At 37.1% G+C, this 144,179-nt stretch overlaps 1 protein-coding gene and 1 long non-coding RNA gene across 5 annotated transcripts; both read right to left on the reverse strand.

The window, feature by feature from the left end:
* Window positions 1-14,622: 14,622 nt before the first annotated feature.
* Window positions 14,623-41,330, reverse strand: LOC116742630. Its single transcript, XR_004346524.1, has 4 exons — window positions 41,190-41,330; window positions 33,404-33,471; window positions 31,726-31,848; window positions 14,623-14,840 (listed from the first exon to the last, which is right to left on the reverse strand). It is a non-coding gene; the product is annotated as an uncharacterized LOC116742630 (long non-coding RNA).
* Window positions 41,331-60,746: 19,416 nt separating this feature from the next.
* Window positions 60,747-76,687, reverse strand: PEX2 (peroxisomal biogenesis factor 2). Of its 4 annotated transcripts, XM_032610368.1 has the most exons (5): window positions 76,553-76,657; window positions 74,229-74,259; window positions 65,832-65,989; window positions 62,404-62,496; window positions 60,747-62,243 (listed from the first exon to the last, which is right to left on the reverse strand). In XM_032610368.1, the coding sequence occupies exons 4-5, from the start codon at window positions 62,477-62,479 to the stop codon at window positions 61,309-61,311; spliced, it is 1,011 nt and encodes a 336-aa protein (XP_032466259.1). In that variant the 5' UTR covers window positions 62,480-62,496; window positions 65,832-65,989; window positions 74,229-74,259; window positions 76,553-76,657; the 3' UTR covers window positions 60,747-61,308. The 4 variants fall into 4 exon arrangements, with proteins under 4 accessions (XP_032466259.1, XP_032466258.1, XP_032466257.1 ...); XM_032610367.1 differs by lacking the exon at window positions 65,832-65,989 and having other exon boundaries at window positions 76,553-76,663; XM_032610366.1 differs by lacking the exon at window positions 74,229-74,259.
* Between the last annotated feature and the right edge of the window lie 67,492 nt (window positions 76,688-144,179).

A 144,179-nucleotide genomic window follows, 5' to 3' on the forward strand; every position in this document is an offset into this window, starting at 1 on the left:
TTGCATATTAAATGTGGATGAAGATATGGTCCCTGTCCTCAAGGAGCATAATATCCAACTGAAGAAAGATGCTGGCCTGCAACTATTAAACAATATTTTCCATGTAACTAGATACACATTATAGTGCTCTGGCTATTCCATGAACCCAACTGTTGACTAAAATACAACGTTCAGGATTGTCATCAGCTTGCTAAGGAGACTCACACCTGAGTTTCATAGAATGCTTGCTATTTTGGAGGGCCAGGCAAATCACTACAAATGTTTGGAGTAAATCAAAATGACATTTACTTTTATATATAATCTTTTTTTTTTTTTTTTTTTGTGGTACGAGGGCCTCTAACTGTTGTGGCCTCTCCCGTTGCGGAGCACAGGCTCCGGACGTGCAGGCTCAGCGGCCATGGCTCACGGGCCCAGCCACTCCACAGCATGTGGGATCCTCCCGGACCGGGGCATGAACCCGTGTCCCCTGCATCAGCAGGCGGACTCTCAACCACTGCGCCACCAGGGAAGCCCTATATATAATCTTTATCTAGAACTTCTTCTCGAAGTCTGCTCTTTTCTAGTCCATGAGCATATTATTCTCTAGACAAGCATTTTTCAACTATAGCTTATGGTTTATTACTAGGTCAGGAAATTTATTTAGGGGCCATGACCATCATTTTAAAAACATGAAATAGAATAGACAATGTCATAGACTGTATACCTAATTTAAAAAATGAGTTTATGAAAATTGTTTTCTGCACATGTACAGGGTCACAGTGTAAAATGTATTTCTTACTATGACTTGTAATCAAAAAGCATTTGAGGAACAATGCATCTAGTCAGCACCCAGAGAACTGAACAGATATTCTTAGTAAGACTATAGAAAAGCTTGATGTTTGCAACATGTTTTCCCATTGAAGAGAATCACGTTATGTTGTGGTAATACTTTATTTGCTAAGTTTAAAATTAACCATGGAGAACAAAACATCAGTCATGTTACTGATAAAACTCTACTGAAGACCTGGCTTAGATGGATGGCCACATCAGGAAGTGGGCTTCCTAATGCTTCACATCAGAAGTGTTGGAGTTACATGTCACCCAATTGTATGCAGAATTAGATAACTACAGACCTCACTGGGATCAAGCTCCCATAAATCTACCTCATGATGGACTCTCTGCACCAGAGAATCCAAGGTGCTAAGATCAGAAGGCCACTCTCAGGAAATCTTAAAGTGTGACTCACAGGGAAGCCACAAAAAATAATTCCAGCCTCAACCAAGTAGGTAATTCTCAAAAGAATCCCCAGAAGCCATGGGAAACCACCACAGTCGTCTTGAGCTTCCCCACCTGTAATGGCTTGTCCTCCACTTCACATGAATGCCTCTCACTGTCCAAAGTTAAGGGTCTAAAGATCACCCTGGCACTAGTCCTACACCCATGAAAATTTGAAACACAAGCAAATTTCCAGGCCTTTGAAGCCTTATGCAAATAAAACATTTTTCCTAGAAACCAGTACTTGATAAATATCTAGACCTTGTGACAGTTACCAGGAGAAACTCCTGGTGACTTAGTTGCCAATAATTCCAGTACTATGTGGCATTATGGCTTGTTAACATGAAATCAGTTGTGAGCACTCTCCTATTCTGAGCAGAATACAGATATTTATTATATTGTAGGGTGATGTGTAACAGAGAACAAATTTGACTCCATATTGGATCTGTTCCTTTTGTTCTAACCTTTGTGTTCTGTTGCCTGTGCTTAGTCATGCAGGCTCTGCACCTTTTGTAAAAGAATGTTGCCTATAGCCTGAAATATACAGGATAGCACATTTCTCAAGGCTCTGACCTTTAAAGGTGTAACACTTATCTATTAAAAAGTTGCAGAAAAGAAAATAGCATTTGTCTTGTTGGAAGTTTATAGGAGCATTGTGACCAGACTTACATGGACAGCTGCAAGAACAAAGGATTCCGGCACTGAGAAGTTTGCAACAACTAGCCATACCCCCTCCCTTTTAGTGTAAAAGATTCCTGAATTCTAACTTGGGTAAGATGGTTCTTTGGGACACTAGTCCTCAGTCTTCTCAGTCTGCTGGCATTCCGAATAAAGTCACTATTCCTTGCCCCAACATCTTGTTTCTCAATGTATTGGCCTGTCATGTGGCAAGCAGTACAAGTTTGGACTCCATAACAGATGCACCTATGCAAAGTCTCCTCTCTCAGAGAGCAGCTTTTGCAATATCACTCCCTTGTTGCAAAATTTAGAAATTTCCCAAGTCTTCTTTGAGTCACTTTTCCTTTCTGATCATAGTTAAAACCTTATTGTGCACTACCTTTCGATCTCTTTGCATTCCGCACCCCAGAGCTGAGTATACCACCGCTTCTGTCTAACCACACAGTCTCCATTCTATTTTTTAAAGATATTTTTAAGAGAGTTTTAGGTATACAATCAAGTTGAGAGGAAAGTACAGAGATTTCCCGTATACACCCTGTCCTCACACATTCATAGCCTCCCCATTATCAACATCACTCACTAGAATGGTACATTTTTTTTTTTTTTAACCAACAATGATCCTACATTGACACATCAGAATCATCCAAAGTCCACAGTTCCCCTTAGGATTCACTCTTGGTGTTATACATTCTATGGGTTTGGACAAAAGTATAATGACATATGTCCATCATTAAATATCATAGAAAGTATTTTCACTGCCCTATCCATTCTATCTTTATGAGCTAGCATTTCTTACTGCTGCTGATAATGGAACTAAGGCCCATGAATTCTGCCTTCTAGATTTCATTAGTTTTGCTTCACCTGAAGAATCACGTCCAGCAGATTGCTGAACTGTTGGAGTTTTGAGCATCTGTGCCCCTCAAGGCCCAGTCAAGCCCAGTACTTTTGCCATGCTTCCTTCCCTAGAACCTGAATTTTCCTGAGCTCTTTATCCCATCAGGTCTTGAATAACTCAGGAGCTTTAATGTCAACAAAAATGTTTTCTTCTGCCATAACATTTTTTGGGGAGCAGTGGAACATGTCTCTTGTGTTCTCTTTATCCTCATCCTCATTTTAGGGAGACTCAGTTGTGTTTTTACAATTAACTTACATTGCCCCTTTCTTTCTCTTACACATAAAAAGCTCACTCTGTTTGCTGGATCTTCCAATCTTCTTTTTAGATATTTATTTTTCTAACATTCTCTTCTCGGTTTAGCCTGGATCCATAACTACCTGCATACCTATCCTTTATGAAGCGTGAATTCAATGAACTGAGAGTCTTCCAAAAGTATATATCTTTCAGGCAAATGTGTCTGCTTCCTCCACCCCATCGCCACATTGAAAAATCCTACTTGGGAAGCATTCTCTCATCAGATGACCATCGAACTTAGCACTGAACTTCAATATAAGACATAGTAAATTATAGTGCTCAAGAGTCCAGATTCTGGAGCTAAATGACATGAGTTTGAATTTAAGCTATTTTATTTCTTAGCTATATATATCCTTGAGCAAATCCTTTAAGTTACTTTGCCTCAGTTTTCTTATATGTAAAATGGGATCATTAACATTCCCTCCCTTATGAGATTATTATAAATATTAAATAAACTCATAGGTAAATTTCTGAGATTAGTTCATGATACATAGCAGGAGGTATTATGTGTTATCTTCCCTGAAACTTCTCTTATTCATATATTTCCCAGGCATTTTACCTCAAGAGAGAGGTGATCACTGGTGCACCTACTAATTCCTTAAACATGATTCTCTAGTCCTTTCTTCTGATAAATATCTAATTTTTATAAAGTTGCTAGTTGACATTTGATTCAAGACTTAGGGAGCAACTATTGGTGGTTTTAAGGGTATGCTTCTCCCTGGTTTTCTGGATCCAGGCTCCTTCTGAGAAAATCATTCCAGTGAGCTTCTGGAGATCTTGCTGCCCTTCCTCTGGTTGTTTACTTTGAACCCCAATCACCCTTTCTGATCAAGTAACAACTAGAATACTCTTGCCTAATCCTATCTATAAGGACACTAAACCTGGGTGTATCACCTCTCCCCTTACTTATTTGTCCAGACTGACATCCAAGGTATTGTTTTTCTGCTTATTTTGGTCTACCCTCTTCTGTAAGAACTTAACCTTGCTCCTAAGAAAATCTCTGTCTTCCTCTTAACCAAATGTTCTTTATTTCTCTTTCATTTTCCCAAAGATCATGTTTTGATAGTTTTTAAAATCCAATCCAATTCTTCTTTGTTACCAGAACAAACCCGGTTCTTGAAGACAGAGTGTTCCTAGCACAGACTTTTCTATTTGCCTTCTTAACTTTTGGGTTTGAATAAATTTCATTAGGTGGCTTCTCTACCTCAAGCAAAGATAGTCTATCCCTTACTTAATAAGGGTTCCTCTACTGGGGGCTATTCATTGATGTAATCACTATCCCTCTGAGTCTGAACATAGTTACCTGAAGACAATGGGTTGGGCAGAGCTCTTTTGAGACAAACCATGTGATGCAAGGTGTGAGCCTTCCACACTTCACCCCTTGACAACTGAAATGCAGATCAGGAAAGACTATACCTGGTATGAAGCTCTGTTGCTCAAGCAGAACTTAACTGCTCTGAAATCTAAAGCCCTAACTTGAAGGCCTTGTTGGGAAAAAAAAAAAAAAATACAATAAGGCTAAAATCTTTCCATACAACCTGTGCCTAAAGAGCCCGCACAGTGATATATTACAGAAATCATCTCTTTTTCTATGATATTCTAATCCTTTTCTGGGTCTCATCTGCAATACAAGGCCAAGCTATCCCTGTGTAATTTGTGGGCAGTAGCAACGACATGTACATGAAAGACTGATGGCCAGCTTGCTGGGGTCTGTCCCAGCTAATAACCAGTTGCCCCACTGGAGAAACAACACAGATATGCTGCCTCAAAAATACCAGGATACAATTCTGGAAGACCTGGATCTACAAAACACTAAATAAATAAGTCTCCCAGCTGCACCATCAGAAGCAAAGATCACAATGTTTCATTTTGGTACCTAAATATCAGTCCTTGTATCCTTCTTTCAAAGTTAATAGACTATGCATCACTCCTTTGGTCTCTTGAAACACTCAGATAATAACACTCTGTAGTCATAGGAAACAGATGAAGATCAAAATATTTCTTACTGATAAAAGCTAAGCTGGAGGCTATGGCCTCAGTATACATTTTCCTAATTCTTCACTCCATAATTACACCCAGCCATATGGTCACAGTGAGCTGGGCCACCACAAGACACCCCTGTATGAGCCTTCTGACCATGAAGCTTAGCACCCAGAGGATAGAGATCAGAACATAGACTTTCCATAGGCAGGCAACTTCAAAAAGAGAACCTGGAATTATTGCCTGTTCTTCTTCTAAGTTGCTGGTCAGAAAATCTCATGAGAAGGCATAAGTCAGTGAGGGAGTGGGACCGACCACGTGCATGAGTCTACATGAGATGTTCCCTCATGGGGACATGAGGCGAGGCTAACACTTCAGATTTGGATTTTAAATAATTGTCTTAATATTAAAAGACCAGGAGTCTGGCTGGATAGGGAATTGTTCACCAAATCCCAAAGACTTTTCTAATATTCTGCTCCAGTAATTAAATGTAAATAATGTAGTGAAAGGCAGGTTAACCATTTATTTTACACTGCAATGTTTCTAGGCTGGACAATAAATCACATTAACCATCTAGGGCTAATGCTGATTAATTTTTTCTTGCCCACCTGTAAGACTTTATAAACTAGAGTTTTTTTTTTTTTTTTTTTTTTGTGTGTTACGCGGGCCTCTCACTGTCGTGGCCTCTCCCGTTGCGGAGCACAGGCTCCCGACGCGCAGGCCCAGCGGCCATGGCTCACGGGCCCAGCCGCTCCGCGGCACGTGGGATCCTCCCAGACCGGGGCACGAACCCACGTCCTCTGCATCGGCAGGCGGACTCCCAACCACTGCGCCACCAGGGAAGCCCAACTAGAGTGTTTTTAATTCAAGTTAGAAAACAGATTCATAGGACTTTTCCAAAATAGCTTTTCCAGAATATTTTAGTAAGAGTTCAACTCATATGTTAACATATTTTAAATGTTTTTGAAAGTGCTCTGAAAACTGTAAGATGTTGCATAAAATATGATGTTGTTTTCGGTAAGTTTAGAGTTTTACATGGTGTTTTTTTCTAATAAACCATATCTATTTCTAAACGTGGATGAATTTTTGTGTCTCATCTACTGAACTGTTCACTGTCCTGGTCAGAGATTGAACCTGATTAGTTGATGGGATACACTTTCTAAAAATTCTTAGAACACAAATGGGAACCTCTGCTTTTTTGAAATAATTAAGAAACATCAATAATCCCAACTACCTAATGCAATTACTATTGTCATTTTTTGAACTTTCCCTTTAGACTCTCCCTCTATTATGTCATTTCTCAATAAAACAAATTAGTCTTAGGTACTTTTCATCTAAAAGTATTTATTTCTCAGCTGTAACCATTATAAAATCTGTGTTAGAGTTGTATACAAGCCAATTCCAAAATATCTTCCACTTACTCATGGCTGGTAGGATCACATATGACTGGTGCTTCTCTTTTTCTATGGAGAAATTTCTCTTTGTTCAGGCTGTCACGTGAATTACTTGGGCTCCTTGGGGACTGTTAGATGCTGGTGGTGATTAATGGGAAGTTAAAGCCCGTCCCATGACACCTCTTTCATCTTCTTCATGGGAGAGTGTTTGAAAAAGTACATAAACATCCCTACCAAGTAGGAGTCACTCCCAACAATACCATTATCTGACATTGAACCTTACAATTTATAAACTTAGCTCAAAACATTATGTGTAATTTCATTTGTGCCATAAAATTATTCTTGAATAAATAAAAATGACTTTAACTTGAAGATTTCCTTTAAGTGAAATTTTGGGTAAATAGAATGCATCCAAATTCTCTTAATCATCTTTATGTGCCCAGATCAGATTACTTTTTCCTGGGGCCTTCATTATAAGACAAGTCACAAACAAGGTGATCTTGTTAAAAGAGACTGGGGTCTGCTCACAGGCACATGTACATTCAAAATGAAAATATCTAAAATAAAACTTCTGGGTTCCCTGCTGTTATCAGAGGAATCTCAGAGGTATCTGTAAGCCAAATAATAATGAGGGGGGAGCAGTGAGAGTGAGAGAGGGAGAGAATAACAAAAACAGTTTTCTACTTTTACAAGGTTAGCAGGTGCTAATCACTCAAGTCCCCAGGAAGCCCTCTTTTCCCTCCACAAGAGTTTGCAAAATAGCTTTTGTGTACATTTTACCCCTTCTACTGTAACCCTGCATCACTCTCACTTTTCTGTGAAGTGATTGACTGATGCTGCCATGCTGGTCTACCTCACCCACTGTTGGAATCAGTGATCATTCTGGTCCTGTTGGCAGGCCCAGGACAGGACCGTGCTATGACAGGTATAATATAGAAATAATGTAGACCCTAGTGTAAATAATTAAAGTTGTATTTTGAGCACAGTTTACCAGTGACATCATTTATCAATATCACTAGAATTCTTCAATGAAATTACAGCTTTATATGTAGAATTTAGATGTCTACCATTCACGGCAGTATATGAAGGATGTTTCTATGAAACATAGGTACTAGATTCATTAACATCAAGGGGCAGGTCTTTTTATGGGGCGAGGTATAGTTGATTTACAATGTTGTGTTAATCTCTGCTGTACAGCAAAGTGAGTCAGTTAGACATACATATACATATTTTTTTATATTCTTTTCCATTATGGTTTATCACAAGATATTAAATATAGTTCCCTGTGCAATACAGTCAGATCTTGTTGTTTATCCATTCTCTATATAAAAGGTTGTGTCTGCTAATCCCAAACTCCCAGTACATCCCTCCCCCACTCCCTTTTCCCCTTGGCAACCACAAGTCTGTTCTATATGTCTGTGAGTCTGTTTCTGTTTCATAGATAAATTTATTTGTGTCATATTTTAGATTCCACATGTAAGTGATATCATATGGTATTTGTCTTTCTCTTTCTGACTTAGTTTGATAATCTCTAATTCCACCCATGTTGTTGCAAATGGAATTATTTTGTTCCTTTTTATGGCTGAGTCGTATTCCATTGTATATATATATATATATATATGTATGTATATATCACATCTTCTTTATCCATTCATCTGTAGATGGACATTTAGGTTGTTTTCATATCTTGGCTATTGTGAATAGTGCTGCTATGAACATAGGGATACATGTATCTTTTTGAATTATAGTTTTGTCCAGATATATGCCCAGGAGTGGGATTGCTGGATCATATGGCAACTCTATTTTTAGTATTTTGAGGGACCTTCATACTGTTTTCCATAGTGGCTGCACCAACTTACATTCTCAAGGGGCAGGTCTTGATTCAAACAACTGAGCCTCTATTCTCTTCTCCTTCTGCGAAACTGAACCCATTCACGGATTACTTTCTAGACTCAATGAATATAACCCTAGTTGTATTGTGCCTTTTGGAGAGAAGTTCAGAGAACAAAAATCAAGGTTAAAAATGTGAAGAGGCCAACTGTTGGGCAAGTATAAATTAGTGAATAGAGAAACAAACTGACGTCAGTTTCCATATATCAGGAGCTCTTACTTGTCTCAGTTTAAATAAACATGATGTGTTTTTAATTTAAAAAAATGTAAATTTGGGGGGAAAATGTCAAAGGAAATCTTTGCTTTCTCTTAACTGATATTTTAATGTAAGTAAATTATAAAATGTAATATAAATAATTCCAGAATATAGCTATTTCAAAATGGTCTTGATATCATGTCTTATAAGAAAAAAAAAAAGAAAAAGAGGTGTGAAAACAACTCTTCCAAATAGAGTTGAGGGATAGAGTATATGCTTGTCAGTTTTTTTTTTTTTTTTTTTTTTTTGCTTGTCAGTTTTTAACCACGGTTTATAAATCTGAGATGCCCATCCATAGATTACCTCAGTAGAAACTGATCTTAGAAAAATGCAAAAGTCATCCACACTCTTTTAATCTATATTCTTTTCTCTTCATTTATTCCTTTGTCTCTTGATTCCCAATAAAAGAGTACCCTAGACCTATCTCATGCAGGGAAAAACAACATATGTTTATAAAGAGTTAATAGAACAAATTAAATTGCTATAACATATACTACCGTCTCAAACTTTCTGGAGGATTATTTAACATCAAAAACTTTAAAAGTATGCCCCTACTTTACTTCTCAGAAATTCTACTTCTAGAGATCTATCTTAAAGTTGAGATGCATTAAATGTTGGTCACTGCAGTATTCTTTATAAAAAACAAAAATTGGGAACAATGTAAATGTCCGACAAATCAAACCCATCAATGTAAATTTGTTGTCCTGGATGATTGTTCCAAAAATGTAGAAAAACATGTAATGACATAAGGAAATTTTTGTAATATATTGTGATGAGAAGCAGATTAAAAACAGTTTGTACAGTATGATCTTATCTCAGTCTGTTTGGGCTGCTATAACAAAATACCATAGATTGGGTGACTAACACAACAAACATTTATTTCTCACAGTTCTGGAGGCTGGAAAATTCAAGATCAAGGCACCAGCAGATTCAGTGTCTGATGAGGAGCTCTTTACTTGTTCATAAACAAGCTGTCTTCTCCCTGTACCCTCGCATGTCAGAAGGATGAAAGTGCTCTCTGGGGTCTTTTTTGTAAGGGCACAAATTTCATTCATAACATCTCCACCCTCATGACTAATCACTTCCCAAAGGCCCATCTCCAAATATTATCATACTGAGAATTAGATTTCAACATATGACTTTGGGGAGAAAATTCAATTTTGCAAAAGAAACTATATGCTTAATATAAAATTTTATATTCATGGAAAGAACTTCAGAAAAAATTGTCTTTAAGTTTAGAGATTATAAGTAATTATATAATAACAATAGTAATTTCGTGAACAGTGTTCTCTGTACCAGGCACTCTTCTAAGTGCTTTACATGCACTGTTTAATTTAATTTAATTCTCACAACAACCAGAAAGATGGGCAATATTGTCCCACTTAGAAGATGAAGAAACTGAAGCCCACAGAAATTAAGAGGTCAGACTGACAACGACAGACACAGGCTTGAGCCCTGGCAGTCTAAGCAGAGAACACATTTTAAATTACTATACTATAACAACATCCCAATTTTTATTCATTTATGTTTTATATCTTTGTCCAAATTTTCTAGAGTAAACATGCATTATTTTATAACCAGGAAACATATCTAATAAATATTGTTTTAAAATCATGTTAGGCATTGTAAGGAAAAAGAAAAAAACTCCTAAGTGTAGAATAATATTTCTATTTCAAGAAATAGATCTTCTGAAACTAAATTGATGGATTAGAGTCTCCTTTAATTTGCTTTTGGGATGCAATAAAACCATGTAACTGATGAAATAACAAATGACAACATTTCTGCCTTACTAATCACCTTTTTTTAAATATAGATGATCAACCTATCCAAGAAACATGATATTTCCATAATATGACTGTGTCTGTGCTTGCTTCCAATTTTCCCCCTTCATTTCTCCTTTCTAAACAAGTGTAAACAGCTCACGTAGACATATGACAACTTGTTCTCCTTATAAGTAAAGAGAGAACAGAGTACAGAAAATGATACCATTGTGGAATTAAGCGTATCATCCTTCTTTCAAAAGGAATTGATCACAATTTGCTTTGTTGGAACGATCTGTCCCTTGTTACCAATTTATATTGCTCTGTGGGACTGTGTTAGAAAAACATTATTATTATTAGCAGTAGTGATACTTGGCAGCCATTCAGCACATTTCATCAAAGACTCTAAGAGCTTAGCCATCCATCAAACTTGCCTTGGTGTGCTCCTGGGAGGAGGTGGTATTATTTCTGTTTGGAACAGAGGTTAAGTGACTTGCCCAAGGCCTTGAAGCTAGCGAGATTCAGAGTTGGGAATTAAACCCTGGAGACTTGACATCCAGCATCCCACTCTCCTTCCTGGAACACATTCCCTCTGCCTGTCTGAAAGATGTAGGGATAAATAAAGCATCTAATAGAAAAATGGCCTGCCCCAGCATGTGTTCTTTTGTTCAAGCTCTTCTGCCATTAAATTGAAAAAGCACAAGTACTTTCATTCAGAACGTGAGCTGGTACCTTTCAGTTTTGGCACTTGTTTCATTCATTCCTTCACCGAATATTTATTTAGCACTACCACACGTTAGACAACAATTTAGTTTTTGTGAGCAACACATTCATGACCTGCAGGGAGTTTTCAGTCTAGTAGGAAATAAAGACGAACAGATCATTGTAATAATGAGTGATGTTGGTTAGTGTTTATTACTGTATCATAGTCCACACTTGAAATGTAGATCCTTCCTCTTTTGCTGTATATTATAGATTGTAACGAGGCAACATCTGTGTCACAGCAATTTAAAGCCATATGTAGTATATACACGTGTGTAAAGCATATTTGGTTCTTTGATTTTAAGTAAAGTATAAATAGATGATAATAATTCATTATCATTTTTTAGACGTTGGTAGCGAATAGCTACTAAGACACGTTAGAGTTAGAACATGACTCCTGAGAGGCAAAATTCTTTTTTGGTATTTCCTTTTGCTGTAATAAAAAAAATTACCAGATTTAAAAATCTGTTGTTGGATTTGAGTTAAACACTTCCTCTCAGAAGAAGCAGTTGCATGTAGCATTCCTGATGACTAATCCATATATTTTTATTGTAGCCTCCTAAGTGTCTGACACTGAGCTATATGCAGTGACATGTACAAGAGGCTGAGAATCAGGCCCTGCCCTTCAGATGCTTATATTTATAAAGGGGTGAGTTTATAGATTAGGTAGAATTCTATGTTTCAAAATTTGTCACTTAACTTTTAAATTCTCTTTAAAGAAACAAAATTCCACTAAATCCTAAGAATGAGGAGTTTCCATGTTCCTATCTGTAGCAACCATCTTTTTCCTACTACCTACAACCAACTGGAATGTTTGAATAGTAAGGAGTTGTACACAGAAGCAGAAACTCCCAAGTTAAAGTTTCAAAACTATGGTGGTATTTCATTTACTCTCTCCAAGCCGTTATTTCTGCCACAGTAAAATGAATATAGTAAAAATAACTGTTTAACATATCTCTGATGTTTGAAGGATCAAATGGGATCTTACAGGTAAAAACTCACTGGTAAATTGTGAATATTATAAAAAGTAAGTAATTATAATCTCCTTTGGTGAAATAAAACAGTTGGAATACATATAGTCCCTTCGGGGAGGACATTCCTTGCTTGATATGTATAATAATAATAGTAATAATAACATAATTCTTATCATTTTACCCATATCTAAACAGATGAGGGCAGCAGCACCCTGTAAACTCAATGTTATTTCTTAAAAAAAATTGCTTTAAAAGTCAAACTATGAGTACCTTGTGTCTAAATGCAAAAGCTACACATATACTGATTTATAGAACATGAAAATCTCAGTCACAGTAGAATATCTATTCATGATAAAGATGCTCAGCAAACTGGAAATAGAATATAACTTCCTTAATCTGAAAAGACCTCTACAAAAAATGTACAGCTAACATACTTAATGTTTTCTCCCTAAAATTAGGAATGAGATAAGGATGTTCCTTCCCATCATTTAGATTAGACATTGTAGTAGAGTCCTGGCCAATGCAATAAAGTAAGAAAAAAATGTTAAAAATCTGAAAAGGATAAATGTTAACTATCTATATTTGAAGATGGCATAATTTCCTATGTAGAATATCATAAGGAATCTATACACACACAGACACAGACACACACAACTAATAGAATTAATCAGATACAAGGTCAATTTATAAAAATCATATTATTCCTATACATTAGCAACAGTAAAACAAAAATTAGAAAATTAAAAAAAAAAACTTACTACTTAGAATCTAAACCAATTAGCATTTATGAATAAATTTTAGATTTCTATACTAAAAGAAACAAAATATTGCTGAGGAAAATGAAAGGGTATCCAAATAAATAGAAAGATACATCATGTTCATAGCATAGAAAACTCAATACCATTAAGATGTCCATTCTTCCCAAATAGATAAATAAATTCAAAAGTCTCTGTCAAAATTGCATCAGACCTTTTAGTAGGAATTAGGAAACTGTGTCTAAAGTTGTGTGGAAATGCAGAAGACCTAGAATAGTCAAAAGAATTTTGACAACAAAGTTGGATTACTCATATTTCTTGAATTCAAAGTTTACATTAAAGCTACAATAATCAAGACTGTAATATTTGCATAAAGACAAAGACATTCATAAAACAATTAAATAAAAGAATCTCAAGATAGTCAAGTCAGCTTATATAGTTGATAAATTATGACAAAGGTGCTCACTTCAAAGAGAAAAGCACAGACTTAAAAGAAAGGTATTGGAACAATTGATTATCCATATGGAAGAAAATGAACTTTGATCTTTGTCTTGTATCTTATGCCAAAATTAATTAGAAATGGATCATAGTTAAACATAAAACTATATGACTTACAGAAAGAAACATGGGAGAAAATCTTTGCAACTTTGAGATTGGCAAAGGTTTCTTTTGTGCTAACCACAAAAGAAAAGGGAAAAACATGATAAATTGGACTTCATCAAAATAAAAACTTGTACTCTTCAAAATAGTGTGTGTGTGACTATTTTTTGATTGGTTGGTGGTGAGGTAACAGGGCAATGCTCCAAGAATCTTGTGCTCAGCCTGAAGTTACCATCCTCCACCTGGGTAGGGCTTTTATTTCCTGTTGAAGAACTCAAAGATATATTGTTATTACATATCCCTTGATGAGGAACTGGGACTCTGCTTTATCACGGCACTATTGTTTCTTGATTGCTCCTCCTTTGTTTCTGCATTCCCTCACTTCCCAATTAGTAACTGTTTGAACTGGCCCTTTGGAACTCAAGGAAGGTCTAGGAGGCCGAAGCTTTTTTCCTACAAACAAGAAACAGGGACACAGAAAGTCTTCTGCACCCAGGAGGGCCCCACAGGGTCCTGTTCGATTTCACAATGAAATGTCCTCATTTGTACTGTCTTTAGCTGTTCCCGCTTTCACAGGTCACTGATGAATTGCCTTTATTTCTGACTGTGAGACTTCCTCTGCTATTACTCCCAGCTGTAGCCCCTCACTCTTCCCCTGGTATAAAAAACTCAGCATGACAACCTGTAGGCTTTACCATCTTCAAGATATTCTTTGGCTACATTGGAATTATTCTAATTCTCTTCCATAATACTAAGGCCTGGTCAATTATGCCAGGCTATTTTGAGTTCATATGCATAGACCTGTAGTAGCTAGATGGGTCAATAGGTAATCTACCTGAGGTAGGTGTGTAATGGAGACTGTCATGACCTACAGAACACCTTGCTTGTTGGAAGATGGTACCATTATTCCACTGCAGTGGATTGCTTCTGTGCGCAAAATGTGGACCAATGTTCACAGATCTTCTGGGTTTTCAAGAAAGTGGAAATAAGGTTTTATGTGAAATTTCCCAACAGTAGGCCATATGTAGCCTGTGGACAGCTATATTAGTTTTCATTTGTGGTTTTAACAAATTATCACAAACTCAGTTGCTTAAAACAATACAAATTTATTATCTTACAGTTCAGTAGGTCAGCAGTCTGACATGGATCTTTCTGGACAAAAATCAATGTGCTAGCAGGCTGTGTTCCTTTCTTAAGGCTCTTGGGAAAATGTTCTTTCCTTGCTTTTTTCAGCTTCTAGGAGTCACCCACATTCCTTGGCTCATGGGCCCCTTCCTCTATCTTCAAAGCCAGCAATGTCATGTTTCTCTGGCCCATTCTCTGTTGTCACAGGCCTCTCTGACCACAGCTGTGAAAAGTTAACCACTTTTAAGGACTTGTGTGATTAGAACAGACCCATGTCCAGGATAATCTCCCCATTTCAAGCCCTTTAACTTTAATCACACCTGGAAATTCCCTTTTGCCGTGTAAGTTAACATAACAGATTCCAGGGATCAGGATTATGGATACCTTTAGGGAGTCTTTATTCTACCTATAAATGGGCCAGTTGTAACCTCTGGCCTAGATATTCTATGAAGTCATCTCTAGTCTAGGATTCTTTCTACTCCCTAGTAAAGGGCTATGGGCCTCTTCTGCTTTCTGTGTCCTGGATTTACCAAGGTGCTGTCAAACCTGTCCAAGGGAAGGTTTATGGGATTCCCCCAGACCTTCTCAGAAACATGCAGGTGCTCAGGGAAGGTCCTTGCTGCCTTTCTTTTGTACCAGGACAAGATCTGGTCTCAGGGAGTAGAGGGAAAGTTTTACTCTGGCCTCATCTAAGTGTGGTAAATGCTTAGCAACCTCAGGGCTAGGCTTTTGAAAGTTTGTTTCAAAACCAGTTTGTTTTTGCCTTGAGGCTCTGAGAGCTAAAGGGCAGCAGTGGTTTGGCTGTCCTAAAGAAAGGAAGATCATCAGGTTACAGGAAATACTGCGGAGAGGGACTAGTTAAAATTCTACTATTTTATAAATTAGTTTTATTTTGCCTGTATTTTCTTAAGTGAGAGATCTGTGTGTGCTCAAGCAGACCACACTTAACTATTGCCTATGAGATTGAAAAAAAGAACAATTAGCAAGTAGTGCTTTAAATTTCCATTATTTCCAAGCAACTTAATGCCCACCGACAGACGAATGGATAAAGATGTGGTACATATATACAATGGAATATTACTCATCACAAAAAGGAACAAAATTGGGTCATTTTTAGAGCTGTGGATGGACCTAGAGACTGTCATACAGAGTGAAGTAAGTCAGAAAGAGAAAAACAAATATTGTAGATTAACGCATATATGTGGAATCTAGAAAAATGGTACGGATGAACCAGTTTGCAAGGCAGAAATAGATAGACAGATGTAGAGAGCAAACGTATGGACACCAAGGGGGGAAAGTTGGGGGGGGGGATGGTGGTGGGATGAATTAGGAGATTGGGATTGACATATTTACACTAATATGTATAAAATAGGTAACTAATACTGTACTGTATAAAAATAATAAATAAAATAAAATAAAATAAAGTTCCATTATTTCAATTGAAAAAGTTGTAGTTGACATCCAGTTTTCCGTTCTGCCTTGAATAAAATGTTTAATGATATGAGCATTTCAATAATATGTGAAATTTATTTTCCCATAACTTATGCTATTATGTTAAGCTTACAATCTTATATAGACTAATAATTTCATCACCTTCACTCCATAAAATAAGAAGATTTTAAATAACTTAGTAATATAACTTCTATATTTCCCTTTAAAATTTGAAGATCTATTTGCTGGACTTTCTAATTTCCAGTTGGCTGAAAGTCAATCTGACTACAACCACTACTTTTAGGATAGTTAGTGATTAGAAAAGAAGATTCATCATTTTATTTCAAATGCAGTTACCTATGAGTATATGAAAAAGCATTCAATGTTATTAATAATCAAAAGATGCAAATTAGAATACAGGACATTTTTTCACTTGATAGAGAGTTTTCAAAAGATAATGAAATCTGTATTGTCAATTTTGTAAAACAAATTAGGAAATTATTTTGGATGTCATTATGACAATAAATGTTATAAAATTTTAAAAAGTATGTATTGGTTAGAGTTTCAAGTAGTTTCCAAAACACATAATAGCTCCAACACAGTGCAGGTTTATTTCTTGTACATGGTGCAGTGTTGGAACAGTAAACATGTGAGCAGAGACCCTCTCTACAGTCACTGGGACACCCAAGCTAACAGAAGTTCCACCACCTTTAATATGTGACTTCCAACCTTGTCCTGGGGATCGTTGTCATTCCAAACAACCGAAAAGGGAAGAGAGTATGGAGAAGTATGCATAAGCGGTTTATATGGGTCATTATTGCACTATCATTGGTTGAACCTCAGACTCATGGTCACATTAAGAGCAATGGAAGGAGGGAAAGGCAGTCTGGCTGCATCTAGGAGGAAGAGGAGACCATGGATTCTGATGAATAAATCAAATTCTCTGCTACCGTATGGATTATATTTGATCCAGCATTTCTACATTTATCCTAAGAAAATGTAAGGTTTGTACCCAAAGATTGAGCTACAAAAATGTTTATTAAAGCAATGTTTATGATGTTGAACAATCGGATACTATTTGAATGTTCAGAAATAATTTGTTACTGATTCAAAATACATGATGATGTGTGTATATATATCCATATATAGGAGAAAAATAACTGACTATGGTACAAGAACAACTATAGTAACAAATGATGCTCTAGATAAATATTTATTCACTCAGAAAAATATGTATGGTATATCATTAATTTTAAAGTGCTGATTATGAATAGTATGTAGAGTTTGAACAATTTTCATCATAACAGCATATACTGATGGGTGGAAAATATCCTGGAATGATATTGACCAAAGCTATCATAGTAGTTACATCTAGATTGTGGGGTCATAGGTGTTTTGATTTCCTTTCCTTTGTGTATTTGTTTCTTTTTTTCTAATTTCCCTAAAATTACCTTATATTTATTTTGTGGGGTTTTTTAAAATAAAAATTACAGTCAACTGTATTGCACCTCTTGCAATACAAAAGTTATCTCTTTCTATGGGTTATTTAAATCATTACTTAGATTTCTTTTGGAGAGTTACATAGACCACTTGAACCTGAGAATTCTATTTGTAGCTGGATACCTGTTCCCAGTCACTCTGCATTTGAGCACTACCTTGAACTATATAAATAACTCTTCCATGTGGCAGGGGCTACATCCTCAAGATTATCTTTTTGTACAGTGGATTAAAGTACTTAAAAGTTCTTTTCAGTTGGGCTAACTTGCTCATAGCATCCAAAACAGAGTGTGTCTGCTGTAAGTAGCTGAAATGATTAGAAATCTCTCAGATTATCACCCATCCTTTGTTTTTCAATGCAGTATTGTACAACATAGTATGTCAAAAACCAAGGACACACTGGGAATGCTGTTCATGAAAGAATGAGACACTTCACTGTGACTGCTTGCTCCCAGGTACTCACAAGCTTTCTTTAATCTGGAACATAGCTAATTTTATAGTAAATTCTCAGCTAAATGCTTGTTGGCTCATTATTGAAGTGTCCCAGCATTTAATTTTGATTGTCTGTAAGCGAGGTGGTTTGTCAAGAAGTCTCATTTGGTAAATCAGAGCAGAGTCCTTACTTAATTTTCTCAATTGCTTCCTTAGATAAACTGCTCTACAGTACAAATATATATTTATAACTGAAAATATTAGGAATTTAAGAATCATAAGCATAGGATAGCAATAGGCACAGCAGCTTAAATAGCCATTGAGGATCAATTAGTATTAAATCATTTCCTATCTGAAAAGAACAGTTCTCTGCTGAGTTATAAAGATCAGTAAGATGGGGTTTTGAGGAGGTGGTGTTCTTGGTAAATCTATGGGGCTTCAGGTTGCCCTCTGCACAAGGGCTCATGGCTAAGGGGCCGAGCGGGGCTGAAATCCAGACTTCATCAGCTTCTCCAAGCTATATGCATCTTTGTGTGAGGCTGTGTCTATCTCGGCACTTGAAGGAGATTAGCACAAACGCTCTATTTTGTCTCTGCTGTCCCAGCCATTATTTAAGTCTGAAGCTGTAATACACCTTATTAAGCTTCTTTTACAGTTAGAATCAAAACTCTTTTTTTATTACAGTACTGAAAGTTAAGATTAACATGAACCACTTATTGACTTAACCAGGGTCTTTCTTCCTTCCTTCCTCCCTTCCTTCTTTCTTTCCTTCCTCCCTTCCTTCCTTCCTTCCTTCCTTCCTTCCTTCCTTCCTTCCTTCCTCCCTTCCTTCCTTCTTTCCTCCCTTCCCCATCTTCTTATTATATGCCAGGCATTACATTAGACTTCAGAGATTAAAAAATGAACATCAGAGACCCTGCCTTCAAGGAATTTACAATCTGGTGGTGGCATCATTTGAAAAAATGACAATTACCAGATAGTGGAAGTGTGGGCAAGGCTCGCTCATGAAAAATTGCCATGACCTCAGCTTGCTTCACAATGTCTAGGTGATCAGTAAAGTTCTCTGGGTCAAGCACAGGGCATGATCCTCGCTGAGTTGTAAGGTTTTTGGAGCACAGTTGTTAGTAAGAAAACCCCCAGGTTTAAACATTCTCTAAATAATGTCCCCAGCCCCCTTCTCAGCCCTTTACCCTCAAGATTCTCACCTCTGTTTTATTTAGCTTGAAATTCAGCCAGTCAGCTTTCATGTGAGTCCTTAGCTCAGCCAGGCACTGAGTAAGCTCTAAAGCTACACTGTCAGAATAGATGAAAAGAAGATGTAGTACAGAGTATCAACAGTGTACTGATGATATTCCAATATTTGCATTAAGTAACCATAAATATTTTTCATCAGATTTCAAAAACTCCCTGTGCCCAACCCAATTTTCTCAGGAATACCCAAAGAAATTTGGTAGAGGTATTTTATAGAGTCAGTGGGAGAAGATGGATTGATCTCAGCTGGAAAGAAGAGTTTAAATAAAAACGATGAGCTAACACAGGTCATGTGTTTCTGGGGCATTTTTTTGTAGGTGTATATGATTCTATAAAACTGAATTTGACTAAGCCTTTGCATAGTGACTTCTAAAAACTGATATTCTTTTTTTGTGCAAAATAGAAAGAATAGCCTTTTTTCTCCCTTAGACATGAGTATAACAAGTAAAACAGAATGTCAAAATATTCTAGTTAAAATGCACAATGTCAGAGATTCAGCTTCATTGCTATTATGTTCGCAGCAGCATGGTACCTAAGAACAATGGAACTGGAGTGAACTCTTCCAGGCCCAGTCTGCTTTATTTGAGCCCAGCACTTTCCTTTGCACTAATTTCCCTGATTGACAGCAATATTGGCAGTAGGAAGGAATTTATGGGTATCATTAATGACAAGCAGTGGAAGCTTTTAGGTTTTTTTTTTTTAAGAAGGATTATGCCTTTAGAACTAATATGGTACGAGGACCTTTAATGAGATGGGGTTCATAGAACCTAAAATGAAAATCTAACATGTACCATTATATGTGTAGGTAGAGGCAGTTTTATAACTTTCTGAAGTTGGAGGGTGGCATTTTATCAACTGGGAGCGTGACAAAGATGAAAGGCCATCATGAGGATTTATTTTATTTTATTTTTTTTGTGGTACGCTGGCCTCACTGTTGTGGCCTCTCCCATTGTGGAGCACAGGCTCCGGATGCGCAGGCTCAGCGGCCATGGCTCACGGGCCTAGCAGCTCTGCAGCATGTGGGATCTCACGGACCGGGACACGAACCCGTGTCCCCTGCGTCGGCAGATGGACTCTCAACCACTGCGCCACCAGGGAAGCCCACCATCATGAGGATTTCTTGCTCACCCTTCATCTGTGATTGGTTACTCAGCCAAAGCTCTCCTTGATGTCTGTGGTTCTGGGTCTGTGTTTAAAACCTGCACTCAATCAGATGCTTGGCAAATGAGATTGCTTTTAGAAACTAGACAGAAATGATGTGCTTAAATTCCAGGAGATGACATTAATGTTACCATAAATGGAAAATCAAATTGTCATCGTCTTAGAGGAGTAGAGAAGAAAAAAAATCTATTTATACCAAACACATCATAAAATTAAGTTACGTCACACGAAGTATGAACTACTTGAGTCCCGAGAGAAAACCATTAAATATAGGCATATACAAAGACAGTTTTGACTATAAAAGAAATGAAATAAACTCAGGATCTGATTGGGCCATTACACTAAGGAAGAGTTGCTAAATAGACCCCCTATAATGGGAGGCTGCACATTTCTGAGATACCAAGGACATTTTAACTGCAGAAAATTTGGTGATAAAGGGAAAGAATAAGGGGATGGGAGGGAAGTTTCCAGAAACACCTCACTAAGCACCATTTCCCATTTCCCAAGTTCAATTCTGATTACTTCTGCCATTTTAGAAGGCTCAAAGCCTGAAAATTTGACAAGGAAATAGACCAAAAAATTGAACCCACATGTAAACTATTTACAGGTTTGCTAGCCCAGAGAAATGGGATGGGAAACAAACAGCAGGAACAGCAGATTCGAAATTGGCTATAAATTTCAAATAAGAAGTGTTAAGTTTCACATTGGGCATGGTATACCAGAATAAGCTTGCTTTAGAATTTATATATATATATATATATATATATTTGAAAGAAGAACACCTTTCATTAGTTCTCTCAGCTTGTTGAAAAGAAATTGCAGCAGAGAATTGATACCCATGGAAAAGACCTATTACTGGGGAAAAGCATTATTTATATTTCCTGCTTTATTACCATAAGTGCTTAAACTTAGCAGCTCTGCTGAAGTAAAAAGGGTTATGTTCCAAATGTACAAGTGGGGTCAGGTGTGTAGAACTCAAACACTGACTCTTTCTTTAGCCTCAGGCAGGTCCTTTAGTCTCTGTCGCTCAATTTCATCTTTCTACATAGCTCAGTGGAAACTACACAGCCTCCCTCAACAAAATTGCCAATAGCCTAGGGATGTTCATGCCATCTTCAGGGATCATCTGATACGGGGGGACAAAGCCAATGACTGTACACTGCCCAAAGTGATCAGGCAGTGCTTTAGGTGCTAGTCTTAACCCTAGGGATATTGTCTTATTGGCCTTGGGCGTTTTGCACTCTATACTCTTGTGTGCTTGTGGAGGCAAGTTTTGACATGGTATAGCGGTTCCCCACTGAGTTACTATCAAATGTTTGAAGTTCTTTCTACATGTAAATATGCCCTGAAATTCAGCTGAGACAGTTACATTTTATTCATATTTTCACCCATTGAAGTATGTTTTGAGAATAAACACTGTGGTGGATAAGGCACTTGATAATGGGATTAAAAAGGAAAATATATTGCCCAGTTTTCAAGGAGGTGAGGAGGAAACAGATGTAGAAATAAACATCACCATGTAACGTGATCAGAGCTAGCAGGGGTCATATGAAGAGGAATAACAACAGGAGTAACAGATTTGATCTCAGGATGTTGAAGGAAGCTGCACAGATATTTGAACTGGGTTTTGAAGAATGAGGTAGAATTCACTGTATGGGAGCTATATGATGGATGTTCTTATACAAGGTTAAAGGCAGAGCAAAGTACCAGAGGAATGGAAAACATAGTGTGTTTAGAATAGTTTTTAATGTGAAATGGGGAGTGATAAAAGATGAGATCAGAAAGGTAGGATGTGTCCTGAACTTAAATAGGCTTTGAATGCAATTCTATTGCAGGGTCTCAACCTGTTAGCTCATCATGGAATCAATTCAGTGGCTTCCCTTCCCAAGACTTCTCCCTTGCATTTATATCATTTCCTCTGAAACATAATTTTATACCTTTCTTCTGGATCATATCTCAACACATATACATGTACTAACATTTACTCTCTTCAAATAAAAATTCTTAATGCTAGGTTTTATCCTCCTCATCTCTCTGTGCTACTGTCTATAACTGACTATAGCTAAACTTACCTTCACAGATAGTTCTCAAACGTATTATTTACTTCTTTAATAAATACTTCAGTCTTCACTAGCTATGATGGTTAATTTTGTGCCAATTTGACTAAGCCACAGGGTGTTCAGATACTTGGTCAAACATTATTCTGAGTGTGTCCAAGAGGGTTTCTGGATGAGATTAACATTTGAATGGATACACTGGGTGAAGCAGATTGCCCTTCCCTAAGGTGGGTGGGCCTCATCTAATCAGTTGAAGGACTGAATAGAACAAAAAGGCTGACCCTCCTGCTCATAAGAGATAATTCCTCCTGCCTGACTGCCTTTGAACTGAGACATCAGCTTTTTCCTGCCTTCAGATTTTAACTGAAACATTAGTCCTTCCTGGGTTTCAAGACAGCTGGCCTTGAGACACTAGAACTACACCATGGGCTCCCCTGGGTTCCAACTTGCCAATTCATCCTGAAAACCTTGGGAATTGTCACCCTTTTTGATCATGTGAACAAATTTCTTATAATAAATCTCTCTTATATAAACATTAAATATAAATATTAATATATAACTTATTGGTTCTGTTTCTCTGTATGTGTCTAATACATCAGCTAACACTCTGATTCTCAGTTTCCTTATCTTTATAATGAAGATAATAATATTATCTACCATTGGGTCTATTATGAGGAAATGGTACTACTAATATCTATGTGTGTAATATATGTGTGGAAATATTTATTTGGTGGAAATAAACATTACATAATTGGAAGCTATTATTATTAAAAAAAGTTTCTGCCTACACTACTGTTTGGACTTCTCTGTTCACACTCTGTCATTACATCAGACATCTCTTGTGATGGGCCTCATATTTCTGGATCATCTTTCTTTCTCCAGTTATTTTTGAGCAAACAGTTTAGCACATGTGTGACTCAGCAGCACCACGTCTTACCTATACCAAATACTTCTCTCTTTTTATTAGCTTTATTGAGCTATAATTGACATACATAAACTGAACTTGTTTACAGTGCATGATTTGGTAAATTTCAACACATGAATACTTCTATAAAGCCACAACCACAGTCAAAATAATGAACATATTCATCACCTCCAAAATTCCTCACTGCCCTTCAATTCTCCCCTCCTGCATCTCCCTGCCACCCTTCTCCAGGCTATGATTGACCTGCTTTTTACCACTACAAATTAACTGGAATTTTCTAGAATTTTATATAGGTGAAATCAAATTGTAGTATTTGTATCTTTCTTCTTTCTCTGAGCATACTGTTTTTGAGGTTCATCTATGTTGTTGTAGGCATCATTAGAACATTCCTTTTTATTGCTGATTAGCATTTCATTGAATGGTTATATGACAAGTTGTTATATTATCTACTGATAATCATTTGGATTTTTTCCAATTTGAGGCTATTAAAGCTGCTATAAATATTCATGTTCAAGTCTTTTATGGAAATATGCTTTTATTTATCTTGGGTAAATACCTTGGAGTTAAATGGCTGTATCATATGGTAGATATAGAATTAACTTTTTAAGACCCTGCCAAACTGTTTTTGACCAGGAGTGAATGAGAGTTTCAGTTGACCCATATACCTGCCAACACTTGGTATGGTGAGTCGTTTTAATTTTAGGCATGTCAATAGGTGTGTGGTAGTAGTTTACTGAGATTTTAATTACACTTCTCTAATTATTAATGATATTGAGCATTTTTTATGTGCTTATTTGCCATCCATATAATTTCTTTGGTGATGAGTATGCTCAAATCTTTTGCCCATTTTCTAATTGTGTCTTTTTATTTTCTTACTGAATTTTAACTTCTTTATATATTATAATACAAGTCCTTTATAAGATAAATGATATGCAAATATGTTCTCCCAGTCTATGGCTTAACTTTTCATTCTCTTAACAATGTCTTTTTGAGGAGAAGATGATTTAATTTTGATGAAGTCAATTAATCAATTTTTACTTTTTGTAAATCATCTTCCTGGTGTGATAGCTAGGAAATTATTTCCTAACCCCAACTCACTTACAAATCATTTAGGTTATCTCCTGTATTTCCTTCTAGAATGTTTATAGATTTTGAATTTACAGTTGAGTATGTGATCCATTTTGAGTTAATCTTTGTATATGGTGTGAGGTATGAATTGAAGTTCTTTTTTCTTGCTTTCTTTTCCTCTTTTTAAATATAAGATATCCATTGTTCCAGCATACTATGAATGGAATATTTTTGTCTCCCCCATCCAAATTCATATATCAAAGCCTAATCTTCATTGTGATAATCTATGGGGGGCGGGGACTTCGGGAAGTAATTAGGTTTGGATGAGGTCATGGACATGCAGCCCACATGATGGGATGGGATTGAAGCCCTTATAAGGAGATGAAGAGCACACCCTTTCTACCGTGTGAGACTACAAAAAGAAGTCAAATGTCCACAGCTCAGGGAAAGGCTCTCAGCAGAACCCGACCAAGCTGGCACTATAATCTTAGAATTCCAGTCTCCAGAACTGTGAGAAATATGGACCTGGGAATCAAAGAGTGGAATTGCAGAATATACATTTTGCCCCCTGTAATCTTGGTTTCTGTAGGATTCAAAATCCTGGATCTTGGGTAAGTGGAAAACATGCTACCACAGAGAACACAGGAAGGATTCTACTGAACTTGAAGAGACTGCTACCAACTGGTCAGTTCAGCCTTGCTATGTGAATGAGTCAGCAGACAAAGAAAGGAGTTACTATGTTGGTGGGAATAACTGATTACCATTAGAACCTAGGATTGCTAACACATAATGAAGACAGAAGAGAACATATGTAAAATCCAGGGAACTCACAGGAGTATTTCTTATTACTTCCATGATCAGTAATACCTCTAAATGGGCAAATCCAGCAACCACAGCCAAACAGATGCAAAGCAATTAAAGACCCAGACCCTTTAGGGATGAAGGTCTGAGTCACTACTAAAGCAAACAGCCTAGTCTTGATGAAGGGCTGACCAAAGGTAAGGGGAATATAGAATAGGTGGGAGAGAAAGCTGTTGATAAATATAAATCACAGCCTCAGTCCCAGGTGCGGCAGTGGGAACTACAGCTTGCTCAACTAACCCTTCAGCATTGTCTTTTGTAGAAATTAAAGTCAACCATTATCTTGAAGGTCCTGAATGATGCAAGGAACAGATATCAGACTTTCTTATTCCCCATCTTACATTTTTTATGTTCACTTTTAATTCCAATTATTGTTAGCAACCAGATTTTTGCAAGCATAATCTAGCAATACCTCTTCTCTGCTGTACCTTGTATCTCTATTTTTCTGTTCTGACACTTCTTTGATTATACTGAGTGCAGCATATCTCAATAGTGGAGTTTGTAAACACCTGGAAGTATGAAGAATGGACACCCCATGAATGACCTTTGTCTCATGACCTTTGATCAAAGATTACAAAGAATGATCTTTGTGTCCCATAGGCAGTCAGTTCTAAGGCATGTTCTATAGCTTCTCAGAAGATTCTAGGACAATTGAGTCTCCAGTGATGATGAGGTTAATGTATGCTTGTATTGACTTTCCTTCCTTCTCTGCTTCACTCTTCCCATTCCTCCACTCCTAGTTCCTGGGATCATGTCCTAAAATAAACTACTTTAACTGTAACCTTTGTTTCAGACTCTGCTTTCTGGTTTGTTATACAAGCTCAAACAGTTGTCATTGGCATCCATGTTCCAATGGTCATTTCTCTGTCCTTATTCCACCTGTCAGAAACATTAGACTAGAGCTGACCACTCACTCTTTCTTTTGTAACACATTTTACTCTTTTCGTTTCTATGATGGACATGACCTGGTTTTTCTCCTACATCAGTGGCTTCATCTTATTAGTCTACCTCATTGCTGCTAAATTTTATGTTGCATCTATAAATGTTGGAGTGTTTCAGAGTTTGATCCTTGGACCTTTTTCAGTCCACTTTCTTTCCTTAAGACATCTTATCTAGTTCCCTGACTGTCACTGAGATGTCAATAAATCCCAGTTTTGTATCTCTAATCATGATCTCTACACTGGCCTCTAGACTTTGATACATATGCAAATACATATTTGATTTCTTCCCTTGGATATCTAACAGGCTTCTCAAAATTATCTTGTACAGAGCTGATCCCTAAAACTGTTTCTGATTCAATCTTCTCAATCAGCCATCTATTGCTCAAGACTAGGAGTCATTCACCTCTTTCATTTATATTCCAAGTCTTATCCATAAACAAGTCCCATCAATTCTATCTTCAATATATACCATTTTTCCATCCACTTCTGTCTATGATCATTGCCTAATCCGTCATGACCATATTTCACCTGAACCACTGTAATAGCCTTCTTTCTACTTGGCTTTCCAACTCCTATTCTTGATCCTTAGAATTCAATCTCTGCACAGTAGAGGGAATGATCCCTTAAATTCATTAGTTAGAACACGTTGTTTCCAGGCTGCAGGTTCTCTGCTGCACTTAGAATAAATCTAATGACTTAACATCACCTTCAAGATTCTTGGCTGCTGTCTGACTTCATCATTTACTGTGCTCCACCTATCATTATGCTTCAGTAACACTGGCCTTGTGTCTATGAATTTACCAAGTGTATTCTTGCCTGAGGGCATCTTTACTCTCTGTTCCCTCTGCGTAGGACAAGCTGCCATAATATCTTTGCGGAGCTTGCTCCTTCTTGTTATTTATCTCAACTCAAATATCACCTCTTCGGAGAGGTCTTCACGTTTAGCCAAATACCCCACTCTCATGTGCACTCACTCTATATCATATTTCCCTATTTTATTTTTTATATATGTGTCATTACCCAAAATGACCATGCTCATTTATTCATTTAATTGTTTATTGTCTTTTACTCCCTTGGGAGTGGAAGCTCCCATGAGCACTTACACTCTCTAACACTCTTCCCGGTACCTATGTGGAGTTTAATAAACACATATTGAATTAACAACAACAAAAAAAAGATTTCACTTCACAACAAGATTTCACTTTTTAAAAAGTCTTAAAACTATGAATCTTACTCTGCCTTATTGCTAAATATTGACTCTTTGCACTTCTGTCAATTTTACATAATCTCACCTGCAGTTTTTTTATTTAGCAATTCCTCCATAATTCCTAAATAATGGGAATTTGTTGCAGTGATTAAAAGGGGTATGTGTACATAGCTATTCCTTATTTGCTGTCCTTATTCACAAATATGGTTCTTTTGGCCCATCATGTATAGAAAATAAACTGAAATAGTGTAATGTAGTCAGATAAATACAAATTGAAGTTAGAAGGTCAACCTTTGGTATCAGTTAATTCACTTGTAATACATTATAAAATGGGACTTGTTCTGCTTCTCTGTCAACTAAAGTCTCCAAAGGAATAAAGCAATAGAGGAAAATATCCTGACATTGCAAAAATGTCATTTGACCCCTCTATGCAAGATTTTCAAAGGTCCCCCCCCAAACCCAGTTTTATGGTCTTCAGCCCACTCACTCAAGGGAATAAAATGCCTGAGTTTAAAGATACAAATGTCTTTGGAGAAAGCTGTTGCAATTTTTGGCGCTTTCCTTGCCCTCCCTCTGGGAGAGGATTGGGTGTTACTTTCCCTTCATTTAAGCCATGAGAGAGGTGTTTCAAGCAGACCATCTAGAGAACCTTCTCAAGAATCCTGGAACTTGGGTGGCATGGTTGACTAGTATCTATAAGATGGTCTTGGTGGCGGAAAGAGTGATGACAACACTGGGAGTTGTATGTGTTTCCCCTGGATTGAAGAAGGGCCCAGTGGAAGAGAACAGGCCCAAAGCTTGTTTTAAAAGAAGTCTTAGAGAGCTTGCTGAGAAATGTGAGACACCCCAGCAGCAAGAAGCCTGTGTATACCACAGAGTGCAGAAGCTGAGGAGTGTATTGTATGTATCAAGCTGGGGGAGAGGCACCACCCAATGTCAAATGAGCCACTGTGAGACATTCTCCATAGTAATGATTCCTGGAGAATCAATAAAAGGAAGATTCAGCCTGAAATAACTGTAGTTAAAAATTTACTTCATGTGAGAGACTGAATACTTTCACCCTAAGATTGAGAACAAGTCAAAGATGTGTGCTATCACCACATCTATTCAACTTTGTACTGGAAGTCCTAGCCAGTGCAATGAGGCAAGAAAAATAAATAAAATATAACTTTAAAAGCATTATGCTAAGTGAAAGGAGCCAGACACTAAAGGCTGGATGCTGTATAAAAAAGGTGAAACTAGAGGAACAGTTATCAGATCAGTTGCAGGGGATGTGAGTATGGGAGAGATTAGATTAGGAAGTGGCAAAAGTGAACTTTTTGGGGTGATGGAAAATTTCTATGTCCTGATGTTGTGGTAGTTACATGACTGTATGTGGTTGTGAACTTTTCTTAAGAAATTAAATAAATCTCACTTAAAAAGTTAGTTGTGCCAAGAGCTGTAATAGAGATATAGAAAATGGGTGGGGAAAACATAGACAAGGGAAATATAATCTTCAGTAGGGTGGTGGAATGCTTTGAGATAAATACATGGTCTACATTTATCATCCCACATGACACTGATTATCAAGTGGCCAAGTACTAAGAAATCTGAACTTCTAAGTCTGAATGGAATATTGGATTATGTTATACAAAAGCATCATTGCACCCGTGTTCCTGCCAGTTGAATATATGCTCCCTGAAGGCAGAGATTTGGTCTCATTTATGATATTATCCCTTGTGCTTAGCACAATGTTTGGAAATTCACTGGCACCATAAATTCTTCTTGACTGACAGACTGAGCATCTTGTGGGAAATCACTTTTAAGTCCCCAGATACCAATCAGAAGATTACTCTTCTCAAAATGTAGAAGAGTAGAATTTAAAACATTTTGCCTATTTCCAACACCAAAATGTTTACTGTTCTTCAATTATATTCACCCAGTCTCCCCCAGAGGCAGATCCACACATTTTCTCCTGGAAGCACGTTGGTCTCCCAAGCCTGGATAAGTACCCATCAGGTATGTTCTTCCTAATTTGGTGCTTATTACATTGTATGAACACATATTTATCTTCCCCTCTACCCGGATTATAGTCTATGTGACCAGGATCCAAGTCTGTATTATTCATCTTTGTATCGCAGAACTGAATACCAAGTCTCACTCATACTGAATACGCTATAAATATGCATTGAAAAAAAAATGAAGAGTTACAAACTTTAATTTTCCTTACATCAACAATTAAGTGAAAGGGCTAAGAAAACAGAATTTTAGTAGAGCTAAAAACATGTATCCTGCTTAAGAATTTCCTTAATCAGCACCCACTAGTGTCTGAACCTATTTTTATTTTTGTACCAGTTAAGTACAAAGTTAAGTAAGGAATAAGGCCAGATGGAGAATACAATATATTCTTGTGGATTTGTTTTAACCTCCCACTAGGAAACTAATAAGCTGAAGCAGGGACAGTGGTAGTAAGGAAAGAATAAAATATCCTCTGAACAATGGCTCTACTTAAATATTTCCTTAATAAATGCCACAGCATTTGGGAATTCATTAAAGGGAAGAACACTCTTTTCTATATGTTACCTGCAGCTTCAGCAAGAGGAGAGATAATTAAGAGATTCTTTGAACGGAGCCCAACTTTCTCAGCAGCAGACTAATAGCTATGATTTTCCTAAAAAGGACTTTCCTAATAACCTATAAACTTTCCTAATCCCTGATTCATGCCTGTTTTCTGTCTATGAATAAAAATAGAATAGTTCTGGAACCCAACCCGAAAGCGCTTAAAATTTAGAATCTCCTTTAAAAGAGAAGACAGATTGGCTCATAAGTATCTTCCCTTGCTGAATATTTTCCTTCTTGTCCCCTATTTCTCACCTTTTGCAGGGCTCCAATTACAGATAGCAATTTTTAGCAGTACACATTCATAATATTTACCTTAAAATTTGGATGCATTCTAAAGAAGTTGATTAATTTAGTTAAAAATTTTGATTGTGGTGGTGGTTGCACTACTCTGCTTATTTACCAAATGTCATCAAAATGATGACTGAAAGAGGTGAATTTTGTTTTACGTAGGTTATATTTTTGTTATATCTCAATCAACTGTGAAAGAATTGTTTTGGGATTTTGCTATAAAATGTGTAGAGTGCAGAATTGAAATCTAGGGTTATCTTACACAGATGTAGGTGTAGGTAGATGATAGATGATAGATATATAGCTAGAGATAGATAAACCTTTTGTTGTTTTCTCCATAGAAATGTTTATTTCTGGATATCCTGTATTTTACTTATTATTTTATATTTCTTTTCCATTTATTTATTAGGAGCTAAATTTCAGCAGTGAAGACTTTTTTTTTTATCAAGGAACTTAGATTGTAGTTGTCATAGGTATATAAGAAAGCTATTGAGTTCATTACATGACCAATTTAATGAAGTCACTTATTAGTTCCAATGATTTTTCAGGTGGTTCTCTTGAGTTTTTTTCCATGTGGGTAAATCACATCATTTGAAGACTTAAAAAATTGTTTCTCTCTTTTCCAGTATTATAAGACGTCATTTCATTTTTGATTGCATTACTTAGCATTTCCAGAAAGATGTTAAGTACTAACAGTGAACTGAATACCTTTGCCCCATTCTTAACTCTAAATGAAATTACTTCCTATTCCAACATTAAGCATGACAGTTAGTTAAGATACCATACATATTTATATCAAGTTAAGAAATTATTCTCCTATTCCTTTTTTGCTAAGAGTTTTCTTAAAAGGAGTATTATTAAAATTTATCAATTGCCTTTAGATCATCTATCAAAATGATCTTTGATTTTGCTCCTTTGACCTATTAGGAGAATTAATTGTATTGATTCTTAATATTAAATTATACTTGGACTCTCTTTTTCACATACTGCTGGGTTTATTTGCTATTATTTCATTTAGGATGTGCATCTATCTTCAGAAGAGAAATGTTCTTTTTTGTCACTATCTTTTGTTAGATTGTGTTAATAGGGTAATTTCACTGTTATGTTATAAATTGAGAATTTTCCACTTTTTTCTCTTCTATGGAACAGATAAAAGCAATGAGATTTACCATTTTCTTGGAAGTTTTGAATAATTTGTCTATAAAAGAGTGAATCATGTACCTTTTGAAGAAAATTCTTTTACAGAATTTTACATTTCATGTTTATTGATCGACTAGATTTTTTTCTCCTTGACTCAGTTTTGGAAATTTATCATCTCCATGAACATCATAAATTTCATCAAGATATTCAAAATTATATGATATTCCCATATATGTAAAAAATCTTACCTACAACTTTGGTTATATCATCTCTTTTTTCATAATGTTTCATCTGTTTCCTCTCAATCTTGTTCATTCTCTGTGTGTGTGTCTCTCTCATCGTCACGGCTTGTCAGATGTTTTTCTCTTTGCCTTTGAAAAAAGGAAAAAAAGACAAGCTCTTGGAGTTATTAATTTTATTTTTTTTGTTTTCTGTTTCATTTCTACTCAGATCTGTAAAGTTATATTTCCCTCCAAATATGTTTCTATGTGGTCTAGGATTTGTAGCAAAGGCTGTTAGTTGCCTACCCAATATTCAAGCTCATCTTTTTAGCTAAATAAGAGAATCCTGATATTAATTTGGGTAGCAATACATGTTGTCTGAAAACTACATTTTTCAGTCTCCTTTGAAGTTAGGTGTGACCAGGTTCCTAAAACCTGCCTGGCCAATGAAATGTAAATGGAAGGTAGTGGGTGGTACTTTCAGACAGGCTTTTTAAGGGAGTTGACTTTGCTGTCCCTAATTTCTCTTGCTGGAAAGTGGATGTTATGGTCAGAGATCCAGTAGCCACCTTGTCACTTTGAGAATGAAATCAGTGTTCAAAAGATTGTAAAGCAGAGGGATAGCAGAAGGAGCTTGAGTCTTTAGTATCATGTGAGACTCCCAAACCAGCCTTGGAATGCTTACCTCTGGAATTTTTTCAAATGAAGGAGAAATAAACTCACCACTATCATCCTGTTCTCACCATAATCTATTCTCAACATAAGAGCCATGCTTACTCCTTTAAAGGGAAAATCAGATTATGGTCCTCCCTTTATCCTAGACATTATTATTTGTCTTGAATTCTATGTTGTTGATTATTGATATTGGCTTTCTTGGTTTGTTTGATACCTTAGTTAGTAATATCTTTGACTATGCCTTAATTGTTAGCGTTCTTCTGTCATTTAGTTTTAGGTACAACTTGTAAATTTATTATAAAATTTAACCTTTTGTTTCAATTCACTCTTCAATAATAGTGACTTTAACTGAATACTTATTATGTGCATTGTGCCATGTATTGTGGAAAGTACTGTTTTATTAATACTTATAATGATCTTACGTGATATTTTGTTCAATATTTTTCTTATCTTTTGCTTTGCTCAAGTTGTCCTTTAATCTCGGTAATGAGATTCATCTCCTGAGGGCCTGGACTAATAGAGATAGTCAGAGATTCTCTAGAATAACAGGATTAGTCCTTTTTAGACCAGAATAGCTTGAAACAATAACACTGTTGTCAAGATGTTTACTATTTCAAGTAAGAAAAACCAATGAGCCATTCAAGTCTTGTAAAGTGAAGTATAAGCAAACTGTGAGTGGAAGCCTCAAATTATTGTCTAATATGTGAACCAGAGATTTAAGGTCAATAAACACTAACTATTAAAATCTGTCTTTTTCTGCAATAGATGTGCCACAGATAATGAAACTAGTGTAGCTCCTAGATTTTTCCCTTTTTTAAAACTTCTTGTAATTAAAGGCTAGTCTCACACTGACTCAGTGAGTCCCTAGCCAAAATGTTAAAATGTCGGGCCATGAGTTCCCTGGCTCCACATTTAAGGACCTGAAAACATGAGAAAAAAAGTACATAAAAGACATAAAGAGCAGATAGAACAGATTCTTGGAGATTGAATTTTTTAAATCCTATGTTTTTGTGAATAGGCACTTACTCACCAGACATAGGTGATTATCAATTTCTGCCAGGAATGTGGTAATAAATGCTGACTTCACTTGTCACTGATCTGTTTTGGGGACAGAGAACTGTTAACATTGAAAGCGAATGCACACCATTTACATTCTTACATAAATCTAATCAAGAATTACCAAGGAGAAGAAAAGTTTCAGTCCCACTCAAAAAACATATATAATGTTACTCTCAATCTTTTTCATCAACAGAATATTTTGCAAAGCATTATGTCATTTTGCTTTAGAGATTTCAAATAGGTATCTTCTTTTGCATATAATTTTGCTATTGGAAGAAGGAGTAAGAAAAAATTATAAATAGAGGAGAAAACTTACATTGAGATCAGTGTTTAAAAATTGTGAAAGGAAATTAAGGTGACAAGAGAATATTTTAAGTAGATGTTATTAATTTCAAAGTGGTGTATTACCTTAGATTTAGCTTGACATGTAGTTAGTGACCCCACAGTTAGAAAATTCCTATTTATCTGAAAAAATGACAGAATGGAAAGTGTACAAACTAACCTATTTAATCTTAAAACCAATTTGTTATTGAAAATGTTAGAAACGATCACCTTTCAGACTTATTTTGGAATGGAATTGACCTAGAATGAAGTTTATGACTTTTGGAAAATTAATCTTGCTAGATTTTCTTTATGTTTTTAGCTTATGATGGTCTCAGATTTTGGTGACAGTCACATTAAAAAAATCATTACAGAAGTCTGCTTTTTGCTTATAAACGGAACAAAGAGAAAGATATTACTATGACCTTAATTCTCTTATGAATAGGATGAAACATATTATAACTTTTCTTTTGGAAATAATTATCCTAAACCATAGCCCAAGAAGTTTTAAATTAAGTTTAAAAGCATTAAATGAATACAAATAACTCCAGATTTAAAAGACAACGTTTTTCCACAGGAAGAAAATAATGGCTGTCAAAGAGTCACCAACATTCAATTCAAGGATCATCTCATAAATACAGTGTCCCAAGATGCTGGGGGACTTATAAATATAAATAAGACATGTTCTCTATCTTCAAGGAACTTTCAGTGGAGGTGACATGCAGAGCCAAAACATGTATAAATCAAGGCAGAAAAAAATTCCCAGACTCCTTTGCAGCGACATCCCCTTCCATGCGAGCTCCCTCCCCTGCACATACAAACTCACACTTTAAAGGTTTTTCTCTGTTGATGTTCTTCAAGGATGGGGTCTTTGGCTCTTATCCCCTCTAATGTTCTATATTTTCTAAGAAGTTTCTAGGCCAATGAGCCTCAAATATACAGCAACACAGACTTCTTGGATCTCAAGTGAACCTTAAACACACAAGTTTCCCCAAAGTGAAAGGATCTTCTCCCCAAGAACTGATTTTCTTCCAGTGTTCCCTGTCTTGGTGGATGGCACCACCACTCATTATACACAACCCTGAAACACTGCCATCCCCCTCTCTCTCACTCTCCATTTCAAACCATCACTAAGTCTAGATGATTTTATGATCTCAGTATTTCTCAAATCTGTACACTTCTCTTTACCACCACTGACATTCCCATCACCCAAGCCACCAGTTCATACCTGAACTACTGCAATAGTCTTGTAACTGGATACTCTGCAGCCACTTTTGTTATCCTCAGATAATTTCCCTGCTACAACCAGAAGGTTCTTTACAAAACCATGTCACACACTTAAAACTCAGAGGTTTTCTGTTTCTCTTAGAATAAAGACAAAATCTGGACACTTCCTATCACAACAGATATTCTTACCTCATTCAGCCCTTGCTTTATGTCTTCCAAGTATCTCTGACTTTCTTTCATTTTTTTTGAATAAGCCAAAGTCACTCCCACCATGAAGATTTTGCATTCTCAGCTCCCTCTACCTTTTCCCCTTTTCATCTAGTTGACTCCTATTAGTCCTTGAAATCTCAGTTTACCTGTCAATTCCTCAGAAAAGCTTATCCCAACTACCCAGGAAAGCCCTAGCTATACATTCTCAAAAAACACTTTTTTTTTCTTGCAGAGCTCTTTTCCTAGTTCAAAACAGTTTATCCTTATATCTTAGGGCCATTATTTAATTAATAGCTGTCTTCTCCAGTAGTCTAAGCTTTGTGAGGTCAAAAACTCTTATAGGACAGAGCAGAGTGCCAAGTTCATAGTAAGTTCTCAATAAACATTGTTGAATGAATGGATGGATGGAGGAATGAAAGAAAAGATGGATAGATGAGCAGAGGAATTATCAAGGCAAATTAAAAGTAAAGGGAGAATTTATTTAATTCTCAAAGTAAGGTAGGATAGGTTTCTTGAGGTCATAGCTTTTGAGCTGAACCTCATAGACTAAGAAAACGGGGAAAGTTCTTCTAGGTTAACGGGAGAAGAGTTTTTTTTAAAGTAAGAAGATATAGAAGTTTTTAGATATTGCTGGCATGGTAAGTTAGCAAATGTGGCCAGAGTAGGAATTTTTGAGGCATTATATATACAAAGGGCATATAATGATGTAGTAAGAATCTTATTTGGTAGACAGTGAGACACCAGTGAAGATTTGGAGGAGGAGTGCATCATATTTAACCTGTTGAAAGATAAGTTGAATTTAAAAGATGGACTAGAGAGTCAAGAGATTGGAAAGAGAAATACTAGTTGAGAGGCTACTCGTGAAAGAGAACAGAGGTCTCAGCTTGGACTGTGGAAGTAGTGTTGGAAAGGAGAAAAGGGCTAGATGTATTTCAGAGAATGAACCAATAGTATCAATAGTACTGGGTGACCATTCAAATGAGAGGAGGAAGAAGGTGATGAGATTCAAGATGCTTTGATTTCTCTGCCCATAGGCCCATGAGAGGAGGACCAGAATTAGAAAGAATAACGTTGGTGAAATAAGTTCAGACTAGAAAAAAAAATTGTATAAACCAGTATAATATCATTATAAAGATTATTGTCAGATAATAATTGCAGTCCTACCCTTGGACCCTGGAGAGGAGACCTTGCCCAAGGACCCACAATTTAGAGGGCTCTACCCTGGTCCTGGTCTGGATATGTTTCTCTGTGGGATGAGGAATCCACAGATCTAAGAGGGATGTGCCCTGGAGTCCACTACTCATTGCTGAATCAGCTCTGGGTTCCTGAGACCCTAGAAACCATGTCCAAATGGCCCCCAATCCACTTCTGGAATAGGTGCAGTCTTCCTCATTAGGTCCATCTTCCGATGTGCTCCCTCAGGCTCAAGAGATGCTCAAAGTATAGCTGTCTGTAAGTGTATGGATGCAGCCTGCACCTGAGGTATGGGGTTCTCATGAGAGAACCCCTATACATGAGGCCCCACATGGTATTGGATAGAGCCAGGCAGTGGAGAAAAAGAGAGAGGGCAGGACTGGAATGGTTCTCACCTTTAGTTATGTTCTTGGGAGGAATTCCCAGAACTCTGAAAGAAGTTTAAATTTGAACCTGGCCTTTCAGGTTTTTATGGAGGCATATTTGCCAGAGTAGAAGAATCAACTATATTGAACTGTTAAAATATCAGACATCCAAAATGTCTATACTGTTGGTGGGAATGTAAATTGGTACAGCCACTATTTTAAAAAACTAAAAATAGAGCTACCATATGATCCAGCAATCCCACTCCTGGGCATATATCCAGAGCAAAACATGGTTCAAAAGTGTACATGCACCCCAATGTTCATTGCAGCACTGTTTACAATAGCCAAGACATGGAAGCATCCTAAATGTCCATCAACAGATGAATGGATAAAGAAGATGTGGTACATATATACAATGGAATATTACTCAGCCGTTACAAAGACTAAAATAATGCCATTTGCAGCACTATGGATGGACATGGAGATTATCATACTAAGTGAATTAAGTCAGACAAAGACAAATATCGTATGATATTGCTTAGATGCAGAATCTTAAAAAAAATGATACAAATGAACTTATTTACAAAACAGAAACAGACTTACAGAATGAACTTATGGTTACTAGGGGGAAGGGTTGGGGGGGAGGATAGATTGGGAGTTTTGGGGACTAACATGCACACACTGCTATATTTAAAATAGATAACCAACAAGAACCTACTGTAATAAATAAATAAATATCAGTCATCTGTTAAGATATCAGGCTTGGTGATATAGACTCAAGAGCCATCAGCATCACTGACACCACGGATATGGAGGAAGCCGCCTCTGGACCAAGTGCAGGCTCAGAAGTCATTATGAAGGGTTGGATGTGGGATAGGCAGAAAGAACAGAGCCAGTGAATGAGATTTAGATGGAGCAGTCCTAAATGTAGAAGGCTGCTCAGATGAGCAAGCAGTCAGAAAGGTAGACATTCATGAAAGCCAAGGGGGAATTTCAAAAATAGCAGGATTATTAATAGTATCTTTTTATAGATAGGTCAAGTTGGATGAGAACTGAAAAGTGACCAATAGATTCTAAATGACCTTTTAAATAATTGTTGCAATGATATTTTATGGGCAGTAATAAGATCCTAAGGGATTAAGAAGGAAATGAGATGTGAGAAAAAAAAGGGTCATAAGTAATGAACATTTTCTTGAAAAATTTAGTAGTGAAGGGAATAAAAGAGAAGAATGGGGAAGTTTTTATTAGGATAGGAGACAATCAGACTTGTAACCAATGGTGTAGAAGCCATGGAAGGTGCAAGGGAGGGTAGGTAATTGATGGAACAAGCATAGCACACTTGGGAAGTAGCAGTGTTCATAAAGTGGGTTAAAGTGGGTATCGGAGTTAATCTAAAAATTAGTGGCTGCCATTATAAGTAAGTTTGGAAAGGAATAAGTGATAGCAACTGAGAGAGTTTGCACCTGGTGGTCTTCCTTTTTTCTGTGATGTACAGAACACATTAGAGTGCTGTTATGTGGGCAGTTTAAAAAGAGCAGAAAACTCTTGAAGTAATCACTGTTGGAAAAAGAATAGTAAGTTGACTAATTCAATGAATTAGTGAGCAGCGTTGGACTAGTAAAGGCTGCTCTATACACTTGTCACCAAATAAAGCAGTTTTGGTCGTGTCTCTCCTTGACAGCTTCATTTAGAAAGTCAGGGAATTCAAAAATAGAAAGTGGATTTTAGGTTTTCCATGTTTATTTATTCAACTATCTAATATTTATGGTTTTGCCTAATTAGCAGATTTAGACAAGCATGGAACCTATATTTGGGGAACTAACTGCACAGTGGAATTAGAATAAGGTAAGTAGTCAATAAAATTTTGAATACTTGTGAATGAATAGTTGAACCTTTTCTTGGGGATCTGACTGGGTAGGAAGGAAAGTGAAACCAGATTGTAAACTCTGAGATCAGGAACAACTGGAATGTTTTTCTGTAAAATCTGCATTGAATAGGTTTTAAATAAACCCTTGATCAAGAAATGAATGAATGAATTTGGTCTTACAAAAATTAATGAGTCGGACATAAATGAATGGTTATAGAGTAGAGAGAAGTTAGACCTGGAAGTCTGGATGAAATTAAAGAGTAGATTTAATGGTAGTGCAAGATTGACAGTGAAAAGCTCAAAATAAGGATCAGAGGGAAAATTTAGAGTTTGGCATTTAGGGACTAAAGAATTCCAAATAATGGAAGTGCTATCATGTGGCTCTGTTAAAACTAAATGAGGGTAAAATGTGTTGGATTTGGTCCAGGAACTGTGATATTTGAGTATTGGGTGGTTGTTCTTAACCAATGAGGTAAGGCAGGTCTCGAGGAAATCTGGTGCAGGTTTCAAGAATGCTGAACATGAAGGGGAGCTTCCTGAAGTTAAGAAAAATCCTGGTAAAAAAAAATAGTAGAGTCATATAGGCAAAAAAAGTAGGAAGGGAAATTAAACGAGGGTGGACACACAAAGATGAGGTGGCAGTGAGAAAGGAAAGGAGGTGGATCTTGATGGTATCTCCTGGTTCTGAAATATTATAAATTTAGGACAATGATCCACTTTCATTTAAGAGAGTTACCGGGAAAGCTAGTTCATCTGAAGAAATCCAGTTCTCCACTGCAGTGGAGGTGCCATGAGAGACAAAATAATGGCCCTCGTATGTTCTCATTTTTATCCCCAAACTTGTGAATATATTACCCTACAAGGCAAAAGGGATTTTACAGAAGTGATTGAGCGTAAGGATTTTAAGACAGAAAAATTATTCTAGGTTATCTCTGTGCAGTCAATCTAATCACATGTAGCCTTAAAAGTTGAGAACCTCTTCTGGCTTTAGTGAGTGAGAGGTGGCAGTGTGAGAACGATCCTGACACTTTGCTGCTGGTTCAGGGAGGTAAGAGACCACGGGTAAGCATTGGAGAGAGGTTTTCTCTAGGAGCTAATGGGTCCCCCCTGCTGACAGCAAGGAAACAGAGATCTTGAAATTGAGCAGGACCCTCTGGAGCTCCTGGGCGCAAAAGCCTTTCTGTGTCCCCCGTTTCTTTTCTTTTTTTTTTTTTTTTTTTTGAGATTCCAGGTTTGTTGCTATGAATTCTTTTTTTTAACATCTTTATTGGAGTATAAAGAAATAGGCTTCATTCAGCATCCATGACCCTCCCTGAGTTCCAAAGAGCAGGTTCAAACAGTTGCTAATCAGGGAAGGGAGGGGGTGCAGAGACTGGGGAAGAGCAGTCAAGAAACAATAGTGCAGCCTTGGAGCAGGGTCCTGGTTCTCCCTCAAGGGATATGCATAACAATATCTTTGAGCTGTTTTGCAGATACTGAAATTCCTACCAGGTGGAGAGGTGAACTGTATGCTGCCCACAAGCAAGTAGACCCCAGACCGATTGGAACCAGAAGGTTGATGATGCCAACTCCCACTTACCTCAGCACCAAACGAATGTCCATGAGCTGATCATGCCCTCCTCTTTGAAACATTACTATAAAACTCCTCACTACCACCTCCAGGTGGGGACACAGTTTTGAGGGCATTACCTCTGTGGTACCCTTTGCCTGGCAAAGCAATAAAGCTATTCTTTTCTATTTCACCCAAGACTCTGCCTCTGAGATTCAATTCTGTACCTGTATTCTGAGGCTGAATTTTGGCATCCATATCAGTTCTACAACTGCATAGAGTCATCCCTTGGTATCCCTAGGGGATTGGTTCCAGCACTTTGATTTTGCCCTGGTGAGACCTGTCCTGGACTTCTGATCTATAGAACTGTGAGATAATAGACTTATGTATGTTGTTTAGGCCACTAAGTTTGTGATCATTTGTTACAACAACAATTAAAAAAAAAACAAAAACAAATTCAGGGGCCATTATCGAAATAGGGATTTTATAGTAATTTTCTGACAAAAAAGTGGGGATTTTAGAGAAAACATATAAAATATTTAGGAGGATATTGATAAAGACTTCTCAGGTTTCCAAAAATGCACGGATAATTTATTTTTCAAAGGTCACACTCTTTCACAAAATTACACAGGGGTGAAGGATCTCATATTGCATGCTTTAAAATAGAAATTATGTAATAAAATATGAAATGTCAGTTTGACAATTAGTCCTAAAACTGTTTTTATAAGCTAAAATGAATAATATTTTATATCAAAAACCCACCACAAATCACTACTTTTTGTAATTAAAGAAAAACATTTTTTTTTAATGGGATGAATATCCATTGCAGAATATACAGTTTGTTCCCTATAATCTTAGGCTCTGTAGGATTGACAAAATTAAAATGATTGACCTCTTGGCTACAATTTAAATTCTAGAAAGGGTCTAGAAAAGGCTTGGTCTTAGCCCTGGAGCTTAGTCCAGCTCATATGGCAGTCTTGAAAATTGCACAAGAAAAAGAAAGAAAGAAAGAAAAAAAACCTACCTCTTTGTACCTTTTATGATTTCATAGTAAAGATAATTTTCAATCCATCTTGTTTCCATTCTAGTCCTATATGCCCCACTGGTCTGGGAAAAGTTTTCCTGACAGAGGGATGAAAACAAAAGGGAATTTGCCTACATTTTGCTGATGTGCAGGCAAGATCTTTCCCAGAATTTCCTTTTGGCAAAAGCAGATCTTTCAATTTACATAAAAGTGACTGTGTTTTTCCTTTTACTTCTACCCTTTTGATTTACATTCTTCCTTATTGACTCACTTCTTCCTGGCATGTTAAAAATCACTCCTCAAATTCTAGAATGACTAAGAGTACTTTCTGGCTCTTCTTCAGGCAATGCTTCTTCATGACCACACTCTCTAATTCCAGCCGTTTCACCCCCATGACTGGCCTGAAGAATGGGGCTCAATCTGGGGAGGTCCCTGTGCACCTCTTCTCTCTGCAAGTGGGGGAAGTAAAAACATATTTATGACACAAGACCCTGTATGGTATTTTAGTGCCTAAAATATTTTAAAATAGTATTATTTTTATTAAAAAAAGCAAATGTATTAAATTTTTGGTATACAAGATAGTAAAATGTCAATTTTTAGGAACAATGAATAAGGAAGTTTTGAAGAAGACTTAGAAACAAAATAAATTCAGTAATTTTTTTTGTTTTTTAAACTGATAAAGGAAAGCAGAAATTAATAATAAAAGGATCATAGGTTTAGGAACTAGGTAGAGCCACCTTTGATGTGAACTCAAATTTTGTAACATATTAACTCTGTGACCTTGGACTTAATAATATTTAACCTTTCTGAGGTTCAGGTTTATGTCTTCTGTTGTTCCCATCTGTAAATGGGGATGGTGACACCTACTCCATTCAAGGCAGTTGTTGTAAGGATTCAAACACACTAATTCCTAACACATTGCCATACTGTATGCTTGTTGAGGGTGGGAATAGTGTCTTCTCATTTTGTTTTTCCCATGCTAAAGACAGTAGCCATCTGGTAGACACACAAAAGATGTACATTGAATGGCTGAACAAGGGCAGCAATGTGAATAATCCAGAATAACAGATCATTGGAATGAATGTATTCCTAGTGGGGAAACTTACCTGTGGCTTTCCAAGGAATGAGATTTACATGATTCATGGATAGCCAATATTTGCAATTAGATTGCATTCCATGGGAACATATAGGTTGAACAGAAATCTACCCAAGACTTTGCTGAGCAATTAAGGGACAACTGGCCTGGGACTAAAAACCCTTACAAAAATAAATAGAAGTCAATAACAATGCCAGTCCCTTTATATGCATTCTTTTCTTTTTTTAAGCACTAGAATCAATGGATTTAGGCCGTCATCCATTTACTATCATGCTACATTGGGAGCTTATCTTGCACCATGGAACTCTTCTTTTGGAATATCCAAAGACAGGGAGTATATTTGGTAGGGCAGTTTGGTAGTTTGAGGATTTTGATTTTTTTTCTCTATGAAATCCCTGATCCCAGAGTCTGGAGAAACCTAAAAGCTAGAACTGAGCAAAGATTAATTGGAATGGTGGCTTCAATTTATTCTGTCTCGTTCCCACTGTTCTTACAACAGGTTATTAACTTATTTGGAACTCTGTAGTGAGAACATCTTTGAGCTAAAACTTGGGATCATTTTTAAGAAATAAAGATGGTAACTAAGAGTAGGAAAAATGACATTACCAGTGATCAGGAAAATACTTATCTTGAAAATAATATTATAGATTATTACTAGTATTATTTTTAATGTACTTTTTACAGTCAATATGTCTTGCATTCAACCCAAAATGACTCATAAATATTTTAAGGCCATATGGTTTGAGGAGAGTCAATCAAATTTAAACAAAACACTTGTTTTAAAATGGCATATTTAAATGTTCAGCTAAAAGAATGAGCTTCCTTTAGCCTTAGAATAGCATCATGCTTTATTTAGTGAAACCAGTTGCACCAGGGAGTGAATATGAATCACCCTTAATTTCATTAGTCTATTTATATTACTGCTCATTATCTGAATCATCAAAATATGATGATGATCAGGCTTTTGCTTTTAAGGAGCGTGATTTTTCTTCTTCTTTATTTTGCAATAGTTCAAGAAATTCATATTGTATCTTACTTGTGAGTGCCTACTATGAGTGGGAAAAGTAATTAAAGACTTGTGATGGCGAAAAATTTCTTAACCTGATGGCATAAACCCCATGGATTTAAGTGATTTAAAGGACTTAGCTTGTTATTTTGTAGCGGTAAATATGATGAAGAAGAGAATTGGATTATAGTTTTTAACAGAAAACAAAATAAACTTGTTTATATCTAATTAAATTGATTCATTAGCTATGTTATAATAACTAACACACTAAGGAAGGCATTGTTAAATAATTAAATACAGAGGCAGTCAGTGTTACAATATTGCATTGTTTTAATCAAAGTGTCAGCTCCAATAATGTAGATGGCCCTGGGTTGTGGACCTAGGACAAATAAAGCTGAAAGGATTTAAGCGGCAGAGATGTTGGAAAAGCAGAGAAGTAAATAATAAAGAGACGGTTCAGTGCTCAGGGCTGAGCTAGTGTTCTGGTACCAGGTGCAAAAATTTGGCAAGATAGGAGGAAAGGGAAGAGCGGAGGCTTATAACTTTTATTATTAAAATAAAAATTTCCTTGGAGATCAACATCCATTGGTTGAAATCTTAGTTCCACAGATTGCTTACAGCCTGACCTCAGGGTCATATCAGAGCTAGTTTTCTCATTTGCAAAAGGAGATAACGCTTGCCTCTGATGGTGGTTTCCAGTGTTCCCACCATTAGGTGTTATCTTTGGACTGATCTCTCTTCTCCAGGAATTTACATTTGAGTAGATGAGAGAATGTGTACTCAAGTAACGACAGTAGAGTGTGATGGATACAGTCTGCAAAGTCCTCAAATGACAGAAAGATTGCTTGGACAGGTGAGAGCAACCTGCACAGAGAAGGAGACATTTAATGCTATATATCATTACTGATTATTCATGGTCAGCACTTGTCTTAGTCTGCTTGGGCTGCCACAATAAAACACCATCACTGGGTGGCTTAAACAACAGAAATTTATTTTCCTACAGTTCTGGAGGCTAGAAGTTCGAGATCAGGGTGCCAGCATGGTCAGGTTCTGGTGAAAGCTTCTCTTTCTGGCAGACCCACTGCCTTCTCCCTGCGTGTTCATGTGGTCTTGGTCGTGCTGAAAGCGAGAACGGTCCGCCATCTCTTCCTCTTCTTATAGGGTCACCAGACCTATAGGATTGGGGTCCCACCCTTATGACCTCATTTAACCTTAATTTCTTCCTAAAATCTCTGTCTCCAAATACGGTCACATTGGAGGTTAGGGCATCAGCATATGAATTGGGCTGGGGGTGGGTGCTGGAGAACACAATTCAATCCACAGCAGTATGTAGTTAGAGGCAGGTGCCAAGGCTGTAAAGACTAAGGGATGATGGATACAGAATCTACACAGAGAGGCTGTGCAAAAGGAATTCACAGACAGGTTGTCTAATCCACTAGCAATTCTTCACCAGAGTTGAAGTTCTTCACAATAAGGTAACAGTTTTTCTCAGATTAGGACATTTTGCATATTTGTAACTTTTTAGGGCAAAAAGCAGTCTCTAATGTCAGGCTTCTGGTGCAGCTCAGTGGGAGCACATGATTGAAGAAATGATGCTGATATAGAAAGAGATGATGGAGAAAGGGGAAGAACCACTGTCCCCTCCATCTTTGATTCTTACATGGGGCCGGATACGCTAACAGATGTTCAATACATGTCAGTTTAATTAACTTAGTAGGAAAATCCAAATACATAAAAACCAACTTGTGTTTTTGACCCAGTGATAACAGAAAGTGCCTTCTTTTCAGAAAAAGAAAAGAAAATTGTTGCCTAATATTCCAGGAAAGGTGAGGTATTTGTTAAAATATCTGAAGTACAATGCTTATTCTACAGAAGCTCATCCTTGCTGAACTCAGTGAAGAGTGGGTGTAAATAGAGTGGGTGTAAATGTCCTTTCCACTGTCTCTTCTGTGTGCACAGGAGGACTGCATTGTGCCCCACTCCTTCAAGTTTGATTGGGATCACGTGACCCAGGGCTGGCCCATGGGATGTGGGCAGCTGTGAGGCAAGCTGCTTCCAGGCCTGGAATTTAAATATTCCTTGTGTGGCCATCAACCTCTCTCTTCAGTGTTGGTTACACCCTGACTTGGAGAGCACATGATGTACATTGTGAAGCTGTTAGATAGAGGAGGCTCAACTAACCTGAACTGGCTTTATACCAGTGAGAAGGAAATGTTTTATTGTGTTAAAGCCACTTAGATATCAAATATAGGTTAGCTTATCCTGACTAATACACTACCCTTCCCATGTGTGAGGAAATGTGTTTTCTGTTCTGCTTAGTTCTATTTTATGTTAGTTTTCAAAAACGCTGGTCCCATCGTTTTGGGTCCTGATATGTAGTTTGAAAAACACTCCTTTAAAGAATACTAGCATTCAGATAAGGCAATGTGATGCTCATCATTAAAACAAGTGGGTTGAATCACATTCTTAAAGACTTTGGCCCTATGGTTCAGACTGATCACAGTTAGATGGTTTCATTGTCTTCTTAGGTAGCTAAAATCCTACCCCAGTCTTCTCATCGATTGCTAACGATGGGAACCAACTCTAGAGCCGTGCATTTTCCAAAATGAGGCAAATACCATTAAAACATCATAAATGTTAATTACACACTGCATAGAAAGGACAAAGGAAATAAGATATGAATTTTGAAATGATTTTGTGTTTTTTTTTTCTTCTTGATCTGTGATGGCTCAGACTGCCTTCTTGGGTTTCATTTTCAATCACCATCTTCAATCTAGGATTCCCAAACTTTTACTCATATCTATGGCTTCCTGGAGTAGTCTGCCTGTGGGACATCCCCAGGAGTTGCTACAAGTCCAACTGCTCTTCCTCCTGGAGGCTTAAATCCTCTGGGATAAATGTGAAGCCAGTTAGGTGTTGACTTTTTAATTTACTCCAATAATTAAGCTCTAAGAAAAGTTGCCCATTCACTGGGGAGCTAAACCTTTTCTCCCTGTGCTCATGGCATCCCCAACCATGAAACTGTTCCATGAAACTTTGAAACTGTTCTCCAACAGAAGAATGTTGTCAGGGTAGCACCCTCACCCCCTTTTGTTTGTTTTTGTTTCTTTGTTTAAAGTAATATGTTGGTCAAGCAAGACAGTAGTGGGCTTGGAGACAGCAGATCTCTGTCACTTCTGAAAAATGTAGGAAGTCTGGACACCCTGGTGTATCCTAGGCTTAGATATGACTCAGCTCACCCTCCTATCTGTGGGTTTCAAATGATTTTAAACCCTAAGGAGATTTTTTGGTCTATCCTATCTCTACTTGAACTGTTAGGAAAGTTTGATGACAAGGAGCCAAGTAAGATTTCTGCTCTTAAGAACCTTTATTTAATTTTTTTTTTCATTAGACCATCTTAATATTCCAACATAACAAACATATGCGGAGCAAATTTAAAATAGATTCTGACCTAACTTCTTCACAGGTTAAAATCCTCTGATGTTACTTAGTTTGGTGGGAAAATGGTTAGTAAATGTTTTTGCCAACATAGTTAAAAGCACGTGGTCACAGCCTTATGTGAAGATTCCACATTCTGTGGATTTGTAGACTACAAATAGAAATGTAAGAAAGTACGTAAAAATCACGAAGTGCTAGATAACAAGCAAAGGTACAAATAATTAATACTCAACTATGATGTTGCCATTTACAACAAGACAGAGTCTACTGAGAGTAAAAGTGATACATGTATGTTGGACATTTAAAAACAGAAAGACAGAAATTATGGTAAAATTTAAAGTGCCATTCTGAGAGGACTTATTTTAGTTACCATAAATTAATCCCTACTACTAGTTCCTTTATGGATTATGAACAGTGATTATTGTTTAAGGTCACTGATAACTGGGATGAACTAGAAGTAAAGATAATTAGGTTATTATAGCCATGATGGCTGTTGACATTTGGGAAGAAGTAGAAAGCACCAGTTATAAAGCAGTGGGAATCATCTGAAGCACACAGCCATAGATGTCCATGATATTTCCATTATGGAGAGCCAATTGGGGACCGAAAGATTTCAAAGATTTTGAAACCTCTGCCAAATGAATTAGATATTCTTCCATTTACATAAATAGAAAACCATCAAAAAAGGTGATAAAGCAGTATAAGGCCCTATTAATTTGAAATTTAGATAGCAAGCCTCATGGTAAAATATTGGATGGCTGGACTAGAGGCTGTAAGTCAGAGGTAGCAACCTAAACTTAGGCAGGAAAAGTAGAAATGGAGAGTCATGAGTAGAAAGGATATATAAGGGAATGCAAATGTAGAAGTACCAGGACTAGGTGACCAACTGAGTGTGAAAGTGAAGGAGAAGTGGAAATTAAGAAACGAGCCCAAGATACATTTCATGGTGACTGGGTAGATGGTGATACAATTAAAAGAACATAGTAAACAGATATACACTACTATATATAAAATAGGGAAACAACTAGGACCTACTGTATAGCACAGGGAACTCTACTCAATACTCTGTAATAACCTATAATAGAAAAGAATCTGAAAAAGTATGTATATATATACTTATATATAGATATATATAAAACTTTGAATCACTTTGCTGTACACATGAAACACTGTAAATCAACTATACTTCAATTAGTAAAAGAAAGAACATAGTAAAGAAGTGGGTTTGGGGATAATGATGATCAGTTCAGTTTTGAACCAGTTGAGTTAAAATTTCAGGTTAAACCAAATTTACGACGGTCTTTGAAAACCAGGTCAAAGAATTCAACTTTGATATAGTAATTAGACAAGCTCTATTGAAGACCTAAATTGTGGAATAATAAAAATGGTATTAAAGTATACTTTATTGTATATCCAGATACAAGTTTTAAGAAAAAATAGATTAAGAAAAATCCATCTTTGAGAAGCTGCTGATGTAGGCATGGTGATAGCAATAGAAGAATTTAGGAAAGAACCACAGAGGGGAGATTTGACATCATGTCATGTAAGGAACACAGATTCCCTGACATATACAACATCGGTGCCTGAATAAGGTCACTTCTCCAGATAAAGTAAGTCCTGCAGGTGGAAAGTTTGGCAAGGGTACTTAATGGGGGGGGGGGGTGCCTTCATGAAAATTATAAAAGACATCCTCTCCTGTGGTTGCCTACAGCCCCATGTTGGAGCTCAACACCTAGGATGGAGAGTGTGGCCTGAATTTCAGCTCCCACTCACCCTTTTGACCTAACTTCCCTTTGCAGTGTGGGTGTTGTGCCAGAGGGAGGGTAAGCCTAGATAAGAGAAAAGGAAGGGAGCCATGTTTTGTTTTTACTTTAAGTAGATAAAAGACTCTCTTGGGGAAGGAAGATTAGACTTTTTCAAAGGGCTTTACTGGGCAGAATTATGACCAGCACATAACTATTTCAAAATGGCAGGTAAATATTTTAAGTAACTAAAACTGCTCAAAAGCATGACTGACTTTCTTGGGAGACAGTGAACTCAGTCATTGGAAGTAATAAAATGGACTCTGGATTCTTAATTGATAAATATTTTACAGAGGAATTCTTCAAGAAAATTCTTTCAAGCCTGTGATTTGATGATTACTTGAGTGTTATGACCAATAAATCTGTGACCACAGAGGGGAGCTGACTGGCTGGAATGGAGGAGACAGAACTTGGGTTGTAAGAAGAATATTTTCTCAAATACAAAGATTTGGGGAAAAAAAATAGAAGAGCCCCCTCCCTGCTCCCACTTACCTTTTAATATTTACATAGCTGTATAATGTTTGCTCAGTTGACTATGATTTAACAGAGCAGCTTTGTCCTAAAAGTCCTACTTGGATTGATAGATTATTCTAGTAGAAGTTGATATGGATGAAATCTTGATTTGACTTTGGCCAAATTATGTGTCTGCATCCCCCAGATTTTCTAATGTAGGTAATTGGATAGCTAGTGTTTGTTGGCTTCTGTTTCTGCATTCAATTGCTTTGAATTGGTATACTTCACACCTAGGACATCCACTTTATTTCAAAAGGGGGGTCTTCAGTAAGACCCAGCTGTAAATAAGTATACAGGTATCAAGTATCTGTATTTAACTGAAGTAAGAAAGTAAGAATAATAAATATCAAAAACCTTGTTTTCATTGAATATTAATTGACCAATTTAAGGAAAAGAAACTTATTTTTGAAAAAAATTGTAAGCTTATAAAAATCAAGTTTTTTTTCAGACTTCAGCAGTGAAGAAAGTTGAAAGAAAATGGAGAAAGGAAAACAGCTCACTAAGAAGGAAGAAGAGGAACCTGAACCAGCAGGTTAGTTTCACAGTTCATATTGCTTCTGTCTTTTCAAAGGATAAATAGAAGGTCAGGAAGATAAAAATCCAATTTTCTGGTTCAGGGGGTTCCTGCACATCTCGGAACATAGTCTACCTTCCAATTCACAGCTCTCATTGGAGATTAGAAACAGGTTCTAACAGATCAGTGGACCTAAGAGTTAATAGCTTTAGTAAAGTAGAACATTGGGTCTACCAATTATGTAAACCAATACCTACCTATAATGACAGCAGTGTAATCAGAATTGTCAGAAATGGAGGAAAATAAACTTTTAAAAGATCAGAGGTATTCAGCGAAACAAATAACTTATCACTTTAAAAAATGGATTCTCATTTAATTTATGGGAAATCTGTTCATCAAGATGAAAATAATTAGCAGCAGCAGCAACCACCACCCAGTGCCTTTAAAAAAAAAAATCAGTTGCTGTCAGCTTGATCTAACCAGCTAGCAAACTAAAATATTATTTCAATTTAAGTAGCTTTACTAAGTGACCAGAAATGTGCATCTTTATGATAAACCAACTATTATTGGATTTAGCATACTATCATTGCTACTTAATTGAAAGTAATTTATGTCAAAGTGGAGAAGAAAATTTAAATAATATTTATTCTTATGTGGCAATCTTTCATAGTCTATTGCCATTTGGCAGGAGCATAGTCTAAAACCAGGTTCGGTATTGTAAGGTACTATTGTATCAGTTATCTATTGCTGCATAACAAATTACCATTTGAAGATGGGGGCCTTGTTTGCTAGTTCCCATTGCTGCAAATGTTTGAGGTATCAAAAGGGAGCTGACTCTTTAAGTACTCATTGCATCAGACCATTGCTGTGCTCTCTGTAAAGACCAGAAGAAGGCCTCTCTCTCCACTCTGACCAGGTTTTGTCCTTCAGGCCCCAGAGCAACATTGTTTATGTCTGTGCCTGACAAGGATCTTCCAAAGGACACTTCCTTTATTTTCCGTTGGCAGCCCCTCCATCACAGGGTGTGTTGGTTAATTTTATTTGTCAACTTGGCTGGCACCATGGTTTCCAGATATTTGGTCAAACATTACCCTGGTGTTTCTATGAAGCTGTTTTGGATGAGATTAACATTTGAATTGGCAAACTCTTGAGTAAAGCAGACTGCCCTTCCTAATGTGGGTGGGCCTCATCCGGTCCGTTGAAGGCCTGAATAGAACTAAAAGATCAGCCTACCCAGAGCAAGACAGAATTCTTCAGCCTGCTGGCCTTCAAATCAGAACAGCAGCATTGGCTACCCTGGGTCAACAGCATGCCTGTGTACTCTGCAGGTTTTGAATTTTCTACCCTCTATGACTGTGAAAGCCAATTCTTTATAATAAATCTCTTCATATATATATAAATACATATTTATGTCTATATCCATATTTATGTATACACATCCTATTTGGTCTGTTTCTCTGCATAACCTTGACTAATACATGGGTCATATTTATTTAATGTGGGTGGGCAGGACACTGTGCCATTCTCTCCTTCCTGTCTTGGCACCAGAGTATAAATCCTCTCCCTCCTCTTCTTGGTCTTAGTCAAAACTCCTCAAGTGACTTGATATGCACATCTCTAAAGTTTATTCCATTTTGGACTGCTTTCCTAGGATAGATTCTGAGAAGTGGAATTCTTGGGTCAAAAAGCTATGAGTTATTTAAGGCTCTTCATTCATACTGGCAAATTGCTTTCCTCAAATATATCATTATTTGGGACTTCATCAATAATGAATAGTCACATCTGTATAGCATATTGTTATTCTAATTAGCATTTCTTTGATTGCTGGCCAAGATGAACATATTTTTATGTTTTTTAGCCATTATTATTTCCTTTTATGAGAATTGTCTTTTCATGTCTTTTTATTCATTCTTTTAAGGATGAGGATCAAGGACATTAACCCTTTATTTCATATAATTTGAAAATATTTTTCTCATTTTGTTGCTTGCCTTTACATTTTTGTGAATTTCTTTTCTTTTTGTAAAAGAAATATATATTTATTGTAGAAAATTTGGAAAATATAGAAAATCACATAGAAGGAGGTAAAAATTACTCCAATTCCCCTGGAGATAGCTATTACCAATATTTTTCTACAAATTCTTCTAGTCTTTTGTTGTGAATATAGATAAATATATATACATAAATATTTCATTTTTAGGAAAATATAATATTTCACATTTTGCATGTAAGATTTTCAGTTTTTACTCTAGAATATATAGTGAACACCTTGCCATGTTATTAAATATTCTTTTATAGCATGATTTATTTGACCTATTTCCTGTTGGAAATTTTTGGTTGTCAGCAATTTTTACCATAGTAAATAGGAATGAATGTCCTGGTAAATAAATCTCTCCAACTATCAGTAGTATTAACTAATAGAATTACAATTTCTTGTGAAAAAGGAGACATATTTTAAAAGCTTCTGATACATATAACCAATCTTTTCTCTGAAACAATTTATATTCTTATAGTAATATAAGAAAATGCTCATTTCTCTATATCCTAACAATACTTGGCATGACTATTAAAAATAGCACCACTAGAAAATGACTTTGATAATACGTAGGGTAAAATGAGCATCTCTGATATTTTACCTTTCCCTTGACATCCATTCTTCTATTCATTCCACTAATAATTAGTGAGTCCCACCACAGACCAGGCACAATGCTGACTTCTAAGAAAACAGTAATACCCACTCCTCTTCCTGAATCATTATCTTCATGTACTTTTCCTCTCAAGTATCTAAGTATCTCAAGGATACATTGTATCTCCCCTATTTCTCAATTATGGTGCAGTTACTCAAATAGGACATTCTGACCAGTGTCTGCTCTATTTTGGCCAGTACTCTATAGGATAGTTCCATCTGAGTAACTTTTTTTTTTTTTTTGATACATTCCTGATTTTTGTTGAAATCCATGTAATACAGGAGGTATGGACAAACCAGTTGAACAGTGAGCCTCTGGGAGAAATTGTGAAATAAAATTGAAAAGCAATTTCGTATTACAGAAAGAGGATAGATTTTGAGTAAGAAAGATCTTAGTTTTCACACCTGCACTGTAACTTTGGACAAATTACTTAGTTGCCTCTTTTGTGAAGTGTGGCTTGTATAACACTTTTCTCATTGAATACAAAATTCTCGAAAAGTAGCCACAAAGCAGAGCTAAGAATTTTTGGTATGTTTCGACCAAACTTTGTTGCTTGGGCTGCCTCATTTCAGTAGTCTTATCTCTAGCTTTGCTGCCCTGTGTCTTCTGAGGAATCCTTAGCCTTCCCTGCTGGCACTGGAAGGTGTGGATCTCCACTTGAGGTTATTAACATGTGCTTTCTTCTCTAGACAATGCCTTATGTTATGAACCTACCTTCGCCCTGCTCAAGCGCAAACCCCTGCTCTGACTGGACCCTGCTTTCCCCAGTGATTGTTTTCAAGGAAACCTATGAGCTCCTTGTGGACAGAAATCATGTCCTGTGTTTTCTCTGTATTTTCATCCTCAGTGCTTACCTTGCACAATGTCTGGCACTCTGCAGGTGCTTGATGATTATCTATTCAACGACTATGCATCTGAACTTGGATGCTAAAGGCTCATGTGTTAAATCCCAGGAGTAATTTTATTTTTCTCTTTTGAATGCCTTTCGTTTGTTTCACCTGAAGATATCCTACATACTTATCAAGACTGAACCCTCCCTCGGAGGCCCTCCACAGGTCCCCGATGAAATAAATTACTCACTTCTCCATGCTCTGAAGCACTTTGTCTATTTACTCTCTTCATCTTCTCGTTTGGTAGACTCTGATCTCCTATTTATCTTTGGATTTCTAGTGCTCAGTCGACAGAAGAAAGAGTTCAATAATTGTTTGTCTGAGTTGGATGGAGAGGAAGGCTATGTTTAATTGTTCCTATGACTTCCAATTTCAGGTTGTATAAAGGAGAAGCCCATTTAAAACGCACTTGAAGGACAGTAAGTAAAAAGAGGCAATGTGCAATAATCGGGGAGCACAGGGGGTGGGGAGATAAACTAGGTTTGATTGGTGGTTCTGTAGTTTATGGGTGGATGTATAGAGACCAACCTTCCCCTTTGTCTGGCTCCCTCTGGTCTCTGCCTGGTGCCAGCAGAAAAGCCACTAGAAGTGGCAGCACATTCCATATAATTTAGCAAATTAGAAATCATGCTCTAACTTTAGAGACATCCATTGATGCTAGAATTCCAGGCACCATGGCAGACTCATGGAAGATATTTATACTTTTCAAAACACACTTGGAAGCCCCTGCATGGAACTGTCCTGCTGAGACAAGTCCATGGGCCTTCCTTATGTAACTCATTAAAGGAAATATGTGGGTAACCAGAGCTGCAGTTGGAAGGCAGAGGGGTAAATAAGCACCAGCTTCAGAATCGAATTGGTTATCTTGAAAATCTGTCACTTCACCCTTGCAATACCTCATAACTTTGGTTATTAGTAAATTTAATTATCATGCTTTTGATTCAACTTCTCAATCCAAAGATTGAGGTGTTTTTAAAAAGACTGGACTTTAATTTCCTAAGTTTTTAAGGAGATATTTAACCCTTTCTCTGTCAGCATTTCTGAGAAATGTTCGTTTATCATATATGGCCTTAGACCATCACGGAATCTGCAGGCATTTTTTTCCCTCTTAACTCCTTATTTTATACCTGAATGCCCATTTTCCATTGATCAACTTTTTGAAACACCGGACAAAACTAAACTCAAGTATTGGTGGAGACAGTTTTCCCAAGAATCTCTGTCGGGAGCTCCATTTTTCACGGAAAGCCTCTTACACTCCTCCTTCACTGTGGGGCTGAAAAGAGAAAGTAAACATTATGGAGGAAAAAGGATTTAGTCTTGGAAAAGTTTTGTTTCTCTCAGTATTTCTAGTTTGACCTTGGGAAAAAGGAGTATATGTTATTGTTTGCAGACATCAAGTAATCTGTGGGTTTTGAATTTTCTACCAGTTATCTATCCACGTGTGGAAGCAACATACGTGGGAAAGGAAAGAATAGGAGACTGATTACTTAATTTTTTTAAAAATAAAACTGATGAGACAGACAGCAAATGATATTCAATCCTATTAAAGAGACTAAGCACAGACCTTAAAAAAAGAAAAAAAATCCTTACATTCCTTGCATTGGGATTGTGTGATATGGTTCCACAATTCAGGGAGATTGGAAATTACAGAACATCTGCAATGAAATTGGTTTTCTGTGGAAAACTGATGAATCACTTACTGCCAATGACTAGAAGAAAAAGCACTTGTTTATGCCCTTATGTAATGAATTTTTATGAGGTGAAGTTTGCTGCTTATAAAAAATACACTTTAAGCTGCTGTAGATGTAAAATAATAGAATTCAGAATTCAGAGCAATGCATTACTTCAAAGACAGTCACTAGCAAAATATTATCTGCTTACAAAACACCAAAACAGGGCTATTACTTCTATAATGGAATTAAAAAAAAAATCTCATCTACCCAGTTGTATTCTAGAAGAAAAAGTATTTAAAGAGACATAGCTGAAATTGACAGCTCCAAAATTGCATGTATTTTCAAAGAAATGTTATTAATTCTCTTATTGTGCTCCTGAATTCCAACTGTTTTCCCCTCAAAGCAAGAATACCACAGAACATTTTAAATTAAAAATGGCACTCCTAAGACTCACCACAAAGACAAACTGGGGGTGCTGGCCTCTCTATGGTGTTACAGAAATGCATGTAGAAATCTTCTCACAATAATACCATTAGTTGTTCTGCTTGATGTTTGTTAAAGGGTTCATGATCAAACCCCAAACTCTCCTGCCTTCTTCAAACACTTACTGAGCACTTGTATTGTGCCGGTCATTGTTTTCGGCTGCAGTGTCACAAAACAATGAGCAAGATACAGTCTCTATCCTCACTGAGCTCACAGTCTATTTTGCCATTTAAGAAAGAGAGTCATCCAATTGAAACTGAGGAACATTCTGGTAGCTTTGAGAAGGGGCACTAAGAAATACTGCACACAATACTGGATGGGGGTCCTTACTCTCAAAGAATTTATTTGCCCTTTGTACTTGGTCTGGAGCTAAGCATTTTTAAAGCAAATGACCATACTTTTCATGAGTGGAAAACAATCGTGGTGTTTTATAATTTTTGCTGATTAAAAAGGCACTCTTAAAAATTGTTGGCGATTTGAGAGAACAGAGGCTGCCAGGAGAGGATGGCATTTCCTGAGTGCTTAGGGAATATGTTTACCAGGGAGCCGTCCCTGACACCTCACAGGATGGTAAAGTCTCTGGCTCCACTAATTCAGAACTGTGACTAGATAAAGTCTCAGCTGAAGTTCAAGCTTGCATTATGTCTTATTGGCAACCAAACCATAAAAATATCTCAGAAATGTCAGCATTTCTGTGTCCACATCTGGAAGGAATACAAACTCCTGGGTCAGAACCTGCGTCTTGACTCTTAGTTGAGGACATATGGTCATCTTACAGGCTTAGGTGAATTGATAATATAAAGTATTTATGTCAATTGTTTTGATCTGGTGTGCTAGTTCTAGATATTTTAAAGTAACTAAACTACATTCATTTACAAATACTGTACATGCATTTGTAAGTACCATACAAATACTTTTGGAAAAGGGAGTGGGAACTCTACCTTTTTGTTGCCTACATATTTCTAAGTGCTTGAAAAAAATGTATATGCTATATGGAGTGAGAGATTTAATATGTAATTTATAAATGCATTAAATAATTCAGACTCTTTTAAGAGTTGTGGGTGGTTGGCCATAAAAAGGGCAGACTATTTATTGTAATGCAAGAATAGCTACTCTAAGGTTTTTAGGATCTTGTATCTCCTAAATTCATATAGTTAAAGGACTTGTTTACTAGCTGTACAGATGTTTACCTTTGAATTGAACTGAAAAAAATTGGTCAGATTTTAAAGAAATAAGTAACTTGTTTTGGTGTAATTAAGTATTGCATGCTCACTGTAGAAAACTGGGGAATACAGAAAAAGTATAAAGAAAAAATCAAAATTGAATTATTTATTGTAAGTATATGTGCCTGTTTATCTCACAGTTGAGATCATATTGTACTTAATAACCTACTTCTTTCTTCATTTTAGTATTATATTGTAAGCACGTTCTCATGTAATTAAATGTATATTTTTGCATAAATTTTTTCCATGGTATTTAAAACATTGTGTTAATTAAATAGCTCTACCATTTATTTCCCTTTTGTTGAACATTTGTGTTGTTTCACATCTTTATTATGAATAGTGCTATACTGAACATCATTTCAATAAATCTATATCTAAAATCTTATCGTTTCCCTGAAATAGATTCTTAAGGTCAATGGATATAAACATGTCCACATGTCCACATCCATCTGATTTTAAAATCAGCTTTACTTCCATAGATTTATGTTTTATTGGTTCTGGGATTTCAGCAGGAACCAAACCTGTTAATGAGAAGTTACTTTACTGCTAATGAGAAGGAAAGAGAACTACCCATTTAATACTGTACTCCCTGGCCTCAGAAGTGAGTTGGTTTAACCTCATTTGACTTGTTTTAATCGCCAGAATAACAACTCAAGGCAGGAAGGATTCCATGAAGGCCCTTGTATAAAATTGTATTTACTTTTTTTTTTTAAATGACATTTTAAAAACCATACACTTTTTCTTGAAAACATCGAGAGAAAATAAGACCAGTTAAATATCGAGAGAAAATTACGACCTGGAAACATAAAGGCCTATTCTGTCTTGTTACATAATGTACATACTCTTTGAAGGAAAAAAAAAAAACATATACGAGAAATACTTGCCAAATTACTTGTGGTGATGAGTACAAATATACACTACACACTAATTTTGGCTGCAGAGAACCCTGGAACATCAGTCCTATAGACAATATGGCCTATTGGTTTGGCTAAAACGTCTGTTTGGAATTGTTCTGTTGCTGAAAACATCTTTTCTTAATAGAGTAACACCACTTACTGAGTGCTGTTAGGAAAAACAGCTTCCAAAGGAATCAAGGTTTTGCCTTTGAGTGCCAACACATTTTGAAGGCTTCCTCAAATACAGCAATGTTAATGTCACTGCCTCTTTAACCAAATGATACAGATTGTAAAGTACTTTTATTGATGATCCTAGGTCATTTTTTTAAGCCACAATTACTATTCAGTTATTCTTCAGAGTCCATGTGTCCCTACTTTAAATGTTACCAGATTAGGGTTTTTAAATTCTTTTTTTCCATTGATACCAAGTTTTCTATTATTTCTTGTTACTATAAACATGCTTGCTTTTTACCAGTGTTCTCTATCTCTCGTCTGTTATTTTTCATCTGTTGGTGAAAGTTCATTAGAAATCTATTCAAAATAAAGCAGCCCCTAATGGGAACTCAAAGAACTACGCCATGGGTAGAGCTTTGGTGCATGAAATCTATGAAAATCGGTTTGAATTTCTCAAGGCTTTGCTGGCCTTGGCCATTTCAGATAGTGATGCCAGTAATGTACCAGAAACCTAAAAGAAATCATAAGAATCGTGGCTTGTATCTACTGATTATTTGCTGTAGCCTTTGAACTGGTTTTCTTGCTCTCATAACTCTTCACACATTATCATTGTGATCCTTTAAAAGAATGTAAGTTTGATGTCATTTCTTTGTTTAAAACTTTCCGGTGGTTTCCTCATCCTTAGAATAAATTCGGGTATCTTTTCACCCTGGCCTGAAGGGCTGGCCCCAGATCCCCTTATCTCACTGCCTCATTTCCCACCTCTCTTGCTCGCTCTGATTTCTTGCTGTTCTTTGAACAGGTGATGGTCGCTCACCTGAGACCTTGGGCACTTGCCATTTTCTTATCCTCGCACCCCTTCTCTGCTTGGCTCTCTCCCTCTTTTCATTCAGATCTCTTCAAATTTCAGCTCCTCAGAGAGGATTTCCAGGAGCATGTAATTCAATACAGCGTCCCTTGTCACTCTCCATTCCCTTAGCCTGTTTTATTTCCTTCAGAGTACTTCTCACATCTGAAATGATCTTACAACATGTGTTTATTGTCTATCACCCCTCCAAGAATGTAAACCCCATGAAAGCCAGGGGTTTTGTTTTATTCATGAACACATCTCTGAGTACAGAAGAAGAATGCCTGTAGGGGCTCAAGAGATAATTTTTGAAAGACTGATATGTTATTTAATTCCCATTACAGTCCTAAGAGGTTGACATTACTGAATGCCCATTTCATAGGTTGAGCAAGTTGAAACTCAGAGAAGTTAAATAAACCTGTCCATACCCCACAGCCGCTGAGTACTGAAGGTGGGGGAGCTGGGAACAGGGGAGTGGGTCATGCCTTGTGTTCGCTTGGAGGGATGTATTTTAGATACGATCACTGAAGCCACTTGGATACACTAAATAAACAAGTAGCAAACCTGACCTGAGAACAAGTTGCATGGGAGAGAAAAGAAAAATGTTAGTGTGGAAGTTCTTATTTTCTCAAAGGGGGACACTCAGGGATGAACGTTAATGTAGCTAAATGCGACCCAGTTGTCATGAACTTTGGGCCCTGAGGCCGCTGGGGGGTGGGAACAGAAGCACCAGGGTTCAGGTAAGTCTCCTGGCAGCCACAGGGCAGCAGGGACTAGATAGTCTGAGGCTGTCACAGCAGCTTGGCCAACAGGCCTGCGTCTCTGAGGGGAGGTGAAGCTCCCTGAGGCAGCACTAAGTGTACACCCACTGATGAGAAGGTGAATGCCAGCTGCCCTTAATGTGCTCTGTGCCAAATATCCTTAAAAGCAGGGAAAACAAAAGAAGGGAAACTATAAAGAAAAAAGACAGAGAGATGGGAGCGGTTGTGATACCCACTGGGGTAGCCACTGGCTCCTCCTTTGAGGATGCCCCTGTGGCCTCACTGTGGTGAGTCAGGTCCGCAGGCTGCCTCAGCCCTCAGTTCCTTCAGGGTCCGCCCTGGGTGCAGAGCTGCCAGGCCTGAGGTCGGGCCCTCCCCTGAGCGGCCACATCCAGTGTCTGAGAGGTGGAGGTCAAAGGCCTGACTACTCTGGCCCCGCCTAGGACATCCTGAAAGACAAAAAGCTCCAGAGATCTCCTCAGGGTTGGCCGAGGCTGGCAGGCCTGGCTTATAGTTGTTTCCTCTGCTATTCCTGCTTCTTCACCATTTCCTTTCACAGGCGTGGATCCCTAATCACTATCTTGTATTGATACTTCTAACCCTTTTCGACATCTGTTTCTGCAGAACCCAACCTGTGATGTCAGGTTTCATCACTGGCTAACAAGATGTCTCTTGGTACACTGGAACCCAGAGGCAGCCTCTGGCTATCCAATGATGAGCAGAACAGCCACAGTCTCTGACCTCATGGGGGGTTATCAATTAGTGGCGGTGGCAGATGTTAAATGAAAAAAGAAAAAAAAATTGTACTAAGTGCCATTAGGGTCTGTAGAGAAGAAGAAAACCCTATAATATTGACAACCGTTAGTTAGCGTAGGTGTATTGTGTTTTCATGTTAAAATTATGACAATGTGGGCACCTACTCAGAATTCGCTATCAAAATAACACCATAACAAAATTGTTGGTAGAACAAAATCTTGTTAACTTTACTTCATCCTTTCAAATCTGCAGTCTCAGACGACCATTTACTTATAATGTCCTTATCAAAGTAGATCACTGGTAAAATAAAGACTCCAGGATATAGAAGGCAAAGGGAGATTCCAGTTGGGATCTAGTGCTTTCCCCTTTCTGGTGGCCACCATTCTCCTAAGAACACCTGTGGTGAACTGCTTCCTGTCCTGCTTTAGGTGCATGGGGTGTTCGTGAGGGTATGTCACCCACATTTGAATGATCAGGAGCAGTATTTCTCCATCCTGGTTTAGGAATGTGCACATAATCTCAGGCTGACCAATAACTGTGAGCTCCTGGACTTTGCCAGAACTATTAGGCAAGAAGCTCTCAGGCCAGTGGGATCAGAAAGCTGGTAAAACGGGTCTTGAGCTTCTGGTGGCCGTCGTTTGGCCGGAGAATGAAGCTGACTGAATCCTTTAAAAGCTGGCTTCAGAGAAATACTTAAAATTACAATTGACACATCAGATCTGAAAGTTTAAAACAACAGGTCTTACTATTGTCATTTTATGATGTTATGGTGTCATTTCTGAAAATAAATGCCCACTCATCTCAGAGTCACCACAATCTTTTATTTTTAGAGTCCAACCTCTTTTCAGGAAGTAGTAGAATGAAGGAGCATTCTTAGTGGTCATTTGATAAAAACTATCCATTATTCTTTTTTTTTTTTTTTTTTTTTGCGGGCCTCTCACTGTTGTGGCCTCTCCCGTTGTGAAGCACAGGCTCCGGACACGCAGGCTCAGCGGCCACATCTCACGGGCCTGGCCGCTCCACGGCACGTGGGATCCTCCCGGACCGGGGCATGAACCCGCGTCCCCTGCATCGGCAGGCAGACTCCCAACCACTGTGCCACCAGGGAAGCCCTATCCATTATTCTTGACATTAAAAATTAAATGCAATGATTAAAAGAAAATAATGTTACCATTTATATCATATGTTTAGAATTATGTGGTTTCCAGTGTGAGCAGAATTTAGTTGTGCCTGGAAAGGAACAGAGGGCAGTGGCTGAGAAGCGCATGTCCTCATAAGACATACCTAAATAGTATCCTTAGGATGATTCATGCTAAGGATTTAGACAAAATACAGTTCTCCTCAGAGGAAACAATTTTAGCTTCTAAAGGGCATTCACTTCTGTCATCTCGATTCCTGATTTCAGTGGTTGCAGGCTGTGGACCTCTGTGCCGCACTTAGGACAAGCAAAGGACGCATCATATAAGAAGCTACTCTTCACACAGTAGTAACAGAAAACATGCTCGCAGCCTATGGTGTGAGGCATGGTGGGCCACTCCCCACACAGAGAACACTGTCTGCCGCTGGTGGCCAGCGTGCTGTCACTGCTTGGAGCTCTGGTCAGAGGGATACACCATGAAGAGAGCTTGGCTTTCAACTTCTGGATACTGACAAGTGGTAAGAGGAAAATCAGAAACTCGGCAAAGCTGTGCCAGAGGAGTTCTCTATTCATATACTCAAAGCCTACTTCCCGGACATTTTGGGGCCTGCAAAACACAGAACGGATGCCCAGCAGACGCTCGGTCAAAGTTGCGAACTTGCCCCTTTGAAGGAAAATCAAGAAATTAATCAACCTGCCCAGCTTCAAAAGTCCAACCACGAGATTCATGCACTGCTTGGCTTTCCTGAAGGATGCTACGTGACGGTTTGGAAACAAATCATAGCATCGTTCTTCTAACCACTTCCCACCGATTGTACAGACGGCATACCACAGCTTTTGATTTTTGCTCAGTGGCTGGTATCTCAGGTTTGGGGAAAAATCGTTCTTGTACTGAATATTCAAAACTGACTGTCCCACGGTGGCATTTTTAGAGTAGATGGTGAATCTCCATAAGAAAAGCCACAAGAATGCTTTCACCTCTGGTTCAAAGCGGGCTAACAGCCCTGGCTTAAATCCATGAAAGCACTGAGTAAACTGGGACCAAACGAGTTGCTCCAGGGCCTTGTTTAGTTCAAGTGCATCCAACTGGCTTATTCTTAGCACTCTGTTTGTCCGCTTCATATTCTCATCTCTGGAAGCCATGCCTTCTCTAAAGGTCTCTAGGAAAAAGTACAATTAGAAACCATCATCAAACAGTTGCAATCTTGTACTATCTTCTCGACTTACACTTGGAAAACTGTGACACACAAATGACACAGGACACAGAGGAGATGGGCTTTCAGTAGCATCAAAACAGCACAGTAAACAGTCACTTCTTACTTGGAACTTCTTCCTCTTTCTTCTCTCTCTCTCCTCCCTCTCTTCTTTCCTTTCTTCTCCTATCTTTTCTTTCCATTCTTTTTTCTGGCCCTCCTAATCAAAGGAATAACAAGTTTTAGCACGTTGCATCTTTTTTCCACAAACTTTCCCCTAGGTAGTCCTCCTGGGTCAGATATTTTAAAGGGAGATGATAAAATCCTGAGGCTAACAGTGATGAGGCTGAATAATAACATGACCTATTAAATACACGAACTTTATAAATACAATGAACTACGTGGAACGTTGCAATGGATGGTAAGTCAAGACCTCAGTTTAATTTCCAGCACTTCTACTGACTCTGAAGGAATATTTTCAACAAGTCATTTAATGTGTCTCAAGAACATTTTACATTTGTAAAGGAAGTTAGGAGAAAACAAAATTAACCAGTAAGTATTTATTATTCTAGCACACACTCATAGAAAATAAATAGTAGCACAAAGCAACATGAATGCAGCAATGTCATTATTAAGGTGCACATACAATTTTCTAAGAAAAAGAAACTATGATGTAAAAATAGACACTGAGATCATTTCATAAAAACACTAAGGAAACGAATAGGTGCTATAGGGATAAAAATCTTTTAAAATGAAATAGAAACAAGCTGATTAATGGTTAGCTGGGCATGACTGACTCATTCAAAATGCATTTATTAAATGCCTATTTTGTGCAAATCAATGAGATTAAATCACCCAGCAGCTACTGTTGTTAAGGAGTTTAGAGATTCTACATTTTACTTTAGGTATTTTACATTTTATTAATGAACTGGAAGATCCAATATATGACAAGAAATCTCTTTAAATTTAGTTTCTAAAACAGGCCCTCAACACACAGAGCTGGATCATGATCTCTGGGCCATCAAAAGGCCTTTGCAAGGCCCGAGGCACTAAGGGAACACTGAGCTACAGATGGAGGCAGGGATCCCGGTGAAGTTCACTGTCACCAACTGTGCAGCAATTGTGACCTTGGTCAAGTCATTTCACCATGCCTCTGCTTTGGTTTCTTCACTTACAAAACTAAGGACCGGAGACAAAATGACCTCTAAAGTTCTTTCAAATTCTATTATATTTTTTTACAAAATTATACAAAAATAAACAAAAATGACTACTAAATAATAGGTGGTTTAGTGCTGTTTTCTTCTCAAACCAGATCCATGACAGGAATGCTTCTCACTGATAAATAGGGTGGGTGATCTCAACTTTTTCCCCCTTCCTGCAGCTCCCTCAAGGCTTGACTTGGCAGCCTATAAGCTACAACAGTGGGGATTCTGGCTGCAAGTTCTGTGCAATCCTTGCCTCACACTAGCCAGGAGCTACAGGAAAGAAACAAGGGGATTAGGACAGAGCGCCCTTTCTTCTCTGTTTTTCTAATCCATTCACGACTCTATCCCCTCCCAGCCTTTTCCTCATTCTGGCTGCTCTCAGCTCCCCGCTGGATGACATCTAATTGGTCTATCTTACCTTTTGCGTCCTTCAGTGCATTTCCCACACGGCAATCCTTCTAAAACACAAGCCTCCCTAAACCTACCCCCAGGCTGCTTTCCTTCCTAATGCTTCAACCTCTAGTCACAAAGTGGCCCCCTCTTGTTCGCTAGTGGACATTTGCTGTCTGTTCCCGTCACCTGGAACAGTCTGTTCCCATTCTTTAACTGAAAAACTCACATGAGACTAAGTTTTTAAGTACTAGCTTAGGGACCACTTCTTTCTGAGCCTCCAAATATGAGTTACCTGCCTCTCTAGCTGTTCCTTTAGCACCCTGTCCTTCCTCTTTCTTGGCCTTTATGTATTTACTGTTCGTAAACTACTTTTTTTTTTTTTTTTTTCTGTACGTGGGCCTCTCACTGTTGTGGCCTCTCCCGTTGCAGAGCACAGGCTCCGGACACGCAGGCTCAGCGGCCATTGGCTCACGGGCCCAGCCGCTCCGTGGCATGTGGGATCTTCCCGGACCGGGGCATGAACCCGTGTCCCCTGCATCGGCAGGCGGACTCTCAACCACTGTACCACCAGGGAAGCCCCGTAAACTACTTTTTAACTGTCTATTTCCTCCGCTAGAAGATAAGCCCTGTTGCGAAGATTCAGTCTTGTCACAGCTGAATCTTAGCAACTAGCGCAGTGCCTGATACACAGACCGCCTCCTGCAAGTACTAGATGAGTGGAGTAGTGAACACAAAAGTCTAGGGTGGGTGAAGGGTAGAAAATACAAATTCCCATCCAAAAACCTTTAAAACTATTTCAAGTTACCATATCCAGACTGTTGATTACTACTTCTTTCAACATGTTTCTTGTGCATCTGCTGTTTCCCAATGAATGTGTCAGAGCCAGTGATAAAATGGGAGAACAGACACAGTCTCAACCCTTGCAGAGATTATAATCTAGTGAGTGGGAGGAGGGGGAAAGGAAGAGGGTGCTGCACAAAATAACACTCAGGCAATTACAATAAGGTGTGATAGGTGATGTGCAAGGGGAACTTCAGAACATTTTGCTTGCAACTAGACCTCAGAAGGTCCAAGAAGGCTTCAGGGGGGAGGCAAGATCTCTGCAGCTACCTGAAGGATCAGCAGTGTCAGTCAGATACAAGAAGGTAAGAAAACCACTCCAACAGAGGCAACGCTAGGTGCCAAGGACAGGAGGGGTCAGGACAAAAGATCAGGCTGGAAAGGAAAGCAAAAGACGGAAGCTAAAGGCTCTAAAAGCCGGGTTGAGAAGGCTGCATTTTATCAAGAAGGTAATGGGGGAGCCACTGAATGGCTGTAAGCAAAGAACTAATCATTGCATTTTGGACAGCTTGTTCTGGCCACATGGAGAATGGATCAGAGGCTGAAAGACTGGAGGCAGAGAGACCAATTAAGATGACTGTTAACATGATTTAGTGAGAAACTAATGATGGTCTAAATTAGAAAGGTATCAATGGGGATGGAAAAGCAGGTAGCTTTGAAAGCTTGGAGGTGGAAGAATGGACATGACTTAGTGACAAGTAAGCCAAGAATAACTGACTTGAGTAATGAAGTGGATGGTAGTCCAATTCTCTGAAATAGGTAACACATGCAGAGATATAGATTTGAAGGGAAAGATAATAAATCTGTGTAGTTTTAGAGATCTGAGGCTCCTGTGAGACAGCTAAGTGAAAAAGCTCAGTAGGCAGTTATGGGGATATGACAGAGAAAATCTGGGTGGAGATTTTGAGTGTGAGCCCCCTCTCATGGGACCAATCTATTTTAAATTTACTTGATCTATTTAAATGCTACGATCAGGAAGGCAGTGGTCTAAAGATAGGTAGATCTTGCCCATTTACAGCACATTCGACTTTCTTTGCAACAACATCATCTTATTCTCATGGTTTCCTACTCCAGCTACTGTGGCATTTCATGGGTTACGTTCACTGCTAACACAAACCTTTGGCCTTTCAATCTTTCTCTGCTGGGGTCTTCGCATCACACTCCTGTAGTCTCTCGCTGTGCTTCTAGTCTAGCGCTCTTCAAACCTCGGCACTCATCATGCGGAGGCCTTGTTAGATTGCGTCCCTCAGTTCCAGATTTTCTGATTCAGTAGGCCTGGAGTGGGAGCCAAGAATTTGCATTTCTAGCAAGTTCCCAGGTGATGTTGCAAATTACTGGGCTAGTCCATTTCCAAGCTGAATTCATAATTTTGTGGTCATATCTATCACCCATACAGCTCAATGCTGCATGCTGGTCTTCCCACTCATTTCTGCTTGGTTTTCATTCCTAGATCTACAAAGGTTCTTACAAATCTTCACTGATTCAGGCTTTCTCTTTCTGCTATTAAGTAGTCCTTGTGAGACTGAGACCATTCACAGATTCCACAATTTCTATGAACATCAATACATCCTAGCCCTGCCAGATGCCTGGGATGCAAAGATAAAGTCTTGTCCCGGCTCTCACTTTAAAGACTCCCACCAAGGTCTGCACAAGGGAAGCAGGCAAGGTGATGGACAAGTCAGGCATTAGCAAAGGTAGATGGTATTGCAAAGTTCTCAAAGACACTCCATAAATCTTAAAACTATCTCAATAGAAAAGAATCCCAAAATTTATGTAAAAAATCATCAGTGATTATTTTTCTCACTTTCTTCTGCAGTTTACAAATCTTCTCTAATTAACATAACATTTATGTAATTAAGAAAAGAAAAAAACTAAAACATTATTTGAAAAACCTCATAAGCAAACCAAACTCTATAAAGTTATTTATTCTTATTTACCAAATCATGTCTTTTTTACCTCATTATAGCCCCTGGGATAAAGTACAAACTTCTTAGACCTAACCTAGCTCAATTCTGTCTCCATCTCTGTAACCATATAACCCATTATTCACCAAAGAACTTTTAATTGCAGACTATCCTTCGGTCCTGCCTTTGTACCTTTTCTCATGTACCTAAAACACTTACCTTCCCCAGCAACCCCTCCTACCGCCCTCAACCATCTGCCCTTCACATTCCAACCCAGTTACAACATTTTCCACGAAACCTTCATAATTACCTCCAACTCCCATTGTCAGCATTTTTAACTCTGACAACAATTGTCCGTGTCACATGCTCGAGCCCTCAACTCTTTGTACTGTGATTTCAGTAGTGTGAATACATCTTCTCTCCCTAACTTGACCATAAACTAGTTAAGGGAAAGTGCCTCATACTTGCTTCTCAAAGTGCTTGCCACCCACAAAGTGACTTTGATACCTAACTCAGTTTTACTCATGCAAAATTCTATAAATCCTTCAGGATAGGTGGGAATACGGTATATGCAACTCTTCAACTGTGACAGTATCAACAACTCGGCATCTTCCCCAGGTTTCGTATTCTGTGGTTAGCAAGATAGGGGAAACTCTCTTATTTGTAAAAGTACTCCTGAAAAAGCTCGGATCATACTGGACATCGATATCAAGTCCAACACTACCAGTCCCCTCCCCTCACCCCTTCCCTGCCCCCAACTTAAACTGGATGGATTGCTATTCTTCTCAGTTGAGGGTCAGATGAGAAGGATGGCTTGTGTTAGAGCACCAGTTGTGCCAATTTATGTATCTTCAGATATTAGAGTCACAATCAGTTCTTAGTAATCTTACAGAATTTACCACAAAGACAGACACACAGTAGTTGCTTAGTAAAGATTTGCTGATCTCATATGCAGTGGAATGAGTAGTTTGGTAGTGAATCTGTACTGACTGAACATTGCTGAGAGCATCTAGATGAACTGGAGGTTGAGGGGACCTATCTCTTCTCAGGTCCCTTACTTGTATGTAGGGAGAAACTGCTCAGAGAGAGTGGCTTCTCAGAGGAATCATCTATTTCAACTCCCTCATTTCTGGAGGAATCATACTGACGGACATTTAGTAAAGACAGGAATTTTTAATGGCTGCCAGAAAAGAAAACTTAACACACTCTCTAACCAATCCAATATTTAACAATCCTTATTATCAAAAAATTATTTCTTATCCCTTCTGTTACAGTTTAACTTTTTTTTTTTTTTTTCTTTCCTTTTCTTCGCCCCAGGCCTGGCCTCGGGGTAGATTAAAAACAGCTGGGCTCGATCTCCTCCCTACAAAAGACTCTTTACTAGAGCAGAAGACTATTATTAACTACTCTTCGGCCTTTGCTCTTGCAGATAAATAATTTGTTTCTCTGTTTTTTTTGTTTTAGATTTTAGTTTCCAACATTTTAGTCATTTTTGTGACTTCTTTTAGTTGTAAACATAGAACAGACACTGTCCATTATGCACCATAGTTTGTTAAAGTAGAATAGCCTTCCTATTGCTCTATATTCTTCTCTGGCAACTGTGACAGAGTAGAAAGACCAGATTTAAAATCAGATGGACTTGGACTCAAGTTCCAGCTTGGACATTTAGTTGCTATGTAATCTTAAAAAAGTCATTAGCATCAGATTCTTCTAGAAGTTGGAAATGAACCACTACCTGACAATGTTGGTAAGATTAAAGCAGATAATGTTATGAAAGTGGTTTGGAAATGGGAAAGCAGTATTGTTATTGTACTATATGGCTACTTGGGTTAGGGATGAGCATAAGAAGAAAAAGACTCGGCGGATTTTACCAAATCTCATTTCAAAAGACTGAAATCTTCATTATTACTCACCTAATACCTCAGTCGACCTGTGGTAAAAGAATTTTTTTTTTCCCCCAGGAAATACTGACTACACCATTAAAACATAATTGGGGCAGTTACACAGTGAACATGATGGCACCTTGATGTGGGCATGTGTGGCGGCCGGATGGGAAGGGGAGAGACATGGTCCAGTGGAACTCATCACACCCTTTACTTGCATCTTATCTGAGAGGAGATGTTGGGGTGGGAATCCTGAGAGAACGGGGGGTGGGTGCCAGCATGACCTGCTCTCTGGGCTGTTTCACCCGCATCCACGTGGCTGTGCCTGTTGATCCAGAAGCAGAGAAACCTCCAGAATGCACACCGATAGCACCTGACTCTACGGTGCTTCGCTGAACAGGGCCTGATACAGGCAGTCCAAGACGGGCATCCAACCTTGGTTCCTCACCAACACACTCCATTCAGTTCCTCCCCGCCCTGCTGCCTTCTGGCAGGTCAGTTATTCTAGAATACTGGCTTTAGAGAACGGCAGTGCTCAAGAGTAGAAGAAACTGATGAAATCGAAATAACTAGAAGTTCCATTCATCTGATTATAGAACTTCTTCCTTCCACTGTCATACAATAATATTTGCCCATAATGGGTGTAGAGCACAGAAAAATGCCATAAGTGCCTTAAAATCACATAAAGTTATTCTCAGTCTAATGTAAGAAGTTGGTGTTTCAGTGAATTCGAATTCTCTGACAAATGGCTACTCAATTTAACCAATATTTATGGAGTGCCGACAAAATGCTGGGCATTCTCCTAGGTACCAGGGATTCGGTCCAAATAGTTAAGTCTCAGTTAACTTCTTTTTAGTCAAGCATTTCTAAAGAAATAGGATGCTATGGTAATCAAGACTAGCCATTGATCTCTGAAGCAAAGAATGGATCTCAAAACAGGAAAACACTATAAAGGGTCACAAAACTCCCCGGGGCAGAAAAGAGAAAAATTGCATATAATGTTGTGCAAACTCCAGAAATATGCAAGCACTGACACTGGCCATGGTCTATCTGGGAAACACAGGGATGGGTTCCAACAAGAGCTGCGTCCTTCATTATTTAATTCCCATCAACGTCTTTGCACTTGTTAGGAAATAAAGAAAAAAGTCGCCTGCTGTGACCAGAGCTTAAGGGCTTGGCAGGAGAGACTGGCTGAAGAGTCAACACCCTGCAAAAAGACCCTGTTTTAAGGAAATTGCATTGATTTTGTAGCCATGAGTAATCACTGAAGAGAAGAGACATAACAGGATATAGATTTTAAAAGATTAATCTGATGGTGGAGTTCAAGAAGTTGAAGAAAAGGAAAACTGCAATTCTGGAAGACCAGTTACAGGACTTCTTTTTTTTTTTTTTCTTTCTTTTTGTGCGGTACACGGGCCTCTCACTGTTGTGGCCCCTCCCGTTGCGGAGCACAGGCTCAGCGGCCATGGCTCACGGGCCCAGCCACTCCGCAGCATGTGGGATCTTCCCAGACCGGGGCACAAACCCGTGTTCCCTGCATCGGCAGGCGGACTCTCAACCACTGCGCCACCAGGGAAGCCCCAGTTACAGGACTTCTGCAATCTTTCAAGGGCCTTAACTAAGGTGCTTATTAATAACTTTCTGAACAAGTCATAGTAATTTAACTTGCTTCACTGACAACTATGAAAATAAAAAAGATTACAGTGTCCTCACATTTTTGAATCAAAAATCCCCAACTCTTCTGGTAAACCAATGCTTTCCTGACTCTGTTATATTGATCGCTAACCACACCCAACTATTGGTCAGTCTACTTCTACCTTCACGAGTTTAAGTATTAAAAATCCCATATTATTGGTTCTTGTAGGTTAGCATCTAATTTCACAAAAGTAGGCTCAAACTTGACTAGTTAAAAAAAATACAAGCTAATCTTTTTTCAAAAAAGTTGGGATTGTTTTGAATTGAAACAAACACCATCAGATTTAATTCAAATTGATTTTTCCAGAAGGGCAAAATCAGGTGATGCTTTTCCCTACTCTGCCGTGAAATCTCATTCTTTTAATACACAATCCTATCAACCTCTTCCTCCCCACTCCCCATTTCCCAAACTATACTAAGTTAAGATTCTAAAAAGTTAACCCAGGGGGAAACATGTATGGCCATGCAAAGAGACTTATACAATAATTAATTAGAAGCATAATTGGCACTAAATAAATTAGTGTTTAGTGAAGGATACTGCTATGTTAAGGACATGTGAAAAAGAGGCTTAAGGCAAAAATCAAGACCAGATAAAAAGTATAGCACCTATGAGGGTTAGTGTCATTAACTTGTCACATAAATATGTTTAAAACAAAATGATCTAGCACTAAAAACTATTAAAAAGGTCTCCTGCTGGTATTTTATCACGAGACAGGTCACACTGCTTTTCTTTCACAGAGAAAAAAACAACTGAAAATTCATTTACTAAGAGCAGCGATATATAACCTTACCCCTTAAATAACTCAGGCTTTCTTTTTAAGCTTTTCATTCCCCAAATAAAACTCTGTCATCTATATTGCATTCCAAAACCAAAACAAATGACTGTATCTCACTAAAGAGGGAAGCAGCATTTTTCAGGATGTATTCCAGAGCTTTTATTGAGTATAGTACAAATTATGAATGAATATATTTTATTTTAAAATATGCTATTGACAGAAATCTATCAATAATAATGTGGGTATTGTCAAGGGCTTGTCAATATTAATGTAATTATGATTAAGGGGATAACATGGATTTTTTACCTATAATACCAAGTAACATCTCCTACATTACTGCTATCAATATACACATTATTATTGACCTGTTCCGAGATGCTCAGTACTAGATGTATTACCATTAGGCATGTTTGTCAATGCATACTGCCGACAAAAATTTTACACTTAAATTTACAGTCCTGTAAACTTTGTCAGCAGAAACATGTGATTCCCACGTAATCGCTAAGGTTTCAAATCCATCCATATGCACCCCCGCTCCCTGCCAGACTATCCTTTTCTAGATCCACAATAATCAACTAATTTTTAGTATAACAATGTTGCTACCACACTATCCTAAAGGTTCTAGTAATCAAAATGGATGAGACCATTTTTGCCTTTTAGGTTTTAAAAAAAAAATTTAATCAGCATTTCATATTAGGAGGTTATATGAAAAAAGTTCTATAACCCGAGATCTTAAGCTTTGAACCTATACCCTACTATTTTATTTCCTTTGTGTAGTCAGATAGATTTACTGTCCATTGTATTGAAATCAATACTAATAAATGGGACATGCATCAAAGAGAGATTTAACAGGACACTGATTCCCAGAACACATTTCAAACATGAGCAAAAGAGAAAAAGCTATGGCTGGGACCCATTAGAACACAGTGACCTCTGGCACTGTGAACAGGCCTAGAAATCAACAACTGTAAGTTCAAATCCCACTTCTGCCACAGGCTTGCTAAGTGACTTGTCACTGCTCTTTTGTTCCTCTCTTTCATCAAATATGAACTAAGTCTCAATAGTTTACAGATACCTGATGATACAAATCCCAATTGTTCTCATTTGGATACAGACAAGACATGCAGAATTTGAAAATTCCCTTATGGACATTAGATCTCTGAATTACTCTTAACTTAAATGCAATCCTCATCAATTTCCAAATAGAATTTTTCTTTTTGGGGGTGCTAGTGGGTACGCAACAAAATGTCTTTAAAATACATCTGGAAGGATAAAGTTCCAAATAGTATATATACATTTCTCAAAAAGACGAACAATGGTAAGTAACTTGCCCTAGCAGAGGGGAAATATTCTTTTTATTTGGAGAGAGTTGGGAATTCAACTCAAAGACTACAATCTTCAAGACTATAATTAGTCTTACACAATTGAGCACCTTACCTATTTCACTTACGGTTATTTACTCAAGTATCTACAAATAACACAAAATACTTTTTTTTAAACCTGAGAACAGAATTGCCCATTACTTCGGCCTCACTTCACAAATACATTTTTAAGAAGACAGCACGGCACTCATCATCTTTTCTTTCAGAAAGTTGATACTTCTGAGTCTTTGAGAAAGAAAGCACATTGTGGAAATAAAGAGCAGATGTCTGAGTGAACGTGGGGGAGGGGAGTTAAACTGCTTCTGATTAGTTCTGTATTCTAGCCCAGGTTTACCAACAGGCTGTGTGACTCTGGGCAAGTCATTTTACCACACTCTCTAGAATCCTTATAGGATTTTAGGAAACCTTGGAAGAGGAAGAGAAAAAAATAAAAGAACAGTCATTTCCAACTGCAGAAATGGTTCATGTCGAACATGAGTTTGGAAAAAGCTAGAGAAAGTGGAGAAATCAGAATGGTGGTACCCATGAGACAGATTCAATCCTCATGGAAAAAAGTAGCGAAGCCTGATGGAAGAGAAACCCAACCAATCTGTGAGTTTACAATTGCAGTAAACCTGTACCACTTACTTTCTGGTTATGAAGTGCTAATAAGCAACGACCACAGCTAAGTATCCTTTGCAAAATTAAATATTAAATAATTTAATCCTTACAATATTATGAAAGAGGTTCTTTCAGTATTTGTGTTTTAAATCAAGGAAACTGAGGCACAGAGAGATGAGCTGGCTTGTATGAAAATCACACAGGCAGAAGTGGTGGGGCCATGCTCTGTACCAGCATCCTCTATGGACAAGGTGATGAGGGACCTAAAAGATGAACATAAACACTTCAGTATGGCACTGCAGGACATGCAGATGGGGCTATTTTAAGTGGCTAAGTACTTAAGAGATGAAGATTGCAGGCATGAACTACAGCAAAAACTGCAATCCAAGGATGAACAAACAGCAACTACATGAAACTTACGGAGCAAATAGATCTTTAAGTACTCTATAAATCTGGAAAAAAACCTGAGGATATAATTGCCTAAGAAGAGAATTCTAACTGACTTTAAGATTATTGGAACACAGGTTTAATTGCACATTTTATGGCACTTGAGAGAATGTGAGAAGAGCCATGAAGGAACAGAGGTATTAGCAATGGAAAAGGAGGAAATACCATGGGATACATACTATGTATGAGGCACTAGACATTTTCTTTACAGTTCTTTATCTCATTTAATCCTCATAACATGCTAAATATTAAGCCCATTTTAAGAAGTAAAAAATTAAGACAAGACTGACAACCTGTTTAAGGTCAAGCTGGCACTTAGTAAATCTCTGGTAAACACTAGAGAAATGGTGGAACACACAAAAGGAAGTTAGTAGTATGAGTATTTGGTAAGCCTGGATCAAATTCAATCCCACAGAGCTCGAAACAGAATTTTTCCCTCATGACCTTTCCGAACACCAGCCTGCCAGTCAAGCTCTCAGGACCGTAGACAGGAAGAAATTCAAGGAATCTGGTAAAGCTGCCCGAGTTGCCTGGGATGCACCTCATCTACTTTCCCTGTCTTTCCGTGTGGTCAGAGAACCATTCAAAGAGACTCAATATCAAATCTGAACCAAAGGAATATGGGGGTGAAAAAAGGAGGTGCAAACATTCATTTAACTATTATGAACATACACCATACACAAGGTAGAGGCAATGCCAACTCACCTGCCTGACACTGGAAAGGAATGGGTATACATAATCAAAACAGAATTACTCCAGAGCTCTTGGTTTTCATGTTTTTATAATAAGAAGAAAGAAAAGAAAACTGGGATGAAATTTTATCTCACCTTATTGACAGGCAGGTAAGAAGGAAGAGCTCTGGAAAATAAAATGAAACAAGATAAAAAGCAATGTAGAAAAGGGCATTTTGATTTCAAGGTGGGAAAAGGTTGGGAATTTAACAGTCCACGATGGGAAGTACAGAGGGTGCTAGAAATCCTCTTCCTTGCTTCCACGTCCACATCCAGAAATCACAGCGATGGCACTTGCAGTGCCAGGATTACAGATGTGGGGCAAGTGCGGGCAGTTTGGGGCTTTCCTCCTGAGGTTTCTTCCACCTTCCAAAGGAACTGAGGAGGAACATGGAATGTTTAGAAACTGCTGTCATTTCACAGTGAAGAGAAAAAAGGGAACGTCCAATTTGCTTCTAGGTTGTCCAACCCAGATAATCAAGGGAGGGAAAAAAAAAAAAAAGAGGCGGTGATTCAGAGCAGAACTTTCGTCCAGAAATAAAGATTGTGCATACTGCATACCTTTTCCTGTGCTAGAGGGACTGGAGCATGGTGGAGTGCAAGAGGCAAAGAAACTTAAAATATACTTGATGCTGTGAGGAAAGCATGAGGCCAGGACTTGGAAATTTACTAGTAACGTGACGTTAGGTGAGACTGCTAACATCTTTATGGTTCAGCTACCAAAAATCGAAAATGGAAAACATCTGCCTCCCCTATTGCAAAGACTACTATGAGCTTCAAATATAAGCAAAAATTTTATGGCTAAAATTTTAAAAAGTAGGGGGAAAAGAGAAAAGGAAGTACGACTCTGATCAAAAAGAAAGACACTTAAAATTTGTATCTATTAAATAAGGTTGAATATAGACAGGTTTGTGGATTTTGGTAATGAATTAACTGTGAACATATACACTTTATTGCTTAAAAAACTATAATAATCAAAGGAATGCACCTTGAATACAAATGAAAAATTAACCAAAGAAACAAAATTTTAATGCTAGAAGGAAACAGATCGTCTAGTCTAAAATATGAATTTAATCTTCCTAACGGGATCCCAGTTTTTCAAGCAGAACAGAAAAAATAGCTGTTCTTGTAAAATACTGCTGAGGGTCTGCTTGTTTCATCTCTCCTCTGCATGGCTCCAGTAAATTTCTACAGAAGTCCTCCTACAGAACAGTTTTAAAACCACAGATTGAGGTGCTACTCCTAATTTCTAAAAATGAGGAGAATAAGGCTAAGAGGTAGACCTGGTCAGGAGTTGAACTCAATTCTCTTGATTTAGTCTAGCATGTTCTCTACTATGTCCTGTTACTTCTATTTTCTTTCCTTTTTTTTTTTTTTTCCTAAGGAAAAAAATAAGCGGTTCTCCTTTTAACTTGTAAATAATTCCTAATTCCACTCTCTCTTTTCTTCCAAATCTCTTTATAGCCCCAAACCATTCAACTCTAATCTTCCTGGGTACAAGTAATGGATAATATGGGCAAGATCAGGGAGAAGATAAAGTGAAAAAGGAAGAGTCAGCCATCCCAAGATTATCCTGTTCAGGCTTAACTAAAGGTAACTCATCATGGGAAGGTATTTAGACGACAAACTGTGGTGTGGATGGAACCTCAGCCTCCCTGTAATTGCTTGAAACTGTCCAGGTATATAGTATTCCAGGGACATCATAGAATACAGACGTGTTGTGAACGGTCAACAACTTGGTCTGATTCTGTGAACAGCCCTTTCACTAAATGTAGTATTTTTGGAAAATGGGACCTAAAGAAATAAGTAAACAAAAAATGAGTTTTAATTTAAGGCCTCAGAAGAACAATGATTTTTACATTCTATCTCTTATCAGAAATCAACGTTAAACATAACACGCTCACCGCAAGCAATTTTCTAAGAAAATTCTCAGTAACTTTTTCTACCCAAGAAAATTAAAACTGCTTTTGAGTTCATAGTCTTTCAGAAATGTTGGAAACTTAAGCATACTCAACATTTTTGGTACCAAACATAACATTTTACATGAACCATCAGATATTAAAGTTTTGACCCTGAATAATTCTTAAGCCGTTCGTAACAGTTAAATCTCACCACCGCCAAGTGCGGGGAAAAGATTTCCAAGTGTGTGTCTAGAAAGTCACTTCGCAGAATGCAAAGGAGCTCAAGTCTAGCTGTGTTTCTTTTTTTCTTTTTAATGGTGCGATCCTAAGACTATTTTTAGGAGTTTACGTTTGTCCCACTGCCTTTCCCCAAATCAGATTGTGACTGCCTCTTCCAGGAAGACAATACAACAGGGAAACAAGTAAAAGGCGACAATTACAAGGTCGTGAAACTCCACGCCCTCCCAGCTGTAAGCAAGACCTCAGGTCCGCACTCCGGCTCTCTCGGGCGACACTGACCTTAGGAGTCTGCGAAACGCCCCGCTCCAAGTAACTGTTCCTGAAACATTCTTTGGGAGGCTTGGCTTTTCCTAGCAGAACCTGGGCTCTCCAAGCTTCCGGAACTCACGGGTTTACGTAGTGACGCAGCACCCGGAAGTGCCTGAAAAAAAGGGGAAACTAAACCAACGAGAGCCACGCTTTAGCGCGCCGCGGAACAGCGAATGTTCATGTGCCGAAGGCCGAAGGGCCGAAGAGCCGAAGAGCCGAAGAGCCGAAGGGCCGAAGAGAACACCCGCGCGCGATGATTGGTCGGCTGGCAGTGGAGGAAATCCGTATCTGATTGGCAGGAGAGTGGCGAACGCGGGGGGGGCCGCGCGTGGAGAGGCCTCGGTGTCAGGGGTCGCTGGGAAGCAGAGGCTCTCGAAAGCAAGGCTTTCCCTGCCCTCGGGCGCCGGCAGCTGGCCTCCGGACAAGCGCCGCCGAGTGGCGGCGGGGCGCCTCCGCGTCTCGGGGGCTCTTCGCTTGCCCCGGGTGGAGGGCCCACCGTGGGATAGCTCCATTGGGAAGGGAGCCTCCGGCTAGCGCGGCAGCATCTGAGCTGGGGCAGTTTTGCGGCGCGGCGCTGCCTTAGGGGTAGGGGTGGGGGCGGGGGCGGGGCTTGTTGGCCTCTGCAGGCTCTGGGAGGCAGGTGGTCCCGTCTAGTCGGCCATCCACCCTGCAAAATCGCGCCTCGGGAGGCCCTACCGGGCGAGCTGGACGCGCTCGCAGCATTGGGGGCCGTGAGCTCCCGGCCGCAGGCTCGGTGTGAATCACCCCAGAGCTCTTAGAAACACCGACAGCCAGGTCGCCCAGTTCTGGGGAAATGAGGGGGGATTTCTAAGGATTGGGGCCCGACGGAAGGTATTTTTTGAGCGTTCACCAGGCAATTATGTGTAGCCGGCGTTGAGAATCGCCACTGCCTACTCGTGGATGGCACTGTCGGGCTGGTTTGAATGAAGTCAGGTGCGTAAAGTTTCCTGCACACAGTGGGTCTTAAAAACGTTTGAGCTCCTGTCTCCTCTGGCCCCGCCTTCTCGCCAGGAGCAATCAGTCCTACAATAGCTGTATTGATAGACATTGGAGAGCTCATCCTGTAGAAGCGGTGATGCAAGAAAGCTTTGGGGTTTTTTGTTTTGTTTTGTTTTGTTTTAATTATCCCGTGGAACACTTGTTATTCAGAAGATAAGATAAAAGAACATTTCTCAGTGAAGTCTAATACTGTTCAAATTCATTTTTACCTGAAAGATACACAGTTAACACCACAGATAGCTGGAATTTTCTTGTCTTCCATACATTAAGGAGTTCTCAGGTCAGGCCTAGGAGAATGATGGTGATGGTTTCTCCAAATAATGAAATTCCCACTATAGGAACCAAGAGTACAAGTGATACAGAGTAGGAGCTCCAAGCTGAAAGGGTGTGTAGTTCCCTTAGGTACAGAAGGAGAGGTTTCTGCAGAGCTCGAGTCGGCCAGCTAGTAGCCACTAGCCACCTGAAGTGTGGGTAGGCCAGATTGAGATCTGCTCTAAGTGTAAAATGCACACTGGATTACTAAGATAAGGTATAAAAAGCAAAGAATGGGAACTGTTCATTTGTTATATTGGTTACATATCAACATGAGAATGTTTTGGAAATTTTAAAATTACATATGTGGCTCCCGTTACACTTATGTTGGATAGGGCTGTTCTAGCTCTTTGAAGAAGACCAAGTCTTTTATGTAGCAGTTGTGAAGGAAGGCAACCATATTGTACTTCTCAGGTGGACCTACATCTGTACTGTGCTTCACTTAATTTTTATGAAAGGGAGAAAAAGGGGCCAAAAAAAAACTAACATAGGGGACATTTTTAGAAAGAAGTTTCTAATTCATGGAGCCTTATGTATGTCACGTGAACGTCACGATATCCATTGATAATAAAAACGATACCAAGCTATTGAGAAATTTGAATTATGTTTCAGGAATCTGATTAAGAGGGCAAAATGTGTAGAACATTTAAAATTTCTATTGAAAATGTTTCACATAGGTTCTGGGTTTTGCCATTTAATCCCTAGATATAGTGAACTTTTTTAGTTTTCCAATGAGCTAGTAAGCTGAGGTTTCAGGGAAACTTTGTTTCCAGTTTTGTATATTTGCTTTAAAAATATTTTTTTTTCCATTCATTTATTTAATAAAAGCCTGCCGGGGGCCAGGGGTATTGCTAAGCAGTGTTGATGTAAAGGTTAGCACTCAGACACGGCCCTTACTCTCTTGGAGCTATAGTGGTTATCAATTCAGAGACAGTGAAAAAGTACATAATAACCAAGGCTTAGTGTATTTTGCCATTGAATAAGTGCTTTACCTCTGTAAATTCAACACATTGTTTTAAACCCAGAATTTATATATTCCTGCTGACATTTTAATGAAGAGTCTTATTAGGTCTTGACTATGGGCTTAAAGTATATTAGTAAAAAAATCAAAGTATACTTAATTCATCTGTTAATTATGAGAACTCAAGAAAAAATTAAATTAGACTCTTCACCTTTAAAAAGAAAGAAAAGATGAAAAAATTACAATAGCATCTTATTTATGATACCTTCTTTTATCCTTTCAGCAACTTTTAGGTTCTAAGGAATTTAATAATAGAAATGGAAAGGCAACATTGATTTATGCCCCAACATAGTTTAAAATTGCTGACTTTAAAAACTTAAATTTATTTTAGCATATTACAGAGTTCTTAAATCAATATATTTGAGTCTTTTAGGAAAAAGGTAAACATAAATCTTATGTTAGTTTACTACTGCTGCTGTAACAAATTACCACAAAGTTAGTGGCTCAAAACAACACCAGTACGTTATCTTACATTTCTGTAGTCGGAAGTCCAGCTCGGGTCTCCCTGGGCTAAAATCAAGGTGTCCCCGGGTCTGTGTTCCTTTCTAGAGGGTCTAGGGAAGGATCAGGATTTTTGTTTATTCAGATTGTTGACCAGATTCAGTTCCTTGCTATGGTAGTATTGAAGTCCCTGGTTCCTTGCCAGCTGTCGGCTGAAAGATGTTCTCAACTTCTAGAAGCCACTCACATTCCTTAGGTTGTGGCCCTCTTCGAAGCCAACAATGGTAGGTTGAGATCCTCTCATCCTTCTGATTTCTCTTACCTTTTCATCTGTTGTTTCATCTCTCTAATTTCAGTTTTTTAAGACTCTGGTTAAGTTGAGCCTACCTAGATAATCCAGGATAATCTCTCCACATCAAGGTCCGTAAACTTAATCACATCCTTCAAGTCCCTTTTGCCGTAGTGAAGTAACATATTCATGGGTTCCAGGGATTAGTGCATGGACATTTTTAGGGGAGGTTATTCTACCTACCACAGATCATACTTGGGTCCATGCAGTATATCCATCATTTGTTATCAGTACTCTCAGTACTTTAGGATGGAATAATAATGTTTATAATAACAGGTAAAGTTTATCATATGTATAATATGTTCCAGGCACTATTCTAAACTCTTTTTCTGCATTTACTCTTAGTCCTTAGAAATGCCCTAGGAGACAAGTACTGTTTTTTATCCCCATTTACAGAGAGGGAAACAGGTACAGAGTGGGGAAGTAACTTCTCACAGCTATTAAGTGGTAGAATGAGGATTTGAATCTACATGGTCTGATTCCAGGGCCTCTGCATGCTCTGAACCACAACATTGTAGAAATTTGTGAACGTCTGGATTTACTAAACATGCTTTAGTGATATAGTGACTATGAGTTCAGGCTCTGGCATCACAAGGTGTGGATTTATATTCTACCTTTTACCAGTTACTGGACGACCTGGACAAGTTACCTGACCTCCCTGGTTAGGTAACTGAATTATTAACTGAATTCATGACAACACTTGAGGATTCAATGAGGCACTATATGTGAAGTACTAGAAAAGGACCTCCACGTGAGCTGTTGCTAGCTATAATTATTGGTGACAATTCAACTTTTAAAAACAGTTTAAATGTTTCCTTTTGTAAATTCAGTCTCTTTATGAAATAAAAACTGAAAGTTAAATTTTTCCTTTTTATAAAATCTTATTTATTTATTTATTTTATTTATTTTATTTTTGGCTGTGTTGGGTCTTCGCTGCTGCACATGAGCTTTTCTCTAGTTGCGGTGAGTGGGGGCTACTCTTTGTTGCCGTGCGTGGACTTCTCATTGCAGTGGCTTCTGTTGTTGTGGAGCACGGGCTCTAGGTGCATGGGCTTCAGTAGTTGTGGTGCGTGGGCTCAGTAGTTGTGGCTTGTGGGCTCTAGAGCGCAGGCTCAGTAGTTGTGGTACATGGGCTTAGTTGCTCTGGGGCATGTGGGATCTTCCAGGACAAAGGCTCAAACCCGTGTCCCCTGCACTGGCAGGGAGATTCTTAACCACTGTGCCACCAGGGAAGCCCTAAATTTTTCCTTTTAAAACACCACAATGCTGTCTCCTTTCCCAGCTTCTAATTTCTCTCCACTGCAGCCTCTCCTCCGTCTTTCTGGTGGTGTTACTTTCTAGTGCTACCTGATCGAACACTTTAAATACTTTGTCCAGACTCTAGTTGCCCCAGGGTAACATCCAAATTCCTTAGAAAGGCACCAGGACACAAGCTCCAAATACCCTCTGCTGCCATTCCTCTGCCTAGTATTTACACATCCACCATTTCTAACTTCTTTATGCTATTATTAACTCTTTTGCTATTATTATTCTTGGAGGGAAACATGGCAGATGCTGGGTCTCTGGCCATAACGCCTTCTAATACTACTCCAAACCTTACCCTCTTCTAATAATTTTTGCTGCCATTGCCTTAATTCAAACCCTCATGTTCTCTGCATTTTATTTCCTAACAAATTTGTGGCCTCCTTATCACCCTTCAAGCTTACTCTCCTCCCTGTTCACCAGAATAATCTTCCTAAAGTACAAAACTCCACACATTGTTACTCTTCTTCAAACCCTTCATTGTCTCCCCCTGACACCAGTTCCTGCAAATATTATTCCTTTCCTTATGTCTCTTAACACCAGTTAGGTGCTTCCACTGTTGCATTCAAGGTATGCTTATTTAAGCACTCTTCTTTCCTTCTAAATCATGAACTCATTGATAGGGAATAAGAGATGCTTTTTGCTTGCACGAATTTATTATACTATTTCATCATTGCCTATTTACATGTCTGTCTCTTGTCACTGAGCTGTGGACGCTTTAAGGGGAAGCTTGTTGTTTTATTTCTCTTTTCTTCTGTGCCCAAGAAATAGGAGGTGCTTAGTAATTGTTGAATGAATGAATAGGGAAAAATAACCGCAAATACATAAAATGGAAAAAACGCTGCTTAAATCCCCAAATGTATCCAAAGCAATTTATTGGGAATATATAAGGTTCTGATTTTAGAAGAAGCATAACTGGTAGTTAAGAGCATGGACTCTGGAGACAGAGTGTTTGGCTTTGAATTTTGGCTCTGCCACTTACTACCTGTGCACTCTGAACCTTGAGTCTGTTCTTTGTCTTTAAAACAGGGATGATAATAGTAACTATCACTTAGGGTTAATAGAGCCAAGTGAGCTTGTGTTTATGAAGTGTCTATAGTAGTGTCTACCACATAGCAAATATTCTATAAGTGTTGGTTAAGTTAAAACACAATAGTTTATATTCTTATTACTTTTGATAATAGCTAATGTCTTTATAATACAGTGATAAAAACAATAAATAGCCCAGTGTTTTGTAATTGTTATATCTAACTAGCGATTTTTTAGCTTTCAATGATGTTTAATGTCTTGTTATAGAATGATATATTCATTAAACATTTAGAGAGTACTTGTGTATGATCCCTCTCCTGAGTAACTGACATATTTTCTCTATGTATTATTTTTCTGTTACCTGCTAAATGTAACATATTACTACAAACATATGGCTTGAAACAACATGAATGTATTATCTCATGGTTCTATTGGTCAGTAGTCCATCATAGATTTGACCAAGGTAAGGTTAAGTTGTCAGCAGAGCTGTATTCCTTTCAGGAGACACTAGGGCAGAATCCATTTTCTTGTCTTTTCTATATTCTAAGAGGTGTCCACACTCTCTGGCTCATGGACGCCTTTCTCCATCTTCAAAGCCAGCAATGTTGTAGCTCTCTAACTAATCTGCAGTGATATCTCTTTCTCTGACTACAGACAGGGAAGGTTCTCTGCTTTTAAGTATTCTTGTGATAAAATTAGATCCACCTCCATAATCTAGGACAATCTCCCATCTCAAGATCCTTAATTACATCTTTGAAGTCCCTTTTGCCATGTAACTTATTCACAGGTTCTGGAGGTTCGGGTAAGGGCATCTTTGTGGGACCATTATTCTGCCTACCACACTCTTGTACTGTGAATGAATCCCTGGGACTGCCCTGGTGGTGCAGTGATTGGGAATCCACCTGCCAATGCAGGGGACATGGGTTTGATCCCTGGTCCGGGAAGAGCAACTAAGCCTATGTGCCACAACTACTGAGCCTGCACTCTAGAGCCCACGAGCCACAACTACTGAAGCCTGTGTGCCCTAGAGCCTGTGTGCTGCAACTACTGAGCCCACATGCTGCAACTACTGAAGCCCACGTGCTCTAGAGCCCACATGCCGCAACTACTGAGCCCGTGTGCTGCAGCTACTGAAGCCCGTGCGCCTAGAGCCCGTGCTGCTCAACAAGAGAAGCCACTGCAATGAGAAGCCCGGACACTGCAACAAAGAGTAGCCCTCGCTCACCACAACTAGAGAAAAACTGCATACAGCAACAAAGACCCAATGCAGCCAAAAAAAAAAAAAAAAAAGAATCCCTGATGAATGAGAGATACATGGGCCACACTTTCTGAAAATGGAGACAATATTAACTAAATTGTGAACAGTTTTGTCAGTATCATTTATCATCTATTCTTCCAGTGGTTGGTAAGAGCCATGTCTTCTTCACAGAGTGCTAAGGTACTGCAGGGGTCACTGAGCAATGTCCTTGTTTTCAAGAACTTTTATTCTAGTGAGGAAGGGAGAATCAGGTTGAATAGCTGCTATGGGCTAAGCACTCTACAATGGATTTCAGATACATTAGCCCCATTTAATTCCCACAATAACTTTATAAGGAGTGGTAGGCAGCCTAGAGAGGCCCTCAGTGACCCCCACCACATAGTATTCATGCCCTTGTATAATCTTGTCCCTTTGAGTGTGGGCTGGATCTGGTGACACTCCCAAGGAATGCAGTAGGACACTAGTGATAGGATATCATCTCGGGATTAGGTTATAGAAGACCTGTGACTTCCCTCTTGCTCACGCTATCTCTCTTTCACTTTTTCTAGCTTGTTTTGATGAATAAAATTGTGATATGTTATATTGCCCTGTACAGAGGCCAAGGAACTGAGGGCAGCTTCCAGCCAACAGCCAGAAAGGAACCAAGACCCTCAGTCCAGTAGCTTGTTAGGAACTGAGTCCTACCAAGGACCAGAATATGAACTTAGAAGTGGACCCTTCTCTAGTTGAGCCTTGAGATGCCTGCAGCCCCAGTGAACACCTTGACTGCAGCCTTCTGAGAGATCCTGAGCCAGAGGACACTGTTAAACCTCACCCAGATTCCTGATCCATAGAATTATGAGGTAATAAATATTTTTTAAAGCCATTAAGTTTGGGGATAATTTATTATGCAGCAATAGATAGCTAATACTGTTTTCAGTACAGATGATGAACAAAAAAAAAACACTTGGAATGTTAAGGCAAGTTTGTAGTTCTCTCACTTATTAGTGAAAGCTCTTTCCACTGCAAACAATGATAATATAATAAGAATACTGGTAGTAGCTTACATTTACTGAGCATTTACTAGGCTATGAGGCACCTTTCAAATTATTTTATATATACATTATCTTAGATTATTACAACAACTCTATAAGATAGGTATTATAATTATCTCCATTTTATAAGTAATAGAATTGGAGCTAAGAGAGGTTAAATAAAGGACATGCCCAAGATCTCCAGTTGACTAACAACATACTGGCAAGATTTGAACCCAGTTTGTGTGACTCTAGAGTTTTTCCTCTTAAAAACTATAGTAAATTGTTCCCTAAGGATCCATGTTATAAGGTAGAGGTGATGGGTGCAGCCAGAAGAAAGGGCAGGGCTCCAAGAGTTCACAGCTAGATGAGATTAATCCTGATCTGGGGTACTAGGAAATGCCAGGGTGCCAGGAAGGCATCTGATCTGACTCTCGGAGGCTGGGTAGGATTTAGGTGCATGGCTCTTAGAGGAAGGAATCTGAGCAAAAGAGGTGGAAAAGCATGAGACACAGATGAGAAAACACTACGTCACACCGTCTAGAGCTGGGCAGGATGAGGAATAGTGGGAGATAAAATTAGAAAGGTAATTTGGAGACTGGTTATAGTTATGTAAAAAGATTATGAATATTTTTTAAGAGAAAAATCGATTCTTGAGTGTTTTGATAGTAGTTTCAATCACCTGCCTCTTAGTTTAAACTATAGAATGGAACTGTTAGAGAGGTAATATTCCAGTGAATCTGAAACAGAATCTGATTGTATGGATTGTGTGGAAATACAAAATTTAGTTCCAGTGAAGTGCAAAAGAAAAATAGAACTACACGGAGAACATTTCGTGTAGTTAAATTTCTTAACACATTCAAAGACGTGTTCAGTTTATATTTAGGTTCAGTAAAACTGCAAGAGTATCAAAATTTGTAGGCCTTTTTATTTCCTTGTAAAAACAATACTATTAGTGGTTATACTCAAAGCACATTAAGTATTTCACTAAAAATAGAGCCTATAGAAATAAAGAACAAAAAAGCATTATGATTGTGTTTTCAGTTACCTGGGAGTGGACCTTAAAAACAGTACTATGGAAGGGAGTCATATGAAGCAGGGCTTAAAATATTATCCTCTATTTTTCTCAAAACATCATTCAAGTGCACTAGATGGAAATTTAATTTTGTAGGATGTCTGTACTGTTCAAATTTGTTTATGGTGTGAGCTTTCAATTTAGACAATTTATCATTACTTGGAGAGGAACTTTTTCTCTTAAGCCAGACTGAGTTTCCTTTCCAGGGAATAGATGAATCCAGGAAAAATGTTTCCACAGCTCATACCTAGCCAAAAGCAATGGCCATGGAGGAATGGAGAGCTCATTGAATAATGACAAAAGGAAAAGATGTAATCCTCTTTCCTGTAGCCTTTCTCGTGTCCTTGACATGTCTCAAAACTCTCCAGTCCATAGATTCAAGCAGTGTACATTTTGATTCTCAAATGTAGGGGTTGAACTTCTGTTTCACAACAGTATTAAGCAAGCAATTACAAATATGAAATACCTACCAAGGCCTGACTCTGGTTTGCCTGACAGTTGTGTGACCTTTGGAAGGTCTCTTAACTGTCATGAGCCTCGGTTTCTTATCTCTCATCTGTTTGACATGTCCTCAAAGATTCCTTGATTCCTTTTGGTTTTAATGGATTTGGATTCTGAAGGCCAAGTTTTCATGACTGCAGTTTCAACTCAATGCTATACGTAAACACTTGGGTCTCCATATATATTTTTCAAGCCATCTTTTCTATGTCTGCAGGTTTTCTGCAGTAACATAATTACATCCATAAGGGAGGCTAAATTTGGCTCTTCTTCTGGTTAATTCTGGTCTCATAATTTAGGAGCTGATACTCCCTCTACCTCTAGGGCAGATAGATTCTATACCAGTGCTAGAGGAATAAGCTTGAAGTCATTTCCTTGTAAAATCTCTCTCCTTTCTGCATGTATTTAAGTATTTGTGCTGTATATCTTACTGCCATAACAGAGGTAGTCAGTGAGGAAAAGAGAAAAAATATATGGCAGTAATTTACCCTGGCACCTTTAACCTTATCATCCTCAGCGTCCATCCCGAGCCCACAACTCTCAACCTGAGAGCACTGCTGTCAGTCTTAGAGGCAGGAAATTTCTTCAGAAAGAAGCCTCTGAAACCATGACAAGCTGTTCTGAACAAGAGCTATTTACTCATTACATCAGAAGTTCGGGAATGGTCTGCAGCCAGTATTCTCGTATCCCTCAGAAGTGTAGGGAGTAGAGTAAAGGTGTATATAGGTGCACTGGAATTTCACATAATTTCTCAACAGCCTGGAAAGTCCCCATTCTTCCTGAGTTTCCTGATTAGTGCGTTGCTCCTGCTGTGACTCATTTTAGAAGGATCTAGTAAGAAACATTGCTGCTGATTATCTCTGGGTCATGGAAATTCCCTGAAAGTTGGATAAAGGTGATGCTGTAAACTTACAAGACCTGAGCTTAGCATTAAGGAGACTTGATCACTTATGTCCACCATATATATTGAGTTGAGTGCTCCTAGACAAATGGCAGAATTCTTGAGGGCCTCAGTAGGTCATGTGACTTTGAAGAGTATGGCTTAGATAAATTTTGAGAACTCTTTTAGTTCTAAATTTCTAGAGTTCTATGAGTAAATTGCCACATGCCTGTAGATACTTTGGATTAGACCCAAACACCAGGGCAAATGAATATCAAAGGTTAGTTCTGCTTAGCTGGGCTTCAACATTATCCAGAATTGTAGAGGCTTCGGTTTACCCACTTTGATTCCAAGAACTTCTGAAGAGAAAAGTAGCCCAGAATGAATGTAAGGCTTGCTCTTGCTATATCATCTCTAAGTGCTTTGTTTTATAATAGTCAACTTAGATTTAATAATTTCAAGGTGTTCATTTCAGCCATCATTACAGAAAGACATAAAATCTATGATTTCTATATTTACTCCTTTCAAATTCCATCATTTTAAAATTATTCTTATCGTTAGTAAAATCCTACTAAGTTTCACTAATCCAGCGACAATGACACGAGATTTTTACTGCATATGTGACGGTATATTACATATATTACACTTCGGAAGGATACAAACACTTATGAGAAAGCACTTGCCCTTAGGCATCTTGAGTACTAGGAGAGGAGAAAAACCATAAAGAAGCAAAAATATGAACAGGAGTGAAAGAGTCAAAAGCCCCAGGAAATTTTGCAGAATAGAATTAACTAAAGGAAAAATGTATGCTTTGGTTTTCTAATAAAATAATTTTGTGAATACTTTGTTAAAGATTATTATACTTAGAAGCAGGTTGAAATCTTTCTTTTCCCAGCATGCAAAGCTTTCTTTAAAGATAAACGTTGCAGTGGTATTTTTAATTATTGAGGTTGGGTACTTATTTCCTTCTTACAGTCATGTGCTTCCAAAGGGATTTGGAACACAGAAGCGTTTCATAGTTGTTTAGAGAAATGAGAACTTAGGTCTTTATAATTACAAACATTACTTCCCAGTTCTATCTAAGTTCAGACTCTATCCTCTGTAGTATTGAAACTTCCAAGTTGTGTTACACCAGTATAATGTATGATCTGTGTGCCTGGATCTTCCAAACATTGCTGAGTCTCTAGGATACATTAAGGCAAATTTGTTTCAGCTAGCTTTGTCCTGAGTAATTTTTTTCTATGTGGCTTGTGAATTACCAAATAAACATGTAATTTAGGAAATACAATTTTATAACATCCTCCTCATTCCCAAGTAATTGTAGCTCAAACACAATACAGCAATAATGTACCTATTATTGCTGTCTGGCTATCTATCAGCTGATTACCTGAAGCAGTGTCTGAGCATGTTAATCATAAGCTTAAGATGACCAGAAGGTGCTCTTTTGGGGGGTAATCATGATGGATCCTTGCTCACTTATCAAAATCTTATACTATATCCAAGTATGTTTAAGCAGTGTTTGGTGAAGGCAAATATTTCTGTGTTGTCATACAGAATTTTTAAAAATAATGCTAATCTTTAATAAAGTGTAGGTGGCTTTTATTTCAGATTAAGGTTAGACTATTTCCCTCTATTTGATGAAATAATATTAATGGCTAATATTTATATAGTACCAACTATTTGCTGGTGTTTTACAGGTATTGGTTCACTTCATGTCCACAACAACACCATGTAGTAGGCATTTCGACGATCACAATCCCATTTTACAGATGAAGAAGATGAGGCATAGAGTGATTAAGTAAATAGTCCCAGATCATAAAGGTGACAGTTCAGAATTTGCACTTAGGCACGCTGACTCCCAACTTTGGCATCGGTGCTCTTAATTACTGTGATATGCTTTCTCTCCACAAATCAGCCTGCACCTCAGCTCCCCTGAATTTTGAGGCCTGGAGCCACAGTCTGGGACTTGAGCAACTGTAGCCAAATTCTGCTTTTCACTTAATCACTCAACAATAGATGAGTGAGTTGGGAAGAACTAGGTTGTGGCCAGCGCTGGCTACATAATTTGCAGAACTCAGTCCAAAATGAAAACGTGGGGCCTTTTGTTCACTAAGTAGGATTAATAATAGTAAAATATAAAGCCTTTTCCCTTCCTTTATGGTCACCCTCTTGTCACGAAATTTTTCATTAGCCATTGAATGTCATTCTAAGTAAAGAAAAATTAAAAATTGAAATTATTAGCATGAATTTTGCCACTCATCTTTGTATTGTGCGATGTCTATTTTCAATGCAAATAGAAGAGCTTTTAACTTTTATGTGGAATCACCAAAGTTGCACGATGCTTTTTTTGTAACTTGTACCTGAATATCTTTTTTTTTTTTTTCTTACCAGAACAGTGGAAACTGTGCATAAAACTAACTCAGTTGTTTTTATTTTACTTCTTGACATGCACTTTTTACCAACACTTTCACCTTCTGGCTTACTGATGAGTAAGCAAGGACTGAAAAGAAAAGGGAATGTGAGTTGTCCTGGTTTTTTCCATTCTTTCTATCTCATAATTTTCAATGTAAAGTAGTTCATTAATAACCCGAACTAATGTAAGAAAGGATATGATAAAGTTCCTTTGTTGTTCATGTTTCTTGTAACACCATTGTTTTTCTTTCTTTTGGAAGCAGTTCTGGTTCAAACAGGAAGCATAGTCTCGTGGGGTTCCGTTGTAGAAGCAACACACTTACTGTGTACTTGATTTGCATCGCTCTTAACTTTCACTTATTCTGGGTCTCCTGGAATTCAGTGCACATGGACACACAAAGCAGTACATGTGAATTGGGAGGTAAGGAACAGTGCAGGCTGACATGCATTTGCTTATATCTCCTCTGCTCATGTGTGTGTTCCATTGTCCAATCCCATCAAACTTCACTTAAAAACAAAACAAAACACAAGTTCAAATATGAGATTATGGAGAATTTCATGATGGCAATAGCAGAGTCCTTTTGAAGGCAGGGCCCTGCACAGGTCACATGGCTGTGAAGTAAGCCAGCTTTGGGCCATTAGATGAGATAGAAGCTGGATTGGGCTGAAACCACTTTTCCAAGTCAACCCCAAACATCCCAAATATCATATTAAAGATATAAGGGGTTTGGCCTGGGAGATTTAGGTGTGGTCACAGGTGATCAAAACAGGCCACCATGCCTACACATAGAGGATAAGAGTGCTAGGAACATCTTTTGTTCTAATATTTGGTCTTTGACCTCAGTTCCTGACACAGGGCTCCTGAAACTCTTGGAATTTCCTGGGTGGTAGGAGTATCTTTTGTTCTAATGAGCCTCCTGGATGGGGGCTGGTCACCAGAGAAGCCAAGCCATGATTAAATTTGGAATTTTCAGCCCCACTCCCATTCTCTAGAGAGGAGAGATGGGCTGGAAATGGAGTTAATAATTGTTCATGCCTATGTGAGGAAACCTCCATAAAACCCCAATAGTATGGGGTTTAGGGAGCTTCCAGGTGCGTAAACACATCTACATATTGGGAGAGTGAGTCATGCCAACTCCATGGAGACAGAAGCTCCTGTGCTCAGGACCTTCCCAGACCTCGCTCTGGATATCTTTTCATCTGGTTGTTCATCTGTATCCTTTATCATATCCTTTAACACACTGGTAAACATAAGTAAGTGTTTCTGAGTTCAGTGAGCTGTTCAAGGAAGAAAAAAAAAAAACAAAACAAAAAACAGGCTACTGTGCCTACAAAGACAGTGGAGTTGGCTGGCTACTGCTATTGGGTTGGCCAAAAAGTTCGTTTGGGTTTTTCCATAACATCTTATGGAAAAGCTCAAACAAACTTTTTGGCCAACCCAATATATTGAAATGAGGCCCTGCTGAAGAATGATGAAAGATGGCCCGCCATTAACAAATGGATAACTGCTGAGTGTAAAAACTAGAGAGCCTGGGTGGTTTTAGCATATTTAAAGAGTAGGTGTAGTCAAATGGCAGAGAGTAGAATTAATTGGGAGAGTTGCTGAGATGTTTGAACCCTCATCCAAGGCAGATCTGTTACGTGAAGGTCAGAGTCCTAGTAGGAAAAACTAGGAGTTCTGAGAAGTGGGAGAGGGCTCTCTGGGTGTTCCTGAGGATATTGACTCTACAACCCTTCTGAATCCTCTAGATGTGCAGAGGTGGCCTCCCTTCCCTTCTGTAGAAAGAGCTGGCACTTCAGCTGTGCTGGAAGATGCTGCAGAAGCCTCTCCCCACAGGGCAATTGGTGCCTTGGTCAGATTCAGCCCTCACTGCCTCTCTTGGCTGCCAGGCCAATAACTACAGATTGTATTTTTAAGAGTGCTTGGTCAATGGACCAGAATGAAAACCTGAATAAGCAAGAATTTATTAACTTGGGGGCACTTTCTTGGGAAATAAGGATTAACACCCTAGCGAAGACTCTAGACATGGGGCATGTGTGCTACTGTGGTGACTTTTAGAGACCTAGAAAAACAATGGGCAACTCTCAGTAAGTTAGAAATGCCTGAGTTGGCCTGGAAGATGGTGGATGAAGGGAAAAAGTATGCTTGAGAGAGGTGGGCACGTTGGAGTGGATATATTATGAAAAACCACAAAACCCACCATGAGATTATGTCCCATGAGAGAGCCAAGAGAAGACATGAAAGCCACCAGGAATGTGCTGGAGAGCGATGTAGACTGGTGATGATGACCATTATCAGCCTCCATTTCAAGGTAGTAGGAGAATGAATATGGTTGGTTGGGCACCTGGGTTCTAGCCCTCATTCTAAAATAATTGGGTGATTCAGGAAATATATGAAAGAATATCTAGGCAAATCACTTCAAAAATGTCATTTCTGAGAAGAGAAGTCTTTACGGCTTCCTCAGTCCATAAAAGTCTATGCCTTACTGCCCTCAGCTCTTCACGCATTTTTTTTTCAAATTGACTTATTTTCCCCAAATGTCTGAAGAGGTAGATAATATTATTCACTTTTTAGAGATTAGGAAACAGAAGCTAAGAAAGTCTAGATGACTTACCATGTTTTAAAGTTGACAAGAGAGAGAATAACTTAGTATTGCAAACTATGAAGCCAAGTGGCCTATGTTTGAATCATGGCTCTGTAATTTACTAACTCTATGACCTTGGGCAGTGACCTAAGTCTTGAGACTCAGTTACTTTAACTGCAAAATGTGGTTAAGGCTAACATTTGAATTATGGATTATTTGGAACCTTACCTATGATAATCCAGGTAAAATGCATTAATACTCCTCTGCATGTAGCATGTATTTAATAAGTATTAACTCATAATAAAATACATTTCCTTTGCTGTTAGTGATGGACTTGTCACTTACATCTCAGACATATATCATTTGCCTGTCTGGTCTTTCAGACCTCGTTTTTATTTTGGAATTCTAGTTCACTGGAAGATATGACAAACTATAACTGTTTGTTTTTATTTTTAAGGAACAAATTAGTATACAAGTATGAGGAATTTTATCACTTTCTATCGATTTCCAATATCAAAATTGACAAATCGATGCAGCCCAAATTTGAAAATGTGCAGAAAGGAAGATTACCACTAGATCACTTCATTTATTTTTTCTTTCAAAAATATATTTTTTAAAACAGCAGGATAAAAAAGGAAAATCATGTTCGAGAAAGGGCTGTTACCCTACTACATTTACTCAGTGATTGATTGCATTTTCTCCCAGGACGTGAAGAATAGAAGAGAACATGAGGGTTGATTGCATCAAAAGTATGACACGAAGAAAGGAATCAAGAAATCACATATATGTCTGCACAGAAGTCAACTAATAAATCAAAAGCATGTTCTTAGCTAAGTCAGATGTTTCTTTGAAACAGCATATGGTGCTATTCTAACATACTCTATATTCAGCTACCTAATAGGCTGTTGCTTTCAACTAGTGAAAAATCTAGCAGCACAAATGTTTATAAGGCTGGTAAAACATTTTAACTTTATTTTATGCCCTGATTAGCTTTTTTTTAAATTTAATTTTATTTATTTATACAGCAGGTTCTTATCTGATTAGCTATTACTGGCCTGATGATTACGTTATAAAACCTAAAATCATAAATGGAGAAAATAACCTGTTGGCAAGAGTGAACCCTAATTGTTACAACATCCTATATTATGTGTTCATAGTTTCTTTTTAGCAGTTACTTTGATATAAAACTTAACAAGTTTTCTTTCATTCCATATTAAGTCTGTATTTTTTTTAAAATTGTGGATTTAAATTTCTGCATCACTTTTAGAATTGAGAGTCATAAAATTAACATATGTCATAATCATTTTAACCAAATCAAATCCTCATGAGAGTATCATGTCCTAATCAGGAAAGAATAAAGATTCTTTATAACCTTTAAAAATGTTAAGATGACTGTATCTTACTACAAAAAAGTAAGTCAATCCCACTATAATTGAAGAAAACTAGTTCACATGGATTTTTAAACTTTCAATACTAAAAAGTCCCTGACTGTGTGAAGGTTGCTGTGGGTGTATATAACTTTGTAGCAAAGGAGAAACTTGTTAGACTATAATTAATTGACAAGTGTAGGAGGAATTTGTCTCAGTCGATCATTATTCTATTTTTCACAATTATATTTAATTGCCATTGTATTGTAATGTCAATGTTAGTCAATGTCAAATCTGAAAACTATATTCTATCCCCATCCATCCCTTGACCAAAAAATGCAACCACGCATGTTTGTTGGTTACCGATACCAAGGAAAGCCAGTCTTCCAGAGGAAATTATCGAGCACTGTATTTTATCATATTTAAAAGGAAAGGAGGACCAGAGGATATTAGTGAAAAATTGGGGAATAGAAAACTGAAAAAGAAGTCACTGGTTTAATTTTCTAACCAGTAATCAGCAAGTTATTCTGAATGAAAACCAAAGTCTCTCATTTCCAGTGACCACACTCAGCAGCATCCAGGGAGTTCATGAGAAGGAATAGTGTACTCCTTCATACATGTGGAGATACTTAAGTGCTCGGAGAGGGCCCTGGAGCTACTTTGCCAGGATTCTGAAATCCAGGTTCTCTTGCTTATTTCTTCCTTTCATTAAGTCTACTCATTATTTTTCAAGGCCACTAATTCTGTATGTAGTGTCTGTTCACAGCACTTAATATTTCATAAGAGCCTGGTGCTATCAGTAACAGCCAAACAAATAATGGAAAAGCTGTGCTACAAAGCCAAGTGGTCAAATGTGAGGGAAATAGCTATATGGTGCAGAAGTACAGTGGCTGTTTCAGTTGTGTGATTTTTTTCCCCATCTGGCTCCCAAGTAAAATAATTGAAGAAAATAAAAAAGGAAATGGCACCAGTGAAATGTTCTCTCCCTGATAGACACTTGGCACACACACTGTCTTCATCATTTTTCCACTGGTCCAGGCCCAAGACCAATTCTGTTCATAGCTGAGAAATATTAACGAGCCTTGAGACAGTAACTTGCTGACTCAGTGTCAAGCCATCCCATATGGAAGACCTTGCCCCTTGCTTGTGCCCCAGTTGCAATAAGGGGTGTTGTCAAGCCTTTGAACAAAAATGTGACCTTTCCCTGTCTCCTTCCTGCTTAATTTCTCTATGACTTGTTCTTCTCCCTGAATCTTGCCCAATTCTACCTAATACCAGACTTCTGGATGCCTTTGCATCCTTTCCCATTTGCTTACTTATTCAGACTTCTTATTGCCTGCATGTGCTTCCCACTAATAATTATGTCCCACCTTTAGCTGCTGGGATCTTCCTGCCTTGAATTGCCTGATTGCTTAGATTTCTCTATTTGCCATAATTCCCTAACATGCCAAGTGTGGAATCAGAATTATTCCCTTTTCATACTTTGGGATCTATCTTTAGTTGCCTCCTCATTTCATTCAGGTTTTTTCAGCCTGGTTTTACTGTCTGATGTTCCCTGTGTGCTCTGGTTCTTTGATTATGGGAAAGAGGAAGAAAAATGTGGGCAGAGGGCCTGGAAACATGGCCGCAGTGAGAAATCTGAACTTCAGAGTTGTCTCTGCTTTGGAGCTGTCCTGGATAGATTCTTCCATCCTTTGTTGCTTTCTAACTGTAAGGAGAAGGGATTTGTGAAGTCTTGATTAATTTGAAGCTAGTGTGTGTGACAGCTCACAGATAGTGATTTCGACAGCTATTTTGAGTCTATCCACATGTCAGTAGCTGTAATTGCAAGCTTCTTTTCTTGTTAATTCCTGGAGTTGCCTCTCTCCTTCCCCTGCTGTGAAATTTTGTCCCTTTCCAAAACAGAACACATTTTTTTTTCCTGATGCGCAGAGCACACTCATTAATTTCTCACTTAGTGATGATTCATTAATCATGGAAGGGCATGTGAGCTGCAGTTAAAGCAACTCCTTTAATTTAATTTAACAAACATTTATTGAGAGTTTAATGCACAGAGCGAAGCGCTAAGCACAAGACCCAAAGAGACCCAGTTTGGATGATATGTAAATTATTTTTTTCATCAGGATAAGTGTTTAATAAACTTTTCTGAATCAAATCTAATTGGTATGGACTTTATTGTGGTTTTATGTTTAGATAAAAGTTTTAACATAAACTTTAGTTATAAACAAAAAGAAATGTACTTGGATTGTTTCTATAGAGAATCAATAAGTTTTATTTATATAACTTACCTACAGTTCATATTTTCATGAAAACAGTGCCGAGTCAAAAATTAAACCCTGCAAAATACCACAGCTTACACTTTCCTTTTGTACACCCTTTCTTCTCTGTTGATACCATTATGTAAGAGTAATACAGAGATAGAATCGGGAAATGGTTAGAAAAGGAGAGATCTTTGAGCAAAATTAGGATATCTTGGGAAATAGTCATTTTAACTTAATTATGTCTTATATAATTTAATTATATTGTAGAATCAGGAATGATAGACAGATAAGACCTAAGGTCAAGTTCATTTCCATCATTTTACAGGTAAGGAGTCTCAGACCAAGGGAGAAGACATGATTTGCCCAAGATTGCCCAACTAGTTGGAATTAGAAACCAGCTCTTTGGATCCAAGCCTGAAGTATTAGTGATGACCCTCTGAATGGTGAGAACCAAAAAACAATTCTAACTGACTTGGAAAGTTGTTGGTCACGCCTTTGAGAAGTGAATGGATTGCACTTATGGCTTGATCTAAGGGTACCAACTGTCTTAGTTTCATTCAATTCTCTTTCTACTTTCTCCATCTCCAGAATCAGCTTCCATCTTTGGTGGCCTCAGTTCCTCCTAGTGGTGAGAGGCTTTATCCATGCTGCTGGTAAAGATGTTCTTAAGTAGCCACAGAATCACGAGTTCCTTGCTTACTGACTTAATGGAAAACATGAAATGAAACTCATTCCTATCATTTGAACATCAGTCAGGATGCTGATTGTCTCTGCTTGGATCACATGGGCACCACCATGAAAGTCACCAATGCCCAAAACGTGAGGGATCATGATTGGCCAGACATGGCTCTCATGTCCACCCTCTTTGTCCAGAGAAACCCATCTGCTACTAAGGGCAATGTTGGGAGAATGTACTGGACAGACAAAAATGATGGCTTCATAGCTCACTGCATTAGAAAAAAATCTTAGAAGATTTAAAATGACAAGTAAATAAAAGAAAACAGATATTGTTGAAACCTAATTTTATACTTTTGGAATATTGAGAAAAAGTTGGAGATATTGATTAAGCTATTGTTTGCTCTATTAGGTCTTATTGCAAATAATGAATAATTGTTATCAGCATAGTTCACTCTCCTTTTTCCATAAGCCTCCCTCATGCCCACCATGATCCAAACCTATCCACTAATAATTAGCAAACCTCACCTTTACGTTCTCTCTTTATCCCTCTTATTTTCAACTGTAAAATTCCAGGTAAGCATCAGAGAAAGTTCTTATTAAAAAAACATTTAGGGGTCCTTATTCATATTCTTTCAATTCTTTGATATTGCTTATGTTTATTACATTATACTAATGAGTTAATGAAGAATGAGTAATTTGCTTGGAACATTGCTACACACAGAGAAAGTGCTATAAGTTTTTTTTTTAGGCAAATTAAAGCTTTTTGAAAGTTTATCCTTCTGAATATAATTATTTCTGTGCTTGTGCATTATCAAATTCAGTCCTTGTAGTTCAGTGTGTTCAGACTCATACAACACACATATTCATTGAACACTTAGGAAGTTCTTTCTAGAATGAGTTAGCCAATAAATGAATATATATAAACATAAACCCATACACACATTCATAAACAAATACCTGACTTTGGGGCAAAGGGAGTTAACAACACTCAATCACTTCTAGACTTTACTGTTAATCTGTAATTCTGTCTCTGTGAGGTAGATGTTATTCCTATCTAAATGATTAAGTAATTAGCCCACTATAATATTAAGAGTAGCAGATTTGTCAGCTCGTATGGGTTTTAGTTCCAGCTCTGCTTCTTACTAGTTTACTTACCTTTGCTAAGTCTTAGTTTCCTCATCAGAAAGATGATGATAATAATAGGATCTAAACGTGCTTGGCAAATAACAAACAATTGGGTTTGTCTGATTCAAGTTTTTCTGAGGAAACGTTAAAGAATTTAGTAAATAATTTCTGCATTAAAAATCAAAAGAAACATAGATAAACTATGGCTTCTCAGTTCCCTTTTACCTCGGTTCCTCCCATTAAGTTGGGTGTTCTAAACTAGATCTTAGACTTTCATTCAATTCCTTGAGCTCCTTATTTCCAGTTACTTTCACTCCTGCTTCTTCATGGTCATCCCATGCCACAGAAATTCTCTGAGCCTGGAAGAATTTTGAATTCCTCTACCTCTGAAAGACTACCTAATAATATCTCATTCTCACCACTGTCTCTCAGTTTACTAACTCACTCATTGAAAACTCCGGGTCTAGAAATCTCTTCACTCTCCCTATTAGTTTCCTTCTCTACCGCCTATGCTTTAGGCTTATTTTCTCTGAGAGTAGACACCGTCAATATCCCCAATTCTCTTCTCCTATTATCTGTTACTCTCTGTGCGCCGTGACCTTCAATCTCTCTCCGTCTCCCCAAACTCTATGCTCCAGAAGAACTGAAAGTACTGGAAGTTCCTTGAATGTGCCCTGCTGTTATGGGTTTTTGTTCCTTTACTTGTGCCACTCTCTACTTGAAATACCTGTCATACAAAGATACATTTAATTTTAAAGTCTTTCTGGGAAAAATCTCTATGAAGACTTTCATGATCACCCGTCTAGGTTAAATCTATTACTCACCCATTTGGTGCCCCACAGTGTTCTGTATCCATTACAGCAAGGCACATGTTCTATTCATTTCCACTTATTTGATTTTTATATCCACCTTCCATGACTGCTTAATTTCTGTATGCTCAGCATCAGTGTAGTGCCTCACATGTAGTAGGCTATTAATAAGCATTTATTGGATAAATTTATTAAATGACTTAAGCAAGGGGAAATACTGTCTCCCTGGAAAAATTAAAGTTTTTATTTTTCCAGTACTAAGGCACATACAACTCTACCCACCTTTCTCTGCAGCTACTTGGAAGTACAGGGTTAAGCGTGAGAAATTATCAGCTTTGTTAACCCTCATTTTTGGAGGATTTGAATTCTTTCTTTCACTTTATGTAGAGTTTCACATTCATAACTTTAGATTATGTGATCTAAAAAAGTAAGGTGTGTGTGTATGTGTGTGTGTATAGAAAGATAAGTAAGTATTGATAATTTCAACAAGTACTATTTCAGAAAATAACAATATCTTTCTTGACACGTTTTGATACTTATAGGTGTACCAGATTATCAAAGTTTTTCAACATGCTATAAAATAAGTAAGTTGAACATTTCACATGAAGAAAATCGTATTCCAGCACTGAGAGTAAATCTCTCCCTTTTTGAAATTTATAATTATATTCAGTGCATAGAAAGGTGAATATCTTGAATAAATCTAACATTTAAATCTGTAAATTTTAAATAATTTTCTTGACACAAACATTTTCTATGGCTCCTGAAAATACTTAGTCAAACATTTAGATCAAATACATAAATGGTATTGTGCTAAACACTGAAGTCCAAGGTCTGTGGTCTAGATTTTTGAGAAAGTTAGGGAAAAACATTGAGATATACAAATTCATTGTCATATAGAAGAAGAACTAGAAAAATACAAGCCAAACCACTTACGTAAGTCCTCAAGTTTGGTAAATTGATTTTCACACCAAAGACTTAGCTAATTATGTCAAATATTGGAATGTGTTTCAAAGTTTTATAAACAATAATGGAACAGATAAATGGTATAATCTATTGTAATAAAGATATGTATCGTTGTGGTAGAATTTGCAATCAGTATCTTTAATAACATGTGCACATGTTAACTTCGGGGAACTCTTGGAATGAGTGAATACGTGGTTTATTATACAATTGATTTATCAAACAGAACATAATTCATACTTATTGATATTGTTATGTTTTGTATAATTATCAGAGATCTGCTGGTATATGTTTAGTAACTATTCTTTGGGGGAAAAAAAAGTCCTGATTTGCAATGTTTGCCTATTGCCATGGTGTAAATTCTCCTACCACAGGCAATTTAAAGCTACCAACGTGAGGTTACCTAACACAGTTAGGAAGAAAAGCACACATTTGGCTCTTGTGAACTCTACAAGCCAGCTCTATCTAGCACACCGCTGCCAAACTCTTATGCTTCTGTAGATTTTCAGTAGAAGCTCACTGTTTTGATGCAGCTACATCTTTAATTAAATGATAAAAGAAGCCATACATGTGAGGCAGATTATTTCGAAGAGCTGTACTCAAGGATTCCTTTTATTTCTCTGAATTCCCTCAAATAATTAAAGGCAACGGCGTTCAAGTTGTGCTTTTGTTTATTTCTAATTAAGCCTGGGATGATAATTTTCTAAGAATTGTATTGAAATTTTCAAATCCAGGAAAGCTTTACCCATCCATTCTGTTATCTGGGCTGCTTGAACATTGCTCTTAAATTGGGGCCCATAGGTCTCAGAAAATGAGAAAATATCAGCTTCCCAGCAGGTTCTGTTTGAATGTACATCTATAATTGATGAGATGTATTCACATATTAGCGTTTGCTTTTTTTCTTCAGCTTTTGAAACTTTTCCAGATGCCATTATGGGTTAGTTCCTAAAGATTAGGTCTCTGAATAGATGCACAAAGGCTTTGCTTAGAAAGGATATGACATTTCTTCATCTGTAAGTTGGAGACAGCACTATATTATGGAGGAAAACAACTTAGATTTTTATGGTCACTGTCTATTGTATAGAAAATACCCCTGCTTAAATAAGCAATATTTTAGGTAATATAAGTAAAACATGTGCAAGGTCACTAGTTACTGAAATTAAAGCTTGTTTGAATGTTTGTTTTTAATATTCAGATGGTTGCAGCTTTATCTTTTACATATATTTAGTGTCTTTGGGATTTTTTAGAGTGATGTACAAGCAAAGGTATGAGCATGAAAAATGTTTGAATCAAATAAAACCAAATGTCTTTCTGAGCATTGAAGTTTATACATTTTTATTGTATTTTTAAAAATTAATTAATTAATTTATTTTTGGCTACATTGGGTCTTTGTTGCTGCACGTGGGCTTTCTCCAGTTGCTGTGAGCAGGGGCTACTCATTGCGGTGGCTTCTCCTGTTGCAGAGCATGGGCTCTAGGCATGCAGGCTCAGTAGTTGTGGCTTGCTGACTCTAGAGTGCAGGCTCAGTAGTTGTGGCTCATGGGCTTAGTTGCTCGGCAGCATGTGGGATCTTCCCGGACCAGGGCTTGAACCTGAGTCCCCTGCATTGGCAGGCAGATTCCCAACCACTGCACCACAAGGGAAGTCCCTTTATTGTATTTTTATGAGTTTTCTAGAGGGGATTGTCTTCCAGAACACCCTAGTTTCATCAATCCTGAAAATATTTCTGCAATAATAACCTTACTCTTCAGGTTTCTTTAGACCTGTTTCCCGAATTGTGTACCAGAGCACACAAGTACCTTGATGGTCCTTGAAAGAAAAAGGGAGATTATACAGCCAAGTATGAAAATGGTTATATACACTGGCCCCATTAAAGAGTCAAGATGCACATAAGAATATTAAAGAGTCTGAGAAGTCCTGCAGGAAAAGAAATCGTTAATATTTGCTTTAAAGCTTCTCCCAGTAATATTGATCCGGGACCATCTTTTTATGTTATCCTATTAACATCCATGAAGCATACTTTTAGGAATATCTTCTTTACAAAATCTTATAGAAAAAATATTGAACTTATCCTTTTCTTGTCAATATTATACGACACACAGCTAACTTAAAATTCAGAAACAAGTTTCTAAGTTTTCTAAAAATTGAAAATAACAAAAATTGACTCGAGATATAGATATACTAGACAAAACAATGATCATAGAAGGAACTCATTACATTGTTAAATTAGGGTCTTGGCTGTAAAAATACCAAAGAATTTCATGGATGAATGTTTTCAAACCTTCTAAGAACAGGTAGTTCCTATGCAATTTAAATTGTTTCAGGCATAGAAAATAAAGCATTCCAATTCGTAAAAAAAAAACCCAAACTACTATGACACTGACTCCAAAATCTGACAAAGACACCACAGAAAAGAAAATGATAAATCATCTCACTTATGAATATTAATGAAAGACAGTAAATAAAATCCAGAGAACAAAATGCAGCGCTACATTAAAAGAATAATATGTTATGATCAAGTGGGGTTTATTTCAGGAATGCAAGGCTGTTTAGCAATATGAAATCTCCTAGTACAATTGACTACAGGTCAAAGAAGAAAAACCCTTCATAAAATAGGAAGAGAAGAATACTTGTTTAAATAAAATGATAAGCATATCTCAAACCAGTTTCTAGCATTGTTCTTGGTGATGAAACACTTGCAAGCACACCCCCTGAAGTCAGAAATAAGTCAGGTGTGTGTTGTTTTCCTATTATTATTTACTATTTTTCTGGAAATGTTATAGACAGTGAAATTAGACAAAAGGGTGAAATAATGATGATAAACATCGGAAAAGAAGGGGCAAGATTATCACTATTTAAAGATAATATGATTACATATTTGAAAAACTCAGAGAATCAATAAGAAAAAGTACTATTAGAAAGAATAGAGGAATCCAGTAATGTGGTCACAAAATATATACAATGGCTTTGATAAAACAATAAATGGGAAAATGATATAGGGAAAATATTCCAATTATAATACCAAAAAATAAAAAGTAGTAACAAGCCAAATACCTCAGAATAAGTGTAACAAGAAATATATAGTTGCTAAATGAAGAATGAATAAATGGATACATACACATTTTTTTCTGGATAACAATATGCAATATTAAAACTATGAAAAAAATCGAATTCACATATATAGCCATTGTAATTCTAATTAAAATCCCAGCAGAGTAACTCTGAATTTCACCTAGAATAATAAGTATGTAAGAATAGGCAATATACTTCAGTATTTTTCAAGTTTCTACCATGAATAATATGATGTAAAATAACATTAGCCAAGTTACAGAATATTCCTAAGATCTCACTGGCTTAATATAATAGAAATGTATATGTTGTTTAAGTCACAGTTGGTGAGGGTTTGCCTTGCTAGAGGTGCCTCTTTGTGATTGTTCAAGGATCCAGGCTTTTGTTATCTTGTGGGTCCACCTTTGTTTAAGTCCTCCGAGTTCTACCCATTAGAGTTGCTTCTTAATGTCTTTGCCCATAAACACATATCATTCCCAGGCCAGATCTTAGACACACAGTCTTAACCTTTTGTGGAGCTAGGAAATTAGATCTAGCTGTGTACACTGGAAGATAATAAAACATATTTTGACAAAACAGAGCAATCTGGCAACACTTTTATAATCAGAAACCAAAAAGCAGATTCTAAAATACATAATATGCATCAACTGTATCTGTCTTAAATATTGACAATCCAATTAACTAAGGGTATCAGTTCTTTTTAAAATACAGACTTCCCCTCTTAGGTTGAATAATACTATCTTGCAAAGAGAAACCAATTGTTTGTAGTCTTATGGTGTGTAGAAACATGCCTTAGCATTTGTGCACAGCTGGGCTAATTGGAGGAGCTAAGTGGGTAGATTTTCTAGTAGTTCTCAGTGCTTTCAAACTTTGCTGAAATTTGTGTGGCCTTGGTGCTTTCTCCTACATCTGGAACATAGAATGAACAAAGCACATGGAACTCAGTCTGGCAAATGTGTTGTACTGATGACATCTTGAGAACATGGGTGTCTTTCAACAATTATTACAGTCTGTGAACACAGATTTTATGTTGTATGAGCTATGAGCTTGGGAAATTATACGAGGATGTTTCCTAAACATGTATTCTAAGTGTAGCCACTTCATAGTATTTTTGTGAGAATCAATTGCAATCATGTGTGCAAAATTACTGTTTTGCATAAGAAATGTACAATTTGACAGATCTTTTAGATCTTTATTCTTTCCTCAAGTATAAATTGAGCACATAGAGCACCAGACACTGTTCAAGGCACTGGGCCTGGTGCTGTGCATGAAAAGGGACACACTTCCTGCTTTCAAAGAGCTTCCGGTTGGGGGTGCATGGCATACAGGAGACATAAGTGAATATATAAACAAGTAGAAAAGATAATTTGATAAGTATTATGAGTGACATTAAACGGCCTAATGCTCTAGAGACTGGAGGGGAGCAGGGACTGACTATAGAGCTAGGTAGGCGTGGTATGTTCCAGAAGGCAGAGCTTGTGATGACACCTGTATCATGAGAGGTGCAAGTTTAACAAAAAACTCTCAATAAATATTTGCTGAATGAATGAGTTTACTTATTTATTTTTGATTCACCTTTAAATTCATTTTACATCATGAAGTAAAAGGTAAAAGGTTTTCAACAGCTGAAATAACTGTAAATAAGCATACAAATGATTTTCCTGATCTAAACGAAGTTATGTGTTTGGACATCAGGCAGAATGACAGCTCAATCTGTCAGCTTTTTAAATGAACTAGAACTTTTAAAAAGAAATATAATTTTGTAATGAATGCAGCACTTAAAATTAGCCACAAATGTAAATGTTATGGCTTCTACTTCTGGCTACTCTCCCCGGGTCTCTGCTTTTGTGCTCACCCTGCTCTCTTCCTTACAACACTGTTAGTGTCATCATTCTTGGTGACTTTATCCATGTAGCTCCTCCATCCTAGCAATTAAACAACTATACCTGTTTTCTCATCTATAAATTTGGACTCATAATTCCTTCCTAGTCACTCAGAGGACTGATGTAAGAATCAATTGTCATGATTTATGTGAAAATACTAAGTTATAAAGCATTATTTTATATTTTTCTAGGCTTGTAGACCATTCTAATGCACCAGTGCTGTAATTTATTAAATGAGTATGTTGCTGACTTTCTCCACAGTTTCCTTCATAGGAAAAGAAAAACGTACTTCTGGTTAATTAAATGCATATCTAAACTTTAAATAAAAACCATTTCCTAGGCTGGGCTTCAAGATGGCGGAGGAGTAAGACGTGGAGATCACCTTCCTCCCCACAAATACGTCAGAAATACATCTACATGTGGAACAACTCCTACAGAACACCTACTGAATGCTGGCAGAAGACCTCAGACTTCCCAAAAAATATATACTTTTTTTTTCCTTTTTCTCTTTTTGTGAGTATGTGTATGCTTCTTTGTGTGGTTTTGTCTGTATAGCTTTGCTTTTACTGTTTGTCCTAGGGTTCTGTCTGTCCCTTTTTTGTTTTGTTTTGTTTTGTTTTTTTAGTATAGTTTTTAATGCTTGTTATCATTGGTGGATTTCTTTTTTGGTTTGGTTGCTCTCTTATTTCCTTTTTTTTTTCTTTTTATTTTTTTAAATTTTTAATAATTATTTTTTATTTTAATAACTATTTTATTTTCTTTCTCTCTTTCTCTCTCTCTCTTTCCTTCTTCCTTCCTTCCTTCCTTCCTTCCTTTCTTTCTTTCTTTCTTTCTTTCTTTTATTTCTTTCTTTCTTTCTCCCTTTTCTTCTGAGCCGTGTGGCTGACAGTGTCATGGTGCTCCGGCCAGGTGTCAGGCCACTGCCTCAGAGGTGGGAGAGCCGAGTTCAGGACATTGGTCCACCAGAGACCTCCCAGCTCCACATAATATCAAACAGTGAAAGCTATCCCAGAGATCTCCATCTCAATGCTAAGACTCAGCTCCACTCAATGACCACCAAGCTACAATGCTGGAAACCCTATGCCAAACAAATAGCAAGATAGCAACACAAACCCACCCATTAGCAGAGAGGCTGCCTAAAATCATAAGGTCACAGACACCACAAAACAACCACCAGATGTGGTCCTGTCCATCAGAAAAATAAGATTGAGCTTCATGCACCAGAACACAGGCACTAGTCCCCTCCACCAGGAAGCCTACACAACCTGCTGAACAAACCTTAGCCATTGGGGGTAGACACAAAAAACAATGGGAACTACGAACCTGCAGCCTGCGAAAAGGAGACCCCAAACACAGTAAGTGAAGCAAAATCAGAAGACAGAGAAACACACAGCACATGAAGGAGCAAGGTAAAACCCCCACCAGACCAAACAAATGAAGAGGAAATAGGCAGTCTACCTGAAAAAGAATTCAGAATAATGATAGTAAAGATGATGCAAAATCTTGGAAATAGAATGGAGAAAATACAAGAAACCTTTAACAAGGACCTAGAAGAACTAAAGAGCAAACAAACAATGATGAACAACACAATAAATGAATTTTAAAATTCTCTGGAAGGAATCAGTAGTAGAATAACTGAGGCAGAAGAACGGATAAGTGACCTGGAAGATAAAATAGTAGAAATAACTACAGCAGAGCAAAATAAAGAAAAAAGAATGAAAAGAATGGAGGGCAGTCTTAGAGACCTCTGGGACAACATTAAATGCACTAACATTCAAATTATAGGGGTCCCAGAAGAAGAAGAGAAAAAGAAAGAGACTGAGAAAATATCTGAAGAGATTATAGTTGAAAACTTCCCTAATATGGGAAAGGAAATAGTCAATCAACTCCAGGAAGCACAGAGAGTCCCAAACAGGATAAATCCAAAGAGAAATATGCCAAAACACATATTAATCAAACTATCAAAAATTAAATACAAAGAAAAAAATAGTAAAAGCAGCACGGGAAAAACAACAAATAACATACAAGGGAATTCCCATAAGGTTAACAGCTGATCTTTCAGCAGAAACTCTGCAAGCCAGAAGGGAGTAGCAGGACATATTTAAAGTGATGAAAGGGAAAACCTACAACCAAGATTACCTTACCCAGCAAGGATCTCATTCAGATTCGATGGAGAAATTAAAACCTTTACAGACAAGCAAAAGCTAGGAGAATTCAGCACCACCAAACCAGCTTTACAACAAATGCAAAAGGAACTTCTCTAGGGAGGAAACACAAGAGAAGGGAAAGACCTACAATAACAAACCCAAAACAATTAAGAAAATGGTAAAAGGAACTTACATATTGATAATTACCTTATATGTAAATGGATTTAAATGCTCCAACCAAAAGACATAGACTGGCTGAATGGATAAAAAAAGTAAGACCCATATATATGCTGTCTACAAGAGACCCACTTCAGACCTAGGGACACATACAGACTGAAAGTGAGGGGATGGAAAAAGATATTCCATGCAAATGGAAATCAAAAGAAAGCTGGCTTAGCAATTCTTATATCAGACAAAATAGACATTAAAATAAAGACTGTTACAAGAGACAAAGAAAGACCCTACATAATGATCAAGGGATCCATCCAAGAAAAAGATACAACAATAATAAATATTTATTCACCTAACATAGGAGCACCTCAGTACATAAGGCAAATGCTAACAGCCATAAAAGGGGAAATCGACAATAACAAAATAATAGTAGGGGACTTTAACACCCCACTTTCACCAAGGGACAGATTATCCAAAATGAAAATTAATAAGGAGACACGAGCTTTAAATGACACATTAAACAAGATGTACTGAATTGATATTTATAGGACATTCCATCCAAAAACAACAGAATATACTATCCTCTCAAGTGCTCATGGAACATTCTCCAGGATAGATCATATCTTGGGTCACAAATCAAGCCTTATAAATTTAAGAAAATTGAAATTGTATCAAGTATCTTTTCCAACCACAATGCTATGAGACTAGATTAATTAATTCCAGGAAAAATTCTGTAAAAACTACAAACACATGGAGGCTAAACAATGCAATAATTAATAACCAAGAGATCACTGAAGAAATCAAAGAGGAAATCAAAAAATCCCTAGAAACAAATGACAATGAAAACATGACAACCCAAAACCTATGGGATGCAAGAAAAGAGACATCTCAAATAAACAACCTACCCTTACACCTAAAGCAATTAGAGAAAGGAGAACAAAAATACCCCAAAGTTATCAGAAGGAAAGAAATCATAAAGATCCGAGCAGAAGTAAATGGAAAAGAAATGAAGGAAACAATAGCAAAATCAATAAAACTAAAAGGTGGTTCTTTGAGAAGATAAGCAAAATTGATAAACCATTAACCAGACTCATCAAGAAAAAAAGGGAGTAGACTCAAATCAATAGAATTGAAATGATAAAGGAGAAGTAACAACTGACACTGCAGAAATACAAAGGATCATGAGAGATTACTACAAGCAACTATATGCCAATAAAATGGACATCCTGGAAGAAATGGACAAATTCCTTGAAAAGCACAGCCTTCCAAGACTGAACCAGGAAGAAATAGAATATGTAAACAGACCAATCATAAGCACTGAAATTGAGACTGTGATTAAAAATCTTCCAACAACAATAGTCCAGAACCAGATGGCTTCACAGGCGAATTCTATCAAATATTTAGAGAAGAACTAACACCTATCCTTCTCAAACTCTTCCAAAATTTAGCAGAGGGAGAAACACTCACAAACTCATTCTACGAGACCACCATCACCCTGATACCACAACCAGAAAAGGATGTCACAAAGAAAGAAAACTACAGGCCAATATCACTGATGAACATAGATGCAAAAATCCTCAACAAAATACTTGCAAACAGAATCCAACAGCACATTAAAAGGGTCATACAACATGATCAAGTGGGGTTTATCCTAGGAATTCAAAGATTCTTCAACATATGCAAATAATCAATGTGATACACCATATTAACAAACTGGCAGATTAAAACCATATGATCATCTCAAAAGATGCAGAAAAACCTTTTGACAAAATAAACAACCATTTATGATAAAAACGCTCCAGAGAGTAGGCATAGAGAGAATTTACCTCAACATAATAAAGGTCATATATGACAAACCGACATCCGGCATCATTCTCAATGGTGAAAAACCGAAACCGTTTCCACTAAGATCAGCAACAAGACAAGGTTGTCCACTCTCACCACTATTATTCAACATAGTTTTGGAAGTCTTAGCCATAGCAATCAAAGAAGAAAAAGAAATAAAAGGAATCCAAATCAGAAAAGAAGAAGTAAAGCCGTCACTGTTTGCAGATGACATGATACTATACATAGAGAATCCTAAAAATGCTCAGAAAACTACTAGAGCTAATCAACGAATTTGGTAAAGTAGCAGGATACAAAACTAATGCACAGAAATCTCTTGCATTCCTATACACTAATAATGAAAACTCTGAAAGAGAAATTAAGGAAAGACTCCCATTTACCACTGCAACTAAAAGAATAAAATATCTAGGAATAAATCTACCTAAAGAGACAATAGACCTGTATGCAGAATACTGTAAGACACTGATAAAATAAATTAAGGATGATACAAACAGATGGACAGATATACCATGTTCTTGGATTGGAAGAATCAGCATTGTGAAAATGACTATACTACTCAAAACAGTCTACAGAGTCACTGCAATCCCTATCAAACTACCAATGGCATCTTTCACAGAACTAGAACACAAAATTTCACAATTTGTATGGAAACACAAAAGACCCTGAAAAGCCAAAGCAATCTTGAGAAAGAAAAACCGAGCTGAAGGAATCAGGCTCCTTGACTTCAGACTATACTACAAAGCTACAGTAATCAAGACAGTATGATACTGGCACAAGAACTGAAATATAGATCAACGGAACAGGATGGAAATCCCAGAGATAAAGCCACACACATATGGTCACCTTATATTTGATAAAGGAGGCAAGAATATACAATGGAGAAAAGACAGCCTCTTCAATAAGTGGTGCTGGGAAAACTGGACAGCTACATGTAAAAGAACGAAATTAGAACACTCCCTAACACCCTACACAAAAATAAACTCAAAGTGGATAAAAGACCTGTATGTAAGGCCAGACACTATAAAACTCTTAGAGGAAAACATAGGTGGAACACTCTATGACATAAATCACAGCAAGATCGTTTTTGACCTACCTCCTAGAAAAATGGAAATAAAAACAAAATAAACAAATGGGACCTAATGAAAGTTAAAAAAGTCTTGCACAGCGAAAGAAACCATAAACAAGACAAAAAGGCAACCCTCAGAACGGGAGAAAATATTTGCAAATGAAGCAACTGACAAAGGACTAACCTCCAAAATGTACAGGCAGCTCATGCAATTCAATATCAAAAAACAAAAAAACAAATCCAACATTGGGCAGAAGACCTAAATGGACATTTTTCTAAAGAAGATATGCAGCTTGCCAACAAACACATGAAAGAATGCTCAATATCACTAATCATTAGAGAAATGCAAATCAAAACTACAATGAGGTATCACCTCACACCAGTCAGAATGGCCATCATCAAAAAAATCTATAAACAATAAATGCTGGAGAGAGTGTGGAGTAAAGGGATCCCTCTTGCACTGTTGTTGAGAATGTAAATTGATACAGCCCCTATGGAGAACAGTATGGAGGTTCCTTAAAAAACTAAAAATAGAACAACCTGCAATCCCACTACTGGGCATTTACCCTGAGAAAACCATAACTGAAAAAGAGTCATGTACCATAATGTTCATTGCAGCTCTATTTACAATAGCCAGGACATGGAAGCAACCTAAGTGTCCATCGACACATGAATGGATAAAGAAGATGTGGCACATATATACAATGGAATATTACTCCGCCATAAAAAAGAAAGGAAACTGAGTTATTTGTAATGAGGTGGATGGACCTACAGTCTGTGATACAGAGTGAAATAAGTCAGAAAGAGAAAAACAATTATCATATGCTAACCCATATATATGGAATCAAAAAAAATGGCTATGAAGAACTTAGGGGCAGGACAGGAATAAAGATGCAGACGTAGAGGATGGACTTGAGGACATGGGGAGGGGGAAGGGTAAGCTGGGATGAAGTGAGAGAGTGGCATGGACATATATACACTATCAAATGTAAAATCGATAGCTAGTGGGAAGCAGCTGAATGGCACAGGGAGATCAGCTTGGTTCTTTGTGACCACCTAGAGGTGTGGGTTAGGGAGGGTGGGAGGGAGACACAAGAGGGAAGATATATGGGGATATATGCATATGTATAGCTGATTCACTTTGTTATAAAGCAGAAACTAACGCACCATTTTAAAGCAATTATACTCCAATAAAGATGTTTAAAAAAATTTCATAGCACTGCTTTAAAACGTAGTGTGTGAGTGAATACAAATGATGATTCTCGGATTTTTGTCCCCTCAGCTGCTTGTCATCTTTGTGTTTTCATGGAAGTGTTTTGGGAAATTTTGTTGATTATCATCCACTTCATGAATATGAATTCTTGGGGTTGAAAAGATCACAAAGCAAATAAAAACAAATAGAAAAAAAATAAAAACAGAGCCTATCTTTGTGTTATGAATTCTCTGATAGGAGTGGATAAGCTGATCAAAGAGCGCCCTGAAATACTGTTCCATAAATGGCTTACAAATAGCTTGATTTTAGAGATAGAGCATTCTAGAAGCTGAGTGATAAGGATCTTGGCTATCTTCAATATGCCTTTTAAATGTTATAGGTTTAGAGTTTAATATACTATACAGGGCAATTTCGTCAGGTAACATGAAGTTACTTTTGGTAAAGTGTTTTTGGCAGAGTTAATGGCAACTTTGTTAGGAAAAACTAGGTAATCTCTCAATTCCACTCTCAATTATTCCAGAAATAGCTGTGATTTTCCACCAAAAGCTTTTTAAAGAACCATTGGTGAAAGATTCTAGCACGGATGGAGAACTCTTACTCAAAATTAAGCCCTATATCAAACATTAATATAGATATTTTTTAACCAAGGCTCCTTATTTCCTAGGAAATGGGGCTGTGCTCATTTCCATTCTTTCCAAGTGGGTGTCAATTTTGGACCTGTAAGCATAAATTGAAGCCAATTCCTGGATGTGCTGTCGGTAAAGTACCTATGTGTCAACAACCCTCTGGAATAGTGTGGTTCAATTTCCCCCAGAAGAAGCATTCTTTTTAGGGAGAAAATTTATGTTGATGATTTTCAAATTATTGGAACTCCTCAGGCAATTTTCCAGCTGGCCAACCCCTATATACTGACTTGAGAAGAAGTGCCAATTTTGGATTTTTGGCAGTTGTTAGCATGACCTGGTCAACTTCAAGAGGCAGCTCAGGGAGAGATTTCAGCATCACATTTTAACACAATTACTAGTTTCCTTCTGGATGGTATCCAGCACTTTATTTTTTAATATATGAAGTTCAATATCTGTTTAAAATCACTTTCTCTTTATGTTCTATTTGTAAGAAACTGAAGAGTCTCTAAATTAGGAAAAATCTAAAACAAAATATTCTTTCATTTATGTATTTTAAAACTAATTTCTCTGATACTTCCATTCATTATATGATCATTTTGTATTTTTAGTGGAATTATTTATTTATAGATACAGAGTAATAATAATGATTATCTTTAAACTCTTGAGCAGTCTATAAATACTATTACAAAGGAATGAGACTGTGTGCTTCTGAAAGAGAACTGTGTTTTCTCTACATTATAGCACTACAGGGCACCACAGTGCCTAGCTTTGAAACACACACACACACACACACACACACGCACATACACATACACAAACAGGACCAAATTTTCACAATACATATCCAACCTCTGGGAGCAGCAAACATTTATTACTAGCAATGACAGAATGTAGGTGGGATTGAAAAATTCTAAATTGATGGGGAATAACTTATTGATGCCAAAGAAAAGAGAGACATAAATAACTTTTGAAAGCGTGACCATGAATAGATTCCTGAAGTTAACCAAGACTTAGTTTTTACACCTGCAAGATGAGGATAATAATACTCAACTTATATGATAATCATGAATATTAATAAAACACCGTGCCTAGTACCTAGTAAATATTTAACAAATGGTAACACTTCTGAGAATCAGTATGGGCTTTGACGTCAAATTGTCCTGGGTTTGAATTTTGGCTCAATTGTTTATTAGCTGTATTATGATAGGGCAAATTAATGAACTGGGCCTCATTTTCCATCCAGTGTTAGATGAATAAATGAAAAGTATATAAAGTCAAGTATATAAAGTGTGCAGCCCAGATGTCAATAAATGTTGTTTTTATGATTAATAAAACATGATCAGTTTGAAGATGCCCCAGTGGTAAAATTGGGTGGCACCAGCTGGCTCAGTGCTTTTCAATTTGCCTCCCATGGTGCTTGATTACTGGATGGACATTCTCTCCACGCTGTTTATGTAAAGTGTAAAATATATTGTTTTTCCACATGAATTTTCATTTGAAGAAAGAGTTGTGTCACTAAGAGAAGCTTAAAAAACATCCTTTTAGTCCAAAGTCATTAATTAACAGATGCGGTGGTTGAAACTCAGGAAAGTTAATAATGAAGCAGTCAGGACTGGAATTCAGGTCAGCAGAATTCTGACTCGAAGTTATATGATATTTCCACTATTTCATTCTCAGTGGTAGTTTAGTTTTCACTTTAATTATATGGCTTCAGAAATCGAGACAATGTCTGCAATTTTTTCTTGAACTATGTGCTAATTAAAAGAATCATGTGCTAATTAAAAAGAAGTGTTTCTAAAATTTGTTTTAAAGAATTACTGAAAAAGAAATGAAAATAGTATTATTAGGTGTATTAGTCTAGATTTTCCAGAGAAACAGAACCAATAGGAGGTATACAGTTCTATCTATCTGTCTATCTATCATCTATCTATCTATCTATCTGTCTATCTACCTATCTATCTATCTGGAGAGATCTATTATAAGGAATTGGTTTATATGCTTATAGAGGCAAAGAAGTCTCAAGACCTACATTCAGCATAGCTGGAATCCCAGGGGAGCCAATAGTATAATCTGAGTCTGAGTCTGGGGGCCTGAGAACCAAGAGAGTCTATGGTGTTAACTTTAAGTACAAATTTGAGTCCAAAAGCAAGAGAAGACCCAGGTCTCAGCTCGAAGACTATCAGGCAGAGAGAGCAATTCTCTCTTGCTTTGTGTTTTGCTCTATTCAGGCCTTCAATGGATTGGACACGGACCACCCATATCGAGGAAGGCAATCTGCTTTATACAGTCTACCAATTCAAAAGTTAATCCCATCTGGAAATGCATTCACAGACACACCCAGAATAACCTTTAACTTAACATCTGAGCACCCCATGGCTCAGTTAAGGTGACACATAAAATTAACCATTACACTAGGTAAAATACATTTTTATCACTGATTCCAAGTACCAGGATACCTAGTTTCACTTCATTTCACTTTATCATGCTTTGCAGATGTTTCATTTCTTACAAATTGAAGGTTGTGGCAACCCTCCATGGAGTAAGTCTACCGGCATCATTCTTCCAACAGCATTTGCTCACTTCATGTCTCTGTGTCACATTTTGGTAACTCTCAAAATATTTCAAACCCTCCACTGGCAAAATGATGATGACTTGCTGACGGCTCAGATGATGGTTAGCATTTTTTAGCAATAAAGTATTTTTTGAATTAAGGTATGTACCTTAATTTTTTTTAGACATAATCTTATTGCACACATAGATTATATTATAGTGTAAATGTAGTTTTTATATGCACTGGGAAACCAAAAAATTCATGTGACTCACTTTACTGTGATATTTGCTTCATTACAGTGGTCTGGAACTGACCCCACAATATCTCCAACGTATACTTGTATAGAGTTTTAAGATGTGCATATATTCTCCAATATCAATATTCACTCATTCTCAATACATGAAAGTTTAGTTTTTCATATGGTTAAAATAAATTTTCTACATATTCTAATGTGTTCATTCCCCAGTATATTACTTATTTAACATTGTCTGAGTCTTTCTATTTTATGATAATTTATTGCTTAAGTAACATCTATCAATTTGGTCAATATTATTTTATTATGTTTAGAATTCTTGTTATTCTGTTATTGGTTCAGGGTATTTGATAGTAATTTCCTTAAGTCTTGAGTTTCCCTTAAGTTTTCTTGGTATACACAAATATTCTGAAGTAAGGAGATCAAATAACCCAAATGGGTTTATTTTGAGTCCAGAAGAAAAATAATGTCATGACATTTATAAGAAATAAAATAATGGCAAGGATTTTCTGTGGTCATTGATACATAGCAAAAGAGAAAAGTGTGAATTAATCAGATCATCTGTGCATACTAACTGACGCCTTAAGATTATTTTACTGTCCCTTGGCAGAGAAAGGGGGAAAAACAATACTTTCTTTCCTCTCTTCTTCAATATTTGACACTTTATGGAATTATAAAAACAATTAGGAAAGATTTCATTCAATTTTTATCTTGATGGTATTTGATAGCATATTTCATCCCATAGTTGATATATTCTGACACCTATTTATTAAGATGTATATAAAATTTTCCAAATAATTGAAAGGTAGCATGTTAATAGATGCATTTCAACCTTTAAAATACCAGTTTTAGTAACTGTCTAAATATTGAAAGTGTTACTCAATTAAAACTCCTCTGAAGTTATGTTATATTTCTATTTGAGCAAATCATTATTAATTTCTACTTCACCCAATTCAGCATTTTTGAGTATTTGACCAGGACTTGGATGAGGTTCACAAAAGTTTTGTGAATATCAAAAATTGCATCATGATAGAAATTTAATAGAACAAACTTGGAATAGTTTGGAAGCACTTTTCTATATACAATACTTTTGTTTAGAAAGGTGATCACTAGGCTATCTTCCTTCATTTCCTTAAGTCTTTAACGCTAACACCCTCTTTCTTTTCTTTTTTTTTTTTTAACATCTTTATTGGAGTTGCTTTACAATGGTGTGTTGGTTTCTGTTGTTTAACAAAGTGAATCAGCTATACATATACATATATCCCCATATCCTCTCCCTCTTGCGTCTCCCTCCCACCCTCCCTACCCCACCCTCTAGATGGTCACAAAGCACCAAGCTGATCTCCCTCTCCTGCTTAAACATTCAACTCTTCTGGTTTCTATGGCACCACATTGCTATCTGGGAACATCGAAAATCCACTCTTGCCTCTCAGTGGGAATGCACACAACCAAGCCTCAAGACCATCTTATGGCATCTCGCCTCCACTGGTTTACGTCCTTTATTATGACTTTTGTAATTTGATCACATAGTAATTGACTTCTACATTGCTCTCAGAAGCTTTGTTATGAGCTGCCCCAGGTGCCTGATATTTAGCAGACAGACCCTTCTCCCCTCATGCCCTAGCTCCAGAGGGTCCAATATAATACATTTCCTCTGGTTTTATTCCTTGCTTTGGTGCTCTGCTGTCTCCACTGGCTTTACTTCTTGTTTCATAAGCTTGCCTAATGCACTTATTTATTTTTCTCCTTTATCACACCACCATGGCTCACAGCCTCAGGTGCCTCCTTGCAGCTGAATCCATATCAGCTTCGGTCTCTCTCTTGGGCTTCCACCCATATTTTTTTTTAATAACTATATATTGTATTTATTTATTTATTTATTTATTGGCTGCGTTGGGTCTTGTTTGCTGCGTGCAGGCTTTCTCTAGTTGCGGTGAGCAGCGGATACACTTTGTTGTGGTGCATTGGCTTCTCATTGAGGTGGCTTCTCTTGTTGCGGAGCACGAGCTCTAAGCACGTGGGCTTCAGTAGTTGTGGCTCGCGGGCTTAGCTGCTCTGTGGCATGCGGGATCTTCCTGGACCAGGGCTTGAACCCGTGTCCCCTGCATTAGCAGGCGGATTCTCAACCACTGCACCACCAGAGAAGCCCTTCACCCACGTTTAAAACTACCTGCCAGACATTTTTGGGGTGTTTTGCTCTCACCTCAAATTAACAGGTTTCTCCTACCTTCCATTCTTCTATATCACTACCCATGACAACAATACTATCTTTGTAATCTCTCTAAGTTGTCCTCTTTCTTGTTCTGCATTTAAGGCTTTTACTAGATTGTTCTTTTTTTAAATTCTCTTAGATATAATGTTCCTTAGCAGTTCTTGCTTATTTGACCTAATCTATTGACTGTTAATTCTAATTCATCAACAATTTGCCAAATGAAGTCTCTCATCTTATCTCTTCCAGGTACTTCAGCTAGATTATTCCTCCTAAAGCGTCGCTCTATGCATATAACTGTCTAGATCAAAACCATCAGTGATTATATCTCTGCTCAGTTAATTGGAGTACACATTCCTTATGCATTATTTAAGATCTCAAATATTCTGGCCCCATCCCACCTTTTCCACATATCACACATGACTCCCTCTTTCCCTACATTCCATATTTGTAATGCCCCAATATGCCTCACATATTATTCTCTTCACCTTTGCACACAGGATTTGCTTCACCTAGAATGGTCACCCTCATGATAATTGCTCTGAATTTTGGTCATTTTGAGTCATTCTTTAGTCCAACTAAAGTTCTACCTCTTTCATAAAATTTCTGACAGGTAATTTTTTTTTTGAACTTCTAAAGAACTCCTTTCACTCATTTGGCAAAATTGTCAGCACAATATTAATACACACTATCTTAGAGGCATATATTTTTTCTTATCAAAAATAATGTATGTTCCTTAGGACTTTCATTTTCCCATTTCTATATAATTTGTTTTGATATAATAGATAAATCTGCTGTTGTATTTTAGTCTCTTATCAGCTTCATATCCTATTTTAGATCTAGATTTTATCCTAAAAATCATTATTTTTCAATAATTTGATTTCTCTTTTCTGAAGTACTGCACAGTGGTTCAGGATTGGGTGCTGAAGTGTCCAGGTAGGGAAAGGTCAACTGTGAAACATCTGCCCTTCCCCTATTTCTTATTTTAAAAATCTATATTGGGAGTTTTTATTCTATGGTTTTACCAGCACAAAACTCTATATTGGAAAGGTGAAACTCAAAGTCACATGGACATTTAGTATTGTTTATTTTAACATTATCTTTATTAAATAAGATTAGTATTTTGGATATATTTTACCTAATAAACAAGACTTTACAAAATAAATTGAGGGGGTTTTGTCAACTGAGAGCTCAAAAGATTAACTGTGTGATGTATCTAACAAAAAGTGAAAGCATGATTTTTATTGCATTTTAAGAAATTTAGAACAATTCTGTCAGCATAAACACTTTTCCAGTATGAGACACATCACTTGTAGGAACACTGACAGAACCTGATAGATTTAGAGGTTAGTACATGGCATGTTGAGGGAAGTCAAAAACCATAACTTTGAGAAATGACAATGTATTGGGGATAGTATTTAGCTCAAAAAGAGAAATACTCATAGAAATATGGTACGTATTTTGAAGGGCTATCTTATGGTTGAAATGTCAACTTGTTTTGTGTGATTTCCAAAGGCAGAACCAGAAACAATGAGAGTTTAGAGGCATATTTTAGCCCAATATCAAAAATCATGTTCTATTGGAGGGTCTGAAACATGAGATGGACTGCTACATAATGTATAGATACTTCCATGTTGTTGAAAATATTTAAAAAGAAGTGTTTATTTCCTTATCTTTATTGATGTTTCCTGTGCACTTAAATTGTACTTTTATGACACTTACCACTTTCTACCTTGCTTAATAGTTTAGTAAAATATTAAGAGTAACGTACACGTAGGTGTGTATGTGTGTGTGTGTATCTTGAAGCTCTTTTTTAAACATTAGCTGGGGCTCCAGAGGTTAAAAACCATATAATCCTTGCCAAGTCACCTCACCTCCATAGAAGTTCTGGATGAGTTAAGAATTTGGGAAAGCAGTTCCACTAATGTTAATAATCAGCCACTTTAATTTACTGTATGGGGTTAAAGGATTGACAGAGAACACCTTTAGAGAAAATTATTCTTTAGTAAGAAAGGGGAGTAAGATACTTTACTCTTACCTGAAGTCAGTGAGTAGAACTTTAAAGTTTATTTACGTCCCTGAAGTTTAGGGAACTGGTGTCTGATTCTTGACAAGAGAATTCTAAAGGCAAAAAGAACGTAGGCAAAGCACCTGTTTGGCAGCAAAGACAAAGGGAAATACGACTGCCTTGCAAGCCAATGGCACCTTCATATTTGCAGAATGTTTGTATAAATTTTTCCTTAAGCCAAGTAGACCCATGGGAGAGAGACATTCAGGGGAATACTTTTTCATCCACAAAGATCACTGGGAAAATTCAAAGTTTCAGCTGCTGGAAGGAAAAGAGTCGTCTGCATCATGGAAATTGCAATTGGAGATATCTAATGGGGTAAACTCTGAGAAACCCAGTGAAGAGTCCAGAAGAGTCAACCCTGAGTATATGAAACCTAAAAGTACATGGATGATTTTCGATGACAGTACAAACCACCCACACAAGCCTGGGGGGAGAGGGTCATTTCCCCTTGTCCCTCTCTCCCTGAGCCCCAGGAGGGACTGGATACTGTGACTTGAGGGTGGATCTCAGTAAAGCCACTAGCTAAGGGAAGACCTCCTCTTCTGCTAACTTTCCAAATTGTGGTGGCACTAAGCTAGATGAGGGAAGACCTCAGCTGTTGACAGTTCAGAATTTTGATTACTACACTGGATTGGACATTTTAATTACCAAACTGAGACTGTTGATATGAATACAATGAGGAGAGGACTATTAATTATTCAAGACCAAAAGTGATAGAACTTGCTTCAGGTGTCATCAGGGGCAAGAAAAGAATTAGCTCACAGAGTTATTTATAATAAATAAATCTGAAATCTATGAATTTGTGAGGCATATCTCCATGAAGAATGTCATATAAGCTATACAACCCTCTGGGGTAGGAAATGGCAATATTTCATGATTTAAATGCTCCCAGCTGTATATTTGAGACCTCTTCGATTATTCTAGGCCAGAGGTGTATTTTCGATATAGGAAAGGACATGGAGAGGCATCCTAAATCTGCAGGGTACTCTCTAATTTATGTCTTGTGGTTTATCTCTTTTAAATTGCTAGTAAAACTTGAGATGAGGTAAGATCTCTGATTAACGTGCATCTAATTTCACAATCAGCCTTTATGGGTTACTTAAAAACTGCATTTGCATCTTTATTCCTGTCCTGCCCCTAGGTTCGTCAGAACTTTTTTTTTTTTTTGATCCCATATATATGTGTTAACATACCATATTTGTTTTTCTCTTTCTGACTTACTTCACTCTGTATCACAGACTCTAGGTCCATCCATCTCACTACAAATAACTCAATTTCATTTCTTTTTCCATTGTATATATGTGCCACATTTTCTTTATCCATTCATCTGTCGATGGACACTTAGGTGGCCTCCGAGTCCTGGCTATTGTAAATAGATCTGCAATGAACATTGTGGTACATGACTCTTCTTGAATTATGGTTTTCTCAGGGTATATGCCCAGTAGTGGGATTGCTGGGGCATATGGTAGTTTGATTTTTAGTTTTTTAAGGAACCTCCAAACTATTCTCCATAGTGACTGTATCAATTTACATTCCCACCAACAGTGCAAGAGGGTTCCCTTTTCTCCACACCCTCTACAGCATTTATTGTTTGTAGATTTTTTGATGATGGCCATTCTGACCGGTGTGAGGTGATATCTAATTGTGGTTTTGGTTTGCATTTCTCTAATGATTAGTGATGTTGAGCACACTTTCATGTGTTTGTTGGAAATCTGTATATCGTCTTTGGAGAAATGTCTATTCAGGTCTTCTGCCCATTTTTGGATTGGGTTGTCTGGGTTTGTTTTGATATCGAGCTGCCTGAGCTGCTTGTATATTTTGGAGATTAATCCTTTGTCAGTTGCTTTGTTTGCTAATATTTTTTTCCCATTCTGAGGGTTGTCTTTTAGCCTTGTTTAAGGTTTCCTTTGCTGTGCAAAACCTTTTAAGTTTCATTGGGTCCCGTTTGTTTATTTTTGTTTTTATTTCCATTTCTCTAGGAGGTAGGTCAAAAAGAATCTTGCTGTAATTTATGTCATAGAGTGTTCTGCCTGTTTTCCTCGAAGAGTTTGATAGTGTCTGGCTTTAGATTTAGATTTTTTACCCATTTTGAGTTTATTTTTGTGTATGGTGTTAAAGAGTGTTCTAATTTCATTCTCTTACATGTAGCTGTCCAGTTTTCCTAGCACCACTTATTGAAGAAGCTGTCTTTTCTCCATTGTATATTCTTGCCTCCTTTATCAAAGATAAGGTGACCATATGTTCGTGGGTTTATCTCTGGGCTTTCTATCCTGTTCCATTGATCTATATTTCCATTTTAATGCCAGCACCATACTGTCTTGATTACTGTAGCTTTGTAGTATAGTCTGAAGTCCGGGAGCCTGATTCCTCCAGCTCGGTTTTTCAAGATTGTTTTGGCTATTCGGTGTCTTTTGTGTTTCTATACAAGTTGTGAATTTTTTTGTTCTAATTTTGTGAAAAATGCCATTGGTAGTTTGCTAGGGATGGCACTGAATCTGTTGATTGCTTTGGATAGTATAGTCATTTTCACAATGATGATTCCTCCAGTCCAAGAACATGGTCTATCTCTCCATCTGTTTGTATCATCTTTAATTTCTTTCAACAGTGTCATAGTTTTCTGCATACAGGTCTTTTGTCTCTTTAGATAGGTTTATTCCTAGACATTTTATTCTTTTAGTTGCAGTGGTAAATGGGAGTGTTTCCTTAATTTCTCTTTCAGAGTTTTCATCATTAGTGTATAGGAATGCAAGAGATTTCTGTGCATTAATTTTGTATCCTGTTACTTTACCAAATTCATTGATTAGCTCTAGTAGTTTTCTGGTAGCATCTTTAGAATTCTCTACGTATAGTATCATGTCATCTGCAAACAGTGATGGCTTTACTTCTTCTTTTCTGATTTGGATTCCTTTTATTTCTTTTCCTTCTCTGATTGCTGTGGCTAAAACTTCCAAAACTATGTTGAATAATAGTGGTGAGAGTGGACAACCTTGTATTGTTCCTGATCTTAGTGGAAACGGTTTCAATTTTTCACCATTGAGAAAGATGTTGGCTGTGGGTTTGTCATATATGGCCTTTATTATGTTGAGGTAAGTTCCCTCTATGCCTACTTTCTGGAGAGTTTTTATCATAAATGGGTGTTGAATTTTGTTAAAAGATTTTACTGCATCTATTGAGATGATAATATGGTTTTAATCCTTCAATTTGTTAATATGGTGTATCACATTGATTGTTTTGCATATATTGAAGAATCCTTGCATTCCTTGGATAAACCGCACTTGATCATGTTGTATGATCCTTTTAATGTGCTGTTGTATTCTGTTTACTAGTATTCTCTTGACGATTTTTGCATCTATGTTCATCAGTGATGTTGGCCTCTAGTTTTCTTTCTTTGTGCCATCTTTGTCTGGTTTTGGTATCAGAGTAATGGTGGCCTCGTAGAATGAGTTTGGGAGTGTTCCTCTGCTAAATTTTGGAAGAGTTTGAGAAGGATTGGTGTTAGCTCTTTTCTGAATGTTTCATAGAATTCGCCTGTGAAGCCATCTGGGCTTGGTCTTTCGTTTGTTGGAAGATTTTTAATCAGAGTCCAGGGTGTGTGTGGCATTTGGATAGTGACCTGTGCTTGCACACAGGATTCTTGGTGGCTGCAGCAGCAGCGTTAGTATTTCATGCCCAGCTCTGGGGTCCAAGCTGATATCCACGGCTCATGCCCATCTCTGAAGCTCATTTAGGTGGTGCTCTGAATCCCCTCTCCTCAGACACCCTGAAACAATGGTCTCTTGCCTCTTAGTTAGACTTTTCCCAGACTTCCCGGCTAGCTGTGGCACACTAGCCCCCTTCAGGCTGTGTTCACGTAGCCAACCCCAGTCCTCTCCCTCATATTTGACCTCCGAAGCTCAAGCCTCAGCTCCCAGCCCCCACCCGTCCCAGTGGGTGAGCAGACAAGCCTCTCAGGCTGGTGAGTACTGGTCAGCACCAATCCTCTGTGTGGGAATCTCTCTGCTTGCCCTCCACACCCCTGTTGCTGCGCTCTCCTCCGTGGCTCCGAAGCTCCCCCCTCCGCCACCCACAGTCTCTGCCCGTGAAGGGGCTTCCGAGTGTGTGGAAACCTTTCCTCCTTCACGGCTCCCTCCCAGAAGTGCAGGTCCCATCCCTATTCTTTTGTCTCTGTTTTTTCTTTTGCCCTACTGAGGTATGTGGGGAGTTTCTTGCCTTTTGGGAAGTCTGAGATCTTCTGCCAGTGGTCAGTAGGTGTTCAGTAGGAGTTGTTCCACATGTAGATGCATTTCTGATGTATTTGTGGGGAGGAAGGTGATCTCCACGTCTTATTCCTCTGCCATCTTGAAGGTCCCCCTTATGGTCTCACATTCTCACTTTCTATTATGTTAAGTTAAATATGAAAACTTTCAAGTGTTGTCTGGGGATGAGTATAAGTTTATTTTAACCTTTATAATTCACAATTCTATTAAATATTTTAAATATTCAATGTTTAACTATTCACAGTGTGGGCCTATCATTAAAAATTGCAATTTATGAAACACAATTCTCTTACATGTGCTTTTTATAATGAAATATTTCAAAGGCCCAGAACTGACTTATTCAAGCAGTATTTTTTTTTTTTTTTTGCGGTACGTGGGCCTCTCACTGCTGTGGCCTCGCCTGTTTCAGAGCACAGGCTCCGGACACACAGGCTCAGCGGCCATGGCTCACGGGCCCAGCCACTCCGCAGCATGTGGGATCTTCCCAGACCAGGGCACGAACTTGTGTCCCCTGCATCGGCAGACAAACTCTCAACCACTGTGCCACCAGTGAAGCCCAAGCAGTATTCTTTTTAAACACAATATCAGAGTAAGTATTTTGGTAACTCCATGAAATTAATTACTTATAACTGGATTTGAATTGTGTAGATAATTATATAGAAACATCATTGTATTGGGAATTGCTTGAATTCTGGTAGAAATAGAATTTATTGGCCTTGTTACCTATGAAAAATGTTCACTTTGACTAATTTTGTGGCTCCCTAAATCACTATGTCTTCATCTCAGTCTATAAAATTCGAGATATAGTGGTTGTTTTGCTGGCACTCCAGATAGTTATGCAATACATGCATTTAATACATATTTATCAAGTGTCTAATATGCAGCAGAATGGTAACACTTTGTCATGTCTGAAGATTTATTCCTAGTCCTTTCTTGTTCACTTTTCTTTGCTAACTTTTAAATTTGACTTTAAGTCCTATTTTACATACCAAAAATGTGCTCAATTTAAGTGTACAGTTTTTCTGTTTTTAACAAATGTATACCTAGCGTATATACACCAGTGACACAAACATCATGATCAAGTTACTAACATTTCTATCTCCCCCAAACGTTCCCTGCAACACTTTGTAGTTAATCCCATGGATTTCTGTCACTAGAGATGAGTTTTTCCTGCTCTAGAGCTTCATATAAATGGGTTCATGAAGTGTGTACTCCTTTATACCCAACTTTTTTGCTCAGCATAGTATTTTGGAGATTCACTCATGTTGTTGCTTGTGTCAGTAGCCCTTTAATAACTGAGGAGCATTCCCTTGTATGAATACACCACAATTTCTTTATTCATTCACCTGTTTATGGACATATGGGTTATATTAGTTTTTGACTATTATGGATAAGAGTACCAACAAGAGTTATGTACAAATATTTTGTCAACATTTATATTCATTTATTTATTTTTTTGTAATATCTAGAAGTGGAATTTCTGGGTCATTTGGGAAACATATTCTCAACCTTATATAAGAAACTATCAAACTGTTCTCCAAATGGTTGTACCATTTGTTATTCCCCAAAATAATATGTGAGCATTCCTGCTGCTTCACATTATTACCAATACTTTGTACTGTCAGTATTTTAAGTTTTTGCCATTTTAATGGATATGTATTGACACCTCATTTTGGTCTAAAGGCATTTTCTTCATAATTAAAATATTTAGCATCTTTTCATGTGCTTACTGACATTTCATATATCATCTTTGACGAAGTGTCTGTTAAAATGATTTGACCAATGTTTTCTTTTCACGTGGGTTGTCCTCTTAGTTCTGACTTGTAGAAATTACATATATTTAGGATATCAGTGTTTTGTCAGATATATGTATTTTGAGTATTTTCTCCCAGTCTATATCATGCTTTTTAACTTTATCATTTTTGAAAAGCAAACGTTTTTAATTAAAAAAATCCAAAATATTTTTTCTTTTATGGTTAGTGTTTTGAGTGCCCTTGCCTACTCCATGGTTACAAATAATTTTCCTTACATTTTCTTTTAGAAATTTTATAGATTGAACCTTTACCTTCAGATATGTGATACATTTTTTATGCAAATTTTTAGATATAGATGAGATACCTAGTCCAGTATCAATTATTTCATCATAGCTGAAAGCAGATGCTCTTTAGGCCTCTTCTTTGCTGTATTATGAATGATCAGTAGAGTTCAGCATCACCATGAATTTTCCCAATTTTCTGGGAGCATCTTGGTAGGAGAATATAGCTGTGTGTTTGTGTTTGCCTGTAAAAAGACATTGGTGAAAAGAACAGTTTGTTCTATTTCTCTGATGTGTTATGTAACTGACTCATACAGGATCTTACAAACTGGAAGAAATGTCCCATGGTCAGACTTGAATTGCTGTACTATATATGTGTACTATTTAAATAAGCTATATATGTTGTTATATATGCATATACATGTAGTTATATATACAGTTTTATATATATATATATATATATGTTTTTTTTTTCAAAGAACATTCATTTGTATAAAGTATATCAATTTGTCTTCACAATCTGTTCAGAGAGATAGGTTAGTCCAGGTGGGGACCATATTGTATTGATGAGGAAATCAATACACATTGAAGATTTATCCCTTGTTCATAGGTTCCTAGAGGTGGATGAAGTTAAAATTTAAGTCTTTACCCCAGTCCCAGTGTTTTTTCTACTTTAAAAGGCTAATACCCATTGATGAAGAGAGAAATAATTTTTGGTTTAAAACATAATGTAGGAGAGAAGGTACAGAAGTAGAGAGCAGGAAGTGGAGTAATATAGTGGGAGATTGGTAATATAGTAATAAGTTGATAAGTAGAAGCATAGAGGGACCAACTTTTATTAACACCAAAATATAGAGGATACACAGACAGTGGCAACGTATAACTTCTTGGACTAGTCACATCTGTTTTTTGGTTAAAAAAAAAAAAAAGCAATAGGGTCACTAGGCTATTTTGTGTCCTCTGTGTTAACCACTTCTTTTACTCTTATGTAGATACCAGATGAAATTGGTGATGAGGAGAAGTCTGCTTCTTGGTTTGTTTTTTAAATAGTTGTTAACAGTAATGCCAGTTAATTTTTATGTACTACCTACACAAAACGCTTTCAATTTTTTTCATATTTTAAAGAAATCTTGCAAGAATAATTGTTGGAATAATAACTCCAGGTTACATATATTTTAAAGATAGTTCTAGAACACAAAAAAAATCACTGTGTAGTAATTGGGAATAATTCCAAAAACAATATAAAAACACATTACTTTCCCCTATATTTACAAGCACTAATATAGGAAAATATATTAAACCAAATTTTTGAGGACTTAAGTAATATTAATACTTAAGTGTCGTATACTTGATGTTGGAATACGTGTTTACAGATTTTTCTGTTTTGGAATTTGATTTTTTTCTTACACATTTTGAAGCTTGCTTGATTGTGAATGTGTATGTTAAGTTGGAAATTTGATTCATGCTTAGCAGGGAGGTTTTATTTTTGATGGCCTTCCTTTTACCTTTTAGTGCACTAAATAATCCTCTGCTTCTAGTCTATGTCACTTTACAAAGCCTACTAACCTCAGGGTTGACAAGCATTTTTATTTCTTCTGTACCAACCACATATACCTTACATATTGGCATTTTAATGAGGTAACATACTGTTATATTTTCAAGTGAAGGAAGGCAATTTCTTTTTTGGTGGGCGGTTTTCTTTTAAAGATTTGATTTAGCTTTTTAACTTGATTCAGTTTTGAAAAGAAATATGACTCAACCCTTCTCATTTTATACATGAAGAATGATTCCTGGAAAATTCAGTAGCAAATGCAGTAATTTCTAGCTTTAAACAAGGAAGATCTTTACTTCTTAGACTATTATATTTGAATACTACTTGTAGTTCGGGTTTTTTTTTTTTTAAATCTTTCTTTAAATTAAGATGATACATCATTCTCTTTAATATCAATTTTACTACAAAATTTGAACTACTGAGGAATCATTCGATTTAAGTAGAGATGTATGCTCAGTTTTTTATTGTTTAAAATGTTAGTCCTCTCTCAAAGACTGTGAGTAGGAGTGTTATTGTTACATGTTTTCACAGGGCAGTTAGCCATATTGATGACACTTTTATTTATTTATTTTTTAATTTATTTTTTTAAAGATTTTTTTTTATGTGGACCATTTTTAAAGTCTTTATTGAATTTGTTACAATATTGCTTCTGTTTTATGTTTTTTGGATTTTTTGTGAATAATGAGGCATGTTGGATCATAGCTCCCAGACCAGGGATCGAACCCGCACCCCCTGCATTGGAAGGCAAAGTCTTAACCACTGGACCACCAGGGAAGTCCCTTGATGACAATTTTAAAACTTGCATGCTCTATAATATAGCGAATCTAGAAAACCATCTAACAGAACGTTTGTTTAGGTATATAAAATTACTTATAAGTTAAATCCATTGCAACATTATATGAAATATTTTTAAAATGTACACCACCTGCATAGAAGCTCCATGAGGGCAGGGACTTTATCTGTTTGATCTGTCTTGTGTATAAGGGCCTAGGATACGTAGGAACTCACTAAATATTTATTTAATTTGTTAAATATATTCCCAAGGATTTTATTCTTTGTGATGCTATTATGATTGGAATTGTCCTCTCAATTTCATTTTCAGGTTATACCTTGCTCATATATAACAATACAATTGATCTTTTTATATTAATCTTGAATGCTGATTTTCAGTATATCAGTAGATGCTATGTTCTGTATTCTTTTTTTTCTAGATCCTCTTCCCATAAGATAAACTGTCATGAAAATTTTAAACAATTTGTAGAAATAATTCAATAATTATTTATTGCAAATAATACATGTCCTTTTCACAGAGTTACCAATACAGAAAAGTGTAGGGAAAAACATAAAAATCAGCACCCATATTTAACCATGAGTCTAAACGTGTGTCTGTGGGTGTATGTGTATTGATGTGTGTTTGATCACAGAGAGATTTGTTTTACATAGACGGACATTCTCATCCTTTTGTGTAAATAAAATAGTTTTACATCATTGATTTTAATGACTGCCTGATATTCTATGTACTATAATTTATTTAATAGAGTATAACTTATTTAATTATCAGTTAACGTTAAGTTAAAACTTACAGCCATTGTAAATAAGACTAGCATGAACATTCTCCAATGCATAACTTTGAGATAAATTTGTGTGATATCTCTTTAGGAGAGAATTCCTGGGAATGCTCTTGTTGTGCCCAGAAATGCTCACATACAACCCTAAGATCCAGTAGAAGCTTTATAATAATTTACTTTCCCATCAACATTACATGAAAATCTCAATTCCCAACACGCTGGCTGATGATGTTTTATTTTCCTTAAATTTTTAAACCATTCCAAATGTATCTTAATCATTTACAATGTATTCCTAGTTATCAAGGATACCCATTTACTCAATTTTTCTTAATTCCAAAAAGGAAAGAAAAAGAAAGAAATAAAAAAGAAAAGAAAAAACAAACAGGTAACAATTTTCTTACAGGTGTTATCTTTAAACCACGGGATTCAGAATTTTAAGGGACATTAGTGGTTCTTTTTCGACCTCAGCTCTTAATAAGAAACTATTTTCTGTAGCAATCCTGACAGACAGCTGTCATGTTTTTAATGACTACCTCAGTTGAAAGAGAACATGACTAACCTCAGCCAAATAAATAGACATTTTATATTATTAAAGGTTTCTTTTTTTGTCGTGGGTGAAAATCTACCCTTTTGAAATTCTACCAAATGGATCAGACTTGTTTCTGAGGCAATACAGCTTTTTTTCCACTGCTTCTTTCACATTAGAGGTTTTTATATATGAGAAGACATTAATTGTGTCTTAGTGTCTTAGTTACTTGTTTCTAGAAATTTTCTAGCATAATTAAAAATGATAAGATTCAGTTTTTGTAGACTGCAGTCTGGTAAATCACCTCAAACTCTGTTTAACAAGCTATTTTATTCCTTCACTCTGCGTTGCTGATAGGTTTTAGAAGTTTGATAGTTTTTATATGTAATCTGGATACACTTAAATAAAAGTAAGATTTTGAAGAAACAAAACATTAAAAAATTGACAATTAAAACTTTTGGGGATAATCTGACTTTCTGCAATTTAGTACAGAAAGTGGTTTTTCCCATTTGGTTAAGACTGAGAGTAGCAAAAACATAAGTGAAGGTGGTTTCTGTCTAGTAGAAGAACCTCACACTTGTATTGTGCCCTGCAAATTATATGTTAAAATCTTAAATTTGTTGTCTGTTTATGTCTTAACATGGATATGCAGAAAATCAGATAAAACAGTAATACTCCAATGTTCTATTTTTTTCTTGAAAACATTTCCTATAACCTTAGAGATATGGATGAGCTCATCTGAAGTATTCACTGGTTTTTCTAATAGAGATTTTATTGATTTTGGTATATAGTTTGTTAATAATTAATAACATTAAGTTTATCTTCCATTGTGACAAGATGGATAAAGAGTATATATCTCTCTCTATTTCTGTGAAGGTGTTTTGAAGACTTTTGTTTTTTGGACTTAAAAAAAAAGAAGAAAAATGTCTAAACTGTCAACACAAAATGCGTAAATATTTATAAATACTTAGATTCTTCTTTTTAGTTGTAATACTAGATTTAACCAGGATTGGATGAATAGTAATTTGAACTAGACTAGCCTGTGGCTTTTTGACCTATGCTGTATTGTAATTACTGCTTTTTGGCCAAGACTACTCTACACCTCATTGCCTCATTGCAACCATTTTTTGAATCTTATTAAAGTTAAAAAAATAGGCAATAAATGTAGCACAATGTTAATGTAAATGTTGTCATCCAAACTGCAGGTCCTGCTACCCTTTTACTCATTGTTCATTTACCTTTAAGTGTCCGCAGTGGGCAGGTGACACTCTTTCTTTTTCATATGTGAATGATGAATATATTTCATTCTATTTCACATTTTGACACTGATTCTCATTACAATTTTTCTTTTTGTAATATGCAGTTGATGGGAAGTCAGTTTTCCTGTATATGATAGACTTCATCATTTGCACTGTAGTGTATCTCTTGGCAGTGAATTTATTACAATAGCACATCCCAGTGGTTTGAACAGAAAGAACTCAAGTTCTAATCTAGACCCAGACCCTATGTATATCTGCTTGTCAAATGGACACCCTACTCAGAAAAATAAATATTCCTAAATAGCTCTTACTTCATTTGTCCCCTACTTCAAACCCTAACAAAACTGGAAAAAACATTCTTTCTTATAAATGTTTAAATGTGTATTATTTATAAGAAAATTCCCGTTTAATAACATCCATATAATATTAATATTTAATCATTCATTAATCTTACCAGACCTTGGTTTGAATGGCAAACACCTGAATACTTTTTAAATATTATGAAGTATTTCGGCCCAATTCCTTATTAATAGCCCTTTTATTTCATGAAAAAGGCAAAGAAGTGATAGATTTATCATGTAAGTGAAGAAGATGAGAATGAGAATTTGAGAATGTGGAGATTACATTTTGATATTAAAGTAGATTGTACTAAATATAATCAATTGTTCAGATAGTCTCAACATGGAGGAATCAGGTGAGACATGCTGTTTCAGAAACACACAAATGTCTCAAACATTCATACGGTGCTTAGTGACATCTTAAAGTGTTTTAGTCTACTTTTATTAATCAAATTCTCATTAAGTCTAACATAGACTAAGGGTTTTTTTGTTTATTTATTTATTTTTAAAATTTTTGGCTTCGTTGGGTCTTCGTTGCTGCGTGCAGGCTTTCTCTAGTTGTGGCCAGTGGGGGCTACTCTTCGTTGCAGTGTGCGGGCTTCTCATTGCGGTGGCTTCTCTTGTTGTGGAGCACAGGCTCTAGGCATGCAGGCTTCAGTAGCTGTGGTTCGCCGGCTCTTGAGCACAGGCTCAGTAGTTGTGGTGCACGGGCTTAGTTGCTCCATGGCATGCGGGATCTTCCCGGACCAGGGCTCAAACTTGTGTCCCCTGCATTGGCAGGCAGATTCTTAACCACTGCACCACCAGGGAAGCCATAGACTAAGGTTTCTTTAACTGTTTAAAAATTTTTATGTCAGTCTACTGAAAACAAATTGATCAGCTATTATTTGAGCATTTTATACCTGTTATTTTAAGATATAAATATTTTAGTTTTTCTCATTAAAAATTTGTTGGTTTTGAATTATCTTCTTAGATAAACATAATTATTTTTCGCTTCCTTTCTTCCATTCTTTTCTCTTCCCCCCATCCATCCATGGATGGGACTTCTAGTAAAAGAATGTTTTCCAATTCCCATTTATGAAAGATACTAAAGCAACAAAAGAAATGATACATAGATAAAAAAGAAAAAAAGGGCAGAAGCAATTTTGTCTTCAATGGCACTAGAAACAGTGTCACATGTGATTCTGCTCAAAACTCTTCTTTGAGATGACGTGGTAACCTTCTCCCCAGGTTTCAGTCACTTCTGCTTTTCCACCCAATTTCCCCCATTGGTAAGAAATATTTCCCCAAGAGTACCTTCCATCCCACCTGTTTTATCTACTTTCTTTATCTTTGGGCAGATGAAATTGTTAGCAAGGTAAGTAAAGTTTTAAATTGCTTCACTGATAATAAATAGAAATTTCAGCTGCTAACTAAGAAGTTGAAATCTTCCATATCCCTATGTTTTGGCTGCATTTTTCCATCTTGCCTCTTTAAGTTTTGTAAAGTTGTCAGAGACGTACCATTTCATTGCATCTATTTAGCTACAGAAAATGATGATACACTCTCACAGTCTTATTTTTATTTATTTATTTTTTTTGGTATGTGGGCCTCTCACTGTTGTGGCCTTTCCCACCTCGGAGCACAGGCTCCGGACACGCAGGCTCAGAGGCCATGGCCCACAGACCCAGCCGCTCCACGGCATGTGGGATCCTCCTGGACTGGGGCACGAACCCGTGTCCCCTGCATCGGCAGGCGGACTCTCAACCACTGTGCCACCAGGGAAGCCCCATATTTTTCTTTTTATTCTCTCTTCTTATAATCTCTCCAAATCTGCTTCTACTACCAAGATTTTTAATACAAACTCAAAATACCATCCTCAAAATATTATGTTACTTTTCTTCCCCATTTCAAATGCTTATCTGGAGTTATATTTTTATTTTGCTTAGTTTTATTTTTTCAGGGCGTATTTTTCCATTAGTAACTTTCAATTTTAAATCTTACATCTATACATATTAGGGATATCTGTGAGAAATATGTTACCTTTTCTTCAATAAAACAATATAATGCCAGATAATTTAAACTCTCAGCATATTTAGTTGTCATCAGAGATTGTGAGTATTATTTTTGAATCCCTTATCTTTTTGTTTTGTATGAATCACTGAATACTTTCTAACACTGTCATTTCTTTTCCACTTTTATTAGTCTTCCACCATAGCCTCTCTTTCTCCATAATTATTTGGGAGTTATTTTCATCATATCAGCTAACTTCTGAAGAAATTAGCTTTTGATATGACTCCAGCCTTTATAAGACCACATCGCTTTTGTGTCATTGTTCTCATACATACTTGGCAATTATATTTTTATGATTCCAGAATCTTGACAAAAGCATTTGACTTTTTCACTCCATTTCATGTAGATTTTGAAGCTGCTGACTACCTTCCTGTTCAACTCCACAGTATCACTATTTACAGTCATGAAACAGATTTCTTTCAGTTTGCCATTAATTTTCTTTGAATTCTTCTCCCCAAACCTAGTATAACCTGAAAGTGTCTTATGTTACTTAAAAGTATTTTTCATTTATTCTACAATTCTAATGAAATATGGACTAATAACTTCATGTAAGTAACTTATATCACTGTGCCTTGAGGATTTGAAAACAAATGTTCCCTACCACTAAAAGTACTTACTTTCTAGATAAAATACAAAGGAGCCTTATGCTAGATTTATTATGATTTATACACAACTCCATAATATTTACCAATTGTTTTTTAAATAACAGCTTTACTGACATATGTTACATATAAAATTCACTCTTTTAAAATATACACTTCAACCATTTTTAGTATATTTTCAAAGTTGATCTATCTTCATCACTAATTTTAGGATATTTCATCATCCCCAAAAGAGACTTTATTCCCATTAGCAGTTATTCTCCATTCTCTCCTTCACTCAGCTTCTGGCAACCACTATTATATTTTCTGTTTCAATTGATTTACTTATTCTGGACATTTCACAAAAATGAAAACTGGAACATGTGGTCTTTTGTTAACTAACTGTCTTCTTTCATTTAATATATGCTTTCAAAATTCACCCATATTTTAGCATATGTCTGTATTTCATTTATTTTAACGCTTGAATAATATTCCACTGAATGAATATTTGTTTATCCATTCATCAGTAATTAGACATTTAAGTTGTTTCTACTTTTTTGGTTACTATGACTAATGTTGCTCTGAACATTTGTGTAGACATATATTTTTATTTTTCTTGGTTACATAGCTAGGAATAGAACCACTAGGTCATATGATAATTCTATGTTTAACATTTTTAGAAACTGTCAAAATGTTTTTTGAAGTGGCTGCAACATTTTATAATTCAACCAACAATGAATGAGGATCCCAGTTTCTCCTCATCCTCACCACCATTTGTTATTATATGCCTTTTTTATTTTAATCATCCTAGAAGTGATATCTCATTGTGGTTTTGATGCATATTTCCTAATGATTATTGATGATGAAGATTTTTCATATACTTATTGGACATTTGTATAGCTTCTTTGGAGAAATATCTACTTAAATCCTGTGCCCATTTTTCAAATTAGGTTGTTTTTGGGCTTCCCTGGTGGCCCAGTGGTTGCGATTCCGCCTGCCGATGCAGGGGACACGGGTTCGTGCCCTGGTCCGGGAGGATCCCACATGCCGTGGAGCAGCTGGGCCCGTAAGCCATGGCCGCTGAGCCTGTGCGTCTGGAGCCTGTGCTCTGCGACGAGAGAGGCCACAGCAGTGAGGGGCCCGCATACCAAAAAAAAAAAAAAAAATTAGGTTGTCTTTTTATTGTCAAGTTATGAGTTCCTTATATATTCTAGATACAAATTGCTTTTCAGATATATAGTTGTAAATATTTTGTCCCATTCTATGAGTTGTCATTTCATTTTCTTATGTTGTCCTTTAAAGCACAAACTTTTCTAAATTTGATGCATTCCAGGTTATCTATCTATCTATCTATCTATATGTTTTTTTTTCAAGCAAGATAGAAGTTCACTTTTGTAAAAAGAGAGCTGAAGGATGCCAGTTCAGGGCTGCTGTGAGAGCTCCATGATACTCAAGGACCAGCTGTCCTGGGTGCCCAGGTTATCTGTATTTTCTTTTGTCCATTGTGCTTTTGGTATTATTTCTAGGAATACATTGCCTAATCCGTTTACAAATATTTACATCTATGATTTTTTCCAAGAGTTTTATAAGTTTAGTTCTTACATTAAATCTATGATCCATTCTAATGTCCCAGAAACAGTTGTTGAAAAAATTCTTCTGTCTCCATTGAATCGTCTTGACACCCTTGTTTGAAATCAATTGACCATAGATATATGGATTCAGTTCTGGACTCTTAATCTTATTTGATTGATCTGTGTATCTGTTCTTATGCTAGTACACTGTTGATTGCTGTAGCTTTGTAATAACTTCTGAAATGATGTGCAAATCTTCTTTGTTTTTCTTTATCAAGATTGCTTTGCTTTGGATATTCCAGGTTCCATAATTATTTTCAAATGTGGTAAATATGCTTAAAAACCATTTGTTCTTAAGTAGCATTTACTTACTATCATTGTAAACTGTGGCTTATTTTTTTTTTAATTTGCATTTTCTGCAGTTTTTACCACCTTATTTCCAGGAGTGCTAGAAACTCATACCATTTCCACCTACATGGGTAGAATAATTGTTAACTTGGCATCTCATGAAGCACAATACTGGCTTTATTTGTTGAAGAGCTCATGTCCATGCTTGATTTGAGTGTTAAGATTTGCCTGGGAGAACCACCAAGTGCAGATTGCTATTTTAGAAGATCTACAGTTGTAACATAGGCTTTCCCATGTTGTAGAAATAAAGGGTAAGAAGTAAAACCAGCTGGTTGGACTCTACTTAGTGATGGTCTTAGTAACGATCTAGTCTCAGACTATCCTTCTTGGTAAACACTGTAAAATATATCTCTCTCATGGAAAATTAATTATTATGAATTTTCATCATCATTTAGTTTTTGTTTTTAATGATGAATTATTTAAAATGTTTAACCTAAAATTGATATTATTATTTTCACTAGACACACTGCATTAACTAGATAATCTGTCTGCAGGTGCCCAAAGTTGAGAAACTCTATCCTGGAGGTTAAAAAGAATATTAAACAAATATTAAAATTTTTCCAAACTTTCCAGGAGTAACCCTGTGCCTCAGAAACCAAGTAATATTTTACAATTATTTGAAGACTATTTTCTTCAATTCATGGAGATAAAATATCAAGGCAATGATAAAAATCCCAGAATAGCTCATATGTAGTTTTATTTTGCCTTTGTATCTGGTGTTGTGATTGCTGTTGGAGGGCTTTTGTTCTCTTTAACAACACAGTTTTGATTTTCTAAATGAAATGCATCACAGAAAAAGTATCTAGTGAATAATTTTAATAACAATTTATGGAGCTATCATGGGAAAAGCAGTCCTCTAACACTTATTTGCCCTTGAGATTTAGAAGAACTCATATCTCTAGTGCTCATAATAAGAAGCTAATTTAACTGAGTTCAAGTTAGCTGTGAACAAATGGATTAACAAGCACCTTATTAAAATTTTAATTTACATTTCATTTATCACATTTAATAGAATCAACTTTGTTGTTTCAGGGCGGGGAAGAGCATTAATTTCCAAACATAACTTTAGGTACCATTAATTTCAAATGTTTTTATTGTTGGTTTTCATAGCTACCATAATTATGTACCCTACATAGCAAGGAAATATAAGATGCATAACATAACATTTTGTTAAAGACCATTTAATTATTCAACAAATTAAAAACATTTACATTTGTATAGCTTTTGAATTTTCTTGCCACTGTAGTATGTTTAATTAAGGTAATTTAAGATCTTTGGTCCTTTCAGATTGTAATTTAGGTAGTTATATATTTCTGTGTCTGGAGGAATAATCTGGATTTTCATTGATAAAGTTTTGACTTGAGGCTTTATTTCTCATGCTACTTATTTTCCCCTTTGTCTCAAGTATTTCTGTTATCTGCATATGGCAGTATTTGTTAACAAAAATTCATGCATTTATGGCAATATAAGAATATTGCTATGTCATCAGGAGAAAATGACTAGTCATTTTGTGATAGTATTTACTATAATACCAACAAATAAGGGACTAATGAAAAAATGTTGGAGTATACAAGTGTTAACTTTAACAGGGAAAAAGAAATACTTGAAATCATTGTGCATATTAAAACCTTTTTACTCAGCCTTGCCCCTAATGCAAATCAGTTGATTACTTGAACAGGATTGAAAGGCTATTCTTACCTTTTACTTTTGATCTGTCTTTAAAATTGATTTATACTTATTATCCTTGAACTCTGGTGGTTCTTATGAAATAATTGATGGCTTTGATCCATTTTTACAATGCCAATTGTAAAGGACTTGATATACTTGAAGGCACAACTTTAATCACCTTATAGATTTCTGAGTAAGGAAAAAATAAGTATGTATCGAAGGGCCTTTATTCTGTTTTCAGAATTAGTATCCTGTCAAGATATTTTTCAGATTATATCATCAGCATAGTAAAAAGTAACATTTCCTTAAAGTGAGACAAGTGATCTAATTTTAATGACAGCTCCTGTGAATGTCAGGCACCCAGATATAGTTAATAATGTTTAGTAATTACAGCAATCTTTCTTCTCTTTTACTAATTATTTCAAGAAAAAGAAGTAAAAGCTTTAAGAATGGGCACAAAAGGCAGCTATATTGGATCTTTTTTGTAAAGCAAATAGCTTTCAAATCATTCCATTAGCTGTCATCACAGTACAAAAAGAATTAATCAAAAGTGACACCAATTTCAAGGGCCTGACAAAATCTCATGAGAAAAACAATCCCATCATAAAAAGAGAGAAATTAACAGTACTGTCCTTGATTCCATAAAGAGATTTCACTTTTTTCCCCCTGTGCATCCACATTTGTATTATAGAAGATCATATAGAAAATGTATGTTTTGATTTCTTCTAGTGCATTTAATGCAAGGAACTAAAGTACTAGTTAAAGTGAATCAATACATTCCTCAATATCTTGTTTTTTCCTGAGTTATTCTTTTTTTTCAGACAATTAGTATCTTGTTACCTTGGTATCTTTGTTAGCTTATTTTCTTGATTTTGACTATTTTTTAAGCATAATATTTGAAATTGTTATAATCTTGTGTAGAATTGTGGAGACTCACAACAGACATCTAAAGTATACATCACTTAAAAACGAAAACTAAGGGCTTCCCTGGTGGCGCAGTGGTTGAGAGTCCGCCTGCTGATGCAGGGGATGCGGGTTCGTGCCCTGGTCCGGGAAGATCTCACATGCCGCGGAGCAGCTGGGCCTGTGAGCCATGGCCGCTGAGCCTGCGCGTCCGGAGCCTGTGCTCCACAACGGGAGAGGCAACAACAGTGAGAGGCCTGTGTACCGCAAACAAACAAAAAACTAAAAGTAAGATAAAAGTAGGGAAGGACATATGAGAAAAAGGTACCTTTGCTGAGCTTAAATGGAAATATCCAAGAATTTCTAATTTGATATCATTTTTTGTATAGTTGTTTTTGAGTCCTTACTAAAATAAAAAGACCTTATGTTTACTTGGAGTGTTCCAAGGCTGTATGCTCTTATTTGTTAATACTTGATAATTGGTAACTCCTTGATTTGCACAGGGGTAATTATTACTTCTATTTTTCAGTAGAGTTAAGCAAGGCTCAGAGTGATGAGATTACCAAGATAAGAATTTATTAAAGTGGGGCTGTCAGACCTGGGTCTCTAATTACTTCAATACTTTTCCCACTACTTTATATCTCCTATCTTACTATGTTCTGCACCAAGCACCATAAGCCTCAAACTTTAGTAAGAGGTGAGTAGGAGAAACACATTAAAGCTCATTCCTTCTTTCTAATTTTTCCATTGAGATCTATCAGTGAGCAAAACAAAGGTCCCTGTCTTTGTGACACAGAAGAGGAAGACAGAAAATGAGTAATAAATACAATAAATAAATGAATAAATGGATGAGTGAGTTAATAAATAGGCAAATAAATGGAAGATACTAAGTTCTAAAAAAACAAAGAAAATCAGGGCTTGGAGCACGGGGAGTGCTGGGGTGGAGGTGTGGGAGAGATTGCCCTTACTGAAGTTTCTTTCTTCTTTTGTTTAGGAAAGTGTGTCACAATTTCTACATGCCTCATTCTAATATACATAAAAAACTGTATGATCATACATATATTTGATCATTATTATAATGATCAAACACACACGTTTGATCATTACTCACAAATTCTGTATTTGTGAATTCACCTACTTGCTAAAATTTGCTTGTAACCCAAATCAGTCTTCATGGCACTTTGTTGATCATTCACAGACATGCACCTATACAGAGTAGCAAAAAATTTGAGTCACCCGATGTACATATTCCCAGTTGAACAAGGCAGCACTTCCTTCTTATTTCAGATCTCAGTCTATAAACAAGTATCCTCTTCACTGTATATTTAGTGCCACATTTTCTACAACGTTGTCCTTTTTATTGGTGATTTTGCTATTTAAAATTGGCCCCAAGCATAGTGATGAAGTTTTGTGCAGCATTCTTAAATGCAAGGGATTATATTGTGCCTTATGGAGAAAATAGGTGTGTTAGATTAGCTTCATTTGGGCATGAGTTATTGGCTGTTGGCTGTGAGCTTAGTGTTAATGAATCAATGATGTATATTAAATAAGATATCTTTAAACATAAACATACATAAGAGAGGTTATGTACAGTATTGATAGGTTGATTAAAATGTTGTGACTAGAGGCTCTCAGGAACCTAATCCTGTACTTCCCCTAGGGGAAATGATTCAGTATTTGCTAATTCAGATTTTGTAATGACTTTATAGAACATAACTCCTGTGAATAACAAGTAGTAACCACATAAGGTTATAAGGCATTTAATATATATTAAAATTAAAATTTTAATTGCAACTGATTCTAATTTCCACCCATAAGCCTGATTATTTCCTTGCTAGCTACATCTTTATGTTTAGTATTATTCTGTATGATGTAAGAGCTTAAAAAGCATTTTTTTTGAGGAATTACTAGGTGATTCTGGTTGAGATTTCTCAGTCTGATGTTGTTTCAGGAGAAGTTATTTTGGAGCTCCTTGAAAATATTCTATTACCTAGGATCTTACCACTTGATATGTGGCTCATTTCAATATCTACTCTATAACACTGTGCTCATTTCTGTATTTTTCTCCCTGATTTTCTCTTCATGCTTCAGTCTGGATATTTTCTATTGATTTATCTTTTAGTTTACGAATCTCTTCTTATGCTGTGTCTAACCTACTGTTAAACTTATTGAGTACATAATTTCAGTTTTTATATTTTCTTTTGTAGAATTTCCATTAGACTCTTTTCTATAGATTCTATTTCTGTTTTAATGGATGTATAATGAGTCTTTGGATATGCAAAATTAAACTCAGAACTGACTATAGGGTAGAAAGTTAAATTGGTTTGCCTAATACTAATACGGTGAGATGGCTTGGAAACAGAGAAGTAAAGAGACAAGGAGAGAATATTGAGGGTAAGAGTATGTTCTGAGGAATATGGTGAAGTATTGGACAGACCAGTGAGAAATGATGTAATATAATCATACCACCTCTCCCCTCATTGCCACACACACACACACACACACACACACACACACACACACACACAGGCATTATTTACCTTATACTTTCTGCTAAGACTGCTGCTCATGCATGCTCTTATGAATTACTTTGGGGGAAATCAAGGAAAAAAAAACAGCCAAATTTCACACTTAAAGCAGTGAGATTAAAACAACTGAAGAATATAAAATACAGGTGAGATTAAGTTCTAGAAATTTGGAGCCAAGTATTCCCATGAAAACCTAATGTCCTAAGAATTCACAGAAATCCTATGTAAGGTATTGGACTTCCTTTGTAAGATGGAATAAGGCTCACTAAGCTGTTATCAGAAACATAACTAATGAAAGCGAAGTGCAAGCTTGCAGAAGATTTTTTCAGGAAGAATTGTTGAATGGAGCCAAGGATGGGCCTATTTGTAACAAAAGTATCTTTGAAGAAAGGCACTCACAGAGGTAGGAGGGTAACAGGATTGATGGTGTCTTAAAGTCAAAGCAAAAGAGTGTCTTGAGGAGAAGGGAGTAGTAAACAACATCACATATGGTTATTAAGTAAGATAAGACTGCATAAATATATATTTTTTGGTCACTTCAATCACATGAAGCTTTAGCAAGAGCAATTTGAGCCAGTAGCTATGGTACTAGAAGCCAGAAAGTAGTGGGCTGAAGCATAAACTGCAAATGATAAATAAATGCAGTAAGCACTTAGTACTTTTCCAAGAAGTTTTGCAGTAAGGTAAGGAGGAAAAAAGGAATGATAGATAGAGAAGGGCTGTGAAGTTGTCTTGTTACATGTACTGATAAGAAAGGCACAGAAGAGAGAAAGGAATTAAGCATACATCAGAGCCCGCCTTTTTAACTTTTTTCTGGTGTGTGTGACACAGACTATGTTTACTACAGTTTGCATGCCATTTGAGGGAATTACTGGTGTCCTGAAAAGCTAATTGTTTCTAGGATAAGAGCCTTTGCACCAAAGAGAGAGAAAATGAATGATGGACCAAAGTTCTTGAGACAGAAGGAATGAATGAGATCAAGAACAAGGGTGAGGCCTGCCTTGAAACTGAAGGAGTTACTGTAGTTATTTCTCTTATCGCATTAAGTGCTTTGGGAGATAATAAAGAGATGGCATACATTACATACACTGACTTTCTGAGTAGTTCAACAAGATTCTAAGTCTACTCTGTAGGTGGAGAGATAAGAGGCTGATCAGAGCTTTCTTCCAATCAAAAGAACATAAAGTTTGGAATTCCCCAAACCTGTCATCTCCCAGGTCGCTACTCCAGTCAGAGACAGTCCTTTCTCTATGCTTCAAGGGCAGTGTGTACCTGCCTCTTACATGTCAATTAACCACCATGTTTGATCTTTGCAAATTATTTATTTATTTATATCCCTGCTTTATGCTAATAAAAAGGCAGATGGATTAAACTTGCCACGTTATATTGTAATTGTTTGCTTCTGTCTGACAAATAGTTGACAGCAGCATATTTTTTTCCTCCATGGCTAAATATGTACTGAATAAATGAGTTAAATTATTTTTCAAGTTGCAATGTAGTGAGCACAGTGAGAAACCTGATACATATATAAGTGATTCCTAGGAAACACAGACTCTGGGTAACCATCATCAGTTGAAAGTTAATGCTTGCTCTTGAGTATTACCCATGTGAAAATGTAAGCAAGATTATAGACTGATCAACACCTGATACTGAATTCAAACTCTTGTAGTTTGTATTAATTAATAAAAGTTATAAAATGGTAATAACTACTGTCTTAAGTGGCACCCCTGTATATGGGACACTTATGTATGTATTTATACGTATGCAGACACACACACAGAAAAAACTGAAGTTGCAAGAGAATATGTAGCTTGTTTAAAGCCATAGAACTTGAAAGTGAAGGTGCAGTAATGAACCAAAACCACCGATCTGCCTTGCAGGTTCTATCAATATTCCCATAACTCTCATGAAACATGCTAAAGGAGCAGGTGTATTTTCTGATTGGTGCCTGAATCAGGAAAAATTATTGTCTTCCTGGAGAAATATTTGTCATGTCAGTTTTCTAGTACATTCTCATAGAATTAGGAGAGGCTGAGTCAAAGCACCAGTCTCCTTGAATACCACAGAGCCAGTTTCCTTAGGACATATGATATATGATACATTTTGATGTGATTATTGGTAAGTTGCCATGTTAAGAGACCCACCCCAATTAAAATGTCATCCAAAACAGTCAGTTTCTCTTGACTATTTGACTCTGCTGAAAGTGTGAAGGGTCTGAGACTTTATTCTACTTTGAAGCTAAGAATGTAGCCTGTGACAGCGTCATATAGGGAAAAATGTAGCCTGTGACAGTGTCATATAGGATAGCAGAAGATAGGAACTCTGAGGTCAGAGACGAAGACGTCTCTCACTCCCGGCACATCAGTGAGCAGTATGAACCCCGGCATATTTCCACCAGTTTTCCGTGGCTCCTAGTTCCACAGTGCAATGTGAATGGGCCCAGATGGATGCCTGTGTGTACAGTATGTATTACTGGACTCAGAGAGGATCCCTGAGTTTAGGGAACCTGAGTGTTTATAACGGGCAGTGTAATGGCCCTTCGCTCTGCAGGGAGACACGTCTCTACCTCTCAAGGCTCTAAGCAAAACTGTCTTTTGCTCTGAAGGGAGACAATATATTTTCCAAGGGCGTTTGTTATACAAACATCCTTGAAAAAAATAGTCTGGAACAAAGGGTAGTTAGTGACTTGAAACAAAGGGTAGTCAATGGCTCACTTCACAAGATGTGTAGAAATGTGAGAAACCCATGGAAGATTGTTTCCCAACAGGCTCTAAAAATTCATCTTTCTTTGCAAACTTGAATATTTTGCTGGGAGCTGTTTCCGTTTTAATTGCTCAGTATACTATGCCAGTTAGTCAGCGTCCTTGCTTAGAAACACGCATTTTGATCTTATTAGGCTGTGGGTATGATTATCATATGAATCATAAATGATGGTATGATGTACTCACCAACCTAAAGTAGGAGCAGCTCTTATTTCTCTTCAATTATATATAATTACCCTTGGAAAATTGTATGAAAAGACTCATTTTACACTGGTGTGTCACTTAATTACACATTAGGAGTGACATGGAAAATTCAAAATATTCTATAAAGCTTTTTAAAAAAAAATAAACCAAGACATTTCTCACTCCAATATTAACCAAAATCAAGAGTTTGTGGATCACCAAGTTTCTTGCATATAAACTCAGGTTTCTGTTACTCAAACTGAGTAAGCAAACCTTGCTAGAGCTTCCAATTTCTTACCTGGGAAGGTTATGGGAGCCCCAAGGGTGTGTTCCTCCCTCTGCTCCAGGCTGTCTGCATGCTTTCTTCCTTTTTCGATTCCTGTGTGCTCGTACAGTCCATTCCATCTCTTGTTTTATTTTCTTTTTTAAATCCAAGCCTAGTTGCAGAATGTAAAGCCAACTCCCTCACTCTTCCCTTCTTAGCTACTTTGGGAGACACACAGAGAGATGCTTTTCTATTGGAGGATTTTAATGATAATCACTGTGGAGAAAGCAAGTAAGATGAAATACATTCAAATAGGAAATGGCAAAGTTGCAGATATCAGACAAAAAAAAGTTCTTAGTGTATAAGAATCTTTCAAAGGCTCCCCATTTCTTACCAGATAAAGTCCAAACACCCTAGCTAAAAAAGCTGGCCCATCATCTTATATCTACTTCTCTTTCTATCCTCGTGTCACTCATCACTTGCGGTGGTCCTCCATTCACCACACTGTTTCTGGCCAAGGTCTCCCCTGTATTCATACTTCCCCATCCTTAAGAGATGGCTTTTCCTCTCATGGTTGCCTTATTTATTCTTTCTCTTCTTTGAAACTCTACATTCAGAAGTTTTGTTAATTAATCACCTGGAAATTTTCTCTGACTATAAGAGGTATGCCCATAATGTACCATGTATATTTTTATAATGTTCTTAACCCAATTAAAATACTATAATATATAATTATAAAATTATATATCTATATCTGTATCTATATCTATATCTGTATCTGTATCTGTATCTGTATGTGTATCTATTTATCCTACTCCTAAACTACAAGTCAGTGAAGACAAGCATTTCCCCAGGACATGTGATAGGTATTCAATGTTTGTTGAATGAATGAGTAAATTCCTCTTTCCAGAATCACCCCTGCTGATGCTAGTCTCACACGGTATATTCTTCCAACCCTAGCACTTCCTTTGCCATCGTTGCACTCCTTACTGTGCTTTCACCCATGCCCTTCCCTTGCCAGAACAGCAATCTCTGAGTCAAGTCCAACTCCCTCTGTTAAGCCTCCACTGATAAACTGCCAACTCCAGCTCTGATAGACTGAAAGGATGCTCCCAATGAATCCTGTATTGATACTTCCATTGTCACACGTAAAATATTTTTAACACATTATTTTTTTCATGTCTTTCTTTAACTACTAAGTTGAAAGCCCTTGAGAACGACACAGTCTGGTAATCATTTTTGCCAGCCCAGAACCTAGCAAAATGCTTGCTTCTTGATAGTTTGTTAAATGAATAAATTGATTATTCAGTAAATGATGACTCTTTACCTGCAACAACTGACTTCCAAGCTGATTCAGTAATGGAAGCTCATGGCTTCTGCTGCCCACGTTTGTAATATTGAGGGTGACATTCATCAAAGTCAATTTTTATCTCTGGCTTTTTCCCCTGGTTTGAAGAGGTAATAAAAGCAGGTTAGACATCTCTTTTATCTCAAATAAGGCATTTGCATTTCTGAAGACCTCTTGATTAGTTAACTCCTAATTATCCTGCTTTTATCCAGCCAACTCATTATAATCTCTAGCTAGACATTATTTTTTTAACAAAAACATGTTTGCATCTAAAGGGTCTTGGATAAAAAAAAAA

This window comes from Phocoena sinus, chromosome 17, assembly GCF_008692025.1.
Source record: "Phocoena sinus isolate mPhoSin1 chromosome 17, mPhoSin1.pri, whole genome shotgun sequence".
Taxonomy (NCBI): Eukaryota; Metazoa; Chordata; class Mammalia; order Artiodactyla; family Phocoenidae; genus Phocoena; species Phocoena sinus.

What these genes read in the sequence shown, in the direction of transcription:
- PEX2 (XM_032610365.1), bottom strand. Translation starts at nt 62,479, where the DNA reads ATGGAAAGAAAAGATAGGAGAAGAAAGGAAAGAAGAGAGGGAGGAGAG. An exon ending in GAAAGAGGAAGAAGTTCCAA is followed by an intron (nt 62,244 to 62,403) that starts GTAAGAAGTGAC and finishes ACTTTTTCCTAG; the next exon opens with AGACCTTTAGAGAAGGCATG.